At 35.8% G+C, this 144179-nt stretch overlaps 1 protein-coding gene, 1 non-coding gene and 1 pseudogene across 4 annotated transcripts; all 3 read right to left on the bottom strand.

Moving 5' to 3' along the window:
• Positions 1–24116: 24116 nt before the first annotated feature.
• Positions 24117–29481, bottom strand: LOC101697282 (protein fem-1 homolog B pseudogene; annotated as a pseudogene).
• Positions 29482–35228: 5747 nt separating this feature from the next.
• Positions 35229–136473, bottom strand: Lrch2 (leucine rich repeats and calponin homology domain containing 2). Of its 3 annotated transcripts, none has more exons than XM_021252181.2 (21): positions 136023–136473; positions 112599–112743; positions 108373–108499; positions 102360–102465; positions 102140–102276; positions 87344–87477; positions 82836–82923; positions 82426–82537; positions 82153–82214; positions 81998–82056; positions 79862–79969; positions 66138–66203; positions 59073–59121; positions 58878–58994; positions 52169–52213; positions 48672–48722; positions 45941–45998; positions 45090–45202; positions 44771–44908; positions 44549–44626; positions 35229–38306 (listed from the first exon to the last, which is right to left on the bottom strand). In XM_021252181.2, exons 1-21 carry the CDS (start codon positions 136456–136458, stop codon positions 38187–38189), a joined length of 2349 nt encoding a protein of 782 aa, XP_021107840.1. In that variant the 5' UTR covers positions 136459–136473; the 3' UTR covers positions 35229–38186. The 3 variants fall into 3 exon arrangements, with proteins under 3 accessions (XP_021107840.1, XP_004874849.2, XP_004874850.2); XM_004874792.4 differs by having other exon boundaries at positions 35230–38306; positions 82153–82250; XM_004874793.4 differs by lacking the exon at positions 48672–48722 and having other exon boundaries at positions 35230–38306; positions 82153–82250.
• Positions 47992–48119, bottom strand: LOC147821549 (small nucleolar RNA SNORA35). The gene has a single exon (XR_015446867.1). It is a non-coding gene; the product is annotated as a small nucleolar RNA SNORA35 (small nucleolar RNA).
• Positions 136474–144179: the final 7706 nt, after the last annotated feature.

The raw sequence follows: 144179 nt of genomic DNA, 5'->3' as shown, positions 1-144179 counted from the left end.
ACAAATGCTGGTGAAGCTGTGGGGAGAAAGGAACCCTTCTCCATAGGTGATGGGATTGTAAATTGATACAACTACTATGGAAATCAGTATGGAGATTCCTCACAAAACTAAAACTAGAAATTTCTTTTGGGCCTAGGTATTCCTCTTCTAGGTATCTTCCCCAAAGAGTTAAAGACATTATACAACAATGAGGTATATGTGTACTTGTGTTTATAGCAGTGCAATTCATAATAGCTAAATCTTAGAAACAGCCTACATGTGACATTATACACTATTAAAAATTATACACATTAGGGCTGAGGCTTTAGCTCAGTGGTTCCACCGCCTGCCTCACAAGTGAAAGGTCCTGAGTTCAATCCCCAGTACCAAAAAAAAAAAATTATACACATTAAAAAATATGACATTAAAAAAAAAAACAGTGACATTATGCATAATGGAATACTACTCTACCATAAAGAAGAATAAACTTGAGTCTTTTGTAGGAAAATGGGTGCACCTTGAAATCATAATGTTAAGTGAAGTAACTCTGAAACCCAAGCTTAAATATTGCATGGTTTCTCATATTAAAAACTCTATATAAAGTATAAAGTAAAAGACAATAGGAAAAAAGAGAAAGGAAAAAAGGTATTATAATCTATTGTGAACTATGTACATTATCTGAAAGTATAACTTGACAGTACAATTGTCTTACATGTTTTATATACTTTGGCCTATTAGTCTGGTTTTCAACTTGTATATGTGATTATTAACTTTATAAGGTCTTATAGGATAAATAAATCTGATGCCAAAAAAATAAAAAGGGGGAGGGCCAGGAATTTAGCTCAGTGGCACAGCACCTGCCTGGCAAGTGTGAGGTCCTGAGTTCAATCCCTGGTACCAAAAAAATAAAATAAAAAGGGGGTGAAAGGGGGAGGAAGAAGGAAATTGAAATTTGTTATGTACATGTACCAATCCCCTACAGTGAATGTAATCATTATGTACTGCAAACACATACTAATAAAAGTTTAAAAAATGAATTTCCCTTTAGACCAACCATAACATTTTACTGGTTCCCTTATTAATGAGTCAAATAAAATCTTTATACATGTTAAAAAAAAAACCACCGATGACTACTTGTTTCCTGCTGTGAGCCATCTATGTAATTATATGGGTGTGAATGTGCTTGAGAATGGGGTGCACAATCAGTAGCTCTTCATTGGCCATTTCAGGTTTGAAATGTCTGAGATACACCAATGTGATTATCAAATAGGCAATTGGATACATATGTTTGAAACTCTGAACGAGTTAAAGATGAACGTTTTAAGGCTACTACAAATCAGTGGATCTCAATTCTGTCTCCAAATAAAAATAATCTGGGAAGTTTTTAAATGTAATGAGAGTCTACCCCTCCCATCCCTAGAGTTTGTGATTTAATTAGTCTGGAACGGGCCTGGGCACTTCAAAATTTCCTTAGGTGATTCTATATGTAGCTAGTATTGAGAGACATTGACACAGATATCAATGGATGAGTTCCCCAAAGGAGAAGTAGACAGAGAACCACAGGAATCAGACCTAAAAGCAGTTTATCAAAAGTGATATTCATAATCTTTTGGAGTGCTGATTAAAGATATAGTTTCCTAGGTTTCATCCAGAACTTCTGAAAAATTTAAAAAAAAAATTGACAGTACTGGGATTGAACCTAGGGCATTTGAACTGAGTCACATTCATGTATATATATTTTTTTCTTTTTTTAAAAATTTTGAGTCATGGTCATGCTGTCATTAAGTTGCCCAAGCTGGACTCAAATGTGATCATCCCTGCATTTGCCTCCCAGAGTGCTGGGAATATCTGCATTTTCACAAATTTCTCAGGCGATTGTAATGTACACTTAAGTTTGAAAGCTATTCATTTGGAAGTAGGGTAGGAGTAGCCAGTGGTATAAGGAGACCAATCAGAGGGCATATTGTCACAAAAAGCTAAAAGAGGGCAATACCTCAAAGAGGGAGGGGTAAACTATGGTAGAAGCTATAAAAGTTCAAAAATTTTGAAAACAAAAAATTGATCATATCTGGCAAGATGATAATTTTCATAAGAGCAATTAATATCAGTGAAGAGATGAGGGAGGAAAATAGAGTGGCTTTAAAATGAGTGAGAGATGATGAACTGCAAACAGCACATATACTCTAAGATATTTAGTTTTGTGGGCAAGGAGAAAAATGGGCAAATTACCTGAAGTATTTTGGGAATTTTATAGTTCTTTTTGAATGGGATATACTAGCATTTTTTTACAGTATTTGGGATTGAAACTAGGGCCTTGCCTAAGCTACTATTTTGAATATTCTGTTGAACAGGAATGGTGATAGTGAATATCCTTTTCTTGTTCCTGATTTTAGAGGGAAAATTTTCAGTTATTCCTCATTTAATAGGTTTGTCATAAATGGCATTTGTCAGATTGAAATAAGGTTCTTCTATACTTATTTTCTTCAAGTTTTTTAAAATCATGAATGAATACTGGATTTTTGTCAAAAGCTTTTTCTGCATCTATTGCTATGATCATGTGATATTATCCTTGCTTCTGTTTATATGGTATATTATATTCATTGATTTGTTTTTTTTGTTTTTGTTTTTGTTTTTGTTTTTTTTTGGTACCAGGGATCAAACTCGGGACTTTGCACTTGCGAAGCAGGTGGCGGAACCACTGAGCTAAATTCCTGGCCCTGATTTGTGTATGTTAAGCTATACTCCATCCCTACAATGAAGCCTATTTGGTTATGGTATATGATCATTTTTATGATTTGTCACATTTTATTTGCCAGTACCTTGTTGAGGATTTCTGCATCTATGTTCATTAAAGAAATCGGCCTGTAGTTTTCTTTTATCTTTTTGGAATTAAATTCTTTTATTGGTACATTGTAGGTATGCAACACAATTACATTTCTCATTGGGAATTGTACCTTTATATAATGCATCTTGGTTCTTGTTTTTTCCCCATTCCCAGCCCTCCCTTCACCCCCTCCACCCTTCCCTATTTACAAAGACTTTATTTCCATTTTTTCCATTTCTCAGCATTTTTTCCTTTCCCTTCTTTCCTTTCCCCTGTGCCTCCCACTACCCCTACCCCTTTGGACCTTTTATTCCTATTTTACATTATCGATTATTCATTCTAATCATTGGTACATTTTAGGTATACAATATAATGACATTCATCATTAGAAATTTGCACCTTTACATAGTCTCTCTTGGTTCTTATTTTTCACCCTTGCCCAGCCCTCCCTTCAACCCCTCCAGCCCTCCCTATTTACAAAAATTTTGTTCCTATTTTTCCATTTTCTCATATTAATCCCATTCCCTTCTATCCTTTCCCCTAGCCCTCCCACTTCCTTCCCCCTTGCCCCTTTTCTTCCTATTTCACATGACTTATTATACATTTAGTCCTTATTTACACTTTCAGTTTCTCACACCAGAGAAACTATTCGGTATTTACACATCTGTGTCCTATTTATTTCACTTAAGAGTATTGCCTCAATGTGCATCCACTTAGCTATAAATGTCTCTAATTTCTCATTTTTTATGGCTGAGTAGTACTGCATTTTTCAGTTGAGTCTTTGTCTGCTTTTGGAATCAGAGTAATGCTAGCTTTCATGAATGAGTTGGAAGCATTCCTTCCCTTTCAAATTTCAATTTTATTAAAGGGTTTGAGGAATATCGGCATTATATCTCCATGAAGATCTTATAGAGTTCATCAGTGAATCTATCAGGTCCCAGTCTTTTCTTTTTTTGGTAGGTTTTTATTACTGCCTCAATTGCATTGCCTGTTATTTTTCAGAGATTTTATGTATTAGTGGCTCAGTTTTGGAATTTAAATATGTCTAGAACTCTTCATTTTTCAAGATTCTTCAATTTTTCAAGTACAGTCTTTCATACAATTAGTTACTAAGGATTTTCTGGTTGGTAGGGGCATCCATTGTGATTCCACCTTCTTTTACATAGTTTCTAATTGCATGGATTTGGTCTTTTTTTTCCACCCTTTGGTAAATGTGGCTATAGATTGTCTATTTTATTCTCTCAAAGAACCAGCTCTTTAGTTCACTGATTCTTTTTTGTCTCAATTTTGTTAATTTCTGCTCTGATACTTATTACTTTTCTCCTTTTTTTTTTTTTTTTTTTTTTTTTTTTTGGTAACAGGGATCAAACTCAGGACCTCCTGCTGGCCAGGCAGGAACTGTGCTGCTGAGCTACATCCCTGGCCCACTTTTCTCTTTGTATTATGTTTGGGTTTGGACTGTTCTTGTTTTTCTAGGACACTGAGGTGCATGAGCTCACTGTTTGTTTGTTTTTTTAAATGTGTGTGCGGTTATTGTTTGGTTGGTTTTTTGAGACAGGGTCTCACTTTGTAGTGCAGGCTGGCCTTGAACTCACTATGTAATCCAGGCTGTTATTGAACTCATAGAGATCCTCCTGCCTCAGCCTCCCAAATGCTGAGATTACAAGGTTACACCACCACACCTGGCATGCTCTGTGTTTTTTGTTTTGTTGTTTTTTTTGGTACCGGGGATTGAACTCGGGACCTTGCACTTGCGAGGCAGGCACTGGAACCACTGAGCTAAATCCCAGACCCTGATGCTCTGTTTTTATAATGTAAGCATTCACAGCAATAACTTTCCTCTTAGGACTGCTTTCATTATGTCCCATAGGTTTGGGTATATTGTACTGGCATTATAATTTGATTCTTGGAAGTGTTTAATTTCTTCCTTGATTTCTTCTGTGACACACTGAGTGTTCAGGTGTGTGTTATTTATTATCCAGAGGTCAGTAAAGTTTCTGGGTTTTTTGGTACTGGGGATCAAACTTGGGTCCTTGGTCTTGCGCAGCAGGTGGAGAAATCACTGAGCTAAATCCCCAGCCAGTTTCTTTGTTTTTTGTTGCAAGTGATTTCTAGTTTCAGTGTGCTATGACCTGACAGTATACAAGGGAAGATTTCAATTTTTTTGTATTTATTTCAGCTGGCTTGATGGACTGGTACTTTGAAGAAAGTTCCCAACATTGATGAGAAGAATGTGTATTCTGTTATAGTAGAGTAGAACACTCTGTAGGTATCAATTAAGTCCATTTGATTGAAGGTTTGGTACAGGTCTGATTTTTCTTTGTTAAGTTTTTGTTGATTTATTTATGAAGATGGGGTATTGAGGTCATCCACTGATTGCACTGATGTGTATTTGGTCCTTTATGTCTAGTAGTGTTTATTTTTGTTTGTCTTATGAAGTTAGGTGGACCAATAGTTGATGCATATATATTTACAACTGTTATCTCTTTCTGTTGACTTGTTCACTTAAGAGGTTGTGACCTCCTTTGCTTCTTATAAGTTTTAGTTTGAAGTTTACTTTTTCTGAGATTGAAATTGCTACCTCTACTTGTTTTCAGGGCCCTGGTACATGAAATACTGTTTTGCATCCTTGGATTTTTAGTATATGAATTTTTTGTATTAGATGAATTTCTTGAATGCAGCAGACTGTTGAGTTTTATTTTTTTATCCAGTTTGCCAAGTGTGTCTTTTAATTGGGGAATTGAAGCCATTTACATTGAAAGTTATTCCTGAAAAGTAAAGCGGACCCTCAAGTTATGACCACCCTGACATATGAACAACTTGAGTTAATTAGGTTAATAAAAGATTCATCTGCCTCTTGCTATCTATAGTGTGTACCCAGGTAAACATTCAGATCTCAACTGTACTGACTTAGTTACAAGCAGCCCTTGGGAATTGATCAATTTCGTAAGTCAATGGTCCACTGTATTCACTTATTCCTCTCATTACATTCTTTTTCTGCTGCTGACTCCATTATTTTGCCTTTGTTTAACTACTCACTTTACTTGATGTATGCATTCCATCTGATGGTTGGGCTTCATTGGCTTTGTTGTCTCTGTCTAGGATATTCTTGAGTATCATTTGGAGTGCCGGTTTAGTGTTCATGAATCTGTTCTTCGTCATTGAATATCTTTATTTCTCCATCAATTTTGAAACTTATTTTTGTGAGATATATTAGTCTGGGTTGGAAGTTTTTTTTTTCTAAATTTAATTTTATTGATACATTTTAGGTATACAATATAATGACATTCATCATTGGAAATTTACACCTTTACATCTCTTTTGGTTCTTATTTTTCCCCCTTCCCCTGCCCTCCCTTTAACCCCTCCATCCCTCTCTATTTACAAAGAGTTTGTTTCCATTTTTTCATTTTCTTATATTAATTCCATTCCCTTCTTTCCTTTCCCCTACACCTCCCACTTCCCCTTCCCCTTTGCCCCTTCTCTTCCTATTTCACGTTGTCTATTGTACCTTTTAGTCCTTATTTACATTTTCAGTTTCTCACACTAGAGAAACTATTCGGTATTTACATGTGTGTCCTATTTATTTCACTTAAGAGTATCACCTCAATGTGCATCCATTTAGCTATAAATGTCTCTAATTTCTCATTTTTTATGGCTGAGTAGTACTCCATTTTACATAAAAAAACACATTTTCTTCTTTTTTGGGGGTGGGGTACCAAGGATCAAACTCGGGTCCTTGTTCTTGCACAGCAGGTGGCGAAACCACTGAGCTAAATCTCCGGCCCAACCACATTTTCTTTATCTAGTCTCCAGCCTTTGGAGTTCTCCACTTATCCAGTCCATCACCCTTTGGACTTTTCTTCCTATTTCAAATTATCAATTATTCATTTTAATCATTTTCATCCTTGTTTACACTTTCAGTTTCTCACACTAGAGAAACTATTCAGTATTTACACATGTGTGTCCTATTTATTTCACTTAAGAGTATGGCCTCAATATGCATCTATTTAGCTATAAATGACTCTAGTTTCTCATTCTTTATGGCTGAGTAGTACTCCATTTTATTAAAAAACCACATCTTCTTTATCCAGTTTCCAGCTGATGAGCACTTGGGCTGTTTCCAAGTTTTAGCTATTACAAACTGTGCCGCTATAAACATGGGTGCGCATATATTGCTGTGGTATGATTCTTTTAATTCTTTTGGGAAGATTCCCAGTAGGGGAATAGCTGGGTCAAATGGGACCTCTAGTCCTAGTTCTTTGAGGTATCTCCATACTGATTTCCACAGTGGTTGCATCAGTCTGCACTCCTACCAAAAATGGAGGTTTCCTTTCCCTACACATCCCCACCAGCATTTGTTATTGGTTGATTTCTTGACAGCAGGCACTCTTTCTGGGGCGAGGTGGAATCTCAGTGTTGTTTTCATCTGCATCTCTCCAATGACCAGTGATGCTGAACATTTTTTCATATATTTATTTGCTGCTTTTACTTCTTTGTCTGAGAAATGCCTGTTCATTTCGGATGCCCATGTTTGAACTGGGTCTTTGAATTTGGGGGGTCTGATTTTTTTAAAGTTCTTTATATATTCTAGATAGTAGTTGTTTGTCTGAGGTACAGCTGCTAAAAATTTTTTCCCACATTGTAGGTTGTCTCTTAGCTCTGCTGGTGGTTTCTTTTGCAGTCCAGAAGCTTTTTAATAAGATGAGATCCCAGTTGTTGATTTTTTGTGCTAGTTCCCATGCTGCTGAGGTTTTGTTCATGAAGTCTTTTCCTATGCCAATGTCTTCAAGAGTTCTACCTAACTTATCTTTCAGCAAGTTTAGTGTTTCTGTTTTAATATTTATATCTTTAATCCACTTTGATCTTAGTTTAGTGCATGGTGATAGGTATGGGTCTAGTTTTAATCTTTGGCAGGTTGAAATCCAGTTTTTCCAACATCATTTATTGAAGAGGCTATCTTTCCTCCAATGATGGTGTTTGGCTCCTTTGTCAAAGATGAGGTGGCTGAGTATGTCTGGAGTTGTTTCTGCATCTTGTAATCTAGTCCACTGATCCTCAGGTCTGTTCTTTTGCCAGTACCATTCTGTTTTTATCACAGTAGCTTTGTAGTATAGTTTCAAGTTGGGGATTGTGATACCCCCTGCCATGTCTCTGTTGCCTAGAATTGCTTTTGCTCTTCTAAGTCTCTTCTGGTTCCAAATGAATTTTTGGATTATTTTCTCTAGTTCTGTGAAGTGTATTGTTGGAATTTCAATTGGGATTGCATTAAATCTATATAGTAGTTTTGGAAGTATGGCCATTTTCACTATATTAGTTCTTCCTATCCAGGAGCAAGGGATGTCATTCCATTTTCTTGTATCCTCTTTGATCTCTTTTTTTAGAGTGCTGTAGTTTTCAGTGTAGAGGTCTTTTGCTTCCTTTGTTAGATTGATTCCTAGATATTTCATTTTTTTTGGATGTTATTGTAAAAGGAATTGTTTCCCTAATTTCTCTCTCAGTTACTTGTGTACAAGAAGGCTACTGTTTTTTGAGTGTGGACCTTATATCCAGTTATTCCACTGAATCTGTCAATTAATTCTATAAATATTTGGCAGAGTTTTTTGGGTCTTCTATGTAAAGTATCATATTGTCAGCAAAAATGACAGTTTAACTTCTTCCTTTCCTATCTTTATTCCTTTTATTTCTTTCTCTTTTCTAATTGCTGTGGCTAATGTTTCTAGAACTATATTGAAAAGGAGTGGTGATAGTGGGCATCCTTGTCTTGTTCCTGATTGTAGCATAAAAGTTTTCAGTTTTTGACCATTTAGTATAATGTTGGCTGTTGGTTTTTTATAGATAGCCTTAATCAGGTTGAGATAAAGACCTCTATTCCAGTTTTCTGTAGGGTTTTTACCATGAATGGGTGCTGGATTTTGTCGAACGCCTTTTCTGCATCTATTGAGATGATCATATGGTTTTTGTCCTTGATTCTGTTAATATAGTGTATTACATCTATTGATTTACAAATGTTGAACCATCTTTGCATCCCTAGGATAAATGCGACTTGGTCAGGGTGTATGATCTTCTTGATGACACTCTGTATTTTGTTTGCCAGTATCTTGTTGAGGATTTTTTCATCTATGTTCATTAGGGAGATTGTAGTTCTCTTTTTGGGTTGGGTCTTTCCCTGGTTTTGGAATCAAAGTAACACTTGGTTTCAGGAATGAATTTGGAAGTATTGCTTTCCTTTCAATTTCCTTGATGAGTTCAAAGAGTAATGGCAATATTTCTTCTTTAAATATCTTGTAGAATTCAGCAGTGAACCCATCAGGTCCTGGGCTTTTCTTAGTTGGTAAGTTTTTAATTACATTTTCAATTTCACTCATTGTTATTGGGGTGTTTAGAATTTCTATATCATCTTCATTTAACTTTGTCAATTTGTGTGTATCTAGGAATCTGTCCATTTCTTCTGTGTTTTCCATTTTATTAGAGTACAGGTTCTCGAAGTAGGTATTGATGATCCTCTGGATTTCTGTTAGATCTGTTGTGACTTCACCTTTTTCATTCTTAATTGCATGGATTTGTGCCTTTTCTTTCCTTTTTTTGATAATGCTGGCTAAAGGTTTATCAATTTTATTTATTCTTTCAAAAACCAACTCTTTGATTCATTATTTTTTTGTATCATTCTCTTAGTCTCCACTGCATTGATTTCTGCTCTGATCTTTATAATTTCCTCTCATGTACAAGCTTTGGTTTTGTTGTGCTCTTCTTTTTCTAGGGGCTTGAGGTTCTGCATTAGGTTATTTAACTGAGTTCTGTTTTCCTAATATTGGGATTCACTGCTATGAATTTCCCATGTAGAACTGCTTTCATTGTGTCCCATAGATTCCTGTATGTTTTACTGGCATTATCATTTACTTGTAGAAACTGTTAATTTCTTCTTTCATTTCCTCTGTGACCCATTGGTTGTTCAGGAGGGTGTTATTCAGTTTCCATGTGTTTGTGGGGGTTTTTCAGTTTCTTATGCTATTGGTCTCCAATTTTATTGCACTATGGTCTGATAATATAAAGGGGGTAACTTCAGTTCTTTTGCATTTACTTAGATATGTCCTGTGAGCTAGCATGTGGTCTATTTTGGAGAATGACCTGTATGCAGCCAAAAAGAATGTGTATTCTGATTTTGTGGGGTGGAACACTCTGTAAACATCTATTAAGTCCATTTTTTCAATAGCTTGGTTCAGTTCTAGAATTTCATGGTTAATTTTTTGTCTAGATGATCTATTTGTGATATTGGGGTATTGAGGTCCCCCACTACAATTGTGTTAGTGCTTATTTGGTTTTTCATTTCCATTAATATTTGTTTTGTAGTTGGGGGCATTCGTACTTGGTGCATGTATATTTATGATTGTCATTTCTTCATCTTTGATTGTTCCCTTCACAAGGATGTAGTGACAATCTTTGTCTCTCTTAGTTAGTTTTGATTTGAAATCTACTTTGTCTGCAAATAAGATTGCTATGCCTGCTTTTTTCTGGGTTCCTGTGGCGTGGAGAACTGTTTTCCATCCTTTTACTTTCAGTCTATGAGTTTCTTTTTGAGTTAGGTGTGTTTCTTGTATACAGCATATTGTTGCATTTTGCTTCTTAATCCATTCTGTCAGTCTATTTCTTTTGATTGGTGAATTGAGGCCATTAACATTGATGGTTATTACTGATAGTTATTGACTCATCCTTGTCATGATATTTTACTTTTGTTGGCTCTTTTATTTTTTATTTTTTCCTTTTCCCTTTAGTTCCTTGCCTTTCCTGGTGGCTTCCCTCTGTTGGGCCTCATGGAGTTGTGACCATCATTGTTTTTTTCTAGGATATTGTTTAGAATTGCTTATAGTGCTGGTTTGGTGTTCATGAAATTTCTCAGGTGTTCTTTTTCATGGAAGTATCTAATTTCCCCATCAATTTTCAAAGATAATTTTGCAGGATACAACAGTCTAGGTTGGAAGCTATTTTCTTTTAGGGCTTGAAATACTTCACTTCAGGCTCTCCTTGACTTGAGGGTTTGTGTTGAGAAGTCTGCTGTGATTCTGATGGGTTTTCCTCTGTAAATGATTTGTTTCTTTTGTTTCACTGCTTGTAGGATTTTGTTCTTCTGTTGGGTTTCTGGGATCTTGACTAGAGTTATGTCATTTTTGAGCTCACTGAGCTTCTTTGCTTCCTCTTGAGTCATTTCATTCAGCTCAGCTATCTGATGTTTGATTTCCTCTCCTTTGGTGCCCCTTGGATCTACTTTGGGAGAGTTGGGATTTCAGAGTCATTTTGGGTTTTTTTGTTTTTGTTTGGTATCGGGGATTGAACTCAGGACCTTGTGCTTGCAAGGCAGGCAGTGGCACCACTGAGCTGAATCCCTGGCCCTTCAGAGTCATTTTGTTGCTTTGTTTTTTCATCTTCGTGTTGATAGAGAAGTGCTATACAATAAGACAGGCCCTTGCCTTGCCTCCATTTTTTTCCACAGAATGTTTTGTTTTGGATATGTAAGTTTGCTTTGCTAGGCCTAATGTATCAAAATGGTTTGTGACTGTTTGATTTATATGACCTTTCAGGAATGTTCTGTTAAGCTCTACCCCTTTATAAGAAGATTCTGTTAAGCTCCAGCCCCTTTCAGGAATGTTCTGTAACCCTGCCCCTCTGATTCAGGAATGTTCTGTAACTCCACCCCCTGCTTCAGTGAGCATGTTCGCCTACCCTGTAGATCCCTATATAAGGAGACTCTCATTTCCAGTAGAGTACTCAGACTCCTCTGAACCTGCTGGGGGCTCGCTGGCATAATAAAGGTTTTTTCTCCACCTGTTCAACTGACCATCGCATTGTTAAGTCTTTAAAGAATGAGAGCTGCAACCCAGAGCTGCCACACTGAGCTGTAAAGCTAAGCTGTGCCTCAGAGCTGTGTTCCAGAGCCTCCACACTGGGCTGTAAGGCTCAGGTGTGCCTTTCAGTCTGTGGCATTTGGCTTCAACACTGAGCTGCAACACTCAGCTGTGCCTCTGAACTGTGGCACTTAGCTGTGATACGGAGCTGTAACAAGAGGCTATAGCATTGAGCTGCTCTTCTGCAATATTGTGTGTGTGCGCGTGTGTGTGTGTATGAGTGTGCATCCATTAAGGGTTGAGGTTAAATAGAGTGAAGAGAATCTGTTGTTACTATGAAGATCTCTTTTGTTAGGTTCTGTTTTCCAGTGATGTATTCTTTGCTTTGTCAAGAGGTATTGCTTACCACTTCATCCTTGCTGCGTTGTAAGGAGAGAATTTTTTGTGGTTATCACAGCATCAACATATCCAAGCATATATCAATCATAAACATTAAGATTTGTTTTTATAATTTCACCCTTTTGTCAGTATCCTTTAGACTGTATTATACTATCTGTGTTCTGTCTGGAATGTGGAGGGTTAGGAGAAAGAGAGAGAAGGGAGAAAGGGAAGGGGTTAGTCAGTGGAAAGAGAAGGTGGTAACAGAAATGTCAATAAGTAAAATATAGGAGGTTGAACTCTGTTGAAATTATTTTTATTGCTAGGGTAAAGGGATAATGTTGAGAGGGTTTGAGAGAGTATTTGTGTAGTCAGGAGGAGGCATGCAGATGGGTGGAAATGTATTTCAAGATTTAGGAAGGCTGTGAGATTGTCAGAATCTGTTAACAAATTTGTAAGTAGTTTTTTTTTTTGGATCCTCTAAGCCCAATTTTGTTAAGGATTACCCTGACATAACTTTGAATGATACTGTTTAAATTGCCACACTGGTTAATTCTTATTCTCTACTGTACTTATAATATATATATATATATGTATATATACACACACACTATATATATGTACTATATTATATATATGTATATATACAATATATGTACTATATATATGTTGTTTGATAGGTGGAGAGGAAGAAGAGGAAAGCAAGGAGGTGAGATAATGAGGAAGAGAGCAGAAAAAAGAATAGAGAAGAGAGCCAAAATGTAAAAAGAAGCACTAAATGAGGAAAGCACGTCAAAGGGGGAAAATCCTGAGGAACACAGTAAACTATAATAACAAAATACCAATAAAGAACTAGAAAAATAGGAAAAAAATGAAAACAGAAAAAAAGATGAACCAAATCAAAGAAACAATATCTACAACAACCAAAATAAAAATAGAAATAAAAAATAAAAACCTTCACAATTGCTATACCAGCACTAATCAACAGTGTCCACACAGCTCCCTCTACACTGGAGTCATAGTCTGATTGTGAACACCCAAACAGTTTTCCCCAGTAGACGCATCAGTTGTCTGCCCAAAACTGAGGGCTTTTGCTCCCTCTGAACATGTGTCCTGGTTGCAAGCTGTGTTCTCACTGCAGGCCTCCATGGATCATATTGCATTAGTTGATTTGGGGAGTAAATATCACAGATGTCTCTGTGTGTTCCCTCCACAATCTTTCCTTACCTATTATATGGTAAAAGGCAGCTATCTCAGCCTCATCCACAGAACCTAAGACCATCCCCAGGCTCAGCAGAGGGCTCCCTTGCCAGTGTGGGGCATGAGTTGGTGGACAAGACCTCACACCATCTCAAGCCTTGCAGTATTTGGGAGAACCATAGGAGAGGGCCTGCTTTGTTCTGGCTCTGCAGAATCGCCCTTTGACCTGGGCACCAGTGTCTCTTTTCACAGAGCTCCCCTGTTCCACTCTGCTCTGCATATTTGTATTCATCACAGACCCAGTTTTCCCTCCCCTCTGCAGTTCCCAGATAGGAGGTCTTGGGGGCCCCCATGGAAGCCCATTGGCAATTGTGGATAGTGCACTGAATGTTCCACAAACACGTAGAGAGTGCAGCTTGTATTTTGCTGTGTCAGTCAACCCTTCTCTGTCCTCACAATCCTACTGCTAGCCAGCACTGGAGTGCTACTGATTACAAGATGTAGATGTGTGGCATTTTGTTCCACCAAGTTCTCCTGCTTTTAGCTTCTCTGGATCCATGGGGTTGTACAATCCCACTGACAATGCCTCACAGGGAGGTTAGAGTGAATGTGAGTCTATTGCATCAGCCAGGATATCACTGAAGGGCCAGCTCACTCCCTCAGTCTGATCTTCTCCCAAGATGGTATGTATCTTGGGACTGGGGAGGGACTGAGGTGCTGAGATCCAGGAGTGGTCTGGTTTCTCCTCACATATGCCTTAAACACTAGATCTTCTTTTCCTATCAGACTTTTATTTTTCACCCGCATCTCAGGGTATAGTATCTGGTTTGCTCCAATACCAATTTGGTGACCCGTCACCCTCTAGGCAGCCATTTCTCCCCTTTTCTTATCATATTGGTTTTATGCTGGAGGCAACGATGCAGATAGAGAAGGAGAAACCAAAGATTCAGGAAAAATAATCACCAAAAAATGAGAATACCTACAAGCAGTTATTTAAAGAATTTGTGCCATTGCTAAGTAGAAGGATACATTTTTTACTCTAACATTATAGGATAATGAAATAAGTATAAATGTAGTTAAGTTTGTAACTGGGAAGATTACAGTGTTATCAATTAATGATTAATCAAGGAAGCAGAATGCAAATTAATCAACAGAGAGAATGTAGGATGAAGTTGAAGTCACTTTGTGAATAGCATTCCAACTAAAAAAACCAAGTGTTCTTTAGAAAGTATATTAAAGTTATTTCTTTGCTAAGGAAGATAATTAGTACTTTCTGGTTTAAAGCCATATTTTACATAATGGAGGAAATCTAGAATTTCAACTGAGCAGCTGTTAAGATTTCTAAGCAGATAATACTCATTTACAATGAAAGTTTGGTACCTACTTACAAGAAATCCTGTGGCAAAACAATGTAAGATCTCTATCTGAAATAGGATATAATCTTCACAGCAAAATGTCTGTGGCCACACATGTTTAACATATCCCAGTGGAGTAAACTTTTGCATGAGGTGCTATATCATGCAATCTACATCATTCCCATTTATCTACTTAAGTCTACTTCGCACTGTAACCTGATAGTTGAATTTAGCACAAAACTTCATATCTAGAAAAGGAATTGGGCATTAAAAGCTCTGTCCTGCTGTGAATCTATTATGTAACAGAGATTACTGCATTTAAGGTTCAGTAAGTGCAGTATTGAATGATGTCCAATATCTAGAATATGTAACAATCTTGGTGCGGTAATGTATTTCTTTTCTGTCAGGAGGGCTCAGAACAAAATCTAAACAAAAACTTAATTTATTTTAGTATTGGTTTTCTGCTATAATTATTGTCCCATCTCATCTTGTTTTTTACAAACTAGCTATATGGGGTGGCAGACTATTGCCTATTTTTGATGCAAGTTGGTGAGGTATAAATAGTAAGCCTTTAGAGTAGTTCAGTTGTGCCGCTAAACAGGATACCATATATTGGGTTGTTTTTAAACAACAGAAATTTATTTCTCATTGTTCTAGAGGCTAGGAAATCAAAGACAAGTTGCTAGTAGATTTAATGTCTGATAAGCCACCACTTTCTGACTCAGAGACATCATTCTTGTCTTTCTACCTTCACATGTTAGAAGGGGGAAAGAAATTTTTGGAGTTCTATTATAATGGCACTAATCACAATTCATGAAGAGTATGTCATCATGGCATAATAACCTCCCAAAGGCCTGACTTCCAAATACCAAAATATTTGGGATTAAGATGTCAACATATATCCATCCATAACTGCACTCAGATCTCAGTGAGAAGACCCTGTGGGCCAGAGCAATTTGGTTGTGGGCAGGTCCTAGCCAGGGCCCTGCCCTGACCCCAGCAGCTTGGACCCACAGGCCTACCCAAAGGCCCTCCTGGAAAAGAGCTGCACAGGTGCACAAGCAACAGCCAGAGGCCTGCCCCGACAGCAGTGGTAAGTGTGTGCAGATATCAGCCAGAAGCCCACTCAGACTCCAGTGACTGGGGGGCACAGCCCTCAGCCAAAGGCCCTCCCAGACAAAAACTATGTAGGAGGGCAGGTCCTAGCCAGAGCCATGCCTAGATACCATCCCAAGTGTGCACAGGTCCCAGCCAAAACTGAGCCTGGACAACCAGGCAGCACAGGGATCCATAAGGTCAACATTCTGAACCCAGTAATTGGCCTCAGGGGTGAGCAGCAGAGAAAAGGCCTCTCAGTGGCTTGATGAGAATTGAAGACCACTGGATGAGCAAAAAGTTGCCTCAACAAAGGCACAGCAGGCTGCATCTGCTGAAATGAGAAGACACATAAACAAGTCTCAAAACCAGACTTCCAGATCACCTAAGGCAAGCCCTAAGGCGGATGAGAAGGAATAATCTGATACTCAACCACCTGGACTCCCAGAACTGGAAATGAAAGAGAATCTGGAAAAAATGACATCAGAAATAATTTCTCAGATAACAACAGAGATTGTGTCCATAGTGCAAGACATGATTAATAAATCTAGAACAGACACAGATAAAAAAATAGAGGAGCTGAGGAACATGATGGAATCCCAACATGGGAAACAAATGGAATCCATAAAAGACATGCAAACAGGATTTCCAGGAGATTAAAAACTCCACTGAAAGTTTATGCAGCAAAATGAGCCAATGTGAGGACAGAATTTCAGATAAAGAAGACAGGATTTCAATTAGTGACCAGAAAAAGAAAAATTGCCTTAACATAGTGTATTACATTTATTGATTTGCATATGTTGAACCATCCTTACATCCCTGGGATGAATCCCACTTGGTCAGAGTGTGTGATCTTGATGATCTTCTGCATTCTGTTTGCCAGTATCTTACTGAGGATTTTTGGATCTATGTTCATTAGTGGGATTGACCTATAGTTCTCTTTTCCTGTAGGCTCTTGGTCTGCTTTGGGGATCAAGGTAATGCTTGTGTTCAGCAATGAATTTGGGAGTATTGCTTCCCTTTCAATTTCACTGAAGAGTTTAAACAGTAGTGGCAATAGTTCTTCTCTAAATGTCTTGTGGAATTCAGCAGTGAAGACATCAGGGCCTAGGCTTTTCTTAGTTCGTAAGTTTTTAATTACATTTTCAATTTCATTGATTGGTACTGGGTAGTTTAGAATTTTTAGGTCTTCTTCGTTCAACTTTGGTAATTTATACGTATCTAGGAATCTGTCCATTTCTTCTGCATTTTCCACTCTTACTGGTGTATAGGTTCTCAAAGTAGGTATTGATGATCCTCTGGATTTCTCCTGCGTCTGTTGTAATTTCATCCTTTTCATTCCTAATTGCATGGATTTGGGCCTTTTCTCTTTTTCTGATAAGATTAGCTAAGGGTTTGTCAATTTTGTTGATTCTTTCAAAGAACCAACTCTTGGCTTCATTGATTTTTTTGTATTGTTCTCTTAGTCTCCATTGCATTGATTTCTGCTCTGATCTTTATAATTTCCCCCCTTGTATGAGCTTTGGGCAGTCCTGCTCTTCTTTTCCTACAAGCTTGAGGTTCAGCATCAGATTATTTAATGGGGCTCACTCTGTTTTCCTAATATGAGTGTTCACTGCTATGAATTTCCCTCGTAAGACTGCTTTCACTGTGTCCCATAGATTCTGCTATGTTGTATTGTCATTGTCATTTAATTAGAGGAACTATCTGATTTCTTCTTTAATTTCCTCTGGTACCCACTGGTTATTCAGATGTGTGTTGTTCTGTTTCCATGTGTTTATGAAATTCTTGCAGTTTCTTTTGCTATTGATCTCCAATTTCATAGCACTATGGTCTGATAATATAAAGGGGATAACTTCAGCTTCTTTGCACTTACTTAAACATGTTCTATGTGTGAGTATGAGGTCTATTTTTGAGAATGACCCATGTGCAGCTGAGAAGAATGTGTATTCTGATTTTGTGGGGTGGAACACACAATAAGCATCTGTTAAGTTCATTTGTTCCAGAGTTGGAGTTCTAGTATTTCATTGTTTATTTTTCCTCTACTTGATCTATTTGTGACAATGGGGTATTGAGGTCCCCCACTACTACTGTATTAGTGCTTATATGATTTTTCATGTCCATTAGTATTTGTTTTATATAGTTGGGTGCACTAGTATTTGGTGCATATATATTTATGATTGTCATCTCTTCCTTTTTGATTTTTCCCTTTACAAGGATGTAGTGTCCTTGTTTCTCTCCCTTAATCAGTGTTGATTTGAAATCCATTTGATCTGCAAATAGGATAGGTACTCCTGCTGTTTTTCAGGTTCCTGTCACATGGAGTATTGTTTTCCACCCTTCAACTTTCAGTCTATGAGTTTCATTTTGAATTGAGTGTGCTTCTTGTATGCAGCATATTGTTGGATCTTCCTACTTGACCCATTCTAGGTAACAGGTACATGGCAGGGGGGTTTCACAATTCCCAACTTGAAACTATACTACAAAGCTACTGTGATAAAAACAGCATGGTACTGGCAAAGAAACAGACCCAAGAACCAGTGGAACAGATTAGAAAATGCAGAAACAACTCCAGACACACTCAGCCACCTCATCTTTGACAAACGAGCCAAAAAACAAACACCCTCACAGGAGGAAAGATAGCCTTTTTAATATATGATGTTGGAAAAATTGGGTTTCAACTTGCCAAAGATTAAAACTAGACCTATATCTCTCACCATGCACTAAACTAAACTGAAATGGATTAAAGATCTAAATATTAAAACTGCAACACTAAACTGGCTGGAAGAGAGGTTAGGTAGAATTCATGAAGACATGGGTGTAGGATAAGATTTCATGAACAAAACCTCAGTTGCCCATGAAGTACCATAATCAACAAGTGGGATCTTTTCTTATTAAAAAACTTCTGCACAGTAAGAGATATCACCAAGAGTATGAAGAGACAACACACAATGTGGAAAAAAATTTTCCCCAGCTGTCCCTCAGACAAAGGTTTACTGTCTAGAATATATGAATAACCTAAAAATTCAGACCTCCCTAATTTAAAGACCCAATCCAAAAATGGGCATCTGAAATGAACAGACATTTCTCAGACAAAGAAGTAGAAATAACAAATAAATGTATGAAAAAATGTTCAACATCACTGGTCATTCCAGAGATGCAAATGAAAACAATGCTGAGACTCCACCTCAGCCCAGAAAGAATGGCTGCTCTCAAGAAATCAACCAATAACAAATGCTGGTGGGGCTGTGGGGAAAGAAGAACACTGCTCCATTGCTGGTGGGAGTGTAGACTGGTGCAACTACTGTGGAAATCAGTATGGAGATACTCCAAAGAACTAGGACTAGAGGTCCCATGTGACCCAGCTATTCCCCTTTTGGGTATCTCCCGAAAAGAATGAAAAGAATCATACCATGGTGATATACGTACACCCATGTTTATAGCGGCAGTCTGTAATAGCTAAAACTTGGAAACAGCCCAATTGCCCATCTGCTGGAGACTGGATAAAGAAAATGTGGTTTTTTAATAAAATGGAGTACTACACAGTCATAAAGAATGAGAAATTAGAGAAAGTTATTCTTAAATGGATGCACATGGAGGTGATACTCTTAAGTGAAATAAATAGGACACACATGTGTAAATACCAAATAGTTTCTCTAGTGTGAGAAACTGAAAGTGTAAATAAGGATCAAAATGTATAATAGATAATGTGAATTAGGAAGAAAAGGGGCAAAGTGGAAGGGGAAGTGGAAGGGTTAGGGGAAAGGAAAGAAGGGAATGATATTAATATGAAAAAAATGGAAACAAAGTCTTTGTAAATACAAAGAGGTGGAGGGATTGAAGGGAGGGCAGGGGAATGGGGAAAAATTAAGAATCAAGATATATTATGTAAAGGTACAAATCTTCAGTGATGAATGTCAGTATATTATATACCTAAAATGTACCTATAAAATTAATTTTTTAAAAAAGATGTCAACATATGAATTTGGTTGGGTGGGCCATAAACAGTCTATAGCATTCTGCTTCTGGCATTCCACCACCCAATTCACATTCTTATCATACAAAAATGTATTAATGCCATCTCAAGAATCCTGAAAGTCTGACCTCATTGCCGCATCAGTTTAAAAATTAAAGTTGCACATCTCATCTATGTATCATTTAAATTAGATAAAAGTGACTCAAGATATGATTCTAAAAAAATTTTCTCCTGTAGTTGTGAACACATGAAATATGAGCTGCACTTCCAAAATACAAGTGTAGTAGAGTTCCAGACAGAAGCAGAACCAACACCATATAGAGCATTATATGTGTGTGTGTGTGTGTGTGTGTTTCTAGAAGAGATCAGCATTTGATATATATAGCTTGAGAGATTAGCTCACATAATTATAAAGGCTGCGTAGTTACATAGTCTTCCATCTGCAAGCTAGAGCCCAGGAATGCTGGTGGTGTACTCCAGTACAATCTGAAGGCCTGACAACCAGGAGATCCAATGGTGTAAATCCCAGTCGAAGTCCAAAAGCCCAAGAACAAGGGGCACTGATATCTGAGGGCAGCAGAAATGAATATCCAACCAGGCATTGTGGAACACATCTGTAATCCCAGCACTCAGGAGACTGAGGCAAGAGGACTGTCACAAGTTTGAGGCCAGCCTGGGCTATACAGTGAGCTCAAGACCAGCCTAGACTGCACAGTGAGACCCTGTTTCAGAAACAAAACAAAACAAACCAAAATGGATATCCAAGCTCAGGTATAAAAAATGAACTCAGCCTTCTGCCAGTTTTTTCTTTGGGTCCATAATTCACTGGATGATATCCATCTGTATTGGTATAGGTGGTCTTCTATACTCAGTCTGCAGATTCAAATGGTGATCTCTTCCAGAAAAACTCACATAGACATACATAGAACAAAATTACCAGGTATCTCAGCACCCTCTAGTTCCATCAAACTGACACATAAAATTAGCTATCACAACACTAATAATCTCTGTGTAAAGTACTAAGTTTTTAAGACTCTCTTTGGAAAGAAGAGGCAAAAAAAAAAGGGGGGGGTAAAAAAAACCGGAAACAAAACTTTTGTAAATTACAAAGTAGAATTCTTAAACCCCTCTACATGGAACAGTGCAAGGATTGTGACTACAGTAAGTCCCCAACTTAGGAACATCTGAGTTGTACACTTTCACATTAGGAACATTCACAGATTCAAATTGCCAAAGTAGCTCATGTGCCTGTCGGATATTGTCATAGTTATTTTGCTCTGTGCTTACTGTACAGTGTGACAGTGTACAGTAGTATAGTACAGTCAGGGCCTTACTGTATTTTTGTGTATTTTTAATGCTTTACATTGTATACTTGTATCCAAAGTGTATAAGACTCACTCTGTTGGACTTACGAATGAATCTGACTTACCAATATTCTCCCTGAATGGAACTTGTTTGTTAGTTGGGGACTTACTGTATCTCATTGACCAGTGCACACCTGGCCCTTGGACAGAATGGTTGGCATGAAGTAGGTACTAAGTATTTTCTGAATGATTTAAAACTTAAATGTTGAAAAATGCTATGGTATGTAGTATTTATTATTTTAAAGATACAATTGCACCAAATACCTCAATATAAGAAAAATTATAATATCCATAACTAAAATAGAAATATGTATATGAGCTAATGTTCCGTCAATGTATACATAGAAAATATATACAAGATATGACCAATATAGATATATAGTGAATATTTAAAATTTAAAATTTATTATAGTAAAAGACACATTGCCATTAATCCCCTTTAAAATACTTCACTTCAAACACATTTACCTTTCTTGCCATTTTCTGAAGAAAATCTGGCAGACCTCTTTTGTGTCTTTATGAAGTGTGATGAAAAAATATGTGAATGCTGCCACCCAGTACTATCCAAGAAAGAGGCAGACTCACAAAAACATTGTGGTGTGTCCTCATCTACCTTATTTTCTGGATCTGACACTACATGCCTTCTGGTTCTTTCCCAAAGTCAAAATGACCATGAAAGGTAAACATTTTGAATCCATTCAAGAGGCTGAGGCAGCTATGACAGTACAACTAAAGACATTCATGAAAGGACTTCCACAACTGCTCCAGAAAGTGGCAAGAATGATGGGATAAGCATGATCAAAGCGAGGGGGAGTATTTTAAGGGGAAGAAATGGCAATGTGTCCTTTACCATAATACATTTTAAAAATTTAAACATTAATCCTATGTTTCAATCATACCTCATCCATACATCACAAAGCAAATATTCAATCTAAAAAACCTGAGTAGATATAACATTTAATTCCCTAGAAGGAATACAGAACTTTGTTTCCCACAGGTGATATGACAGAATAAACATTGTGATGTTGGATAGACTTAAAATCCTAGATTTTTCATCTGAAACACTGGTAAATTTGTGGAGATTATTTAACTTCTGGCCTAAGTTTCCTCATCTGTAAAAGCAGGATAATTATAGTCCCCATCTCACAGAGTTATTGTAAGGATTACATCAGATAATGCTCGAAAACATACATAAAATATGCTATTCACATCTAAAATCTTAATAAATGTCTACTATTCAGTAGTCCCACACATCACTTCATCAACAAAACATTATTATTATTATTTGTACCAGGGATCAAACTCAGGACCTTACACTTGCAAGGCAGGCATGGTGCCACTGAGCTAAATCCCCAGCCCAAAACATTATTTTTAAGCATGCCTGCGCAACACTTAGGCCTAGGCCAGTGGTGGTGAACCTATGGCATGTGTGCTGCTGTGGGCTGTTTGTATCATTTTTTTTTTTTTGGCAAAGTAGAAGCAAAATCTTTATATGTAGATGAAATGATCATCTACAGAGAAAATACTAAGAAATCTCTAGGAACCCCCAGAACTTGTATTTGAATTTAGCAGGATTAGAAAACACAAGGTATATATAAAAATTCAGGTCTGTGTATACTTGCTATAAATGAAGAATTGTATATTTAAATTTAAAAGTTATGTAGGAGTACAAAGGGCCTAGAAAAGTTAAAAACAAAACAAAAAACAGTGTTGGAAGATGTACGTAAAGGGAGTATTGCTTCCCTTTCAATTTCCTTGAAGAGTTTAAACAGTAGTGGCAGTAGTTCCTCTCTAAATGTCTTGTAGAATTCAGCAGTGAATTCTGCAAGCCATCAGGGTCCGTGCTTTTCTTAGTTGATAAGTTTTCAATTTCATTCGCTGATATTGGGTTGTCTAGAATTTTTAGGTCTTCTTCATTCAACTTTGGTTATTCACATGTATCTAGGAATCTGTCCATTTCTTGTGTTTTCCATCTTATTGGCGTATAGGTTCTGGAAGTAAGTATTGATGATCCTCTGAATTTCTGCTGGGTCTGTTGTAATTTCTTCCTTTTCATTCCTAATTGAAGGGATTTGGGCCTTTTCTTTCCTTTTTCTGATAAGGTTGGCTAAGGGTTTGTCAATTTTGTTTATTCTTTCGAAGACCCAACTCTTGGCTTCATTGATTTTTTTGTATTGTTCTCTTAGTCTCCATTGCATTGATTTCTCCTTTGATCTTTATAATTCCCTCCCTTGTATGAGCTTTGGGTTTGTCCTGCTCTTCTTTTTCTAGAAGCTTGAGGTTCAGCATCAGATTGTTTAATTGGGATCATTTTGTTTTCCTAATATGCGTATTCATTGCTATGAATTTCCCTCGTAAGATTGCTTTCATTGTGTCCCATAGATTCCAGTATGTTGTATTGTCATTGTCATTTAATTGAAGGAACTGTCTGATTTCTTCTTTAGTTTCCTCTTTGACCCATTGGTTATTCAGAAGTGTGTTGTTCAATTTCCACCTGTTTGTGAAATTTTTCCAGTTTTTTTTGCTATGGACCTCCAATTTCATTGCACTATGGTATGATAATATACAGGGGATAACTTCAATTCCTTTGCACTTACTTAAACATGTTCTATGAGGGAGTATGTGATCTATTTTGGAGAATGACCCATTTGCAGCTGAAAAGAATGTGTATTCTGATTTTGTGGGGTGGAAGACTCTGTAAACATCTGTTAAGTTCATTTGTTCAAGAGGTCAATTGCGTTCTAGTATTTCATTACTTATTTTTTGTCTAGTTGATCTATCTATTTGTGACAGTGGGGTATTGAGGTCCCCTACTACAATTGTATTAGTGCATATAAGACTTTTCATGTCCATTAGTATTTGTTTTATATAGTTGGGCGCACTAGTTTTTGGTGCATAGATATTTATGATTGTCATCTCTTCCTCTTGGATTCTTCCCTTTACAAGGATGTAGTGTCCTACTTTGTCTCTCTTAATCAGTGTTGGTTTGAAATCTACTTGATCTGCAAAGAAGATAGCTATTCCTGCTTTTGTTTGGGTACCTGTCGCATGGAGTATTGTTTTCCACCCTTTAACTTTCAGTCTATGAGTTTCCTTTTGAATTAAGTGTGTTTCTTCTATGCAGCATATTGTTGGATTTTGCTTCTTGACCCATTCTGCTAGTCTATTTCTTTTGATTGGTGAATTGAGGCCATTAACATTGATAGTTATAACTGAAATGTATTGATTTATCATTGTCCTGACTTTTTCTTTCTGTTGGGTTCTCCCCCTTTACATTTAATTTCTTGTCTTGCCAGATGGGTTCATTTTGCTTTGCTTCCTGGGGTTGTGATCCTCATCATCTGTTCCTAGGATATTGTCTCAAATTTTTTGGAGTGCTGGTTTGGTATTCATGAAGGTTCTCAGGTGCTTTTTGTCATGAAAGTATCTTATTTTTCCACCAATTTTGAAAGACAGTTTTGCAGGGTACACCAATCTGGGTTGGAGGCTGTTTTCTTTTAGGGCCTGGAATAAGTCAGTCCAAGCTCTTTTTGCCTTGAGATTTTGCACTGAGAAGTCTGCTGTGATTCTGATGGGCTTTCCTTTGTATGTGATTTGTTTCTTTTTTCTAACTACTTGTAGAACTTTGTTCTTCTGTTGAGTTTCTGGAATCTTAATCATTATATGCCTATGTGTAGATTTTTTTTTTGATCAAAGCTATTTGGAGTTGTATATGCCTCACTTATCTGTATGTCAAGTTCTTTTTCCCTGCTTGGGAAGTTTTCTGTCATTACTTCTGTGAAGAATTTTTCATGTCGTTTGCACTCTCTCCTGTTTCTTCTTTGACTCCAGTCAGTCTTTTGTTGTTCTTCTTTGCATCATCTAGCAGCTGCTGGATTGATTTCTTGTGTTCCCTTACAATTTTGAAGCAATTTTTCTTTTCCTGGTCACTAATTGCAATCTTATCTTCTATATCTGAAATTCTGTCCTCAGATTGGCTCATTCTGCTATGTAGACTTTCAATGGAGTTTTTAATCTCCTGGAAATCTATTTGCATCAGTTTTATGGATTCCATTTGTTTCCTATGTTGGGATTCCATCATGTTCCTCAGCTCCTCTCTAGATTTATTAATCATGTCTTGCACTAGGGGCACAATCGCTGCTGTTATCTGAGAAATTATTTCTGATTTCATTTTTTCCAGATCCTCTTTTGTTGCCAGTTCAGTGGGTCCACATGGTTGAGTATCAGAATGTTCCATCTCATTTCCCTTTGGGGTTGCTGTGGGTGATCTGGAAGTCTGGTTTTGAGACTTATTTACGTGCCTTCTCATTTCAACCTAGGGCAGGGTTGCTCTTGGCATCTCCGCGGCTCACCTCTTCTGAGCTGGGAGAGGTGGGATAGTGGCTCAGAAGCCCCTTCATCTCGGCCAGGAGCAGTGGGATGGGCAGCAGCCTGGAAGATCCTTCCTCTGGGCTGGGAGCGGTGGGACAGCAGCTCGGAAGCCCCTTCCTCTGGGCCGTGATCCGCAGGATGGACAGGGGCCCAGAAACCCCTTCCTCTAAGCCGGGAGTGGTCAGACAGCAGCTCAGAAGCCACTTCCTCTAGGCTGGGATTGGTGGGATGGACAGCGGCCTGGAATCCCCTTCCTCTAAGCCAGGAGAGGTGGGGTGGCAGCTCAGAAGCCCCTTCCTCTGGGCCTGGAGTGCTGGGCGGGAAGGTGGCTCAGAAGCTCCTTCCTCTGGGCTTGGAGTGGTGGGACAGGTGGTGGCTGGTAGCGGTGGGATCGATGGTGGCCCAGAAGCCCCTTCCTCTTGGCCAGGAGCAGTGGGATGGTGGCTCAGAAGCCCCTACCTCTGGGCCGGGAGCAGTGGGATGGCCAGGAATAAATTTATGCAACTATGGTCAATTGATATTGACAAAATACCAAGAATGCACAATGGAGAAAGGAGAGTTATCCCAATAAATGGTATTGTGACAACTAAATATCCACATGCAGAAGAATGAAACTGGATAGATCTTTATACCATATACAGAAATCAGCTCCAAATGGATGAAAGGCTTAAAAGTGAGACCTCAGGATATAAAATTACCAGAAGAAAAATAGGGGGAAAGCTTTTTGACATTGGTCTGGGCAATGATTTTTTTGGATAATGATCACAAAGGCACAGGTAACAAAAGCAAAAACAGAAATAGAATTGCATCAAATTAAAAATCTGCACAGCAAAGGAAATGATCAACAGCATGAAGAGATAATCTATGGAATGAGAGAAAATAAATTTCCCGACATAAATATTTGAGTTGAGAACTTTCATAGATACGAACGGACCTTGCATTACGAATATTCATAGAGGTGAACAAATTGCAAAAGCAGTTCACATGTCTGCTGGGCATGGTCACAGCTGTGCTAATGTGTGCTTAAAAGTAGTTTACTTACAGTATTTGTGTGTATTTTTTTTTATGCTTAACACTGTATACTTGTATCAAAGGTGTATAAGACTCACTTTGTTGGACTTGCAAACGAATTCAATTTAGAAACATTCTTCCAGAATGGAACTTGTTTGTTAGTTGGGGACTTACTGTACCTGTAAACTATACATCTGACAATTTTTTTTTTACATAAACAAAGTATTGTATATTTGTTTCTTAAAAACAAAAAAAGACATATAAGAAACCGACAGCCAAACGCCTTAGATTATAGCTACACCTTAACAATGTGGCTTGGTTTAAAGTGTGTCTGAAGTCAATTACCTGAGGCAAGAAGACCAAAAACAGAACAAGGGGAGGATGGGTTGAAAGGAAGAGGGTGGAAAGCAAAGCACAGTTTATGAACACATAGTTCTATTGTCTGTGATAAAAGTCCTTTACTTTTTAGCACCACAATAAAAGATTTTACACAGCCAGTCACTTAATGAAATCTAACAAACTCTTCAAGAGTTCTGGGGATCTGGTCTTGGTAATTAATGTCATTAGCCCGAACTGCTCGGGCAGCCAGGCACTTGAGATTCATCTTCATTTGAGTTTTAAGCAGTATTTCCGATACCCCAGTTCTACTTTTGTCCAGCGGAGTCTTGTTCTGCTTATTTGTCATGTCAGTATGCGCGCCCGCTTCCACGAGGCTGATGATGATAGAGTGCAAGGTCAAAAAAATCACTGATGGGCCTGTTGTACTGGACAATGATATGAAGGGCACTGTTGCCCTCACTGTCCACGGCGTTCACCTCTGTGCCGCAGTCCAGCAGGAGCTTGGTGACCAGTGCATTTGGGAAACTGCAGACATTGTTGGTGTGGAAATCATCCACGGGGGTGTTGAAGTCGACAGCTAGATGCAGCAAGGTGAAACCTTCATGAGTTCTGGGGTCCAGGTGGATCAGGTTATAGATCTGCTTGTTAATTTTGCACTGATCTTCCTCGCTGCACTGTGTTTTGGTAGAAATGCACACTAAATACAGAAAGGTGTAGAGATTACATTCATAATTGTCCATGGCACTGTGGACATCAGCATCGGAGATATTTTTTACCCTGTTCATACTCTGTTCTATTTCCAAGATGCTGCATCGCAAGACACACTCTATGTCTGGGGCCTTCACAGTTTCATTCAAATGTATCATCTGTGAGAAAACTTGGGCAAATTGCAGAAGATCCTTGTGGGTATTCCTGTTACCTTTCTGCCTGAGGTGCAGGGCATGAAGCCACAACTTGATACACTGCTCAAATTCCATGTCATCCACATAAAGAGCGCCCCTGTAAATGATGGGATGGGAAACATCAATGTTGTCAGCACCTAAAATCCGTTCCCGAACTATAAGGCCTTCCATGTGAAGAGCATCTCTGTCCTGCCGAATGGACTCCAGTTCCTGAGGGTTTCTACATTCAGTTCTATTCCCATAGGCATGGATTGGTAGGAGAACCTCTTTTTTGAGAATGTTATCACCATCTTAAAACCGCTCCAACATGGCTAAGTATAAATAGTGGTATGTCTTCATGACATCATAGTTCTCGTGGTCATTTGCAAAGGAGGCACCCAAGAGTTCCAAAGCTTCGATCCGACTTCTTTGGCCACAGCATGAGAGAGCAACAGTTCCACAATGTCAGCTTTACAGCTTTCGGCAGCTACCTTCAACGGGGTCATCCCATGACCATTCACTACTATCGCAGTTCCCCATTTGATCAGATCTTTCACAATGTCTATGTGCCCGGCCTCAGCTGCAAAGTGCAACGCTGTGGCTCCACAATGTGCTTTTGCATTGGGATCAGCACACTGCTCTAGAAGGTATCTGACCACGTCAGTGTGTCCCTTATATGCTGCAATCATTAGGCAGGTGTTGTCATACTTGTTGGCGATGCTGATGTTGACATTATTCTCTACCAAGTATTTCACAATGTCCAGTCTGCCGTCAAAGCATGCTGCACGCAGAGGGGTGGAGTTAGTTTCTGTGGTATGGTTCACGTTGGCTCCATGGCTGACTAGAAGTTTAACAACTTCAAAATGTCCTGCTCTTGCAGCACACCAAAGAGCAGTGGCACCATCAATGACATACCCGTCCAAGAGGACGGTGCCGGTCTGCTGGGTCTGCACTCGGTAATGCTCTAACAGCAAGAGCACCACCTTGGCGTGCCAGTTGCGGGCTGCGATGATGAGGGGCGTGGAGCGCTGCCCTCCCTGCTGGCTGACATAGCCAAGCAGGTAGCATATGTCGCTTTCAGACCTGTTAAGCAGCAAGGCGGCCAGAGTCTGCACCTTGCCCTCGCTGGCCGCCTTGTACACATAGCCAGCCAGGCCCTCCGTGGCCGCCGCCAACTCCAATACCCGTTTGGTCTCCACCGCTGCTGCCGCCTTGCGCCCCCCGGAGGCCGCGTCCGCCAGCACTTCAGACCTGGGCTCTCCCAGCCCATTCAACAGGGCGCCACCGCCGCCGCCGCAGTGCCCAGGCAGCAGCGCGGCCCGAGGAAGGCGGAGACCCGGGAGTGGCCGAGGGCCGCACCGGGCACGTCTGCGACCCAGCCCGAGCAGGAGCGCAGTCAGGGCTGCCCCCAAGGCCCCAGGTGCCCGCCCTGGGCCGAGGGCATCTCCATGGTGGCCGCCGCCCCGGGCCTCACCCCTCCTTCCTGTAGGCTGCGACAGGCGCGGCCCAAGCTACGGGTCGCCGGCGGGGTCCAAAGAGGGCCGCGCGCACCTGGCCCGACCCGGCCCGACGTCTGAAACTACCTCAACCTCTGTCTCCGCCCTCCACAGTCCCTGGCTGGAGGAAATCTGCAGGCGCTCGCCCACCGCAGTTTAGAAGTTCTGGGCGCTTTTTTGCGCAGGGCTTGGGGGTTGGGGGGGTCTCTTGGATGGCCCCGGGGAAATGCGGAAGGCTCGGGCTGGAGCTGCGCCGGAACTTGGGCGGGAGGAAGGCCAAAGCCTTCACATCTGACAATATGATAACATCAAAATATATAAAGGACTCAGACAATTCAATAATAAGGAAACAATCTGAGTTGAAAATTGGCATAGGTTCTGAATAGACATTTTTCAACAGAAGACACACAAATGTCCAACAGTATATGAATAAAAGGCTTCACATGAATTATCCTCAGGTAAATGCAAATTAAAATCATAATGAGACATCATTTCATACCTCTTATAATACCGGATCATCAAAAAGGTGAAAGATAATGCTAATGAGGATGTGGAGATCAGGAAACCCTTGCACACTGTCGTGAGAATATAAGTCAGCATAAACACTATGGAAAACAGTATGATGGCTCCTCAAAAAATCAAAATGAGAACTACCATAAGATTCTGTAATCTCTCTTCTGAGTATATATCCAAGGAAAATGATATGTGTGTTTTTAAGGTATATCTGCACTACCCTGTTCAATGCAGTGTTATTCTCAATAGCAAAACATGGAACCAACCTAAATATTCCTCAATGGCCAAATGGATAAAGAAAAATTCAAGGGTGGGAGAGGTTCAGTCTGAAAAATAATTCTGTCATTTGCCACAACAAGAGTGAACCTGGAGGATACTAAGTGAAATAAACCAGGCATAGACAAATTTTGCAGGATATCAGTTACATAATTCAACTCATATTAGCAGAAAATAGAATTTAATGTTTATGTCTTCTCTATATTTATATGTTGAAATCTAATCCCCAGTGTTATGATTAGATGAGACAGAACTACTGGAATGTGTCTGGATTATAAGGATGTACCCTCATGAATGGCATTAGTGCTTTTATGAAAGAGGCACAAAGGAACTTGCACGATGTGAAGCCACAGGGGAAAGTCAACATTTATGAACCAGAAATTGGGCCATTAGTAGACACTGAATTTACCTGTGCCTTGATTTTTGGATCTAGCCACCAAAACTGTAAAATGTAAGTTTCAAGTTTATGGTATTTTATTCTACCAGCCTGAATGGACTGATACAGATGTTTGCCAGGGTTTAGGCATGGGAGAAAAGGGGAACTATTGGTAAAAAGTGCAAGGTTCAAATTAAGACTGAGAAAATGAATGATCTCTGCAATGAAATTTTAAAAGATCATGTAGCTTACCTTTAATACACACAATTTTTATTTGGTCAACTATACTTCAATAAAGCTGGGAAAAATGAAATGGGAAAGGAAATGGCATTGTTTTTCAAAGAAATGTAACTGCTGAAACCATTCAATATTTTTGTAATATTGAATTACAAAATTTACTACTGGGAAATATTTCTTACAAAATATGAGAATGAAGAGCCGGGGATTTAGCTCAGTGGTTCCTTCCAGTGCCTGCCTTGCAAGCGCAAGGTCCCAAGTTCAATCCCCCGTACCAAAAAAAAAAAAAAAAAAAAAAAGAAAGAGAATGAAGAATGATAAACTTTAATATTATGAATGCTAATTATATATCTGTTTCAATACAAGAGCCAGAAACGAGCAGCTGAATTACTGTGTAAAGCTCTGAGCAAAAAGACCATCTCTTATTTATATCCGTATCATCAAGGCCTAATCCTGGTATGTAGTAAGTGTTTAAGAAGTGTTTTAAATTAGCTAATTTATAATTAATTTTTCAGAGCATTATAACATCACACTATTGTGAATAAATGGTCATACATAAAGTTTTAAACTTGAAAAACTTGGGAAAAACAAAAATCATATAAGTTCTAGTTACAGTAGGTAAACAATCCAGGAATAATAGAAAGAAATTCAGTGCTTAAAAATTGTTCAAATCCAATGATGAATGTCATTATATTGTATACCTAAAATGTACCAATTATTAGAATGAATAATCGATAATGCAAAATAGGAAGAAAAAGTCCAAAGGGGTAGGGGTAGTGGGAGAGGCAGGGGAAAGGAAAGATGGGAAAGGAAAAAATGATGAGAAATGGAAAAAATGGAAATAAAGTCTTTGTAAATAGGGAAGGGTGGAGGGGGTGAAGGGAGGGCTAGGAATGGGGAAAAAATAAGAACCAAGATGCATTATATAAAGGTACAATTCCCAATGAGAAATGTAATTGTGTTGTATACCTACAATGTACCAATAAAAGAATTTAATTAAAAAAAATTGTTCAAATCATAATTTTGGACCTCAGCTACCTACTCAGAAGAATGAAAGAATGATGATACAGAAATTGTAAAATTCTACTTTAATGGTACTAGTTTTTTGATTATACACATTTACATCATCAATTCATCTTTAGCTTATCCTTAGAAAACCTGGAAATTTTAGTATTAAAAATGTATAAATTATACCTATATTTGAAAATACATACTTATAAGTAGATTTGATTCACTAATAGCCATCATTGTATACAAGTATGTAAGACTTTTAAATGTGTTACAATATAATAATTTTTACTCAATTGTTACTCTTACATGTTAAAGTTTATGAGTGAGAGACAAACACCGGTATAAATATTGCATTATTTATAACTGAATTATTAAAAAGGTATAGTTCAATGATTCCTATGACTCTTCTTTCCCTTCTTTATGTTTAATTATTAATCTTCCCATTTTTTCTACAAGTAAATGAGTCATATCTTTCCATGAAAGACATTTGGTTACTCTAAAGTCTACCTTGAATTTTAATTTGCTTTTTTTTGTTTTGGTACCTGGGATCGAACTCCGGTCTTTGCGCTTGCGCAGCAGGCGGCGAAACCACTGAGCTAAATCCCTGGCCCTTAATTTGCTTTTTAACTAGCAATTTATCCAATACCATTGTAAGGCTATTAAATTAAGTAAAATTATTCCAAATATTTTAAATCAGTAAAATTTATTTCACAAATTGTAATACCTTTTCTTGTTTGTTTTGCAGGTGGGAGTAAATAATCTGTACATTAATGTTTAAGGTGTGATCACAAATCATAAGTATTTAGAATTAAGTATATATCTGTGTATTTCTATATAGTCTGCATTTTATACTCATTATGGCATCCTGGAAATGATTATACTTTCAATTTAAAATTAAGGAGAGAGAACGCTATCTAGAAAGAGAATAGACTGAGGTCAAGATCATGACAAATTAATGTAGGTTTCTAAGCATTGCAAAAGAGGAAGGTGCTATGCTTTGTTATTTTTAACACTGCATTAACTTGTCATATATATGTATATATAACCTCTTTGTAGAAACAACAAATAAGCACATGAACAAATGTTCAACCTCACTGGTCGTTCAAGAGATGCAAATTAAAACAAAGCTGAGATTCCATTTCACTCCAGAAAGAATGGCTCTTATCAAGAAATCGGCCAACAATAAATCCTGGCAGGGATGTGGGGTAAAAGGAACCCTTCTCCACTGTTGATGGGAGTGTAGACTGGTGCAACTACTGTGGAAATCAGTGTAGAGATTCCTCAAAAAATCAGGATTAGAGGTTCCATTTGATTCAGCTATTCCCCTTCTGGGTATCTTCCCAAAAGAATTAAAAGCATCATACTACAGTGATATATGCACACTCATGTTTACAGCAGCGCAGTTTGCAATAGCTGAATCTTGGAAACAATTCAAATGCCCATCGACTGATGAATGGATTAAAAAAGATGTGATTTTTTAAAACAATGGAGTACTATTCAGCCATAAAGAAAGATAAACTTGAGACATTTCTAGGTAAATGGATGTGCCTTGAGAACATACTCTTAAGTGAAATAAATTGAACACACATGTGTAAATATTGCATTGTCTCTCTAGTGTGAGAAACTGAAAGCAAAAGTAAGGACCAATAGGCCGGGGACTTAGCTCAGTGGTGCCACAGCCTGCCCTGCAAGCGCAAGGACCCGAGTTTGAGCCCCAGTACCAAAAAAAAAAAGGACCAAAAAGAATAATAAATATTGTAAAATAGGAAGAAATTGTTCAAAATCATACAGAATGTGATACTTTGTCAATATTTGAAGTGTTTTATACAAAAAAGGTATGGTATTATTAGGAAACGAGCTGAGAGATAGATTAGCAAATGAAAGTATATTAAGATCGTGATACACAGTGTATTTATCATGGTTATTCTCTAATAATTTTTCTTATGGAAAATTATATTTTTGTGGGATGGCTTTTATATTTTCTTTGTTAATATCTACTTATAATACAATAAAATAAAATTTAAAAACATAACCACTTTATAATCACATATTATTCATGAGACTTTACCTGTGTGTTTTTAAAGCACTGTTGGGGATGTATATACAGCTCAGTGGTAGAGTGCATGCACATGCTCAAAGCCCCGGGTTTTATCCCAAGCACCTTAAAAATGTTTTTAAAAGAAAAATATATGAAATACTACTAATACCACTATAAGTTACACTTTTTTAAATCCATAAAGATTTTAGAAAGGAGAACACTTTTCAGAATAGAGATCTATTTTACAAAGTTAAATCTATGTAAAGATCCTGAAGCATCAGTTAAAATACCAAACTATTACTGTACAGTAAATTGATATTACTATGACACTAGAACAACTGTAAGGCCTACTACTCAAGCTGGCCATTGGAACAACCCCACACTTGACCTGCTGAATCCATCTATATTGGTTAACAAGACACTCAGATGATTCACATAAATATTAAAATTTAAAGAACCAATGCCCTAAGGCATAATTCTCATTCCTAAAATGTACACACAGCATTTCTTTGTATTTATTTGCATTAGAAATGACTGACATATTTGAATGAAGATCTAGAAAATTCAATGTTTTTGAAAAATTTATTTCTATTTATGTATTTACTTATGTACAAATCCAATAAACTACTCAACTACTTTGGTAGATAACTGATGCATATCAATGTAATGGAGTAAAAACAAATTTATTTCTCCCTAACCTTATGGCAGGGTAATCCAAATTATGCATTTGAGAAACCAAGAGCATATGTTATAATTTAAAATTTAAAAATCACCACATTTTGAAGAATTTTCTCTTTATTTTAACAACTTTCAAATGATTCAATTAGTAATTTTCTATCCTAAACAACTTAGGTCAGAATTTTCATAATTTATGTTATAAACTACTTACATCATAGAAGTCATAGAAATTTCTTCTAAACTCTGATTTTCCAATGTAGTCAGACTCTGTTTTGCTAAAATAAGTAAAATCTTACATTAGATGTATACACACACATAGACCTGGCTGTGGAAAATTGTAAGCTGTTTAAACCTTGTAAGTATAAAGATTGTTTTATCTTTTAAAACACGGGAATATAGAATGTTATACCTTAAATGGGCTTTTGATATTTTCAAATGGATCAATTCCACAGGATATCTGGGTTTGAAAATTAATCTAATATACAGTAATGCCTTAGTCCTTCAGAGTACTCTGAACACGGGGTAGGTGCCTGAGAATCCTAGAACCATTCCATGTAGAATATCAAAATGGTAGACTTACTAAAGCAGAAAACAAGCTTAGTATTATTACCTATTGATAGTTCAAAATTCTGTGGTAAACTTGGAATAGTTTTCAAATACCTTACACCAAATATTTACTTACTTAAATACTTCTTTAAATCTGGCCATTTAGGATAAGCAACTATAAAACAGGGCAATATAACCTTTAATAATTTTTAGTTCAATCAAAATTGTAAACAAATATGTTATTTTAATAAAATGTGTACTTTTACTTTCAAAATATTAGAATTATTTGGAAATTAAAAATTAAAATTTCTTATAGCTTAAAGGCAATTGAACCATATACTTAGCACTAAAATCTACAATAAAAATCATCACAATTTGACGTATTTTCCTTACTTTCTTCTTGTATTTATTATAGAAAGTTAATTTTATATAAAGGTGACATTATTTTGTGAAGTTATTCTGCAAAATTATTGCTTTTGAAGAAAATTTTGTCTACTGAAAATATGATATACAGGGAATCTAGACTCTGTTTTCAACTGTTCTTTGTTCCTGGTTTTATTTGTTTGTTTTGGGAACTGGAATCTTGCTATGTTGCACAGGCTGGCCCTACATCCCTAGGCTCAAGTAATTCTTCTGCCTTGACCTCCCTAATAGCAGGACTATAGGTCCAGGCCATCATGTCTAACTAAGAGAACTTACTTTGAATACCCCCACAGAGTTTATTTTTCTACACTTGGGCACACAGCCACAAGCTATTGAATGTTGATTTTTTAAAAAAGGATAAAAAGGATGCTGTGATGATGAAAGAGGTGGAGAAAAGAAATCCAAGACTTAAATTTTTTTCATTCAACTTTATCCAAGTGTGCATCGATAATATACATTTAATATTCCATTTATTTTTAAGCACATCGTTTAATCAATTATGATAGATCTGTGACCAATACAAACCTTTTTGAATTCTTCAAAAATTTCAGTTAGAAAAGTCATTAAACTGGCATTCTATAAAGATAATTATAAAACAAAAGGTAATGCATTTTTACTCCTTATTTCCATTCTAACATATCCAACATCATTTCTTTCTTGTGCCATACAATCATAAAAATTAACAGAAATAGTTGTGTATTAAATTTTTAGGGGCCAATAAAAATATTTTAGTTTGATTATTTAACCCTCAACAAATCATAAACCCTTCAAATAATGATAATTATTCTTAATTCAATAACTCATGAAGTAAATATATAATAACCATAAAACATTTGGAATAAATTTTACACTTAAAAACTACTAAAAGAAATACATCAGAACCTTAGTAGAATGTTGTCATTGGAGACTGTTCTGTGAAACTGCTTTAGAAGTAGTGTAGCCTTTTGGCACAATAATAAATGAACTAACATGGAATGAAACTCTGATGAATCCATTTTAAATGAACTTTTTGCAGAAAAGAATGCTATGGTTAGGTTCTGATGTACTTTCTGTTTAAAGTACTAATTAACTGGCAAGTAAAATCCAATAAGAGAACAGCCAACAATTTCACCACTATTTCAGTGATGTGAAACAAAATAATACTAGATTGATTAATAAGAGGAATTCTACAGCATAACTATGAAAGAAGTATGAATGAGTCCTATTGTTTTTAATGGTTTCTTAATTTGTAACACTGTCAAAATTCTAAAATAAAAACTCAGCAACTAAGGTACTAACTTGGCATTTCTTAGGTATATTATCCAAGTTTTCACTAGGAATTATGTCAATGAGGTTCTTTTTTATCCAACTGAAAAATAACTAGCTCAAATATTTAAAGTAATAAATCACCAATAATTTAATTCTTAAACCTTATAGTCATAAGAAGCTTTAATTCTTTAAAAACTCCAATTTGACCCTTGGGGAATGTAAAGAACACATCTGTATTCTAAAGCCAAAATTCAATTGTATGGCTTCATGCTAAGTGCTCAAAAAAAGTAGAGTTGTTTCTAAACTAACTCTTACTATATCATTTGGCACACTAGTTATCACCTTTTATATATACCATTTAAAATACCCAGCCCAGCATTTTTAATAAGTTGCATCCTTATTAAGAGGTAACAAGTGCAAATGATCACATATTTAAGATATGATACTTGCTTGGCTACTACAAAAGTAATTATTAAGGTTCTTCTATAGGAAGCTGAGTTATCCATTACAGTAATGTTCTTGAAAAATTCCTGTACTACTACCAACATAAAATCATCCATCTCTAAATTAAACAAGAACTTTATATAACATAGTATCTCATGAAAATATTTATGAAACAGTCTGTATTTAATTCAATACCAAGTTATTTGAGGATCATAGGTACACCGTATCCACAAATGGCCATTTTAATAAAAACCTATTCCTCCATGGCTGCTCTCTGAATATAAGTTAAAGCAGCCCTGATGTAATGTTCCTGAAAGTCAAGATATGAACCTACACTTTAGTTTTATCAAAATGTCCTTGATAATGAGTACTTTACTAGTTCTCAAAAATCTTACTGTTTTGTGTAACATTTTCAATACAGAAATAAAATACTCTTCAAATAATACATTTTAAAAGATGATTAATCTTTGCAAAATTAAATAGCATAAATTAAGCATATTAACATTGGGGTTTTTTTGACAACATGAAATAACCAATTTAAGGAGAATTGCAATGGACTAAAAAATTACAAATGTCACAATGTGAGGTACACTTAAATCCTCACATATTACTGACTTTACAAAATCTACTAAAATATTTTAAAGTTCCCATCGACTCTATTAATACATAAAAAGAAATTGTAAAAATGCTTAAGACTATGTAAGATTTATCAATTACACAGGCACTTCACATGTAAACAATCTACAGTACAACTAAAAATATTTTGGCACTAACCTATTATACTAAAAGAATATAATGCCAGAGTTCTGTTTCTTCTACTCATTTTTTCTAGAAAACTAAGACCAAAGATTGAAGAAATTGTGTGTAAAGTAGAATTAGAAGTGTATTAAATAACGCAAATATAGAATTATTTTAAATCGTGAAAAAATGATTACCTTTAACCAGCTGTTTACTAGAATGTTATGTTTTTAAAAAATCAAACTTAAGGTGATTATTAAATTAAAAGTATATTTTTAATTTAGTATGAATCTGCTTTTTGAAAAATAAGGTTATGAAATAAATTTGCAAAAAGAGAATTTGAATTTATCAAAAACTCTCATTAAATTAATCCAGGTCCCCCCAAAAGAAGTTTGGACAATTCAAAGTTTAAGTCTGATGTTTTAATGTAATTTTTTAAAAACCCTAAGGCAAACTATTTTTGACTGAACATTCTTATTCATGAACTTGATATATCTGAAATCACTTCAAGTAAATGAAACTGTACACATATGACTTAAAAAATGTTATATCAAGCCATAGACAGCTGAGATGTCTTGGTTGTAGGTAATTCAAGGAGCGCCTGTACAGTAACACCAACTTTCACAAGGCCTCGTTCTTCCAAAATATGATGAGGCAAACAGAGTCGTTCCTGGGGGAGAAAAAAAGGTATTTGAACATTCATTTTTAGTAGTGTAGTAAAACTTTAGTAAGAATCAGATTTTTGAAACATGCTTTCTGTTACACTTCAAGTAAAAAACACAGTTCTAAGTTTTTTCTTGTAACTATCATAAACTAAAATGTGCTTAGATTCTTAACTTACGCTAAGAAAACAGGATAGAAGTTGGTTACAGTAGACGTACAACTATTATTATACTTAAGGGTGAAATACTAAAATTTTCCTAAAAAAAAAATCAGGACTAAGACAAAGATATCTACTCTTGTCACCCCTACTCAACATTATACTTAGATATCTGGCAAGGGCAACTAGGCACAAAAAAGAAATAGAAAACATTCAAATCAGAGAGAAAGGAAAAAGCTGTTTCTAATTACAGAAAACATGAACATCCATGTAGAATATTCTATGAAATCTGCAAAAAGCTACTAGAACTAATAAGTTTACCAAGAATGTAAGATATAGATCAAGATCTAAACACTAATTGTATTTCTATATATTAGAAACAAAGCAGTAGATATTAAATTAAAATTAAGCACAAATACAACATGCAAAATATAAAAATATGAAATACTTAAGGATAAATATGCAAAATTTGTATAGTGAAAACTAAAACATTGCTCAGGTAATTAAAGAAGACCAAGTAAGAATATATTTTGTTTTTAGAAGGGAAGATCCAGTATTAAGAGCTAATGCTAGCTATATTTTCTATAATCTCAGTTGCATTTCTACAATGATATAATGAGTTTTTTCTTTTTCTGTAGATGATGATAAATTACAATTATATGGAAATGCAAAGGACCCAGAATAGCCAAAAGAGCTTTAAGGAATGACAAATTTAGAGCTGCTACTACTTAATTTCAAAATTTATAGTAAGCGAAACAGTGTTTTACCAATGTAAAAATTGGAAAAAAAGTATTAGTGGAACAAAATAAAGAATACAGAAATAGACCTACAGATGTATGGACAAATGGTTATTGATGTGGATGCAAAGGCAGATAAATATTAAAAGAACATGTTCGTAAATGTTGGCTGGACATGGAGGCAGACAGCTATAATCTCAAGTAGGCAGGAGGCAGGAGGATAGCAAGTTTGAGGCCAACCTGGCCAATTTAGTGAGACCTTGTTTCAAAATTTTAAAAAAGGAGGTTGGGGAAGCTGGGTATATAGATCAGTGGCACAGCACCCTTGGGGTCAATCTCCAGTACATGAAACAACAGCAATAGCAACAATACCAACAAAAAATAGCTGTGGGAAAGATGATATCTATTACAAAAAAAAAAAAACCTTTGGAAAATTCTTCAAACTCAAAAAAAAGCTATTTCCAGAAAACCATAGTTGATATTATATTAAAAGATAAAAGACTAAATGCTTTCCTGAACATCAAGAGAAAGACAAGATGTCCACTGGCACTACTTCTATTCAAAATTTAATAATAGAGATTGTAGTCAGGATAATTAGGCAAGGAGTAATGAAAACCATCCAGACTGAAAAGAAAAAAGTAAAACTATATTTGTAGATAACATGATTTTGTAAAGAGAAAATTCTAAAGCATACAAACATAAAGGAACTATTAGAACTAATAAATGAGTTCAACAAGGTTACCAAATAAAAGATCAACAGAAGAAAATCAGTTGTATCTATATAGTAGCAATACAAAATTTGAAAGTTAAATTAAGGAAATATTTACAGTATTTTAAAAGAGAATAAAATATTAAGGACTTCACAAAAGCGGCAAAAATCACATAGGTTGAAAACTATAAAACATTGTTGAAATTAATATTTAAAAATGTAAATAATGGAAAGACATCTCATGTTCATGGATGTCAATATTCCCTAAATTTTTCTACAGATTCAGTGCTGTCTCTAACAAAATTCCAGCTGGCTGATTTGCAGAAACTGATCAAGCTAATATTAAAATTAATAGAAAAATGCAATAAAGTCCAAACAACCTTAAAATGTAAGAAAGCTGGAGGAAATGCAAAACATACTACATTGTCTGATTTCAAAACAGAATACAAAGCTACAGTAAGCAAAACAATGTGGTAACTGGTATCCAGACATCAACAGGAAAAAAACTGGGAGTCCAGAAATGAAGCCTTAAATTTATGGCGATTAATTTTTAGGACAAGGGTGCCAAGACAATTTAATAATAAAAAGTCTCATCAAAAAAAGGTGCTTGGAAGAGCTATGGATTTAGCTCAGTGGTGCCACCACCTGTCTCACAAGCACAAGGTCCCGAGCTCAATCCCCAGTACCAAAAAAAAAAAATGGTGCTTGGAAAACTAGATAGCCACATGCAAAAGAATGAATTTGGAACCCTACCTCACACCATACACAAAACTGAACGAAAAAAGGATCATAAGCCTAACTGTAAACACAAAACCCATAAAATGTTTAGAAGAAAATACAGGTATAAGTCTTTATAACCTTAGATTATGCAATGTTTTCTTAGATGTAACATCAAAATCATAAGCAACAGAAGAAAAAAAAGGTAAATAAACTACTTGGGGCCGGGGATTTAGCTCAGTGGTTCTGCTGCCTGCCTTGAAAGCGTAGGGTGTCCTGAGTTCGATCCCCGGTACCAGAAACAAAAAACAAACAAACAAAAAAAGGGTAAACTGCCTCATAACATTTTTGTGCTGTAATGATAAGGAATGTGGCTGGGAGTGTAGCTCAGTGGTACACCACTTGCCTAGCATGCATGAGGTCCTAGGTTCCATTCCCAGCACCACAATCAAACAAACAAACAACAAAAGAACCAAGAATGTGAAAAGACAATCCACAGGAGAAAATATTTGCATATCGTATACCTCAAAGGCACCTTGTACATGAAATTACATGTAAAGAACCCATGCAACTCCATAAAAAGATGAATACAGTAAGTTCTGACTTACAAACATTTCAATTGCTAACTTTCACAGATATGAACAGACCCTGAATTACAAACACGCCTAGATGCAAACAAATTGTGGAAGTAGCTCTCCTAGACGCAAACAAATTGTGGAAGTAGCTCAGGTGTCTGCAGGACATTGTCATAGTTGTGCTGCTATGTGCTTACTGTACAGTGGGACAGTGCTCAATCAGAGTCCATGATGTTCAGAAGCAAGAGGAAAAGCAGTGGTGATGTGGAGGGGACTGATAGGAAGCACAAAGATGTATGTTTGTGTCAAAGGTGTTTAAGACTCACTTCCTCAGACTTGGGAATGAATCTGACGTACAAACCTTCACCTGGAATGGAACTCATTCGTAAATCGGACACTTATTGTAATCTAATTAATAAATGCATACAGGATTTGAAAAAACATTTTCTCCCCAAATGAATACATATAGTCAATAAGCACATGAACAGATGTTCAACATCATTTGCTATTAAGAAAATGCAAATCAAAACCACTATGAGATACCACTTTTCACCTGATGGGATGGCTAGAATCAGAAAGGCAGACAGCAATCATTGTTCTAGAGGATGTGGAGAAATCAGAACCCTGACACACTGGTAATGGGAATATAAAATGCTGCAGCCTCTGTGGAAAACATTTTGGCAGTTCCTCAAAAAGATATGCTGAGTTACAATATGACCTAGCAATTCCACTCTTAAGTACATAACCAAGAGAACTAAAAACAACTGTTCAAATAAAATCTTATTCACAAATGTTCACAGCAGCATTATTCATAATAAACAATCAGTGGAAATAAACCAAATGTCTACCAAATGATAAATGGATAAACAAAACGTGGTATCTATATAAGATGGAATATCACTTAGCCATAATAAGAAATGAACTACAGATTTGTGCTACAACATGGATGAACCTTGGAAACAATATACTCGGTGAAAGAGCCCGACCCAAGACTACATATTATAGGACTTCATTATATGTAAGGTACAGAATAAGCAAATCCATGAAGACTGAATAGGGAAAGGACTGCCAATGGACAAGAGATTTCTTTCTAGGGTAACAAAAATATTCTGTTCTTAAAGATTATTCTGATTGTTGCCCAACTCTGTGACTATATTAAAAACCACTTAATTATACACTTTAAGTAAGTGAATATTATGAAATATTAATTATATTTCAATAAAGATGTTTGAAAAAAATCAATGCATGTGCCCAATCTCAGGCAAAAAACAAAACCAGAACTGTACCTTTTACTGTATACAAAAATTAACTCAAAATTGACAACAGAGATAGATGTAAAATCTAAGATAAAACTTCTAGAAATAAACACACGAAAATCTCTGTGACCTTGAGTTGTGCAAAGGTTCGACACAAAAGACAGTACATTAAAAAATGACAAATTATGTCAAAAATGTTAACTGCAGCTCTTTGAAAGACAATTTAAAAAGAATCAAAAGACAATCCAAAGACTGGGATGTAATATTTGTGAATCAAACACCTGATAAATTTATCCACAACTTATAAAGAAATCTCAAACTTAATCCTAAGAAAACAAATGACCCAATTAAAAAATAGACAGAAGATTAGAAAATTCACTTCAAAAAAGGAGATATGCAGATGGTGAGTAAGTCCTTGGGAAGAAGTAACCATTTGGAAAGATGATCAATGTCATTAATCAGCAGGGATATGCAAATTAAAGCTACTTTAGCAAGCCAATACAAACCTATTACAATAACTAAAAATTTTAAAAGACTGACTATACAGAACTAGTAAGGAGGTAGAGGAAATGAACTGTCATATACTACTGGTAGTAATTTGAAATAGTACAATTATTTGGGAAAAGAATTTTGTACTTTCTTAAAATGTTAGGCATGGATCTATTATACACTACAGTTTTTCCATAGCTAAGCATTTACTCAAAATTAAAGAATACATACATCCATACAAAGACTTGTGCAGAGCAGCTTTATTTTTAGTAGTCCCTGAAGCTGGAAACAACCTCTAAAGTGTCTATCAAAGGTCAACTGATCAATAAATTGTGGGATATTACACAGAAACAAAGGAATTACTATTTATACAGGTAACAACACAAACTGGTCTTAAAATAATTATGCCAAGTGAAAGTCAGAAAAAAAGTCAATTTTGATATTTCAGATATTACGCTACTAAGATTTCCATTAGACATTTTCAATAAAGCTTTGAAATGCTGTTAGTCTAATACAGCCTAATATACCAGTCAGTCTATCTATGAATTTACAAAGGAATCCAAATGTGGAATATTGTATCACTTTACTTCTATGAAACTCAAGTAAATGCAAACTAATCTATAATGACAGAAAGCAGATTAGTGGTTGCCTGAAGAAGGAAGAATTGCAGAAGGACAGTAAGAAACTATGGGGAATAATGGATATGTTCATTACTTTGATTGTGATGATTTCATAATATATGCATATATTAAAATTTATCGGGGGTAAAGATTACAGACCAGTGGTAGAGTGCTGGCCTAACAAGTATGAGGCCCTAGCTTTAAGCCCCAACACCCCCCCCCAAAATCCAAATTGTGCATTTTACAGTATGTCAATTATACCTAAATAAAGTTGTTACAAATTAGAAAAATCCTAGAACAAAAATAATTAAATAGAAAAGTACTGTATATATTACTACTTTTGAGTTTATGGAAAAACACATTGAAACTAAAAATAAAACTAAAATAGAAATGGCAAAACAAGTATAACATCAAAGTAGCTGGGAAAAAAACTTTCCCAAATTTTCTATTTATAGTACTACTTTAATCATTAGTTTTATAATACTGCAATTGTCATGTGCAACATAAGCCAATTCTTACAAATTTCAGAGTTTGTCAACTGCAGATATTACAATATGCTACTAAGATCTCCAATTTGACATTTTCGATAAAGTTTAAAATGCTGTTAGTCTGATGCACTCTCATCTTCCACTCAGTCTATCCACGAATTTACAAAGGAATTTAAATACCATCCTTCCAATAGAAAAAAATGATAGTAGTAATGGCATCACAGCTAAACTACAGTTATGGCTACTAATTTATGTTCAGTCAGCAATGTACACGATTGGTAAACTTTTCCATACAGGTAGCTATTTTAGAAATGAATTTAGAGCAGTCTTAAACATTTATTATATAGCTGCTGCAATTATCTACTGAAGCTTACTAGAGGGTACCAAGAGAAAGTATTCATTTTCATATTTGGAAAATATTATTCATCACTACTGCGAGCACTCTAGCTTTCATGTAACAAATTAATATTTAAATAACCATTTTGTTAGGTAAATAATTACCTGTGAGACACCCAGCTTTTTACAAGCATCAAGAAAATTTTCTACATTTCTTCGACATTTTGCCATGCTCAGCTTGGGCTGTAAAGTAAAAGTGGGAAAAGATTCATTTCAAGCATTTTTACACAAAAATTAATTAAAAATGAATTTATTGAAATGTATTACTTAACGTTTTAATAAGCTATATTTTCCTTTGGAGATGGACAAACTATAGACATAACTTACCACTGCTGGCGATGGTACATGAATACTAGCTACAGAGCGTGGCCTTATGTGATTGGCTAAATGGCAAAGAACAACACCATCCATCAGTGCAGCTCCAATGTCATCAGGCAAAATTACTTTTAACCTGGATTCAAGATTCTATAAAGAAACGAGTATAAATCATAAATACTCTATCTAAACATATGTCATATATTTATATTACTAATGTTATATTATCTAAAAATTGTAAAGAGCAATAAAAAGATACCATCATATCTTATCAGTTTTCCAAGGTAAAGCAAATTCTAGAAAGCTGATCTGAAAGGTCAATTTGACTTACATTGCGAAGTTGTCGTATTTGCTCTCGCTCTTCTCGTAAATGTTCCATCTTTCTTCTCATTGTAAATCCTGGATCTGTTGCCCCATATTCTAGGCGAGATGTGCGGCTAAAAGCTTTATAAAAACAGAAATTTTCTAGCTTGTTACAAAGTTAATAAAAGGAAAAGGCACTGATGGGGAAAGAGGAATGATAGAATCAGTACAAATTACATAAAACACTAATACTTATTAATAGAGTCTAAATATTTTTTCTAATATATGCTTGAATTTTACATAATTGAAAGCAACAGGGAACACAAGGGTAATGATTTCTACCACCTACACATGTTTCTAGTTAAACGTATCGTATTAGAAACTCATGATCCAGGTACAAAGTGATTATTGAACATGTCAGCCGTTTATTTTAAAGAAAAAAATTATTCTTTGAAGGTCAATATAGTTATTTGGGAATAAAAACTATAATTCAATATCTTGCCAAGGAACATGGATCCATTTTCCTTTGGGCTTGCCAAATGTGAAAAGATACCTTTTTAAAACCATAAAATAATGGAGATCTATAATTTCAAACAGTGTTTGGTCTGCTGGCAGAGTGGTCATTCTAACAGCAGTCACAGAAGAATAAAAGTAAGACTTCAGTATATCTAAGGCAAAAAGCTGAGGTTTTAGGAGCTTGAAGGTAAAGAGGAAGAAAGAAATGGAAATGGGAATTGGAAAGGCAAGGTTAATGGAAAGTTACTTTTAGGAGACGGAAAAGAAACTATGTGTACTTAAAAACCGTGAAATCAATGGCATTTAAGCTGGGAAATTCCAGTTTTAAACAAAAATAAATTTTATGCAAAAATACGTATTTACCTGATCTAGGCTTTAATCCAAAGGGACCATGTGAAAAACCATCAGTTCTGTCATATTCCTAAAAACAGAAAATAAATCTCTTCTTTCAAAATAATCAAGGTATATATTCATATCCATCCCAATTTCGAGAATTACTTTTTTTCTACAATCAGTGGAAAAGAGAAAGGCAACTGCATTTCAATTCAAATTGATAACATGTCACTTTTAAAAAGTCAATACATAGCCAGTTGTGGTGGCACAGGCCTTTAATTCCAGCACTTGGGAAGCTGAGGCAGATCGCCATGAGTTCAAGGCCAGCCTGGGGTACATAAGGAGACCTTGTCTTTAAAAAAGAAAAGTTAATAAATATTTGATAATTGGCTAGACTATGCCTTTAAATAATTCTCTCTCATAGTATGAGGAAAATGAAAAATCATTACCGAAATATATAAAATAGATTTAAAAAAAAAGATTAAAGTCTCCAAAGTAATGAAGTATAGTACACTGTACTTAAAGATTCATAAATTTACTAACACTTCGTATCCACTATTTTTATTCTTAGATAATTTTTATTCTTAGATAATCCAAGGTCAATCTACATATTTATATTAAAAGGGGTTATAGAATAACAAACCATGATATATTATTATCTTCTATGTGAATGCACATTGCTTTAAAGTGCTTTCCCACATAGTGGTGTGCTATGGAAGGTTATGTGTCATTTGAAACAAACCTTAAGAGTCAGAAAGCTTAGGCTCTATCTTGAGCACATTTACTTTTTCTGCAATTGATTCTTCACCTTTCAAATGGGATTACTGTGAACATCAAATGAAGTAATTAAATGAAAGTTCTTCATGAACTATAAAGTGATAAAATAATGTAATCCCAGCAGCATCTTATTTCATCTGTGAAACAACTCTATTAAATAGGTAGGACCTAGGCTGTAGTCATTTCTCTGTTGCTATTTGTTGACTGGGCTCTTTGGGAAAGTTATCTGCTGCTTCAGTTGTAAAATTATGAAGATGAAACTTAGTCATGGGATGACTTTTAGGTACAAATCTAAGGGCAAGCAAATTGGTAAAGTACTACACTAATTGGTTTTACCATTTTTCACATCAAATTGAAGCAATCAGAATTCTGGAGCATCTGAATCTTCTACTGCTAAAGTTCAAATTGGATGCTAGTTGAACTACAAATACACATGCTCATCACCCTATCCACTCACAGCCTTACAGTTTGTTTTCTTTTTTTTTTGTTACCGGGGATCGAACTCGGGTCCCTGTGCTTGCGAAGCAGGCAGCAAAGCCACTGAGCTAAATCCCTGGCCCCAGTTTGTTTTCATATTTTGGTTAAATAGTTACAAATTTCTATACAAAAAATTTACTTATCTGAATGCAAGCAAAAATATAAAGCAACATACATTATCTAAGAAAATTGGCACTAATACTTTCCTCTGTAAATACAGACTGTAAAATAATAAAAGAACTAGGCAAACAAGTAGTAGTCACTTATGTATTTATACTTGTTATAATTTAAAGGATTTACAGAAACGTGACCAGGATTAATTTTACGATATCCTAATTTAACTATTTTCTAAAAGCATATATAATATTTTACCCTCCAGGTAACTAATTTAGAAAACTCATGCCCAACAAATCTATATAAATGTTTTATAAAGCAAATCACAAAACAATAGAGAAAGAATCCTGACTTTCTAAGAAAGTAATGACATTTAAAATACATTAAAATATTATCTACATAACCTAAGTTATACAGTGAATTTGGGTCATCTAAACATTTAGGTAAGTCCTGAATTCATCAAATGAATGCAGAATCATTTATTTATTAATGCCAGTATACTTTATAATACAAATAAGGTAATCTAAAATAGAAGAGATACTGTTTAGAGTGTTTTAAATTTAATCTTTTGTTGTAAAGCCAGAGGTTAAAGTAAATTAGAAAAATGAGTCATTTAAACCATCAGAGTATTTGATCAAAATTTTACAAACTGTGACTTTCATATACTGGTTCACCCCCAAGTCAACTGGCCCTTAAGTCTAAGATGCCAGGAAATGTGTAACCTCCTGTCGATAGGAACAACCCACTATAGGGATGTTTCTCGTGGAAAAAGGAAATTTCTTTTGCATTGATTTCAGACCTAACTGGTTACAAGAAAACCAAAGGCCATTGTACAATGCTAAAGTGTCTTTTCAAATTAAAACTTTAAAACTGTTAAGATTCAACATTTATTTTAAAATACAATGGTGCCTCAGTTCATGAACTTGATTCTTTCCATGATTTTGGTTGTAGACTTGGACGAGAATCAAATCAAATTCAATGGTTAGGTTCAATGTTGACCTTATGGGGAAATTTGATTCTGTTCTCGTCCAGTTCAGTTTGCAACCAAAATTGTAGGGAGAACTGAGTTTGTGAACCGAGGTACCACTGTATAGATAAATTAGAAAGCAAATATTTCATAGTGATTTGTTTTTGTGACCTACAGATACTTTCCACAGAAAATCACAAACAAGGGATATTTACCATGAATATTTACATAAAAAGATGGTATTCTTAAAATCTTTCATAGGTTAAAGTTCTGTACACTCTAACCTACCATAGATTCTACGATCGAAGTGAATAAGTTACTTTGTAAAAAATAAAAGATGATGGTAGAAAAGAGGCAAGGAAGAAACCTACAAAAAACATATAAAAACATACAAACATACAAAACATATAAAAACAGAACTTGTACCTCAGATGATACTGGAGATTGTGGTGACATATTAGCATTGTCACTGTCTTGCTAAAATACAAAAATAAAAAGATGAAAGGTGAAATTAAAATAGAAAATGATTTAAACATATACTGTAAAAGGAAAACTGAAAATTGTTTTGATCAATTGCTAAAGAAAGGAATCTAGAATATGCTTCTAGCATTCTGGGACTCAAAATGTGATCTGTGAACCAACAGCATAGGCATCTCCTGGGAGTTTGTTCAAAATACAGAATCTCAGGTCCCAACCAAAAATCATAATCTATATAAGATTCTGAAGAGATCCTTGAGTATTTTAAAGTTTGAGAAATACTATCTATATACAATAGCAGTGATGTTACAATCTGAGACATGTAAGTGAAGGGATACAAAAATTCCATTACCCCCAATAAGAACTTTTATCAGAAAAATTATGTGAATCAATATAAACTTAGAAATAATTAACTTGAAAAAAACATTAAATGAACCATAATTTTTGAATGACTAGTCTACTGCCAACCAAATACAAAAATCTTGACATTTAACCTGGATATGCACACCGTATTGAACATTTATTCATTCAACAAATAATTATTGGCCACCCACTATACATCAGACACTATGCAAAATACTGGGAGTAGTGAAATTTAGTAAAGTATCATCCTTCAAGAATCTCTTAGTCATGAGGGAAAACAGATCCATGTGTACTGATAATAAAACATTCTCACTCTCTGATGGCATATTATGAGGCACAGATAAAGCCATGTTAGAGGATGGAGTGGGGAACAGGGGAGTATGAAAAAGGCAAGTTTCCTGAGGAAGTAAAAACTCAAGTGAAAGCTAAGTGCAGTAGTGCATGTCTATACTTCCAGCTATTCCAGAGGCTGGGGCAGAAGAATTTTTTGAGCCCAGGAGTTTGAGGGACAGTGTAATGAAACTCTGTCTCAAAAATAAAAACAAAAACAAAAAACAAAGCCTCAGTAAAAAACTGAGTGTTTACCAGAAATAGATGTGAGAGGATAATAACAAAGACACAAAAACAAAAACTGGAAAGACGAAGACAGAAAGAGAATCTTTGAGTAGTTCTTTATTCTAGAGAGTAAGGTGAAAGGAAGGAAACCTGTGAGTTGAGACTGATGTGCTAAGCAGGGCCTTGATAAAAAAAGACACAGAATTTACCTTTTAAGTTATAGGGAGAAACTGAAGATTTCTGAGCAAGTGAATGGCCCACTTACATGTGTGGTCCTTGAAACAACCTTTCTAGCTGCAGTGAAAATGGATCAGAGAAAGGAAGAAAAGCAAGGAAGCTACCACAGCAACCCAGGCAAGAAATGATAGAAAGGAAGGTAGAGAATGTATGCAAAATAATTTCGTTCCAGTAAATAAATAAACAAATCAGTAGGTCTTGGTGATGGATTAGATATTGAGGCAGACAGGACAAAAATGAATATAAGAGGACAGCAGGAGCAGCCAAGTTGAACTCTAGCTCGGTATTCAGTAAATGTTTTCTATAAAAGGCTAGAATAAATATTTTCAGTTTTGTGGCCCATATAGTCTCTGTGGCAACTACTCAACTCTGCCACTGTAATGCAAAAGCAATCATTGGTATGGCTCTTTCCCAATAAAACTTTATTTACAAACCCAGCCAGAGGGTTTCACCACCTCCTGCTTTAGCGGGATGATAGATGGTGATTCCACCAGTTCAAGTCTCAACCTTGACTGCACATTAAACTCACACGAGAAATTCTAAACAGTTCGTTGTCCAAGCCACTCGACATTATTCCAGGGCCAACTAAATCTGAGTATTTGGGATGACATACAAGCACCTGTACTCTTTAAAGCTCACAGGTGAATTTAAAATGTAGTTAAGGTTGAAAACCACTGCACCAACTGAAAAAGTGTGTTTAGAAGTAAAAATGAGAAAAACAAATGAACATACTGAGCCCTAGGTGGGTGTATGAGATATATCCAGCAGAGATTCGAAGCAGGTAGTGAGAGAGGAGATCACCCCTCCATATAGAATTGGACAACTATGAGTTAACTGTGTTATTAGACAACTATGGGTTAATTGTGTTATTAGGCAATTATGGGTTAACTAGGTAACTATGCTTTTTGTAGAATGTACCTGAGTAGCCATGACAACTTCTGTAATCTGTCACCAAAGGAGCATAACGGACTCAGAAAGTCCTGCCAGAAATCTTTGCTCTCCCCCTCTTCACTGCTCTGCTTTGTGTAAATCCTGCTTGCCATATTCTGAGGGAAACTCCAATGGAATTAACCCTTGTAGATGTAAAAAGAGGTATATAAGGAAGTGCAAATTTCTGTTCAGGGCTCTGGAGACTGATAAGAGTCACTTGCTGAGCTGCCAGCATCATTAAAAACCACTTTTTGCTCCTATCTTTGTGTTAAAGAATTATCTGTTCTGGGGTCCTCACTCTTTCCTACTTCAGTAGGAGATGGATATATTACAAGGGCTTGAGGCTCAGAGGAGAAGTCTGGACTAGAAATAAAATTGAGAGGTAGCAGCAGGTACACAAGTGTTATTCATAGAAATCTTGCCAAGCTCATAAAGTTACCCTAGAGACAATACAGTGGGCTATCACTTGGGGAACACTTATAGTTAAGGGGAAAACAGATTTGCAGATCTAATGCAATGGAAAGCAAGGGTCAAGTATATGGAAATTGACTGTGTTCAAAAACTAGGTAAATATTACCACACATATACCCACACAAAACATGCCATTCAGGCTTAACCATAGATACCAACAGTAAAAAGAAAGCCAGCTTTGGCATAACTGTCATTTTTTTATCCCAGTAAATCCTACTGGGATAAAGCACATGGAGAAATATAGGCATTTGAACTGAAGAAAAAGAAATCACCTAGTTCTATGCATTATTTTTTGTGTGATTTTATTTACTAAAAATAAAGGCATTTTCAGAAGTCCTGCAAAGTATCCAATATCAAATTAACTACCAATTTCCTCAACCAAAAAATACACAAAATTTAGGTATTTATAGTGATGAGAATGTATCATTTCAAAAATGCTAGTCTGCTACACAGCTTAACCTGGTACAATAAAGAAGTTTATGGTAATGTATCAATTACATACACGTAATTAAAAATTTTTAAATACTGAACAGAATTTGTGCAAAGAATTTGTAAAAGGAGTTTCTAAAAAAATCTCAACTGACTACCAGAATGTTTTAAGAAGCTAAAAGATGGGAAAAGTTAGCAAATTTAAATTGATGGATTACAGGCCTAAGACAAATGATAATAAAATTCTAAAACTAATCTATTAGAAATTCTCTTCCACAAGACATACAGAAATTATATGATTAGATTAATAATTGTATGATAATGCCCAGAAATTTTTATTAGAGAAAGCCATGCACTAAATCCATAACAATGACACTAAAAGATGAACTATATTTAACTGAGCCAATTAAACATGAAAACTGAAAATTTCAAATAATTATTAATATTACTCTTTTTCTCACCTCATCATTTTCATTGCCACTTGAACTCTTCCTCATTGATTTGTACTGAAAAATATTGAAAACACATACTTTATTTTTTTGAACACTGTCTACTAGCAAATTACATGTGAAGTTTATTTATATTTTGGCAACTTTATTAAATTATCTGATATTAAACTTAACATATAACCAGTTGAAACAGTTATACTACTAATACAAATAATGCTTTCTATGTACAAAAGTACTGTTTTAAGTATTTTCAACATATCAAGTAAAATTTCCTTCCTAAGCCCATCCCATCTCTCATTCCCATTTCCCATTCTTTCAGGTTTGTGACCTGCGGATTGTGTTCTTTCTTAATTCACTATATCCAGTATGTCTTCAAGTCAATTCGTTTACGATCTTTTTCTTACTTACCTTTTCTGAATTCTTACAATTATCATCCTATCCCAGGCCCTCATTATCTCTCAGCTGGTCTGTAATCTCACTTTTCTAAGGTGTCACTTATTATTAAGAAATCTACTGATTTCTGGTTTTAAAAGAACACTACATTAAACGTACATACTGATTATATAATAATAGTAATAACGATAATAGCTAACACAGTAGTGTTTACTGCATACCAGTACTGATTCAAGTGGCTTATATGCATTAACCATTTAATCTCCATAACAATCTTACAAGGTAGGTCTATTAACCCTGTTTCACAATGACATACAAAGATAATATACTCAATATAAAAAACAATAGCATGTGAAAAAAATATTAGCATGTGTCAAAACACTTCTTAGAATCAAGTAAATACAGTATGATAACCACTGGAGTTCTGATTCCTCCTCACTGGAAATGATTCTGCAAACCAATGGTAGATTGTGCTTCTTCTTGCAACTCATGACTGTCCTACTGAAAAACTCATAATTTTTAGATTACATCCAAACATTTTCACCTGATATTCAAGGTTTTATTTAATGGTCCCCTTACTTATGCAGCATTATCTTCCATAATTCTTGGAAAAATAATCTACCTAATATCTTAACCACACACTGGGGATTAAACTGTACTAGGAATTACAAATATAAGACATATGTTCCTCTACTGTCTCTCCTTTGACAACTGTAACTAAAGTTTCCAGCCAATTCCAGAAACAGCTTCAATATACTTTCAACCCAGTGTATCAGAAAGCCACTGAATGAAGTTGGCATGAGAGAAAAAAAAAAAGCATCTAGGCAAGATGCTTGCTAGAGTCAATTATTTTTGGTTCTATTCCACTCTGATGAAACAGTGACATTTGAGTGAACAATAATATGCTAGTACTTATTAAATGATTATGCCATTGCAACTGTTGTTTAAGCATTGTATGTCATTAAATAATTTGGTAGTTATAACAGTCTTATAAGAGAAAGTCCTATTAGACTCATTTATAGATTGCAAAAAGTAATAAGCTTAGCAAGATTACATGACTTGCCAGAATCACATAGTAAGTATTCAAGTAAGAGCTAAGTGATTTGAGTCTAAAAGCTCAAGCAATATGCTATACTCTGATGTCTAAATCTTGAATGATTACTAGGAATATGCCAGGAATAAAAGGGTTAATAGGCAGTCTCAGAAAAGGGAAGCAAAGAAATAAAAAAGCACAGCCTACGTGGAAAACATAGAGTAGGTCGGTGAGGGTGGTGAGGAGAATGAATTGTGGTAGATAATGAAATGTAGAGAAGAAATAAGGAATGGTCCACAAAATTTTGAGAAGTCCAGATTTTATCTTATTGGTAACAGAGAGTCATAAAGAAATTTATGCCAGGGGTTGCTCCAAGGGATTTATGAAAGGGGAACTATTAAGAAAATATTACTAATAGTTTCTCTAGTGTGAGAAACTGAAAGTGTAAATAAGGACTAAAATGTATAATAGATAATATGAAATAGGAAGAAAAGGTGCAAAGGGGAAGGGAAAGTGGGAGGGGTAGGGGAAAAGAAAGAAGTGAATGGAATTAATATGAGAAAAAGAAAAAATGGAAACAAAGTCTTTGTAAATAGGCAGGGGAGGAGGGGTTGAAGGGAGGGCAGGGGAATGGGGAAAAAATAAGAACCAAGATGGATTATGTAAAGGTGCAAATTTCCAACGATGAATGTCATTATATTGTATACCTTAAATGTACCAATAAAATTAATTAAAAAAAGAAAGTATTACTATTGTCCAGACAAGAAAGTGTAAGTGTTCCAACAAAGATAAAGGCAGTAGAGGTAGAGGTGAATAGGAAAAGGGATACATGTTATTAGCAGTGACAATGACTAGGATAATCTTACTGTAAACTTGATTGGATTATGAGACTCCTATGGAGGTGGTTTGATTGTGAGGGTGCTAACCTTGAATCTTCAATGAATTAACCTACTGATAAGTTCAAGGTTGAATGCGCTAATGGGAGGTGGAACTTACTGGGATCATGCTTTTGAAGGCTGTATTTTTTCTCTGGCTTGTTGTGCTCACTGCTTCCTGGGTGCTATGAATTAAGCAGCTTTCCTCTGCCATGCCTTTCCAACTATAAAATTTCTGCCTTATCAGAAGCCTAAAAGCAGTGGAGCCCAGCTGACTAAGGACTGAAACCATGAGCCAAAATAAATGTTTCCTCCTCTAAGTTGACTTTCTCAGGTACTTGGTAAGTGACAAAAAGCTGATTAATACAGTGACGAACTAGATATAAAGAATGAGAGGGAAAGAATAAAAGAGGACTGAAGTATGGAGCTTAGGCAACGGAGGAGACATCACTACTACTGACTAAAATAAACAGAGGAGGAGAGAGTTTGATCCTATGGGGTGGGGAGAAGAGACATGTTAAATTTAAAATACATGTAAGGCATCCAGACAATTAGAAACACGGGTTTAGAGAACAGATGTTATGGGATGTAAATTTAGATTCAGTAGAATATGAGAAATATCTGGAGTCATTAACACTCCAGAGAAAGCTTTTAGAGCAATAAAGAGGACAAGACTCTAACAGCAAGCACCCTCCGCTTCTTCCTGGGAAGCGCCTTTTGCATGCTAGGCAAATATTCTACCACTGAGATTCATCCCTGGCCCTGCTGTGGCTATAAGGACACTAAATTTTATATGCTAGAGTAATAATGTTCACAATAGCGGCTTGGGAATCTAAAAGTGTTAATGTAATTCTCCTACCATGATTTATTTACTGAAATAATCTGACCCAATTTATCTTCTTGCTTACATATTCAGGCCAATAGGCTAACATGTTTTTACTTAGATTCAGAGGCTTACCTAAAAGAAAAAAATACTACTCTTGATTAGTCTTGGCAACTGAAAATTAAAAATGAAGAGCTGAATTTCACACACACAGACACACACACACACACACACACACGTATATATATACAAACACTTTTAGTAGATGTATTGGAAAACAGCTTACAAATAATTTACCATGGGACAGAAATAAAGAAATGTTGTGGCTTAGTCATTTATGTATGTTAGGATAAAGCTGCACAAAAGCTTTTCATGTTTCATAATGCAGCAACCTGAAGGAACCATCATTGTCCATCAATAACTTGGTATAAACCTCCTTAGTTATGTATTTTACTCTTTAATGAACTGCAGATCCAGATTAGGTTCAGCAACAGACCCTATAAATAACTTTTTTGATTCTCTGGAGATCTGTGATTAAATTTTTTTTATATCTTTGAAAGACACTTCCTGAGGACCTGTGGAACAGATTGGAAGATGCAGAAACAACTCCAAACACACTCAGCCACCTTATCTTTGACAAAGGAGCCAAACACCTTCACTGGAAGAAGATAGCCTCATTAATAAACGGCACTAGTAAAACTGGCTTTCCACATGCCAAAGACTAAAACTAGACCCATATCTTTCACCATGCTCTAAACTAAAATCAAAATGGATCAAAGATCTAAATATTAAAACAGAAACAATGCTGGAAGATTCAAGAGGTACAACTCTTGAAGATACTGATGTAGGCAAAGACTTCATGAACAAAACCCTGATCACACAGGAAATATCACAAAGAATCAACAACTGGCATCTCATCTTATTAAAAAGCTTTTGCACCTCAAAAGAAACCACCAACAGAGTGAAGAAACAACTCACAGTGTGGGAAAAAATTTTTTGCCAGCTGTTCCTCAGACAAAGGACTAATATCTAGAATATACAAAGAACTCAAAATAGTCAGATCCCTCAAATTTAAAGACCCAATCCAAAATTGGGCATCTGAAATGAATAGACACTTTGTAGATGAAGAAGTAGAAATGGCAAATAAATATATGAAAAAATGTTCAACATCACTGGTCACTTGAGAGATACAAATTAAAACAATGCTGAGATTCCATCTCACTCTAGAAAGAATGGCTATTATCAAGAAATCAGCCAGTAACAAATGCTGGTGGGGCTGTGGGGAAAAAGGAACCCTGCTCCACTCTTGGTGGGAATGTAGACTGGTGCAACCAATGTGGAAATCAGTGTGGAGATTCCTCAAAAAAACTAAAATTAGAGGTTCTGTTCAACCCAGCTATTCCCCTTCTTGGTGTCTTCCCAAAAGAATTAAAAGCATCATACCACAGCAATATATGCACACCCATGCTTATAGTGCATAGTTTGTAAGAGCTAAATCTTGGAAACAGCCCAAATGCCCATCAACCGACAAATGCATAAGGAAGATGTGGGGTTTTTATACAATGGAGTACTACTCTGCCATAAAGAAGGATACATTTGAGACATTTCTAGCTAAATGGATTCACCTCGAGACCATACTCTTAAGTGAAATAAACTGGACACACATGTTTAAATACCACATTGTTTCTCTGGTGTGAGAAATAGAAAGTGGAATTAAAGTCCAAAATGTATAATAGATATTGGGAAATGAGAAGAGGAAAAATGAGAAGAGGAAAAAGGGAAGGGGTAGAGGGAAAGGAAAGAAGGGACAAGAAAACATTAGAGAACAGAAGGAAAAAGATGGAAACAAAGATTTTGTAAATAAGGAGAAGTGGGGCGGAAGGGAGGTGGGAAACAGGAAAAAAGAAGCAGCAAGATATATCATGTTCAGGTACAAATTCCCTATGATGAATGTCATCATTATGTATATTAAAATGTACCAATAAATCTTTTGCTTCAAAAAAAGAGAAAGATACTTCTTAGAAACTCATGAATGATATTTTAATCATGAAAATACTGGCAATTCTGAATTATGGTTCAGATTTAATTTAGAAAGTAGTATCTTAGTGCCAAGCACATGGTCTACCACTGAGCTACTCCTTCGGCCTCACTGCATTTATATTTTCTTGACATCATAGGGTAAAACTGTTGATGTAGTTCATATTTTCCACAGTGTACTAACACTGACATCTTCTGACAATTGAGGAGAACTACACATCTTAAAATGCCCAGTGATTGAAGCTTATGTTTGCACCTACTTTATCAATTTTACTGAATGATTATGTAATGAGAACTTCAAATATTATCCCATTTGATCTCTTAACAACTTCATAACATAAGCAACATGGTACAAGAAATGTGTTAAGCCATAAAAAGTAAAATATCAATAAATGATGCTATTAAACAAAAATTATCTATTTTTGAGAAGCTATTTTTAAACAATGAAATTGTATTCATTTTAAAGTATTTGTTCATTTGATATTAGGCTATCTACAGTAGATGAAGAAGCATAACATAAGCTCTGAGTTCAAATCTTACTTCTGCCTATTAGCTAAGTAAGCATCCTACTTAGCCAATCTTGTCTCAATTGGTCCATTGATAAAACAGAAATGGTAATAACTGTATTTACTTCATAAGGTTATTCTGAAGATTAAGTGAGTTGATTGTTTGTAAAGCACTTAGAAAAGTGCCTGACAGTACTTGCCATATAAGTGCTTTGATAAATAGAATTGTATGGTTTGATTATATTAGGATTAAGGAGATCAAATGAACATTAAATCTTTTATTATTCAGAAATACCGAAATTTCCCCCACATCGTCAGTCATTTATCAACTTTTATCTATAAACAAATTTTATTCAGTGCCTTGGTTCAAGGTCCATGAGCAAAAAAAAAAAAAAAGAACCAAAAAACATTAAGTTCAGATCTGTAAAATGTTAGAATAAATTAGGCTTTTAGGATTGCTGATGAGGGTTCTTAAAACAGCCTATTTTTTCTTCATTTTAAAAATTTCTTTATTATCTTTCATACTGGCCAATTAACATAAGGCCTATTAAAAGGGCTCAATGATATACTGACTTAAACTCTTCACAGATTTGCTAAGACATATAATTATTTTTTTATGGTCTTACAATACTACTTTCAAATACATGTTATGTTCCCACATATGGAAAGAGATGAATGTACATTGAGATGGGTATTTGTACCAAACAGAAAAATAGGAAATAAACTTTTAATTTACATCATTATTTATTAGTGATATTAAACTAGATATTAATTATAATTTAGCAAAATACTATATGTTTAGATAAAATTATTATTAGACAAGAATTATACTTTGGAAAATAGAAAAGGTACAAAGGCAACAAAATTTGCTACTTACAGAGCAGTAACAAGTTTGTACTGTTCATTCAAGTCAATGCCAAAAATGGCTTCTGTTCAGTATTGAAAACCAAGATAAACATACTTACTATTTTCAGTTAGAGAGTTATACCTTATCAACTTAAAACTGATAAAATCCAAATTAATAAAAAATAAATTTTAACTCTTAAAAAAGTACCTTGAAATATTCTTTTCTAATCTGCTTGCTCCGTCTCCTCTCTTCACTTTGCCAAATTATAGGTTGAGATTCTGGCCACTGGTGCTCATCTATTTGATCCTTCTGATTTTCAAATGGCTATAATGAGACAATTTCTTTTAACTAAACAAATAAGAACAAGATAGTGTATAAGGTAATAATTTCATTTCCTCTTACCTGCCATGCAAGCGGTGATGATGATGAATTAACTTCATCTGCTGAGACACTAAAAAAATTATAAAGATGCTTTAATAAGTCTTAAAACATTGAGAAAAATCCTTAGATATTATGAATTATCATAAAGTTGTCATTTTTGTAATCAGGGAAGCACTTTATCCATGCCTATACTTTGAACTAATAACGTAAAACTTAATGCTCACAAAAACATATTTAAATTAAGTTCCCAATAACTGTTGCTCCATAGGAAACACCAAAATGAACTTATTTTATATCAAGCTTGTGGATAGGATTACTCTAAGGATTTTGTAGAGGCCAGAAGAAGTATAACGTATAAAGTCATACAGTTAAAGGACAGACAGGATGTTTATTATATCAAAATAAATTATCAAAAACTAAAAAAAAAATTAACTAACAGTTTCTTTGGTCTAAATGCCAAAGAGCTCAGAAAAGTATTTCTCCTTTGCCTTCTGAATCACTGATTATGTGTTTCAGCATCTTCATTCTGGTACAACAGAAATTATGCAGGAAATTTTTTGCATCTGTTTTTTGTTGCTTGGATAAGGATGATTATGCAAGCTCTTAGATGGTAGATTTGAACAGGACTTCCACTGTAAAAAAAAATATAATCAAAAAGCACAGTAGAGCTGCAATTTTATAACATTTCTGTGGAACTTCTGTACAGTAAAATAAGAAAAAGACAAAAATTAGGAAAAAAAAATCAAATTTTCAAAATTCATAGAACACATGATTATATGAGAAAAAATCTATCATTATAAGAAGGTTACCAATTAAAGAAAATGTACAAAAGTTAACAGCTTTCTTATATATCAACCATCATGAGTTACACTGGAAAAATTCCATTCATAAAAGAAAGGAAAAGTGTGCCTGCCTTGCAGGCACAAGGTCCTGAGTTCAATCCCCAGTACCAAAAAAAAAGAAAGGAAAAGTATAAAGTACCTAGGCAGAAACTTAGCTACATATGTATAAGATCTACATTATAAAATTACAAATGTCTAATAAGAGATGAATAATTTTAATATTCTTGGATGGACAAAGTACTACAAGCACAACTTTTGTTTCAAATTATCATCTGAAATCAACTGTAATAATAAGTGGTTTTGGCTTACTTTAGAAATGTGATAGAAGAATTTCAAAATTAATTTGGAAGAATAGGTGATCAAAAAGAGAAAAGTTCTGGGCCTGTGATTTAGCTCAGTGGCACTGCACCTGCCTCGCAAGCGCAAGGTCCTGAGTTCCATCCCCGGTACCGGGAAAAAAAAAGTTATAAAATAAAAGAGATATGACTATCAGGTAATAAAATGTATTACATAAAGTTATAGTAATAACGGAGCTGGGGTGTAGCTCAGTGGTGGAGTGCTTGCCCTGCATACACAAGACCCTGGATTCCATCCCAAACATACATACATACATACATATAAACACAAATAAATAAATGCATTCACTTCAGAATCTATATTTTTTGATGGAAATGAAGAATACAATCAAAATGACTTATGATACCAGTGACATTTACAATCATTGCAGAAATGAAGGATTATATAACAAATACTATAGAGACAACTAGTTGCCTGCTTGTAAAATGTACAAAGAAAGAAAGACAAAGAGGGAGGAGATAAAATGAGAAAAGGTGAAAGGGAGAAAAACTAGATTTCTTTCCCACACCAAATATCAAAATGAATGGAATAAAAGATTTGTATGTAAATAAACATTCAATCAAAAAAGGACCTGAAAATTATGGGCAGTAGCTGGCCAGAGTGGTGAACACCTGTATTTGCAGCTACTTAAAAAACTGAGGCAGGAGAATCACTTGAGCCTAGGATTTCAAGACCAGCCTAGGCAACATAGTGAGACTTCATCTCAAAAAAAAAAAAAAAAAAAAAAGAAAGAAAGAAAAGAAAAGAAGAAAGAGGAAAAAAATATGTCGGCACCAATTTTTAAATGTTGGGGTGGAGAGAGCCTATGGTAGAAACCATCAAAACCAAACATTAACAAATCTAAGTACAGAAAATATAAAAGTCAGACAATAAGGTTGGGCATGTAACTCAGTGGTAGAGTGCTTGTTTAACATGTGTGAAAGCCAAGTTTCATCCCGAAGAGTGCAAACAAAAACAAAAGCAAAAACACCTAGATTTTGCTTCTGGCCACAACAGAGTAACAGTGACCAAACATTAAAAGAATGGACAAAATATATAAAAGTATACTTTCCAAAAGGCATGAAATATCAGGCAGAAAAAGAATACTATTCCTTAGAGATGGGTAACAAGCAAGGTGAACCCCATGATGTGGCCAAACTGCTGCATGGAGAGTTTCCATACCACAGCCATGGGAAGGAGAATTAAGGCAGAGCCCAGACAATCCCTCAATTTAAGAGACAGAACTAGGAGCAAAGGAGAAAAGGGTAGGATACACAGAACAGAATAACAAAGGAAAAGGTAATGCACAGAGAAAGAAGGTTATACAAAGGCTTCCTTCAACATTTCATCTGAGTCTTCATCACTAATATACCTCTATACAACGAAAGATGAACAGAAATAATCAGAAAATTAATATTTACTAAGCACTTAGATGCTAGGCACTAAGACTGATTTAAAATTTTACCCAAAGCCTCATAGCTAGTAAATGCTAAAGGAGGGACTCAGACCCAAATCTGCCTGACTTCAAGGGCCATGCTCTTTCAATTCTACCTGACTATCTTGCCAACTCATTTCTCCATAGTTCATCACAACTCCTGTATGCTTGTAATGACTCAGGCTCATGCTGATTGCTAGAAGTGCCTAGAGATCTTGGAGAGTAGCTCACCAGATCACTACTAGTATAAAGCTGTCCACATGTTTCAGGAAAACTGACCCCTCTTCTAAAATCAAGTAACCAGAATCTTTCCAGGTCATTCCTACAAGTCTGCATGTTGCCTAATGCCACCAACAGATAATCATTTACATTAATTGTGGATTTGCACATTCCAAAGCCCTATTTTAAAATACAAGGACCATGAGCCTGGCATGGTGGCCCATGCCTGCAATCCCAGCATTCTGGCAGGTTATTGCAAGAGGATCTCAAGTTCAAACCAAGCCTGAGCAACTTAGTAACTTAGCAAGACCTCATCTCAAATTAAAAACATGAGAAAGAACTTGATGTAGCTCACCGAGTGAACCCTGGATTCAACCCCTAGTACCGAAAATAAAATAAAGGAAAACTAGGACAATATTATAATAATTCAAATTAGAGATGGCTAGAAATAGAGTGGTAAGATTGAAACTGGTAAGACAAGATCAGATTCTGGAAATATTTTGAAGGTAGTCAACAAGATCTGCTAAGGGATTAGCCATGGAATATGAGAGAAAATGACAAACTAAGGATCACTAGGGTTTTTGAGCTTATTAACTAGAAGAATCAGGTTGATATAGTCTGAAATGGGGGAAAATTCTCAAGATTTAGGTTTGAGGGTATAACAAGGGAGATTAAGAGTGTGGTTTTGGCTGGGTGTGATGATACATGCCTATAATTCTGGCACTTGGGAAGCTGAGGCAGCAAGAATCTCCATGAGTTCAAGGCCAGCTTGAGCTACACAGTGAGTTTAGGTCCAGCCTGAATTACACAGCAAGATTCTGTCTAAAAAAAAAAAAAGGTGTGGTTTTGGAAAGTAAAATCTGACATGCCTGAGACAGGAGACCACTCCTCCATATAGAATTAGGCAACTATGGGTTAATTGTGTTATTAGACAACTACAGGTTAACTGTGTTATTAGGCAACTATGGGTTAACTAGGTAACTATGCTCTTTGTAGAATGTACCTGAGCAGCCATGACATCTCCTGTAATCTGTTATCAAAGGAGCATAATGGACTCAGAAAGTCCTGCCAGAACTCTTTGCTCTCCCCCTCTCCACTGCTCTTGCTTTGTGTAAATCCTGCTTGCTGTATTCCCAGGGAAACTCCAATGGAATTGAGCTTCATAGATGTAAAAAGAGGTATATAAGGAAGTGCAAACTTTTATTCAGGGCTCTTGAGACTGACAGGAGTTACCCACTGAGTCATCGGCATAAAAAGCAACTTTTTGCTCCTAACCTCATGTTAAAAGAGCTGTCTGGCCGAGGTGCTCACTCTTTCCTGCCACATGCTTATTACACACCTAAGTGGAAGTGCTGAGTAAACTACAGGGTATATACAACTCTGCAGTGTGTATGTATGAGCACACATACACATACACAAGTACAAATATTTGTGCACACATATAGAAAAAAAGTATGCTAAGGTTTGAATATAATCTGAGTGTGTTCCCCAAAGACTCGTGTGTGAAAAGCTTGATCCTCGGTGCAGCAGTGTTGAGGTTGTGAAATATTTTAAGAGGTGAAGCTTAGCTCAAAGTAACTAGATCATGGAGCATTGTCTTAATGTAGTTCTATGGGACCTTAGATCTCAAGGGAATGTGCTGCTATATAAAAAGTGAGCCTGCCTGTGCCTGACCCCTGAATCTGTCTGGCTTCCTATCTTCCATGTGATCTCTTTGGCAAATGCTCCTACCATTGTGATGCCATGTTATGAGGGCCTTAACAGAGCCAAACAGTAGCTAGCACCATGCTCCTAAACCTCCAAAACTGTAAGATAAGTAAATGTTTTTCTTAAAAATTACTCAGCCTCAGATAGTTTTTCATAGCAACATAAAACATATTATTACAAGATCTAAAAGGAAAAATACCAAAATAACATGACTTGTCAATTCCAGGGAGTAAGACAATAAGTGATTTTTTAATGTTTGCGAAATTTTCCAGTATTTCAACCATAAACTACATTACCCTTGTAATTACACAAAAAAAGAATTTTTGGTTTTGTTTTTAAAGAAGGAATTAAGTGATTATCTTGTAAAAAGAAAGTAATAGTTGTATAAAGGAAAAGCCAGGATTGAATATCATAGCTCTGAAGTTTAGGCAATTGGGGTTTTCTCAAGAGAAAGGAACTTAGGGAGAAAGCTTAAGGTGAAAGTGAAAGGAATTGAAAGGAAAGGAAATAACAGGAGCTTTAAAGAAAGCTAAAATTTGAGATGGCAGAATTAGTAATCAAAAGGAGAAACTGGGTTAAATCTAATTAAGTAAAATTTGAAATAGGGAATACAGGTAAAACTCAGTGTTGGAGGGCATGCTTAGTATGTATTTATAAGGCCCTGAGTTTGACCCTCAACACCAAAGAAAGCTGGGGGAAGTGCTGGTAGGAATGTGGCTCAGTGGTAGTGGTTGAGAGAGAGACTGAGCCAGAGAGAGAGAGAGAGAGAGAGAGAGAGTGAGAGAGAGAGAGAGGAGGAAAGGACAGACAAGAAAGAGACAGAATAGAGACCGGGGGGGGGGGGCAGCGCAGGCAGCCATAGTCCTATTCATCTCACGCCTGAACTGAATTCTGAAAGACTAAGTAAAGAAAGGAAGCAGTGGTGGCAATCTTAGCAGAGACCAGGACATAGAACACAGAGATATGAAATCATGCTAGAATAAAGAAAAGAAGTTCTGTTCTAAACTCAAAGGGTGCCAGTGGAGGTGTACAAGAGATGAGGTTATTATATGAAGTTGGAAGTAGGCAGAAACCCACTTAAACTGTAAATGGTGTAAGTGAAGCACTTTAAGCTTTATCATGAAAGTTATAAAGAGCCATTAGAAAATAATAAATGGCAGTTGTACTGTCAGACTTGTGCTTTAGAAAATAACACTTCATAATACACAAGACAGATTTAAAGCTAGGCAAAAATAAAGAAATAGTTATGTGTGCATACTGTTGCAGTAACCTAGGTAGAAAATGATGGGGCCTAAACCAACACAACTCCAATAGGAATAGAGAGGTTGGGTAGGTGCAAATAATGTTAAGAAGCTATAATTTTTCCATGATTGGCTGGATTGAGAGAGGTGCATAAGGTAGAGAAGTTTGCAATGATTTCAAAATTGCTGACTTGAGTAATTATTAAATAGTGGCACCTTCACTTGGATAGACTATATAGGAGAAGAAACTGTTTTGGGGAAAAATAAGTTCCATTTGGACTGTGGGCTATCTAGAAAAAGATAGCCAGTGGGATGTGTGGATCTCGAGGAAGCAAAGTGTTCTTGTTACCATATGGTAAGACTTGGGCTCTGGTTTCAGATAAACCGAGATTTGAATCCAGGATTTATTCTTTACTAGCTATGTGATCTTGAGCAACTTCTGATCGTTTCTGAATCTGTTTGCTCATCTGTAAAATGCAAATACAGTGGTACCTCAATTCACAAGCTTAATTCTTTCCACAATTCATGTGGGTGGCAAACTGAATTGGACAAGAACTGAATCAAATTTCCCTGTAAGGTCATCATTGAACCATCAATGAATTTGATTCGGTTCTCATCCAATTTGGTTTGCGACTAGAATTGTGGAAAGAATTAAGTTCGTGAATTGAGGTACCAGCATATCAATACTAACAACTTCATAATGTTACTGTGAGGCTAAAAAGAGAGTGCATCTGAAGCACTAAGAACAGTATACATGCAACAGGCATCCACCAAATCCAGAAATAATAAATCTGTGTGGACTTCTGTAGGGCTCCCTAGCCTTGGAACCTTACACTCCAACAGGATTGACTCAAGAGTTGAGTTGACTATAAATTTTCAAACCACCAAAAAGAATAAATAGAAACTGTCAAGGTCTTCTAGTTCTCTGGAATTCACGCATGTGGACATAGATCATGTATTCATAGAGAAAGAAATAAAATGTATAGAGTAACTGAAAATAAAACACAATGATGTAGAAACACATTATTCTTGTCCATAGTCACAATATGATAAATGCTGAATGAATGAATGATTCTATCATAAAGACAAACTGCAAGTATACACAAAAGACCCTGAATCAGGATTTCTGGTTTTGTTCATATCAAAAATAAATTTAACTCATGCTGTGACACATTTCCCCTTTAAATTATTTAGTTATATTACATCTATATCATTTTCACTAAAGCCTATACACAGAAACATCATTATCAAAAATCAAGTCTCATTATGAAATAGTAAATATATAAGGACTAAGATATTTTTATACCTCTTTTCACATTCCACAGTTTGTTCCAGCTTGTTTCTTATGACAGAAGTTGAATGATTAAGAATCCTAGAAGTAAATCAACACATTAATTCCAAAATATAGTAAAGTGATTGCTTCATATAAATGATATAAAATATCTCCAAATAAACTGCATCTATCCATGAAAATATTTGCTAGAAAACAATGTTTAAAATGTAACTTATGAAAGAATGAATTTTATGAACTTTTCCTCGGATCTTCCTTTATAAATCCTTTCTCAAGGTTTGGAAACTTTCTGGCCACGCTATTATTGCCTTTTGGCTGAGACAGATTTACACAGAGATTTTTTAAGATACCACTATTACTTATTTTGTTTCCTAGCATAGCAAATGGTATGAGCTATGCTGATGTAACATAATCATTTTGTCAAAAGGCAAATAATAAACTTTAATTCTAAATGAAAAACCGGAGCTAAAGTTCAATTTCATTACAAAAACAAGCTCCTTAAACTTTAAATAGCCAAATGAAACTATATTTTGAAGAAAATCACAAAAAATAGCAAAAATTTAAAATTATGAACCATTTTAAGATAGTTATTTGTCCATGACTTTATCTAATTCTAAATATTAATCTCAAAGTCAAAAGTATTGAATTAACTTTCTTAAACGTAAGTAATTATACATAGTTAAAAGTTCTTAATATTACTATAGATATAAATGTAACTTAATTTAATTTTGAAATTTAGTATTATAAAGGAGTGAAATCTTTTTACTCAGAGCAAAACCTGCCTTTTACTCAAAATAAAATCTTGTAATGTCAACTATCAAAAGAATTCAGTAAAACATGTCAGACTAAAGCTATATACGCAAAGGATTAAATATAAGTTGGTAATTACAGAAATATGGTGAGCATTAAAAAATCCATCTCCATCATGCTGGTTGTCTCATTCACTATCTTGGGTCTAGTAGAGCTTCATTAGAAGGAAGACACAGTAAAGCGCAGAAGAACAAGTATTACATGCAAATCACGGTACTGGCCTAAATAATCTCAGAATGAAGGATATGTTTATCCTTCTTTGTAAGGGAATACACTAAAATTTTCTTAAATCTCCAAATGCAGAAGAATAATGGAAATGGAATCTCTAAGACTATTAGGAAATACTATAAAGAGTGATTTTAAAATAGAAGATATGGCAATAAGCACTATCTTGGGGGATATATCAGAATTTTTGAGAGAGGAAAAGTGCTCAAACTACAATTCCCTTTACTACAGTGTGTTCCCTCCCCATACCATATTTAACTAGGGTCATGATGACTGGTGCATAAGGGGCATACTGGCGTAGAAAGAAAAAAGTTGAAATTCACCAACCTATAAAATATATTTGATGTATTTGATAATTCACCTATGTAAAGTTTTGCTATGTACAGTGATATTTTATGTTTTTACTCTGATAGCTAAACATCTGTTTTACCTAAATATCTATTCTAGACTATTAACACTCCCTAAACCAGTTCTCTATACTAATTTTAAATAAAAAATTATACAATTCAGTGGTACCAACCTAGCCCCTTAATATTTACGGCCTCCACCAACTCTGGATACCTTGATCTCTATCAGGCTGCCTTCATCCTTTGGAAGAGTTTATTACTGAGTGATGCCCCCAAACTTAAAGGCCTCCATCTATATTCATATTACTATACCAACCAAACAAAAAGATGTGAAAAGGCACATGCTTCTGGAGAGGACAAAGAAGTCATTGGTAGAGGAAGCAGAAAAGAGAGAATGGCTAGCTTTCAAGAGTTGAGAGAACTACCTATACAGTAATAACAAACTAGACATTAACACAGTGCTATTCAAATTAAAATGGTTCACATAACCACAAAAAAGTCACAAGAATAGATAATATACATAATTTCTATAATTCCAAACTAAATTTCTCGGAATCTTATTTTACTTTCCATAATCCTGAATTATTTAATTTCATAATTTTTTATTATTTAGCTATGTCACATAATACTCAGATACACATCCTTCTGCAATAAAGAAAAACCCTCAGGACACATCTAAAAGCAAATACAATAATTATTAAAAGAAAAGACATAACAGAAAATATTAGAAAGCAAGTTAGCAGAAATAAATACATAATGGGAATCAGTCAACTGAAGTTATCTACTGTAAAGGTCCAAATATATTTTACTCCATTCTTTAGGATGAAAACCAAACAAAGTTTAAGAAGCTAAATAAACACATGCTTATTAAACCAAAAGAGTAGTTGCCACTTTTCTAACATTAACAGTCTAATACTAATTTCTAATATTATCGTTTGAGTAGGACTGATAAAAATTTGGAGAACTGGTTCAATCATTTACAGACCATTATTTTGTTTTTCAAAAAAAATTCCCTTTCTTTTATTTTCAAATCAGTGTTAAGAATATTTTTTCTATCCCCAGCACTGTAAATAAATTTTTTGGTATTATTTTACTCTCATTGCATATTCACAGGAGCAATAAAGATTAGTTTTTAATAATTCAATAATAAAATTTCAATGCAAAGTAGTTTAGTCTTTTTTTTTCTTTTTTGAAACGGAATCTCACTATCTTGTTCAGGCTGGCCTCCAACTCTGGGGTGTAAGTGATTCTCCCACCTCACAGTAGCTGCAGCTAGGTTTATTCCTGCAACTCCATCCAGCTTCAAAGTACCTTAAACTATACATGCCAATCAGACAAAAAGTTAGTTTTCTGAATAACCAAAATTCAGCCTTCAAATTTTTAAGAGTTAACTACCTGATGGTTCGTCTGTTGATTTCCTTTTCCACCCTTTTGGATTAATTCTATGCATTGACTCTTGTTACTTTTCTAGAATAGTTTTATTCATCAAATAGTGATACAAACTTTCTTCAAGAATCAAGATATTTTAAAAAATAGTATGAACTAAACAAGTGGGAAATTGCTATAAAAAAGCATCGCTGAACTCAGCATAAAAGGTTACCTTTTGTTTTGGAGAATATACATGGCTTCTTTTAGCTTAGCGTGAACAATGCATTTACTTTCAACCAGTACCAAACTAACGAACCTTTAGTATACAAAGTAGCAGTCCTGGGGGTATTTCCTCATATGCTAGGGTAACCTTATTCCAAATAAATTATTTTAATCAAGACTAACAAAAAACAATGACTGTGTTAAAACCCCAAAGTAGATACATTTCCTGGCTTATAATTTCAAATAGCATTTCAGTGCTCCATTCAGCAGCACAGATACTAAGCAGCATTTCAGGGCCTTCATTAATAAAGTTGGAATATAAAATAAAATAATACACTGAAAAAGAAAAAAACACAGAGGTGTATAAATTATATCAAATCCACTGAAGGATATATAGGATTATATGTAATCTTTATGTAGGATTACTCTTAGATATTTTTGGTATCATTCAAATTCAACTATTATGACAATAAACAAAAATTACATCTAAGAGATTTGAGCAATAGTAATATATTTTAAAGGGAAGAAAGAGATCAATTAATGGAAAAAAATTAGGTTCAGCATTAAAAAATTGTGAGATCCAGTTACACATGGTGGTGCACACTTATAATCATACCAACTCTGGGGACTGAGGCACAAGAATGGCAAATCCCATTCCAGCCTGGAAATTCTGTCTCAAAATTAAAAAATAAAAGCTTTGGGGATGCAGCTCAGTGATAGAGCAACCCTGGGTTCAATCCCTGGAATAAAAACAATAAAACAAATCTGAGATCTAGTTAAAGCTCAGTCATTAATAGAATTGAGGCCTTACCACCACTCCCAGCACCAAGAAGCAGAGCCACCCCCAGTGCTGAGGAAGAGCCTTCCAGGTCACCATACAACTGCCCCCAGCGCTGAGGAACAGAGTCACCTCCAGCACCAAGGAAGTGAGCTGCGTGGGTGCCAGCAGCACACCTTCCCACCAGTGAAATGAGAAGACACATAAACAAGTCTGAAAACCAGATTTCCAGATCACCTAAAGCAACCCCAAAAGGAAAGGAGAGGGAACAATCTGATATTCAACCACCTAGACTGCCTGAAATGGCAACAAAAGAAGATCTAGGAAAAAGGAACACAGAAATAATTTCTCAGAAAACAGCAGAGATTGTGCCCATAGTGCAAAACATGATTAACAAATCTAGAGAGGACACAGATAAAAAGATAGAGGAGCTGAGGAACATGATGGAATCCCAACAAAGGAAACAAATGGAATCCATAAAACAGATGCAAATAGATTTCCAGGACTGGAAAAACTCCATTGAAAGTCTGCACAGCAGAATGAGCCAATGTGAGGACAGAATTTCAGATATAGAAGATAAGATTGCAATTAGTGTCCAGGAAAAGAAAACTTGCTTTAAAATTGTAAGGGACCACGAGAAATCAATCCAGCAGCTGCTACATTACACAAAGAAGAATAACATAAGACTGACTGGAGTCAATGAAGAAAGAGGAGAGAGTGCAGATGATATAAAAAAACTGTTCACAGAAGTGATGGCAGAAAACTTCCCAAGGAGGGGAAAAGAACAAGACATACAGATAAGTGAGGCATATAGGACTCCAACTAGCCTTGATCAAAAAAAATCTACACATAGGCATATAATAGTTAGGATTTCAGAATCCCAACAGAAGAATAAAATTCTACAAGCAGTGAGAGAAAAGAAACAAATCATATACAAAGGAAAGCCCATCAAAATCACAGCAGACTTCTCAACACAAACCCTCAAAGCAAGAAGAGCTTGGAGTGATGTATTTCAAACCCTAAAGGAAAACAGCCTCCAACCCAGATTGATGTACCCTTCAAAACTCTCTTTCAAAATTGATGGAGAAGTAAGATGCTTTCATGACAAAGAGCACCTTGGGAACTTCATGAATACCAAACCAGCACTCCAACAAATTTTAGACAGTAACTTAAGAAAAGACAACAAGGATCACAACCCCAGGAAGCCCAGCAGAATGAATCCATTCGGCACGACAAGAAATTAAACGCAGAGGGGTAGAATCCAACAAAAAGAAAAAGTCATTGCAAGGATAAGTCAATACATATCAAGTATAACCATCAATGTTAATGGCCTCAAGCAAGGGACTTAGCTCAGTGGTTTAACCGCCTGCTGCACAAGTGCAAGGACCCAAGTTGGATCCCCAGTACCAAAAAAAAAATTAAAAATTCGTTAATGGTCTCAATTCACCAATCAAAAGAAAAAGACTGGCAGAATGGGTCAAGAAGCAAGATCCAACAATATGCTGAATACAAGAAAAATACTTAATCCAAAAAGAAACTCATAGACTGAAAGTTAAAGGGTGGAAAACAATACTCCACGCAATAGGAAACCGAATAAAGCAGGAGTAGCTATCCTCTTTGCAGATCAAGTGGATTTCAAACCAACACTGATTAAGAGAGACAAAGAAGGTCACTACATCCTTGTAAAGGGAACAATCCAATAGGAAAAGATGACAATCGTTAATATATATGCACCAAACACTAGTGCACCCAACTATATAACACAAATAACAGACATGAAAAATGAAATAAGTACTAATACAATAGTAGTGGGGGACCTTAATACCCCACTTGCACAAATGAATAGATCAACTAGACAAAAAATAAACAATGAAATACTAGAACTCAATCAAACTCTTGAACAAATTAACTTAACAGATGTTTACAGAGCGTTCCACCACACAAAATCAGAATACACATTCTTTTGAGCTGCACATGGGTTGTTCTCCAAAACAGACCACATACTCGCTCATAGAACATGTTTAAGTAAGCAAAGGAACTGAAGTTATCCCCTGTATTGTCACACCATACTGCGACGAAATTGGAGATCAATAGCGAAAGAAACCACGAGAATTTGATAAACACATGGAAACTGCACAACACACTTCTGAATAACAAATGGGTCACAGAGGAAAGTAAAGAAGAAATCAGACAGTTCCTACAATTAAACGACAATGGCAATACAACATATCGGAATTTATGAGACACAATGAAAGCAGTCTTATGAGGTAAATTCATGGCAGTGAATACTCACATTAGGAAAACAGGGCAAGCTCAATTACACAACCTGATGCTGAACCTCAAGCTTCTAGATAAAGAAGAGCAGGAGAAACCCAAAGCCCATATAAGGGAGAAAATTATAAAGATCAGGGCAGAAATCAATGCAATGGAGACTAAGAGAACGATACAAAAAAACAATGAAGCCAAGAGTTGGGTCTTTGAAAGAATAAACAAAATTGACAAACCCTTAGCCAAATTCATCAGAAAAAGGAAAGAAAAGGCTCAAATCCATGCAACTAGGAATGAAAAGGATGACATTACAATGGACCCAGCAGAAATCCAGAGGATCATCAATACCTAGGATAACACCGAAGAAATGGACAGATTCCTAGATACGTATGAATTATCAAAGTTGAACAAAGAAGACCTAAAAATTCTAAACAACCCAATATCATTCAATGAAATTGAAAACATAATTAAAAACTTACCAACTGGAAATCAGTATGGAGATACCTCAAAGAACTAGGACTGGAAGTCCCATTTGACCCCGCTATTCCACTGCTGGGGATCTTCCCCCCAAAAATAAAAGAATCATACCACAGTGATATATGTGCACCCATGTTCATAGCAGCAAAGTTTGTAATAGCTAAAACTTGGAAACAGCCCAAATGCCCATCAACTGGAGACTGGATAAAGAAAATTTGGGTTTTTAATAAAATGGAGTACTACTCAGCCATAAAAAATGAGAAACTAGAGACATTTATAGCTAAGTGGATGCACATTGAGGCAATACTCTTAAGTGAAATAAATAGGACACACATGAATAAATACTGAATAGTTTCTCTGGTGTGAGAAATTGAAAGTGTAAATAAGGACTAAATGTATAATAGGTAATGTGAAATAGGAAGAAAAGGGGCAAAGGGGAAGGAAGTGGGAGGGCTAGGGGAAAGGATAGAAGGGAATGGGATTAATATGAGAAAATGGAAAAATAGGAACAAAATCTTTGTAAATAGGAATGGAGGGGTTGAAGGGAGGGCTGGGCAAGGGTGAAAAATAAGAACCAGGAGAGACTATGTAAAGGTGCAAATTTCCAATGATGAATGTCATTATATTGTATACCTAAAATGTACCAATGATTAGAATGAATAATCGATAATGTAAAATAAGAAGAAAAGGTCCAAAGGGGTAGGGGTAGTGGGAGGGGCAGGGGAAAGGAAAGAAGGGAAAGGAAAAATGATGAGAAATGGAAAAAATGGAAATAAAGTCTTTGTAAATAGGGAAGGGTGGAGGGCATGAAGGGAGGGCTAGGGATGGGGAAAAAATAAGAACCAAGATACATTATGTAAAGGTACAATTCCCAATGAGAAATGTAATTGTGTTGTATACCTACAATGTACCAATAAAAGAAAATTTAAAAAAACTTACCAACTAAGAAAAGCCCAGGTCCAGATGGCTTCACTGCTGAATTCTACAAGACATTTAGAGAGGAACTACTGCCACTACTGTTTAAACTCTTCAATGAAATTGAAAGGGAAGCAATACTCCCAAATTCATTCCTGGAAGCAAGCATCACCTTGTTCCCTAAAGCAGAGAAAGACCCAACCGAAAAAGAGAAATACAGGCCAATTTCCCTAATGAACATAGATCCAAAAATCCTCAGTAAGACACTGGCAAACACAGTGCAGAAGATCATCAGGAAAATCATACACCCTGACCAAGTAGGGTTCATGCCAGGGATGCAGGGATGGTTCAACATGTGCAAATTAATCAGGGTAATACACTATATCAATAGAGCCAAGGACAAAAACCATATGATCATCACAATAGATGCAGAAAAAGTGTTTGACAAAATCCAACACACATTTATGATAAAAACTCTACAAAAAATTGGAATAGATGATCTCTACCTCAATCTGCTAAAAGCAATCTATGAAAAACCAACAGCCAGTATCATACTAAATGGTCAAAAACTGAAATCCTTCACACTAAAATCAGGAACAATACAAGGATGTCCACTATCACCACTCCTGTTCAACATAGTTTTGGACACATTAGCCACAGCAATTAGACAAGAGAAAGAAATAAAAGGAATAAAGATAGGAAATGAAGTCAAATTGTCATTATTTGCAGATGACATGATACTGTATATAGAAGACCCCAAGAACTCCACCAAAAGTCTTCTAGACATAGTAACCAAATTCAGTAGAGTAGCTGGACACAAGGTCAACACACAAAAATCAATAGCTTTCCTCTACACGAAAAACAGACTCACTGACAAAAGAACTGCAGAAACAACTCCCTTCACAATAGCATCCAAAAGAATGAAATACCTAGGAATCAACCTAACGAGAGCAATCAAAGAGCTCTACTCTGAAAACTATAGCACTCTGAAAAAAAGAGATTGAAGAGGACATCAGAAAATGGAAAGACATCCCTTGCTCCTGGGTAGGATGAACCAATATAGTGAAAATGGCCATACTTCCAAAACTGCTATATAGATTCAATGCAATCCCAATTGCAATCCCAGCAGCATATTTCATGGACCTTGAGAAAACAATCCAAAAATTCATTTGGAACAAGAAGTGACCTGGAATAGCAAAAGCAATTCTAGGCAACAGAGACATGGCAGGGGGTATCACAACCCCCAACTTGAAACTAGATTACAAAGCTATTGCAGTAGAAACAACATGGTACTGGCAAAGATGCAGACCCAAGGACCAGTGGAACAGATTAGAAGATGTAGAAACAACTCCAGACACACTCAGCCACCTCATCTTTGACAAACGAGCCAAACACCCTCACTGGAGGAAAGATATCCTCTTTAATAAATGGTGCTGGAAAAATTGAGTTTCAACGTGCCAAAGATTAAAACTAGACCTCTATCTCTCACTATGCACTAAAGTAAAATCAAAATGGATTAAAGATCTAAATATTAAAATAGTAACATTGAACCGGCTAGAACAGAGTTTAGATAGAACTCTTGAAGACATTGGTGTAGGAAAAGATTTTATGAACAAAACCTCAGTTGCCTGTGAACTAGCACAAACAATCAACAAGTGGGATCTCTTCTCATTAAAAAGCGTCTGCACAGCAAGAGAAACCACCAATAGTGTGAAGAGACAACCCACAACGTGGGAAAAATTTTTCACCTGCTGTTCCTCAGACAAAGGTCTACTATCTCGAATCTATAAAGAACTTTAAAAAATCAGACCTCCCAAATTTAAAGACCCAATCCAAAAATGGGCATCTGAAATGAACAGATATTTCTCAGACAGAGAAGTAGAAATAGCAAATAAACATATGAAAAACTGTTCAACATCACTGGTCATTCGAGAGATGCAAATGAAAACAATCCTGAGATTCCACCTCACCCCAGAAAGAATGGCTCTTATCATGAACTCAACCAATAACAAATGCTGGCAGGGCTGTGGGGAAAGAGGAACCCTGCTCCACTGCTGGTGGGAGCGTAGACTGGTGCAACCACTGTGGAAATCAGAATGGAGATACCTCAAAGAACTAGGACTGGAAGTCCCACTTGACCCAGCTATTCTCCTGCTGGGTATCTTCCCCAAAGAATTAAAAGAATCATACCACAGTGATCTATGTGCACCCATGTCCATTGCAGCACAATTTGTAATAGCTAAAACTTGGAAAAAGCCCAAATGCCCATCAACTGGGGACTGGATAAAGAAAATGGGTTTTTAAAAAAAATAAAATGGAGTACTACTCAGCCATAAAAAATGAGAAATTAGAGACATTTATAGCTAAATGGATGCACATACAGGCAATACTCTTAAGTGAAATAAATAGAACACACATGTATAAATACCTAATAGTTTCTCTGGTGTGAGAAACTGAAAGTGTAAATAAGGACTAAAAGGTATAATAGATAATGTGAAATAGGAAGAAAAGGGGCAAAGGGGAAGGGGAAGTGGGAGGGGTAGGGGAAAGGAAAGAAGGGAATGGAATTAATATGAGAAAATGGAGGGCTGGGGATTTAGCTCAGTGGTTTTACCACCTGCTGCGCAACTGCAAGGACCTGAGTTCGATCCCTGGTACCAAAGAAAAAAAAAAGAAAAAAAGAAAATGGAAAAATGGAAACAAAGTCTTTGTAAATAGGGAGGGATGGAGGTGCTGAAGGGAGAGCAGGGCAAGGGTGAAAAATAAGAACCAAGAGAGATTATGTAAAGGTGCAAATTTCCAATGATGAATGTCATTATATTGTATACCTAAAATGTACTAATAATTAGAATGAATAATCAATAATGTAAAATAGGAAGACAAGGTCCAAAGGGGTAGGGGTAGTGAGAGGGGCAGGGGAAAGGAAAGAAGGGAAAGAAAAAATGATGAGAAATGGAAAAAATGGAAACAAACTCTTTGTAAATAGGGAGGGATGGAGGGGTTGAAGGGAGGGCAGAGGAATGGAGAAAAAATAAGCACCAAGAGAGATCATGTAAAGATGCAAATTTCCAATGATGAATGTCATTATATTATATACCTAAAATATACCAATAAAATTAATTTTAAAGAGAACTGAGTAGCAATCTAATATAAAGGTAAATTTAAAGTAAAATTTTTCTTTATGACCAGATTATTATAAATATTTTAATGCCTTCAAAAATTAAGACATTATCACAACATTTGTCAGTGTATATTAAAATTTTAAAAGTTCTTACATTAACATATGCTGACATTTAAAAAGAATGATGAAGCAGAGAATTAGATAAAGGCAGAAATTACTTCTGCATACATCTTGAAGAACAGCAGAAGTTATTTAGGAAGAATATATTTTTAATTAAATTAATGGCTTCAATTAGCTCTAAATTTGATTTAACTTTCAAGGGCCCAGTTAGCTAATAACAGTATAACTGAGTACCTACTATGTGCAATGCTGGGTGCTATTTTGCACTGATTATAAAACTATCACAAGCAAAACCTATGAAAGATGACTATTCAGTTGATGCTGTACTTAGGCTAGAAAGAATAATTTAAGTCACATGGATAAATGAAAATCTAACATGCTAATAGTAGAAATGTAAAATATAAAATTATTATATATCACAATGTTAAAAAGCTAAAGCTATGCCCTAAAATGCTTTTATGTTAGTACTATGAGAAAAATGGACAATACTGTGTGTTCTTTAAAAAAAAATCAAGGAGTTGCAGTTGTGATCCGGTGACTGAGCATTTGTCTAACATGTGCAATGTCCTGGGTTCAATTTCCAGCACTGCAAGAAAAACAAACAAACAACCCTCTCTTCCCATAATGATAAATACAACGGTTTCACCTGCAAGGTAGAGGAGATAGAAACTTAATTATTGTTTAAGTTCCATGGAACAGGTGATGGCATGCTTCATCAAATTTCTTAAACCACAGAAGGCTCAAGATGCAATATGCATACATACCAATATCCCATGATTAATATATTCATTACATTGTGCAAACACATATTAGTAGAAGTATTTTTTTTAGAAACATATTACACTGGAGGCAGAGTGAAAACATTTATGGCCTCATAAGTAGCAAAATATTTTTTAAAGGTCTATTAGAAATGAATGACTGGTAAAGATTAGACAATAAATATCACAAAAAAGACTGACAAAGAGTTAAACTAGGAATGAGGCTTCATTAGATATAGAAGGAATAAAAGTCAGTATTTTCTAATATGATTTTTAAAAATCTATTCACATTGTAGCTGTAGAAAAAAGATGCTTAGCTTGGGCTGGGGATTTGGCTCAGTGGTTTCACCGCCTGCTGTGCAAGCACAAGGACCCGAGTTTGATCCCCGGGTACCAAAAAAAAAAAATGCTTAGCTTAATGGATATTTATCTTATTAGCCATTATCCAGATTTTCCCTAAAAAAAACCAAAAACCAAAAAACATAATTTTCCAGGTGTGAGGAGTCCAAATTCAAGCTCAATCTGGGCAACTTAACCATTTAGGGTGACCCTGCCTCAAAATAAAAAAACAAAAAAGAGCCGTGCTTGCAGCTCACTGTTAAGGCCCCGGGTCCAGTCCACAGCACCACACACACAAATTTTCATTTGAGGGCCAGGGATTTAGCTCAGTGGTTCTGGCGCCTGCCGCTCAAGCACACGGTCCCAAGTTCGATCCCCGATACCAACAAAACAAAACAAAACAAATTTTCATTTGATATGTTTTTATATTCTTGAAAGCATATTTAAACAAATACCATTATATTTAAATTTGAAATTTCCAAGTGTGGTCATGTTATCCCATAGGATTTTTCTGAATAAGTAAAGTAAAATATTTATTACTTATCTATGTTAAATATACCAAAATTATTCTTTTAATTTCTTCAAGAACAACAAAAACCCTCAGACTTTTATTATTTCAAAACAATAAATTTAATACTCTCAGAACAGGAAGATGGCAAAAATGTCTCGTCCTGAGTAGAACATGGAACTTTTCCTGTATTAAAAATTGACTTGACTTCATTTATACATATTCACACAATGTCCTCCTCAGTGCTAATGATATGCATGTGGAGAAAGCCTAACCAGAGGGAGAAATTGTTGACCAGAAATACACAAAAGTGAACTTGTGATTCTTAAATTATCACACTGATTTAATCAACTATTATATAATTCAGTTCAATTCTAAGGTATTTATACATATTCCAAATAATTCAGAATCTGGTAAGAAACAAAATATACTTGTGCTTTGGAAAAATGTTTACTAAATAATGCTACTGTGAGCTAAAATGAATATCAACAAATAAATATTCAGCGCACAGGAATAAAGAATACCAAAATATATATAGTGACTATATAAGAATGAGGTATGATCAAAACATACAGTGAATGTTCACATTTTAAAAAAATTTATTATGGTAAAAGACATATTGCCATTAACCACTTAGTAGTCCGATTATTTAAATACATATGACCAAAAACTACATTTTTTATTAATTTTTGTAAGATAATACAACAGGAAATATAAAAATGATAATTTTACCAAATTTATTCAATACAAGAATCAATTGGTTGAAATGACCTGCCCGAGTGATGCTCGGGATAGTAAGTAAACAAACATGTTGCCCATGAAAGGAGTGATGCTCAGGATAAACTGTTAAGTGGTTAATCCCCCTCAAAATATTTCCCCTTGCTTCAAACACACTCAATCTTTCCTACCACTTTCTACAGCAGTTTTGGAAATCCTCTTTTATGAGTGGCTTCAGTTGTTCTGTCATGGCTGACTTGATATCTTGAAATGATTCAAAATGTTTCTTTCATGGTCATTTTGGTTTTGGGGAAGAGCCAAAAGTCGTACGGTGCCAGATCCAGTGAATAAGGTAGATGAGGACATAGTAATGTTTCCATTTGATGGCACTCAGCTGCAGCACTCACTTCATTTTTTGCCATACCTTGTAATGACACTCATGAAAGAAGACTTTCCGAACTGCTTCAGAAAGCGGCAAGAAAGATAAAGTGTATTCAAAGTAAGGGGAAGTATTCTGAAGGGAAACAATGGCAATGTGTCTTTTACTGTAATAATTTTTTACTTAAACATCCACCAAATATTTTGCTGTACATGGAACTTTACTTCTTAGTATTTTCTATTGTCTTTTAGTAGTCTCTTGAAACAGATCTTAAGAGGGCGCCATTGTTTACTTGAAACTTCATACACTTTATTTGATAAACTTTAAATAATATGATTTAATGATTATAAAATTTGCCTATTCAAATCTTATTATTGAGAAAGATACCTGTTCCTCTGTTCTTGCTTCAATAACTGAGCAGCTATCTTCCTCAAATCAGTTACTTCCTTCAAATCATCATCATCTTCTTCTGTAAGGAACTGTTCTTTCTCAAGTCTGAAAGTTGATACAAACATGGTTATCCCAAAAGAAAGACAGACTATTTTATGTCAGCTTATAGAAACAGAAACCACTTTTGTTTTCAACACGATGTGAAAGCTAAAATCTATTGTATTTAAAATACCAAAATAAGAAATAAAGAATATTTAAGGAAAACACATCTACATTCTCTACTCAATATAAATGTGGCATACTAATCATATTAATATAATCAATGGCTAACAAATAATGGTTAAGCACATAATCATTTTAAAAGTTATGAAATAATGTAATGGGCATAGTAATTTAACAATGCATATAGCCCAGCCTTGAGTGTAACAAGCACTACAAAGCTCTAAATGGCCCACTTTTATGAATAAATAAAAACTGTTATGAAAATTTCTCACTTTATTGAACCACACTGCTTTTATCAGTTCATTCATTTTGACTTTAAAAATCTATGTAAAATGTTAAAGGAAATGAAAAACAGGTTCAAGCAAGACTTTTTAAATTTGCCAGGAATATTAATTAAAATGTCATTTTTCTTATTTAAAGAAAACAAAGAAATTTTAAAATAAATTATTCTCCAAACTCTAGTTATTTTATCTCAAAAAGAATTTCATTTAATAAACACTATTGCTAGGCATGGTGGCACACTCCTATAAATCCCATCACTTTGGGAGGCTAAGGCAGAAGGATTGCAAGTTCAAGTTCTGCCTAGGAAACACAGTGAGATCCTGTCTCAAAATAAAAATTAAAAGGACTGGGGATGTAGCTCAGTGGTAAAGAGTCCCTGAGTTTGATCCCCAGTACCATAGAAAAAAGTAATCAACCCATGAGACTTTATATCTTTATAACATCTTCCATGACACTGATGACTCAAATTTAGGCAACTCTTCTCACTAGATAAGGTGAAAAAGTATGAGAAGAATGAAATCTAAAGAGTATAAGATGGGATGGTGTTATAGTTCAGTGGCACAGGGTCTGCCTCACATGCTTGAGGCTGTAGGCTCCAGGTTCAATACCCAGTACCCCTTCCTCCCCCAAAAGAGAAAAAGTTACTAATGAAGTCACTTACATGAAATACAATGTAGAGAAAAAACTATGGGGGTCGGAAAGAGCTTGGTTTGTGCCCTAGGTACTAGCAGACATTAATTAAGAGGGTTTAGGTAAAAAATATAGTCTCTGAACTTCACCATCCTCATTTGTAAAAATGGGGTCAACATCAATCCTGCAGGGTTTTAGTGAATGTTAAATGAGAAACATGGGAAAGCCCACAGTACTGATCTTGGTACACAGTAGGTATTCAACAAATTTTCCTTCCTTCTTTCTTGTAGTTATGCAGTATCCTAAAAGGAATGACTGAAAACAATCTGTTAGGTCATATTCCATCATTCCGTAAGGTGGAGGATAAAAAAATGATCCCTATCACAATTATTTTAATAAAATATGAAAAAATTGCCATAAACAGTCTGAAAAAATGCAAAGTACATTAGGTGAAGAGAGAGACAACACCTGGGTTGTAGACATTAGAAACTGCAGGTCTCAGTTTCCTTATACCATCCAATACCATCTATCTTAAAGGTTTGTTAAAGAGCTCAAAGGGGGCCGGGGATTTAGCTCAGTGGTTTCGCCGCCTGCTGTGCAAGCCCAAGGACCCGAGTTTGATCCCTGGTACAAAAAAAAAAGAGCTCAAAGAAAGGCCAGGGATTTAGCTCAGTGGCACTGTGCCTGCTTCACAAGCACAAGGTCCTGAGTTCGATCCCCATTACCAAAAATTAAAAAAAAAAGAGCTCAAAGGAATAGTCCTCAGTAATAAAATAGGAGACATTATTATTAAACCTCAGAGGGAAAAAAATGTACATCCTACACTTAAATGCTTACTGTGATTTTTGGTTTAATTAAGGAATTAAGACAGATGAACTATTTGCAAATTAATTAAACCTAACAGAAATGAACAAAAAACTTTACTCTTTCAAGTAAGAATATGTAATAGTTCAAGTATTTATAAGTAATAGTTCATTTTGAAAATTCATATATGCCTACCTTTTGTCATTCCTGAGTTCTTCATTTTTCTGAGATTTTTCAGAGCATCTTTCTTTTCCCTTATATAAAAGAAAATTATTATTTTAAATTTTATGGTGTATTTTTGTGAGACCAAAGAAAACATATTATCAATACTTGTTCACAGTTTTATTTACCTTAAAGAAAGAGACAAATGATCCCATATGTGTTCCGCCTTGTTCAGGAACAGTGACATCTTCTGTGTTGGGGTCAATAAAATCATATATCTCTTGGTCTAAGTATAGATTAGTATTTATTTTAAAATAGATTAGTAAATTCCCTGCACTGCAGTGCTTAGAATAAAAGTTTATTTTCTCAATATAAGAGTTAAAGACAGTATAATTTTTCAAAACCCATTTTAATAAGAGCTATGTACATGAAATAAAAATAGCAGACACCACATGAATTACCTTTCTGAGACTCAGGCTTGCTTCCTAATGTGTGACTGCCATTTCTTGATGTCTGCTCTCTATTTGATTCTGATACTTGAGAGTGAAGGCTGATTGTGTCATCATCTGATGGCTGAAAGGAACAAGCACAAAGTATAAACAAGGCATTAAAACATATGATAAAGATGACATTCTTTTAATTAAACATATTATAAAATATCTACTTTATTTCACCAGTTTTCAAAACAAAAGTTAAAATGTTAAAGTTGACTATTCTGTTTTTAAAAATAAATATATACTTTCTTTTCATTTGAAGTCCTAAAATATAACAACGTTCAAAGTTTCAAACAAAATAAAGCCAAATGTATGCTATTTCAAAGCTCTAATAAAATTATACAATAAAATATTTATCAGCAATAGAAAAGACTCACTTCCGTTGTAGATAATCGTTTCTCTCCATTATCACTTCCAATTCCAGAATCAGGGCCATGATTTTTATTTGGATAAAAATCTTCCATACTACAGAAACAGAAATCCTCAGGGAAGTTAGGACCTTGCTCATAGTTAAATAAATAATTCATACTTAACCTAAAATTTCACTAGATAATACAGAACATATATTTCTAACATATAAGATCCTCGAGGACTTGAGGAATATCAGAAATCTTCCTACAAAATATTTTATTCATGTTTCTCACGCAGCATTTTTTCCATCTTGTGCTCTGTTACAAAGTATCAGTGGTTAACAATAACTTATTTCTTCTGAGAGATTCAGAAAAACAGACTGCCCTGCTCAAAACTTATTTTGATGAAAGGCCTACTTTTCTCATTGGTTTGGCAAATTTCATCACCAGGCTTTGAAACATTTTTAATTCTATACAGTTTCCTCTTCATTAGCTCTAAAAACATGCTTTTAGTCATACAAATGATACCCATCATATAATCAAAAAAAGAGAGAATGTAGGGAGGGAAAAGGTATTCCATATATCAAATGCAGGATGTTTTGGTGCAGGATTATAGCTACCTTTATAAATTTCTGAACTACAAAATATGTATACCACTCAGGTTGCAAAGCATATTTCTCTTTAATTTACCATTTACGACACATTCTACAATGGCTGCTAAGTGTTTTAAAGATAATATAGTTTATATTTCTTGTAAAAACTCTAGCAGATGGTGGTGTTCTCTCATTTTAAACTGAAGAGACTGAGGGTAGCAAAGATGAAGCAATTTGCTCAGGGACATACAACTTGCAACAAGCAGTGTAAATGTTATCCCCAGATTACCTAGTACTAAAGTCCTGGATCTTAATCACTGTCCTATAATTTTTCCTCTAAATACAATTTCATGCTGAAAAACTTATTTTTATATTTTTCAGGAATATATATATATACATATGTATATATATATATATATATATATATATATGTAAGCAAGCATCTACCAAATATCCTGCACTATGCTGAATGTACAACAAGGTGTTTACAAAATAGACAAGGCATGGGAGGGCATTCTAGGCAATAAGATTCATACATCCAAGGGCCTGAGTATGAAAGTAGAAAGCACATACAAGAATTTTCTAAGTAGTTTGTTACAAACAATGAATGTATTGTCATACAACTCGGCATATCTGTACTGAACATCAGGTAGCCACTAGCCACATATGACTACTAAACACTTGAAACGCGGATAGTGCAAATTGAAACATGATAAATATAAAACACACACCAGATTTCAAAGATTTAGTACTCCAAAAAGCATGGAAAATATCTCATTGATTTTGTATTAACTGCATGCTAAAATGATAGTATCTTGATATACTGAGTTAAATAACATGCATTATTAAAATCAATTTACTGTTTCTTTTTACTTTCTTTAAAATAGGATACTAGAAAAATAAAAATTATATATTTAGTTCACATTACATTTCTATTAGCACTGCTAAAAACTATCTTCAAAATATATCTTAATTCTTTCTACTTCTTTTCTTCTCTATTACAATCACCCTGAAGACCATATGCTCTCTGGGCAGTACTACAATAACCTAACTGGTCCCTGTGCTTCTACTTTTGCTTATTTCCAACTTATCCTCCTAAAAGTCAAATAGTTTAACATAAATCAGGTTATGTTACTCTCCTGCTTAAAACTGTCCAATAATTTCCCATTGCATTTTAAATAAAATTCAAACTTTTGGCTGGGCATAGTGGCGCATGCCTGCAATCCCAGCACTTGGGAGGCTGAGGCAGGAGGATTGCAGTGAGTTCAAGGCCAGCCTGGACTATATAGCAAGACCCTGCCTCAAAAAACAACAACAAAACAGTTTTAACTTTTGACCAGACCACAAAGCTCCCACCTGACCTGAGCCCTAAGTACTTCTGTAAAGGCAACTTGTTCCAATAGACCCTTCAGTCACTACTCCAATTATGCTTCCAACCTTTGAACACACTAAAGTCCTTCCAACTTGCAAATATTGTAAGTCAAAACTGCATATAACACATCTAATCTACCAAAAATCATAGCTTAGCAACACAACGCAGCTAACTGTACAGTACTGATTGTTCATCTTTGTTACCAAGTCGCTGACTGGGAGCTGCAGATCACTGCTGCTGCCAGAGAGAGAGAGAGAGAGAGAGAGAGAGAGAGAGAGCGCAAGAGAGAGGGAGAGAGAAAGAGAGAGAATGAAAATGAGTATGAATGATACCACATATCACCTACTCAAGATGGTTTTTACTGAATGTCTATCACTTAAGCACCATCATAAACTGAAACACTGCTAAGCTGAGCCATCATAAGTTGGAGCCCACCTATACAAGTGTGTGTGTGCATGCTATGGTTTGAATGTGCTCCCAAAGTTCATGTGTTGGAAACGTAATTCCTCATGCAAAATACTGGGAGGTGGGCCCTAATGGGAGGTTATTTAGATCATAAGCCGTCTGCCCTAATGAATGTATTAATGTTGTTATTGCAGGACTGGGTTCATTATCCTGGGAGTAAATTTGTTGTAGGAGCATTCAGCTGCTTCTTAACCTCTTTCTTTCTCTTGCCCATGTAATGAGTTCTCTCATGCTGTGGTGCAGCAATAAGATCCTCACAATAAACCAATAAGTAGCAGTTGTATCTTGGACTTCCCAGCATCCAGAACAATGAGCCAAAGAAACTATTGTTTCTAAATCACCATCTCAGACACTTGGTTCTAGAAACACAAAATGGACTAAGTCAGTCTCTCTCTCTCTCTCTCTCTCTATGAGCGCCAAGATCAAAGTGCATGTTAACTCTAACCTAACACACATACACAGCATTCAACAAAACATATCATGAATATACCAGCAGGCATTCAACAGATATTTGTAAAACAATGTATGCCATTACTAAAGTAAATTCCCTTCAAAATAAATAAAAATAAAATTAAGAAATTAGAATAGGAAATTAATTCTAATTTTCATAGAAATCCTTGGTCTACTATTATCCATAATATTAACAAAATAATCTTTAGGAACTAAATCTAATGTTTGATTATTAGTTCTACTCAAACAAGAGAAATATTCAAGAAAAAAGTCCCATATGGGAATTCAAGAACTTGTACTGTTAACAGAATGCCTTCTTCAGTACTTACAAAACACATATGCACTATAGGCCTTATTATAGCATGGTTATGATAATTAATAACTATTAATAATAAGTAACAGAGGGCCAGGAATTTAGCTCAGTGGCACTGAGCCTGCCTTGAAAGCACAAGGTCCTGAGTTCAATCCCCAGTACCAAAAAGAAAAGTAACAGAATAGTACTTACTACATTGCCATTCAAAGTAATGTACAGCAGATATACAATGACAAATCTTTAAATATTTTAGGCAGGGGTGTATTCTTCCTTTTGTGTAGTCTGACCTCATTACAAGTTATTTCCATACATCAGCATGGAATTATATTTTCATTAAGTCTTTCAGATCAATCTACATCTTGAAAGGCTGAATTAGAAACAATATTGAATCTACCATTTCAAAACCTCATGAGGAAAACACCAAAATCATGAAGACCATTGTTTATGGTTTAGATCTGGGATGATCCTCAAAAACATCATGTGTCTGGAAGGTGATTGGATCAGGGGGCCCTATACTCCTCAGTCCACTGATGGGTTCACTGCTGAGTATGCTTAGGAGAGAGCCTGGTTAAAGGCATGTCACTAGGGGCATGACCTGGAAGGACATAGCTCCCTCCTGAGCTCCTCCCCTCTTCTCTATTTCCTGGCATCAATGATGTGAGCACCTTTCCCCTGCCTGGCTCTTCACCACGCCATTTCTGCCTTGGGGCCAGGTGACCATGGGCTGAAAATGTGAAACAAAATAAACCTCACCTATTTTAAGTTGTGGGTGTCAAGTATTATGTCCTAGTCACGAGAAAGGGACTAAGAAAAACATCAATGATATATCATTTTTGATCCAATCATAAAGAGTATGACAAAGGGGTGGGGATGTAGTTCAGTGGTAGAATACCTGACTAGCTTAAAACCCTAGGTTCAATCTTGGCAGAAGGGGATGGGTAATGATATGAAAAAAGGAAGACAGGTATTTCTGGAATGTCCTGTTCTTCTACCAACCTCAATTCAAAGTTAAATTCTATTTGCTATTACAAATGTAGACTACCAAAACCACTTAAGTGAATTAACAGTTATCATAGCTGAGAAATTAATATTTTTGAACTGTAATGTCAAGTGTTTACATTTTTACTATTAAAATAATTATCTGAGAAAATCTCAAATTTATTCTACTCTCCCAGAAGTTCATTTTATGACAGTGATATATAGCTTCAGCCAATTACTGATTTGAACACTGGCACAATTAGCCTAAATATATTCACTACTGTATACTCAAGATTAATAAATATCTTTCATAGAAAGAGAGGACAACAATTATAATCAAAACAGAGTGTAAATATTACTTTACCTGTCTGTGAGAGGCTGAGAGGGCATTCTTTTGCTCAGTGATGGAAGATCAAGAGAATCTGGTTTCTTATCCATTCTACAACATGCTTGGATATTTAAGTACTTAAATATATGTACTTTACCCTTCAAACATATCTGTTAATAAGCAGTGAAATAGATTTAGTTACACATTTCAACATATAAATAGCACCTATCAAGTTATTCATATATTTTAATAATCTGAAATTGTGTTAAAATATCACAATCTTGATTGATACTTTGCATATATAAATAATTTGTACTTTTGACACTAGTTGGAAAAATCTGACAACACTGATACCAGTGAAAATTCTATTGCCTTATCTTCTTAGTGGAAAAGGTTAATTTTCCTATATATCACTCAAGTTTTCCTGTTAAAAGCAAAATGTACAAATCATTAAACAAAACTTATGAAAGTTGCCTTTATTTAAAAAAAGAAATATACTATTCATTGGATTTGTAAGAGTAAAACAAATACGTAATTCTTTAAAATAATCTCACTCAAACTACTAAGATGTCTGGAATAAACACTGAAAGAAGACTAATAATAAAGAAAATGTAAATATGAGGAAAATGAGTTTGTTGAAAGGTAAAACAGTAGGCCAGTTGGAACAAAATAATAAAAAAAAATTAAATAATTCAATGAGAATAATACTCTGGAGAAATTATTTTCATGGAAGGAAAGGAATGAAAAGGGGAAAACAATGTGAGAAGGCATTTTGAGCTGGACCAGGTGGCACAAGCCTGTAATCCCAGCACTTGAGAAGCTCAGACAGGAGGATCTCAAGCTCAGGCCCAGTCTGAGCAATTTAGTGACTTAGCAAGACTCTGTCTCAAAATAAAATATAAAAAAAGAGAGGGCTGGCAATGTAGCTCATTGCAAAAGCCCTGAGTTTTATCCTTAGCACTGAAAAAAAAAAGTATACATCTTGTACAGGAAAAGGCGAGAAATGAGAGGAAAGGAAGTCAGTTTCTCAAAGATTAATTACAATCACTGAGTGATATCAAATAAATATTTCTCAAAATTTTAAATAAGAATGTTTTGTTTTATGGAAACAAGAAAACCTCACTTGCATGTAAAAATAACAAGGATAACAGTAAGACAACTATATTAAAAACAATTATAATTTCAAGTAAAAAGAATGCCTTTTAGATAATTTACTGGGTAACAACTCTGACTTGACCACTGAAAGTTTTCATTTAAAAGGAAAATTAAAATGTTTGAACTATCAGAATAGAAATACATTAATTACTAATTAAGATGGGCTAAATAGTGTCCTAATACCTGCTTAAACTAGAAAAACATTTATCTTTTATTATCAAATTAAATGCTAGTGACTTACTTCTTCTGTAAATTTTAACAAAAAAAGGTTTGTTTCGTTTGGGGATTTTTGAGATAAGGTCTCCTCCAGTCCAGGCTGGCCTTGAACTTACTATGTTCAGGCTGTCCTCAAACTTGCAATTCTCTTGCCTCAGCTCCAGTGCTGGGATTACTGGAATATGGTTACCACACCAGGCAAACTTTTATTTTTATTTGGGTAATTCATGCCCAGAGTTTAAAAAATGAAACAGAATTACAAAGCTAATAAAAGAATCCCCCATTCTGTTTTCAATTTTTAAGTCCCAATCCCCACTTCAAATTCTTTTAGTTGGTTTTCTGCTATTTATTCCATATTTATAATTAACATGTTTCTGTTGCTTTTTTAACTTTTCAAATATAAATTTTATTACTTAAAGTCTCACTAAAGAAGATAGGGGCTTGAATATTTTACATTACCACTACCACCATTATCACCAACACCATCACTACCATGCTCCTTCATCAACTCCTATTGACTCACATAATCATACTTCCCCTCTGTTCAAAAGTATAGCACAGTCCTCCATTCGACACTCTCCCTGGCGCGACCATCCAGCATAAACTGGTGAGACAAGCAGCGTGAAGCTCCGCGGCCCTCCCGGGCCACGCACACCACAGTGAGGTCCCAGGTGCGGCTTGGAACCCCACCTCCATCCCACACTCTCCCCGGCGCGACCAAACAGCATAAATCCATGAGACAAGCAGCATGAAGCTCTGTGGCCATCCCGGGCCCCGCCCACACCACGGTGAGGTCAGCTTAGCTATGCGGGTGCCTTCAAGGCCCAATCCCCCCCCCCACCTCTGGCCTTCTGGCTTTTCTGCTACCTGGTCCCACACTGCAAAGGCACAGGGGATTATAAAGAACCTTGTCCTGAGCACCAAAAGACAGAGCAGAAGTTAGTAACAGAAAGAGGGCTTCTCAGGCTCCTCAAAGAAAACCGAAGCTCAGCAGAAAAGTAAAGAGAACCTCTACAAGAAAGGCACATCAGACCACTATACTTGGTCTGCTGTTGGCTTGCTAAAACTCAATGACTCCTATATGCACACGGATTCCTACGTTGCCTACTGTGACAGCAGAGACATACCCTGAAGGAGGCCCATAATTTTTATTTTTTGCTATATGCAAAAAAGAAAACAAATTTTTCTTTTTTCTCTTATTTTTAATTCTTAACTTTTACTTTTTTCTACTCTTCAAATTTTTACTTTTCTTTCTTTTCTTTCTTTTATCTTTTCTTTCTCTCCCTCTCACTTGTTCTCTTGCTGTCCCACATTGCTCTTCATCTCCCCATTTGTTCCTTTCTACACTGAATTTGGATTTCTCCTTTATTTTTCTTTTCTTCTCTTTTTCCTTCTCTTGATTATCATTAGGTTTAAAGGAAAGTAAATACGGTATCTAGCCCCCCTGTTGCTGTTAGGTGATTCTATTCACATCTTTGTTCTTTCACTCTGCCTTTTCCTCTTGCCTTTAACAACTTCTTAGAGTTTGTGTGATCTTCCTATGTCTTCTGGCCTCACCGCTAAGCTTTCCTGATCTTTCTACCTGTCCCTCCCTCCCAAACTCCTTTTAACTCCCCACCCCAAAGGGGAGAGATGCTATATTGAAGAGTTTATTCATTATAAACTTACGTTGAGTTGGTCCTCAGTTTTAATTTAACTCACATAGTTAAATGTGATAGATGAATAACTACCACAAAATGTCATACTCTAAGCTGCGCTTGATGCTATGGTATTGCTGATTGTGTCATTTGGGCTAACATGTTGTGATTGATCTAATCAGTTTTCCTTCCTGGTATAAGGGAAATAAAATAGCCTCAGAGTCATTAGAGTCTAAAAACCCAAACACAAGCTATATCTGGAAGGCACCTCTGAAAAGCAATTATTCCACAAGGGTTTTAAACACAAGCAACAAAGATACCTACATTAAGCAATTTTGAAATATCAACCCAGGAATTAAACCAAGGACAGTAACAAAAACAAAAAATGAGAAGACACTTAAGCAAGGCAAAAACACAGGATTCCACGCTACAAAAAGGAAATTCTGGGGGAAATGAGGTGGAAAAGTCTGATAAGCAACCATTTGGACACCCTGAACTGATAGCACAGGAAGTAACAAAGCAGATGCATGAGGCTATAGAAAAATTCAAAGCAGAAATAATCTCCCAGATAAATACAGACATGGTGACCAGAGTGAAAGACATGATTAGAGGCTCTAGAGCAGAAACAGATAAGAAAATAGATGAGATCAGAAACATGCTGGAAGCTGTGAATGCCCAGCATAAGAAAGAAATGGAAAACATGATCACCCAACATAAGAAAGAAATGGAATCCATGAAACAGATTCAAACAGATATTCAGGAGATTAAAAACTCCACTGAAAGCATGCAGAGCAGATTAAGAGAATCTGAAGACAGAATATCAGATATAGAAGACAGGATTGCGGTTAAGGACCATGAAAACAGAGATTACTTAAAGATAGTAGGGGACCATGAGAAACCATTCCAACAGCTGCTAGATGATGCAAAGAAGAATAACATAAGTCTGATAGGAGTCCACAAAAAAACAGGAGAAACTAAAACTGACATAAAAAAACTGTTCACAGAAGTAATAGTAGAAAACTTCCCAGGCAGAGGTAGAGAATTGGACATACAGATAAGTGAGGCATATAGAATTCCAACTAGCCATGATCAAATAAAATCTACACCTAGACATATAATAGTCAGGATCCCAGAAACCCAGCAGAAGAACAAAATTCTACAGGCAGTTGAGAAAAGAAACAAATCACCTACAAAGGAAAGCCCATCAAAATCACGGCAGACTTCTCAACACAAACCCTTAAAACAAGGAGGGCCTGGAGTGAAGTATTTCAAGCCCTAAAAGAAAACAATTTCCAAACTAGACTGTTGGATCTGGCAAAATTATCTTTCAAAGTCGATGGGGAAATTAGATACTTTCATGACAAAGAACACCTGAGAAATTTCATGAACACCAAACCAGCACTCCAAACAATTTTAAGCAATATCCTAGAAAAAGACAATGAAGGTAACAACTCCATGAGGCCCAACAGAGGGAAGCCACCAGGCAAGGTAAGATACTAAAGCAAAAGGGGGGAAATTAAGAAATAAAAGAGCCAACAACAGTAAAACATCGTGACAAGCATGAGTCAGTATCTGTCAATGACAACTATCAATGTTAATGACCTCAATTCACCAATCAAAAGAAATAGACTGACAGAATGGATTAAGAAGCAAAACCCAGCAATATGCTGTATATAAGAAACACACCTAACTGAAAAGGAAATCCATAGATTGAAAGTAAAAGGATGGAAAACAGTTCTCCACATGACAGGAACCCAGAAAAAACCAGGTATAACAATCTTATTTGCAGACAAAGTAGATTTCAAACCAAAACTAATTAAGAGAGACAAAGATGGTCAATACATACTTGTGAAGGGAACAATCCAAGAGGAAGAGATGACAATCATAAATATATATACACCAAATACGAATGCCCCCAACTATACAAAACAAATATTAATGGACATGAAAAACCAAATAAGCACTAATACAATTTTAGTGGGGCAACTTAACACCCTTCTATCACAAAGAGACAGATCAACTAGAAAAAAAATTAACAATGAAATTCTAGAACTGAAGAAAGCTATTGAACAAATGGACTTAATAGATGTTTACAGAGTGTGCCACCCCACAAATTGAGAATACACATTCTTTTCAGCTGCATACAGGTCATTCTCCAAAATAGACCACATGCTAGCTCATAGGACATATCTAAGTAAATGTAAAAGAACTGAAGTTATCCCCTGAATATTATCAGACCATAGTGCAATAAAATTGGAGATCAATAACATAAGAAACCACAAAACTCCCACAAACACATGGAAATTGAACAACACCCTCCCGAACAACCAATGGGTGACAGATGAAATTAAAGAAGAAATTAGACAGTTTCTACAAGTAAATGAAAATGCCAGTACAACATACAGGAATCTGTGGGACACAATGAAAGCAGTTCTACGGGGGGAAATTCATAGCAGTGAATGCCCATATTAGGACAACAGACAGAACTCAGTTCAATAACCTAATGCAGAACCTCAAGCTCCTAGAAAAAGAAGAGCATAACAAACCCAAAGCTCGTACAAGAAAGGAAATTATAAAGATCCGAGCAGAAATCAATGCAATGGAGACTAAGAGAATGATATCAAAAAATCAATGAATCAAAGAGTTGGTTTTTTGAAAGAATAAATAAAATCGATAAACCTTTAGCCAACCTTATCAAAAAAAGGAAAGAAATGGCTCGAATCCATGCAATTAAGAATGAAAAAGGTGAAGCCACAGCAGATCTGGCAGAAATCCAGAGGATCATCAATACCTACTTTGAGAACCTGTACTCTAATAAAACGGAAAACACAGAAGAAATGGACAGATTCCTAGATACATACAAATTGCAAAAATTAAATGAAGAAGATATAGAAATTCTAAACACCCCAATAACAATGAGTGAAATCGAAAATGTAATAAAAAATTTACCAACAAAGAAAAGCCCAGGTCCTGATGGCTTCACTGTTGAATTCTACAAGACATTTAAAGAAGAGCTATCACCATGACTCTTTTAACTCATCAAGGAAATTGAAAGGGAAGCAATGTTTCCAAATTCATTCCTGAAAGCAAGTGTTACTTTGATCCCAAAACCAGGGAAAGACCCAAACCAAAAAGAGAACTGCAGACCAATCTCCCTAGTGAACACAGATGCAAAAATCCTCAACAAGATACTGGCAAACAGAATACAGAGTGTCATCAAGAAAATCATACACCCTGACAAAGTCGGATTTATTCTAGGGATACAAGGATGGTTCAACATCTGTAAATCAATAAATGTAATACACTATATTACCAGAGTCAAGGACAAAAACCACATGATCATCTCAATAGATGCAGAAAAAGCATTTGACAAAATCCAACACCCATTCATGATAAAAACCCTACAGAAAATTGGAATAGGAGGTCTTTATCTCAACCTGATTAAGGCTATCTATGAAAAACCAACAGCCAACATCATACTAAATGGTCAAAAACTGAAAACTTTTATGCTAAAATCAGGAACAAGACAAGGATGCCCACTATCACTACTCCTGTTCAATATTGTTCTGGAAACATTAGCCATAGCAATTAGAAAAGAGAAAGAAATAAAAGGAATAAAGATAGGAAAGGAAGAAGTGAAACTGTCATTATTTGCTGATGATATGATACTTTACATAGACGATCCAAAAAACTCAGTGAAAAGTCTTCTAGACCTAATTGGCAGATTCAGTAGAGTAGCTGGATACAAGGTCAACACTCAAAAAACAATAGCTTTCTTATATGCAAATAGCAGATCCATTGAAAGAGAAATTTGGGAAATAATTCCTTTTACAATAGCATCTAAAAAAATGAAATATCTAGGAATCAACCTAACAAAGGAAGCAAAAGACCTCTACACTGAAAACTACAGCTCTCTGAAAAAGGAGATCGAAGAGGATATAAGAAAATGGAAAGATATCCCTTGTTCCTGGGTAAGAAGAACCAATATAGTGAAAATGGCCATACTTCCAAAACTACTATATAGATTTAATGCAATGCCGATTGAAATACCAACAATATACTTCACAGAACTAGAGAAAACAATCCAAAAAATCATTTGGAAACAGAAGAAACCTAGAATAGCAAAAGCAATTCTGGGCAACAGTGACATGGCTGGGGGTATCACAATCCCCAACTTGTAACTATACTGCAAAGGTACTGTGATAAAAACAACATGGTACTGGCAAAGAAACAGACCCAAAGATCAGTGGAATAGATTCGAAAATGCAGAAACAACTCCAGACATACTCAGCCACCTCATCTTTGACAAAGGAGCTAACCACCCTCATTGGAGGAAAGATAGCCTATTTAATAAATGGTGTTGGAAAAACTGGATTTCAACCTACCAAAGATTAAAACCAGACCCATACCTATCACCGTGCACTAAACTAAGATTGAAGTGGATTAAAGATCTAAATATTAAGACAGAAACACTAAACTTGCTGGAAGATAAGTTAGGTAGAATTCTTGATGACACTGGCATAGGAAAAGACTTTATGAACAAATCTTCAGTAGCACAGGAGCTAGCACAAAGAATCAACAACTGGCGTCTCATCTTATCAAAAAGCTTCTGCACTGCAAGAGAAACTACCAACAGAGCTAAGAGACAACCTACAATGTGGGAACAAATTTTTAGCAGCTGTAGCTCAGACAAAGGTCTACTATCGAGAATATATAAAGAACTGAAAAAAATCAGACCCCCCCAAATTCAAAGACCCAATTCAAAAATGGGCATCCAAAATGAACAGACATTACTCAGCAAAGAAGTAAAAACAGCAAATAAATATATGAAAAAATGTTCAACATCACTCGTCATCCAAGAGATGCAGATGAAAACAACACTGAGATTCCACTTCATCCCACAAAGAATGGCTGCTATCAAGAAATCAAGAAATAACAAATGCTGATGGGGGTGTGGAGAGAAAGGAACCCTTCTCCATTGTTAGTGGGAATGTAGACTGGTGCAACCGCTGTGGAAATCAGTATGGAGACACCTCAAAGAACTAGGACTACAGGTCCCATTTGACCCAGCTATTCCCCTACTGGGAATCTTCCCCAAAGAATTAAAAGAATCATACCACAGCAATATAGTGCACCTATGTTTATAGCGGCACAGTTTGTAACAGCTAAAGCTTGGAAAGAGCCCAAGTGCCCATCAACTGGAAACTGGATAAAGAAGATGTGGGGTTTTTTTTTTTTATAAAATGGAGTACTACTCAGCCATAAAGAATGAGAAACTAGAGGCATTTATAGCTAAATGGATGCATATTGAGGCCATACTCTTAAGTGAAATATATAGGAAACGCATGTGTAAATACCGAATAGTTTCTCTAGTGTGAGAAACTGAAAGTGTAAATAAGGATGAAAATGATTAAAATGAATAACTGATAATTTGAAATAGGAAAAGGTCCAAGGGTTTGGGGGTGGAGGGAGGGGAAGGGGAAAGGGAAGAAGGGAAAGGAAAATTTATGAGAAAGAAAGAAAATGGAATCAAAGTCTGTGTAAATAGGGAAGGGTGGAGGGGTTGAAGGGTGCACAGGTAATGGGAGAAAAAATAAGAACTAAGATACATCATGTTCAGGTATAAACACCCAATGATAAATGTAAATGTATTGTATACCTAAAATATACCAATAAATATATAAATAAATTACAAAAATAGTACAGCATAGTAGTTAAAGAGCACCATCTCTAGAGTTACAAAGCCTTTGTTTGAATTCTGGCACATGCTAGCATGTGATCCTGAACATGTCATTTAACTTGCATACTTCTGTTTCCTCACATAAGGATGATGACAATACTTCTTTCATACAACTGATGTAAGAATTAAATTAGTTAATATATGTATTTTCATCAATTTTTGGAATATGGTAATTGCTACATAAATCTTTACTATTGGGCCTGATGATGTAGCTCAGTGGTAGAGTGCTTGCCTAACATGCATAAGGCCCTGGGTTCCATTCCCTGCACTGCAAACAAAACAAATCAAAACAAAACAAAAAGTCTTTGCTATGGTTATAATGGTGTCACAATTTTTAATTAAAACAAAATTCAACATTTACATTATTATAATCAAGAAAATAATTACACATGAATGAACCCCTGTAGGGTAATAGGATTACATTTATTTTCACCTTAATTTTTGTTTGTCATAAAGAGCCTCAATTTTGTTTTGCATAATTTTTTCTATATACCTATCATTAATTGTTGTTTCTGACTTTGACAGAACTGTAAAACATGCAGTCAAACGCACCAAGTCATCTATCACTTTATTCCTATTAGAGGGGAGGACTCTACTACTCCAAACTGACTAGCTGCTCTGAGTCTACGCATATCTGTTAATATTGGATGTGAAAAATGCCTCTCTTTTAGTTTAGTCCCCCATTTTGGTATAACATACTCTGCTAGCTTTCTAGAAAAGGGTACATGGGAGTTAAAATTTCTTAGTTTGCATGTTTGAAACATTTTTCTACCTGATATTTGACTAATGCTTGAGTGTAGAAAGTTGGAATTATGCCCTTAGTCTCTGAAGGCACCATTCTAACATCTGCTAGTTTCCAGGGCTGCTGTTAAGAAGTCATTCCAATAACCATTCTTATGAATGTACCCCAATTGTTTCCCTTTACTTTTTCCTTCTGGCTTTAACTGAAGTATGAGTGACAAAAACTGTATAAATCTAAAGTGTACAATATAATGTATTGCTATATGTACACATTGTGAAATAGGTGCCACAACCAAGCTAATTAATATATTCATCACTTCACATACTTATCTTTTTTGTGTGATGTGAAAACACTTGAGAGCTACTCTCTTACATATTTCAAGTATATAATAATTATTAACTATAATCACCATGCTGTACATTAGGCCTATAGTACATAAATACAAAGGAACAATGCTATTGAACCATTATATCCCCTTTTCCCCTACCTCCCAGCCTCTGGTAACCATTTTACCTTTTGTCACTGTAAGGTCAACTTTTTTTTAATTCCACGTATAAGTGAGATCATGCAATATTTGTCTTTCTGTATCTGACTTATTTCACTTAGCATAATGGCCTCAAAATATACCCATGTTGTTGCAAATGTCAGCATTTCCTTCTTTAGGTTGGAATTTCCCATTACACACACACACACACACACACACACACACCACACATCACACTTCACACACATCACATCTGCTTTATCTATTCATTTGTTGGCAGACACTTTGGTTGTATTTATATCCTACTGTGAATATTACTATGAATAATGGTGCAATTGCAGATAACTCTTTGATATAGAGGTTTTATTTCTTTTCAATATTGTGATTTATAAAAAAATATTTGATCATATTCCCATTTCCTGGCACCTAGCTCCTAAACCCCTTATGGAATCTTTGAAGTGATTAAATGTTCTTTTCTATGGTAATGAGATGGCAAGTGCCTAGGGGAACTAGGAGAGCTTCAGGATGAGGGGCTGGTAGCCAGGGAAAACAATCCAAAGATTAGAAAGCTAGAACTTTCAATCCCATCACCCTCACTCCTACCACCTCTACCACATGGGAGAGGAGAAAGGACTGAAGGTTGAGTTAATCACTAATGGCCAACGGTGAAACCAATCCTGGCTACAAAATTAAACTGCCATAACAACCCAAAAAGACAAGGTCAGAAAGCTTCCAGACTGCTGAACATGTGGAGGTAGTGGAGGGTCACCTACCTAGAGAGGATATGGAAGCTTCTCACCTCTTCTTCACATACCTTTTCTTATGTATCTCTTACACTATTCATTCGTATCCTTGAAATACCTTTTGTAATAAACCGAGTAAGTAGTGCTTCTTTGCATTCTGTGAGCCACTCTAGCAAATTAACTGAATCCAAGGAGGTAGCCAGTGGGTCAAAACTATAGGTAGGCACTTTTGTGGGAGCCCTTAACCTGTGAGATCTGATGCTATCTCCAGGTAGAAGTGTCAGTACTGAAATGAATTATAGGCCATCCAGTCAGTATATGCTGTAAAACTGTTTGGTGAGTGGTGATGGTGAGAAATCCTCACACATTTTAGTGACCAGAAGTTATGTATTCTGTGTTGGGAACTAGAATAAAAAACACTGGGTTTTCTTCTATCACTCAGAAGTGGAGTGCAAGATCATATAGTAGATCTATTTTTAACTTTTTGAGGAACCGCTATACTGTTCTCCATAATGATTACTTCATTTTATATTCCTACCAACACTGTACAAGGGGGCCTTTATCTGCATAGCCTCACCAACACTTGTTACCTTTTACTTTTTATAACAATCATACTAACAGGTATGACGTGGTATCTGATCGTGGTTTTGATTTACATTTCCATGATGATTAGTGATGTCGAGCATCTTTTTATATAGCTGTTGACCATTTGTATAACTTCTTTTAAAAATATCTATTCAAGTCCCTTGACTTTTATTAAATTGGGTTCTTTTTCCTATGGAGTTGTATGAGTTACTGATATATTTTAGATATTAACTCCTTATAGGATATGGTTTACAAATATTTCTGAATACATGCAAAAAAATTTTGTGTGGCCTCTTTTGGAAGCCTTTCAGTGTTTTTGTCTCTATCTTTCATTTTAGAGATTATTCCTAAAATCTCTAGTGATCCTTGATTGTCTGCTCATTTTCAAGAATGAGACAATAAAAAGCCAATTGGAAGCTCTAAATACATAGAGCTGATACTCTATGTATTGGTGGTGAGCTTTCATTTATCTGGTGATCCAAGAGGGGCTGGCCACTTCATCAGGTGACTCTGAAAGATCAGTATACAGATAAGTCTTTTCTCCTGGTTCAATCAGTTTATTAAAGAAGAAAGCCACCAATCTTGCCTGAGGTATATGTAAGAGGCTGCAGGCATTCTGAAAGCCAAGCAGGAAAAGTCTACTGGAAGGTCTCAACATTTAGTTTGCAAGCATTCATTTTCAGTATGGAGTATCCTTCCCTATTCATATATAACCAAGCCCCACAACAAAGTTAATGCAGTTTTTCTCTTGTAAGTATCTTGAACTATTCTCCCTCCCCAGCTGAAGTTGTTTTATTTTGGTACTGGGGATTGAACTTGGGACCTTGCGCTTATGAGGCAGGCACCGGAACCACTGAGCTAAATCCCTGGCCCTAGTTGAAGTTTTTAATAAATGGAACACATTCTTTTCTCTGTAAAACTTGAACAGACTCCCTGTTCCCATTCCTGTAATGATTGGTTGCTAACCCTTTTTATCTATGTTACAGAAGAATGAACTAATAACATCATAGGATGATCTATAATTTTAATTTTGAGAACTGGGGATTCCTCAATGGTGCATCGGATATCCATTAACATCAAGAAATCTGAAAAGTTGATTGTATTAAAAACCTATAAAACTACCAGCTTCTCCCCAAAGTCATCCTTCTGCAACCTTCTCCCTCATAATAACCCATAATCATGCTTTCTGGGATAAAGAGGATTTATGGCTTTGTCCTCCATCTTCTTCGTTGGAACCTCCTTTTCTCCAAGCAGTGATGTTTAGTGTTTGATGTTTGTCTCATATCAGATGCATGAATATGATTTGGGAGTTCAGTAACATGTGGAGCTCCTGACTCTAGTTCAATCTTTTTTATAGGTATGCTGTCCAATATGATAACCACTAGCTAGATGTGGCTATTTAAATTAAATCTGAATAAAACTAAAAATTCAAATTTTCTGTCACTACATACAATTTCAAGTACTCAACAGCCACTGTGGCTACCACATTCAGCAATTTAGAAAGTGAACACTTCCATCACCACAGAAAGTACTAATGGGTAATTCTTCGCTAAAGAGTAAATGCCAAGATTCTCCTGAAGCAAGGATTGAGTCATATGGCTACTGAGATGAGGGCAAACATTTAAGGATCTACGTACTACTCAGAGTAAATTCTAGGCTTCTACTGAGGCAAGTGAGGGGTAATCATGTGGCCATGGGGCTAAGGGTAAGAATCTAAGGGTGTTCATGTTCATAGAAGCACAATTTGTAATAGCTAAAACTTGGAAGCAGACCAATTGCCCATCAACTGAAGACTGGATAAAGAAAATGTGGTTTTAAAATAAAATGGAGTACTACTCAGCCATAAAAAATGAGAAATTAGAGACATTTATAGCTAAATGGATACACATTGAGGCGATACTCTTAAGTGAAATAAATAGAACACACATGTGTAAATACCAAATAGTTTCTCTAGTGTGAGAAACTGAAAGTAAAAATAAGGACTAAAAGGTATAATAGATAATGTGAAATAGGAAGAAAAGGGGCAAAGGGGAAGGGGAAGTGGGAGGGGTAGGGGAAAGGAAAGAAGGGAATGGAATTAATATGAGAAAATGAAAAAATGGAAACAAAGTCTTTGTAAATAGGGAGGGATGGAGGGGTTAAAGGGAGGGCAGGGGAATGGGGAAAAAATAAGAACCAAGAGACATTATGTAAAAGTGCAAATTTCCAATGATGAATGTCATTATATTGTATACCTAAAATGTACCAATAAAATTAATTAAAAAAAGAATCTAAGGGTGTAAATTTTAAATCTGTAGTGTCCAGTATGGTAGCCACCAGTCACATGTAGCTATTTAAATGTAAATTAAAATAAATCAAAATAAAATAAGTAAAAAAAAATGGCTCCCTAGTTGTATTAGTATATTCCAATCATTCAATAGCCACATGTGGGGGGCTGGGGATGTAGCTCAAAGGTAGAGTACAAGGTACTGAGTTTGATTCCCCAGGACACCCCCCACAAATATGCCACATTTGGCAACTAGCTACATTCAGCTAGCACAGATTACAAAACATTTCCACCATTCAGAAAGCTCTGCTGGGCATCACTGCCTTACATAATCAGTTCTTCATTCCTATGCTCAGAGTTACATGTTACCTCCAATACCTGAGCCATTCCCATATTTGACACAGTAAATCAACTTACTTCTTGTTGCCTTCTCTCATGACAGACTCAAGTTGAAACCTTCCCAATTCTGCTAAAACAGCTACTACCAGGACATTAACCAGCCTTTCTTTGACTCACAAAAGGTACCCCCTTGGGAATGAATGGAATGTACCTTTGGTGGAAGGAAAAGACAACTTCTGGATGTATGCAAGCCCTGAGCCAGGGGCACATAGCTTTGAGGTAGTGTGGGCTGCTCTTTTACTGGCAAGTGCTTCTCAGCCAGATATTCTTGTGCCATGAAAATAGAGGCAACAGTCACCACTATTCCAAATATTTTCCATTTTCTAAAATTCTGTTGACATCTCTTCCCCACTGTCCTCTTTCTATTCTTTGTCCTTCTGCATTTATATCTCAGTTTATTCCTTAACGATCATTTTTCTTGATCCCACATGGATTTAGTCGCATTAAACTATAAGTCAGAATTAATATTTTTCATTTGTATCTTGTTCTTCTTGTTAGAATTTATCTCTCATTGGCAAGAATGTGTTGCAGTCAATCTCACAACAAATCCCAAGTACATTTATACCTCCATAGGAGACAAGTAGAGACTTCAGAGTCTACTTTTTAAGAAAACACTGACAATCAGAATTATCAGTTCACAAGTAGAAAGTTGATATCTGGGTTTTCCAAATGCTATTCTAAAACCTGTACTAAAACACCTACCCAAGTCAAAAAGTCACTGCTTAGAAAAACTCCTTTAGATTATACTACCTAAACAATCAAGTTTTGCTCATTTGGTATTTTTTTAATTTAACAAACATAAAACATAACAAACATAAAATTATGAACAAAAAATGAGAAAAAACCGAGTATTTTTGTTGCATACCTGTGCTGGTGGTACTTGCAATGGATTGTTATCCAAAATTATTACTTGTAAATGATGCAGCTTCCTGTAACAAACTGGAATTTCTGTCACTTTATTACAAGAGAAATCCAGCTTGACCAATGGAAGATCTCCTAACTCTGTTCAGAAATCAAAAATTATTATTTAAAGTTTACATTAGTTACTCTTTAATTCATGTGAGTAGAAACAGTGAACATCTTACCTTCTGGCAAAACATGAAGATTATTTCTTCTTATGTTTAGTTCTCTAAGTGAATGTAATTTTCCCATTTGTTGAGGAAGGACCTGAATTTCATTACAACTAATATCCTAAAGAAAATAAAGTAAGAAAGTAGAATTTTAACAAACTACAAATTTACCGCAAAATACAAATATACTCTAATTTTTAAATTAGAGCATATAGCTAATAGCTAGCAAAAGTTACCTCTAATGTTATATCTGGAAGATTTGTATTTATAATACATCATGAAGTCATAGCAGAGTCAGCAGAATTTCTTCTGTATAAAATTTTGAAATTATAACTTAGAAACTACATGAGTCAACTTCTCAAAAACCTCAACTAACGACCAATCCTCACCCTTAAAACCAAAAGTAAAGATGATACAGGTGCTCTTTATGCAGAAGTAAGATAAAGGACTAATAAGTATCAATCACTATGGTAATGTATCAATTATTATAGTTGATTCAAGATATATGGGTGGCTAAAAGTTGAGAAAGTCAAAGATTTACAAATGTGAGCTGGAAAACTAAAGACTATGGTCAGGATCAATTTAACTAAATTGCTTTCCTCAAAGGAATACAAAATATGAGGAGTTACAAGCTCAAATATTTGTGGTTAAATTACAACTCAAAGATACTTTAAGAGATCAGAATCAAAAACCTTAGGACTAAATAAAAATGTAAGCCCTGATTTAAATATGAACAATATCAACTTATCATAGTAAGAGAATAAAGAACACCTTAAGTTAACTGGTTTCTCCTCTCCCTGCCACTTTCAAAACCACTTCAACAAAAAAAGGAAGAGAAATCTGCAACCTGATCTTAAGACAGTAATCATTCCAGGCACACTGCAATTGCACCTGATTTCCAGCTTTTACTGAAAATGATATTAGCTTGGAGGGAGGGAATGGCATATACATTCAGTTTTATAAAACATAAAATGACAGGAATGTCAATTCCAAAGAATATTAAAACAATGTAGAGAACAATTCAATAAATCTATTGATGAATATGAAAATGTATCCTACATACTTTTTTCAAAATATACTCAAGACATCTTCTTTCAGGAACAAATATTTATGAAATACTTTTTGCTAGGCACTGTTCTAGGGGTTGGATACACATCAAGGGAGAGAACAAACAAATAATGCTGCCCTCATACCCCCACATGGAGTTTGCATTCTAGCATGAGGAGCAGGTTATATAATATGGTACAAAGTGATAAGTACTATGTAAAATAAGCAGGGTAGAAAAAAGGAAAATGGTTGTGCTATAACAGTGGAATGGTGTATTAGCAATTTAGATCATCTCATGGAGAAAGTGATGTTTGAGCAGTACTGTCAAGAGCTGAGAGAGTAGGCCATGCCAATACATAAGAAAGCAATACTCCATGCTGAAGGAACAATAAATGTAAAGATCCTTAGGCACAGCACATCTGGGATGTACAAAGACCAGCAAGGAATCCGAGGTAATCAGAAGGAAGTAGGCAAGGGAGAAGAAAGGATAGGAAACAAATATGACTTTCACTTTTACTGATAGATATGGGCAAAACCCAGAAACTTTTAAACAGAGAAATGATGGATGTGACTTATGTTTTGACAAGATAACCTTAGCTGCTGCAATCAGAATAGACTATTAATTCAAATGATGGCAAATAAAAGTCTGGGAAATGCCCTTTAAAATCAATATTGCTTCTTTCCAAAGGTGCCTGATACTGAAGATTTCCATATGGAAACTCCTGAGAAATTTGACAGCTAGCCTCTATTTCTCAGAAGAAATAAACCCAGGCACAGGAAATTGACCTACTCCAAAGGGTACTCTATAAAATACTCTTCTGGGGTCTGGGGGTCAGATAATATTTCCTAGGTTTCTTATGACAAAATTTCCTATTTGGTTTCCACATTCTTGTGAAAAAGTATCATGGAAAAATATTTTAATAACATAAAACACCCACAAATTCCTTATATGATTTACCACTGTCAATTAGCCATCCTAATGCTATCTATCCATCTATTATTGATTTCTAGAGTTTAAAGTATAATTTTAGTGCTGCATAAATTAACAATATTTGATATTTTAAACATTCTACTAAAATTAAAATATTAGAAAAATCTAAAAGTCTTAAATGATTTTGACATTTCATACACCTAAAATTATCTCATGAAATATAATTTAAAACAGCCAAAAGCTGGGTGTGGTGGCACATGCCTATAATCCCAGCACTCTGGGAAACTAAGGCAGGAAGAACACAAGTTCAAGCCCAGTCTGGACACTGAGGGAGACCCTGTATCAAAAGAAAAGTAAATAAAATAGTAGGTGGTAGGGATATAGCTCAGTCCAAAGGCTTTGTATTCAGTCCCCAGTACCTTCCCCCCAAAAAGGGCCAGAAACTGAATGAAGGAAAAGAAGGAAGAAGAGGAAGAAGAGAGAGACAAAAGGAGGAAGGGAGGGAGAGAAGGTGGGAGGGAAAGGTAGAAGGAATTACAAAGCAACAAAATCTTAAAATATAACATTTCTAAAACTTTTAAAAACATTAATAGTGTACAGCAGAAAGAAAGCTTCTCTTTTTATTATGAATTTGTTAGATTACAACTGAAATCTCTATTCATTTTTGAGTAAGAGACCTTTAACAAAAGGGACATTTTCAGAACTGAAGCACCTAAAACTAAAGCCAGAGAAAGAAAGGTAATAACATGTTTATGCTATAGAAGAACAGATTTTTTTTGGTAGGTTCTGGGGATCGAACTTGGGACCTTCCACTTATGAGGCAGGTGGTGGCACCGCTGAGTTAAATCCCCAGGCCCAGATTTTTGATAACATAGATGGTAGACACACACAGATTACAAGCAATCAAAGGAAGAGGTCATCTTCATCTGTATTTCTTGACATAGTAGCCCCAGGATCAATACATAAAAGTGATAAGGGAATGTGGTCTGTGTCAGAATAAGAAAGATCACTATCAAATAAAGTTTTGCAAAGGAAAACTTAGGGTGGCTTAAACACACACAGAGCTGTCCACCCTTGAAAATACATAATTAGATATGTCAAGGATTCCTGCATTAGAAAGTGGTTATATCTAATCACTTCTAAAATCTTTCATAACCTCAAAACTCTATGGTTCTAAAACATAACGTGAAATTCAAGAAAGTTTCCTTGCATTATAATCTGATATGAAAGTATTCCTTAATGGATAAAAGGTATTCCTGACATTTCTATTTGTTCCTCTCTAGTGTAACAGTATGTTCCTGTATTAGCTTTCCCATTGCTTAACACACAATTTAAAGAAAGAAAGGTTTAATTTAGCTCACAGTTTGGGAGGACTCAGTCCATAATCACCTGGCTCCAAGGCAAGAACATCATAGAGGAAAGGCATGGTGGAGCAAAGCTGTTTATGGCAGCCAGGGAGCAGAGTAGGGGAACAGCACCAGAGAGGACTGGTTGAGGGAGCATGTATAGTACCCAAAGCCACACCTCCATGACCCACCCAGATACATCCTGGAGTGTGCTCTATTAATCTGCTAGGCATTTCTTAATCCAATGAAGTTGACATATCAAGATTAACAATCACAATCTACCTCTTGCTAATTTCATACCCAAACACATCTCTTTATACTTAATCTCCACATAAAGACAGTAACAAGTTCATAATTCTGCCTAGCATAATACAACTATCCTGAATACAACCAGAAATGCAATAGTCCTTTCCCCAAAGTCTCAACAGTTCCAGCATTTTTCAAAAGTCCAAGTTCAAGTCTCTTCTGAGACACAAGCCAAATTCTTAACTGTGAACCTCTGTGAAAATCAAAAATATTACATAATCCCAAAGTACAGTGATCCCTTGGTTATTGAACTCAATTTGTTCCAACACAAAAGAGTTCGAGAACTGAACATGTTTCTCCCATAAGAAATAATGGAAAACCAAATAATTGGTTCTGAGTCTCAAAAATTACACCTATAAATTAATTTTTCCCTGACTTTACAAATTTCACAATGATTTCTTTAATTCTATTGTGGTTCTCACAGTTTTCCTCTTAGCTTTATTGCTGGTATCACTAACTTCCTTTGGAGCCATGGTTACGATATTTTATGCAAATAAAGTACAAAAAAGCACAACAATGAATGCTGTCATGCACTAACACAAGCACTATATGAGATCTGTGTGAGAGTAACACTTAGACTGAAGCGGCACCCTTTTGTGTCCACAGTGAGATGTGACAAGTGACTCACTCTTGGCTCATAAATATGTTTTTCAAGTCAGAGTTTCAGTTTGACTATCAAGCAAAGTTATGAACACCAAGCAGATTGTTTTTAAACTTTGCTGTTCAAGTAGTGGGAAGTTCAAGCTTGGAGCTGTTCAATAACTGAGGTATCACTGTATAATGGCATAGGGTAAATACTCCCATTACAAAAGAGAGGAAAAGAACCAGATCAAAGCAAAACCAAAAACCATCAGGGCAAACATTAAGGTAGCTCCATGTCCAACATCCTGGGCACATAGTAGTAAACTGTGATTTCCAAAGGGACTGAGTGGCCCCACTCCTATGGCCTTGACAGTTGCAGACCACAAGGCCCCTCTCTTGTGCTGGCTTCACTCATGACCTATACCTTTCCTTGGCTAATGTTCCATTCCTGGCATCTCCAATTTCCTTCGGTCTCCACTTAACCTTTGCCTTTATTCCCACAACTTCATATAGTATTGTCTCAAGAGCTCCTTGCCTGGCCTCCCACGCCTTCCTCTGAAATCTGGATGGAAGCCTCCTGACCCCACATCTTTTGCATCCTACATGTCAGTAAAACCAGCATCAAATGAATGACAACACCAAAGTCTGCTGTTGGTGGAAGCAGTTGCCAGGCCCTTTTAGGACATGTCTGCAGCAGCCTCTGAGTGTCTGGATTGATGAGAATGGCGAAATGGATCACAGGGAACAAATTTCCTAGGAGGAATGATTTCATTTAGCTCATACTTTGGGAGATTTCAGTCCATAATCACCTGGTTCCAAAGCAGGAACATCAGGGTAGAAGAACATGGCTCAGCAAAGCTGCTTAGTTCATGGTGGCCAGAGAGCAAGGCAGGGGAACAATGTGAGAGAGGAATGGGCAAGGGAACATATACAATATCCAAGGCTACACCACCATGACTCACCCAGATACATATTACTAATCTGCTAGACATTGCTTAATCCATGAAGATGACATATCAGGATTAATGGTCACAGTTCCTGTTATAAAATTTTAGATAAATTCCTCAAGAAAACTGTTGGCCCACCAGACATACTAAAATCATACTTAAGAATACTTTAAAAATACCTGTTCATTAGAAAAGTATTAATCAATATAAGACAGAAAATAAAAATAAACACACAATGACACACAATGGAATACTCTGTGAAGTTGGGGGAACCAAAAGACAGGAAAATAGTTCAGTGCTTTGAGGATCCCATTATGTTTCCCAGTTCAATGCCCAACAGATCTAAAATGTTATATTCAAGGTACTTACTTTAAATCATTCTGTTTCTATAATCAATTGCATAGAGTGGCCTCTTTTCATTTAGCTTGGTCCCAAAAGTGTTATAAAATCACATAAGCATATAGTAGAAGAGACATTATTTTGTTAATCAAACTGTTCCCAAGCATTATACTCTCTTATCTCCATTCTACAGCTCTAGAGTTCCTGTGTAAAAATGCTAAAAAAAACTTTTTCCTAAGAACTTTACTATCTACAAAATGAATAAAAATGCTTATTCATTTGAAAAACATTTTTTGAAGCTCACAAGCAAGTCTTCTAACTTCACTAGAACTAAGGAACAAGCAGGCTTTTTGTGGCTTCAAGCCAAAATCAGACACAAAATCTACTAAAGTAAATTTAAACATATACCAAGGTATTTCTTTTTTTAAAATTACATTGAAATTCTACAAAGAAATGAGTAGTCTACCAAAATATTAACATTGTATATTACATACATTATCTGTATATAAAAATACAACTATTTTACTCACCAATTCCATTAAATCTTTTAACTTCCCAATTTCTTCTGGAATGGATACCAGTTTATTATTACTGATGACCAAAACTTTAAGGGGTAGATCAAATAGATATTTTGGCAATGTTGATAAAAGATTTCGACTGAAAAGAGTAAGAAAGTCTAGTTATGAGAAATATGTCTGAAATTTGATATGCTATTTTGAAAAAGAACAAATTGCCTCAAAAGTAAATAAAAGCTTTCAGTAAGTAATAACTATTTATTGAGTACTTACTTTGCATCAGGCACAGGTAAATTCCTTACATGCAGTGTCTTATTTAATCCCCACATTTAGCCCCACAAGATAGGTGATACTATCTCCATTACGCAAATAAGAAAATGATGCTTATAAATGGTTGTGTGACTTGCCCAAACATAGAGAATATTCAAACGGCAATCTGACTACAAAATTTGTCCTGTCATCAATGATATTGTCCTCCACACCACCAGTACTCAAAAACTCAGAATGACTCTTCTGAACTAGATCATGCCAGAACCTTGCACTCAGGTATAATTTCAGTATATTTAATACCTACATGGTTGTAACCAGGGAAAGGCTCCAGGGATAAAGTCCCATGTACTATGTTCAAATTTATGAAAACAAGGAATAGGATTATATTTTTAAAAACATGCAGTAACTCTAACCCACTGCCTTTTGCTAGTTTACAATAGAATAGCCTATCTCAGCTCAATGTTAAACAACATTCTTCTTGGTGGATACATTTATAGTATAATAACAACTAAGACTGAGTACTTACTTTGTGCCAGGCAATGTTCAGAGCACTTCACATGAATTAATTCAACTAACCCTCATAATCTACTTTAGGAAGACAAATACTGTCACGATCCCTATTTTACAGGTGAAAAAAGTCACAAAGAGATTAAGTAAACTGCTCAAAATCACATAGCTGGCAAGAGGGCTAGCTAGGATTTAAACCCAGGCAATCTGCTTCTGGGATCTTTGTCCTCAAACTATTAGTCTGATGCAGACTGATGCAAATGATCCCACTATCAAAATATACACATTTACATGCTACCAAGTGACAAACAATAAGCTATTATCTTTCTTATTTTTCCAAGTAACATTTATAGACCTGTGCCTAGCATTTTGTGTAATGTGCACAGCAACAAAAGCCCAGTGTTATTCAAGGGAAGGCTTTAAGATCCTTCACATCATCTTGTCCCTGCAAAGGACATCTAGAAACACTAGACAGAATGTTTTTAATAATAGGACACTTGGGGAAAAAAAGACTTAGAAAATAAAAGTCAATTTTCCTCAACTAGTAATCTGGTCAGGCTACTGGAATGTCTAATATGCTGGGGAAGGGGCTGTCACAAATCCTTCATACTTTCAAATCAAGCAGACTCTTTGAGCACACGGTCTGTCTGGGCCCTTTCATGGTGGAGCACACAGGGTCTTTCTGCAAGATTCTACTGAAAAATGGGAGTAGTATACAGAAAAAGAGTTGAAAAACCATCTTAAAAACTTATCAAGATATTTTCACCAAAATAAAATAGTAAATGGGAAAATATGAGTAAACTCATTCTAATTTCCCTTAGGCTAAAATCAGTTTATTTTATCCCCACCCCCATCCCGATACTGGGGAGTGAACCGGGGCCTTCACACTGAGGTATATCCCCAGGCCTTTCTATTTATTTATTTATTTTAAATTTTATTTTAAAATTTTGTGACATGGTCTAAGCCACTAAACTGCCCAGATGAGGCTTGAACTTGCAATCCTCCTGCCTCAGCCTCCCACAGTGCTGTATTACAGGTGTGCACCATCACACCCAGCAAGAAGCTTCTTAAGTGACTTATTAGCACAGTTTTCTTTCTCCAGAATTTGATTTCTTCATACATGATAAGTCACTAATCATCGTTTTTTTTAACTACATTTTTTAGAGGGAACAAAAGGAACCCAGTCACTACAACGAATGTTACCTCAGTAGAGTTTGTTGAAAAATGTTTGTGACTGTTAAAAATCAGGAGACATGGCCCGGGGATTTAGCTCAGTGGTTCTGCTGCCTGCCTCGCAAGCACAAGGTCCCGAGTTTGATCCCCGGTACCAAAAAAAAAAAAATCAGGAGACAACTTTTAGAAATCAAAACAGGATAGAATTGGAGGAAGACTTTAGTAAAACTAGTCTAAGATATATCATACATGTCAATATAAAAACGTCACCCAGTTTTTGGTAAATCACTTTTTTTCATAAAAGAACAAAATGAAACAAAAACAAAGACAAAAAACTTGAAAATATTCCATTTTCCTCAACCTCTTCTAAGCCAGGCCAAGGAATAAAACCTAAATGACTGATACCAACAGAAGCAAATTTCTCTCACACATTTTAAATTGTAAAGTGGTTTCAGTTGAAATAGTCTGTACAGGAGGTAACATCACTGAGGACGTATAAAATAATCACAGTGAGAAGGGAATATTATTATTTATGTACATTAATTACATTTGTTACTTGTTATTTGTATTTATTTGTTAATTGTTAATTATATTTGTTATTTGTCCTATATGGGAACTTAGAGAAGTAATTCTGTAATGAGTGAGATGAAACTATCCCTTCCAACTCACAAAGAAAACAAAAGAATTCTAAAATTAAGTCACAATATATCAATCACTCATTTGGTAGAGCAATGTTTTTTATTATACTTATTGAGTGTTCACTCTTTTATAAATATAGAGTAAGAGTGAAGAATGAGAGCACTACAGCCAGGATCACTTGCTGTATATACAATCACTCCACACTATTCCTGGGTTCTACTTCAGTGGATTCAATCAATCAAGGATCAAAAATGTTTAGAAAAAAAATTTGCATCAGTACTGAACATATATAGAGTTGTTTTGCTTATTATTCACTAAATAATAAAATGTAACAACTACTTGCATTACATTTCCATTGTTTTAAATATGATAAGTAATCTAGAGATGACATCAAGTATACAAGAGGATGTACACTATGGCATAAAGCACTATACCATATTATATAAGGGAATTGAGCATCCACAAATTTTAGTATCCATGAGGAATCTTGGAACCAGTCCCCCACAGATACCAAGGGACAACTGCATACATTATTTTGGGCAAATAGCTTAACCCTGTTTCCTCATCTGCAGTACAGGGATAATAACAGTACTTATCACAAAAGCTACTGTGATGATTTTTTTTAGTAGTACATGTTTGCAGTACATAATGATTACATTTATTGTGGGGATTTGGTACATTTACATAACACAACTTAATTCTTTTTCATCCTTGACCCCCCCCCTTTCTCCCTGCTCCTCCATCTCTAGGTCCCCTTCCCATTTGCAAAAGCTCTATCTCTATTTTTTCCAATTCTTTTTTTTATCCCTTTTCCTTCCCCTTCCTCCGCCCTCCATCTCTTGTTCCCTTTCCCATTTGAAAATGGTCTCCATATTCCTATTACCTATCTTTTATTTTGCTCTTTATTTTTATTCTGGGTTTCTTATGTAAGAGAAACCATGCTATATGTAAGTTTGCGTGTCTGATTTATTTCACTTAATATTATAGTCTCAAGGTGCATCCATTTACCTATGAATGACTCAAGTTTATTCTTCTTTTTGCAGAGTAGTACCAATGAGATAATATGGGCAAAGCATTTGAAATATTGCCTGGCACATTGTAAGCATTTAATAAACATAAAGATCAACTGTCATTCACTTCCAAATGTTCCAACACTCCCATTCCAATCTATCTACTCTTGAAACAGCAACAAAAAGTCATAAGAGTGTTAAAAAATAACTTAAGAACTTTTTCTTTATAATGTTTCACTATAATTAAGGACACATGAAAGTATATCTGTATTATGATACTATGAATTCAGAAAAAATAATTACGGTCTAAAGCCTTATTACTTAAAATGACATGAAGGACTAGCAAGGAAGAATTATCAGAGGGTGTATTAGAAATGCAGGCCCCAGAGCAGACCTAAGGAATCAGAATTTGCTTTTAATAACAAAGCGCTCCCAGGTAATTCCTGTGCATCAAAGTTTGAAAAGTACTGCTCTCAAAAAGACGACCAAAACCCTACAAGGTAATATAAACATATAAAAAAACACAGTAAGATATTAAGATAAATACAGGCTACAAAAACAACCCAAACACATTCTTTTGCTACTAAAAAGGATCAGAATCACAATAAAACCCAAAGTTTATTTTAAGAATTGTTTCCTTACCTAATGTTAAGGTATGTTAACATCTGCAGGTTTTTAATGGCTTCAGGAATGGTTTTGATGCAATTATGATATAAATTTAATGTTTCAAGCGGTGCAAATAACCAGACATCAGAGGGAATTTCTGTAAAACGATTTCTGGAAAGATCTGAAAAATGAAAATAGAATCTGAGTGTCAAACAGAAATCTATATCCATGGTAATTGAAAGAAATATTTTCATACTTGCTGAATCACTTAAAATCTAAGCAACCATTTAAAATATTTTAAAGTATTATCCACAATACCTAGAAAACAAAAAAACATTATTGAGGAACATATTCAGAGAAAGCTGTTTATTCACCAAATGTAGTGATATGCTTCAACACCTCTAAAATCCTAATATGTTATTTATTTTTTATCAATAAGGAATTCTCCTTGATCTTTAAAAACAAAAACAAAAGAACCTTCTATAATCCCAAATCCCTCAACTCTCCTTCCTTCACTGCTAAATTTAGGTAAATCTACAACAAAATTAAATGTCTTACCATGGACTTAACCCACTGCAATTTGGTTTCTATTCACTTCCACATCCACCAAGGTTACTAACATATCAATAATTATTCAATTCATCTGGAAACATTCTCCTCCTTTAGATTAGAAGACTACTCTTTTTGGATTTCTTCAGATTATCTCTCTGGCTACTTCTTAGTTTCTTCTGGCAGATATTCTTGTACCTGTATCATAATGCTGGTGTTCTCAAGTGCTGTGACATAAGGCACTCTTTCCTTCTCCAAACACACAACATACTGGGTGATTTCATCCACTCCTAGAGTCAAATTACATTTATATACTGAAAAGTCACAAATTAAGAATATGTCTAAATACCTATGCTCTGATCTTCAGGACTTCCCCTTTTTTGTTTGTCTGAGACAGGGTTTTACTATGTAGCCCAGGCTGACCTCAACCTTGCATTCTTCCTGCCTCAGCATCAATGCTGGGATCACAGGCATGCTCAGCTCAGGATTTCCTCTTAATTTCTCTCCGACACTTCAAATTCTACAAGTGTAAATTATGAACTAAAGATTTTTTCTACACACTTATTTTTTTTTCACACTTATTTTTTTATTTCAACCAATGTCACCAACATTCTCCTAGGGAGTTGCTCAGGTTAGAAACCTGGCATTCATTCTTGATTCTTTCCTCTCCTAAATTATCCCAAGCACACAAAAATATATTTTCATTCATTTAAGTTTTTAAGAAAGCAAATTCATGAGATGAGACCATTATAACCATTGCTATTCTATTAAAGGTTTATTCGTTAAATAAAACTTTGAAAAAAACCTAGGACAGCAAATAGTAGATTGAAAAAAATACTCTAAAAGAGTTTCTCACCCTCAGCTGTATGGAATTTTTTATGATGAATTACTGCTGTGGGCGTTGTAGGATCTTTAGTGGCATCCCTGGTATTTACCCACTGAATACGTTAACACCCTCTAGGCCCACCAAAAAAATGTCTCCTAAGGTGCAACTCTTACATCTCTGTTGAGCACCACTGCCTAAATAATACCAAATTAGTTACCTTATCATAGAAATATATTTTGCTTACATTAGCTTATTACACTTATTTTGTTTAAAACATAAGAATATTATGTGCCTCAGTCGGAAAAAATATCTACAGTCCAGTTTAGCCCATTGTACCTCACTTATCCATCTGGTCTACCCTCATAAGAACAACTACCTCCTCCAGTTACCTCAATAATGCTCAACTTCCTCACTCTGAAGAATAAAATCTATTTACTTAGCACCACAGTAAATTCCATCTTCAGAATATTAATAAATATGTTTATATATAATGTATATGTATTAATATCTATGGATAGAGAAGAGGGGGCAGAGAGATGACTGTCATTCTCATCTAATGTAAAATGTTATAATTAGCAAAGCAAAATGTTAACAACTATTATATAATATGAAAATTCGTTTGGATTCTTCTTCCTTCCACTACAGGATTCTGAATAATTTAACAAAATTATAGAATTGCTAGAAAGTGCAATCTGAACTTGACATAAAGTTTCTCAATATTCTGGCTTATCTCCTCTGGACACTCAAGGATCATATAGACTATTGATGAGGAAAATGAAACTACTGTTTTTAGGTTAGAGGTTTTTTTAGAAGTAAGACATCTAGAGTTTTACTTCTTATTTTGTAATTTCAAAATCCTGGAAGTTGAAAAATCACTGCTTGCATTAATGTGAAATTCTAAGAACAAATTTATGCCCAGTTTGTTATTCTGCATAATATCCAATGTTAAGTACTTATAAGTACTACAGTGGTTGCAGAGATAGATGGTGGTAGCTTGAATTAAGATTGCAAGAATTGGGGTTTTTTAAAAGTAGGTAGAATTTGAAATATATCTTGGAATGATTACTTAAGAAATGGCAAGTGACATGCTATGTGGGATAAACAAGCACTAGAACTCAAGGATGGCACCAGGATTCTGGCCCGGGCCCCTTAATGATGTTATCCAATGAGTAGGGGTGGAACTAGGTTTTTGTTGTTGTTGTTACTCTCAGTTTTGTTTTGTTTTTTCAAGCCAAGTTACAATCAAGGATTCAGTTTTATCTGAAAACCACTTGAGGGATTGTTAAATGGACATTAAATGAGTCTATATCTCAGAAGTGAGGTCTGAGATGAAAATATAAAATTGGAAGTTGTGGGACTATTTTAGTACTCTAAAATCATACAAGTGGAAGATATCATCTAACCTAAGAATACTGAGTTAGAAAGAGAGATCAAGAATTGGCCATCTGTCAGGCATAGTAGTGTGCACCTGTAACCCTAGTTCATCAGCAGGCTGAGGCACTAGCATCACTTGAGCCCTAGAGTTCAAGACCAGCCTAGGCAACATCTCAAACAAAAAAAGGGACCATCAGAAAGGTCAACATTTAGAAAATGTGTAGAGAAAAAACACAACAATCAAATAAGACTGAAAATAATGGCCAAGAGAAAACACAGTAACCAAAGAAGTTCAAAAGGGGACAGTTCAAAAAGAGACAGAAGAAAAACAAATACTATTATTAATAAGAAAAATTATTTTAATAAAACAGTTTAAATATTATTAACACATCATTCTACTAACTTGCATATTTTTGCCTGATGCTTTATGTTCTTTTCCATCCAAAAAAAAAAAAGATTATTTAGTTAAATCCCAAAGTAATAGCACAAATGCCCTTAGGGAATTTAATTAAATTTACACTGATAAACTATTTTCTGGATGAGTTTTTATATTTATTTAGTAAACACTACATAAAATCACAATAATTATTACTCTAATTGAATGAGGTTAAGTCAAATAAAGTATAATAAACTCAAAATTAAACTCAAGCTTTTATAAAGCTTCTCTTTAAGGAAATCTAGTTGTAGGGTATTTCAGATATTAATCAGTATAAACACCCTTTCTAAGCACTGGGTAAAAAGAACAGTGTCAAAAGAAAAATACAATCATGGAAGAAAAGATGGGAAATAAAACAATTTGCATCTTAATTTTGTGAGCTATCTCACACAAACAGCATTTCAAATTTACACTGAAAAAAGTGAAGATTAACTTGTATATAGATACAAAAGATAAAATTTAAGCTCTAATTTTGAAATTTCACCTTGTGGTGAACACTTAATAAAAGACCTTTTATAACAAATTAATTAACATGTACACTAGGGCAACTAGAATATTATGACTAAGAATGAACATACTATACTAGAAAAATACATGCAAAATTTGTATTTTAATAAAGTTCTTGCAAAAAGAAAAAAATTCTCACCTAAAGAAAACAAACTGCTAAATTATTCCATATTGGGAAACTCATTTCACAATAATTTCAAAGCTTATCTTTTTCTGGAACAAGTATGATGTAGGGAAAGAAAATTACAAAGATTATTCACCGTTTGCACACACTCAAAAAAGAGACTAACACTTAATGTTTATTTTCCTATAATGGACTGAATAGTGGCCCTGAAAGATAATCAGGTCCTAATTCCTGGAACTGTGACTATTACTTTTAGGGCAAAATTTTTCCAAATGGAATTGACCCATTTATGCCAAAGGTTGCAATTTTTGATTTTTTGCATGAAAAAATCATGTTACCTAGAAAAATTCAAGGAACAAGAATTTGAAGAGAAAGGCTTTTATTATGTTCCATTGTTTGTGGGGTTCCAAAACTTGAATTCTAGGCATAAATGGGTTAAGAATCTCGGGATGAGATTATCCTGGATTGTTCAGGTGGACCCTAAATGTCATCTCCTGTATTCTTATAGGAGAAAGGCAGAGGGAGATTAGACACATTGAGGGGAAGGTCACAAGAAGAGAGAGTAACAGGGTCATGAAATGCCAGCAGCCACCAGAAGCTAAAAGAGGCAAGGAATAGATTATACCCTCCTCTGAAGGGGAGTGGCCCTGCTGAAACCCTAGTTTTAGCCCTGTAAAACTCATTTTGGACGTTCAATCTCCAGAACTATGAGAGACTAAATTTTTGTTTTTAAACTATTACATTTTTGGAACTTTGTTAAGCAAACACAGGAAACTAATACACTACAAAATAATTGTTTATCAAAATGAGTAAGAATGCCTGTAAAAATTGAAAATTTTAAATAGCTGTGTATTTTTTATTTTACAGTAAGGTGAAACCTCAATTAATTAACCTTGGATAAGCACCTTTATAAGAACTGAACTATTTTTCTTTTGTCTCATTTTTAATCATAAACCGTATCAAGCAGTATTGGCAATAAATCAACAGTAGACAGATTGCTATGTACTATTTCCTGCCTTCCTTCAAGACGCTCCTTGTAAAACTGCAGGGGGCCTGTTAGAGATGCTAATAGATCACCTTAATGTTATCTAAATTATGTTTTTTAACCACTTTTGTGCTTCAAAGATCAAGGAAGCTAGGAAAGGGAAAAGTCAGACAGAATGGAAATCTGTTTGCTGTCTTCCAACATGCAGCTACAAGCACCCCAGATGGGTCCATTTGCTGCCTAGTGTAATTCTTGGCCCAATAGTTACCATTTCCACCAAAGTATAGAAAATTACTTTCAGAAATGATGCTATTATACTATACTAATTATACTAATTATAGGTTTATTCAGTGTACAAAAGAGCATGAAGGTTTTAGGGTGTGAAGGTTTTTTGGTACAAATTGTCAAAACTTACATTAAGATGTATGTTTCTTCTTTAGGTACTGTTTAATAATACAGATTGCTGTAGTCTTTCTTATTAAAAAAAATTCTGGGCAGTATTTGAAAGCCTCTGGTAAAATTTCTAATAATGGAGTGTGTTGCTGGAACAAATCCTCATCATTAATAAAAATAGCAGGATAGGATTCTCTGCTTGCAGGGCATTTGAGACCAGTCTGGGCAACATAATGAAGCCTCCTTTTCAAAATTTTGTTGAGTGGTAGAGTGTTTGCCCAGTATACACAAGGCCTAGGTTCAATCCCCAGCACCAAAACAAAAGATAGGAAGGGAAGGAAGGAGGTAAGAAGGGGAAAGAAAAAAGAATTTCTGCTTAAAGGAACATGGAGGTTAATGGAAAAATCATTTGAAATCAGAACTCTAAATTCATATTAACAATAACCTAAGTGGAGCCAGGCATGGTTGTGCATACCTGTGATCCCAGAACTTGGGAGGCTAAAAGGAGGAGGGTCATAAGCTCAACTCCCACCTGGGCAACTAAGAGATCCTGTCTCAAGCTAAAAAACAGAAAGGGCTAGAGATGTACCTCAACACGAAAGCCCTGGTTCAAACCCCAGTTCTGCAAATAAATAATTCACTAAAGAAATAAACCTTAGTGAGATCGAGGCAGCTATTTTACATACATGTGCACACACATATAATCGGAATAGCATGAAATTTGCATAGATTATTTCTAATCTTTATAACAACCTTGTGAGGTGTCTACTCAATACACTATGAAACAAGGACAGACTGAATGACATGCCAGTGTTAAATATTAAAAAATCTAATAGGCTAAGCATGCCTGTAATCCCAGCTACTTAGGAGACAGGCAGGAGGATCACAAATTTGAGGCCAGCCTGGGCAATTTATGGTACCAGGGATTGAACTCAGGTCCTTGCGCTTGCGGGCAGGTGGCAGAACCACTGAGCGAAATTCCCAGCTAGCCTGGGCAATTTAGCAAGACATTCTCTCAAAATAGAAAAAAAAAGAAAAAAAATCTGTAATGCAAGGGATGGAACTCAGGGCCTCACACATGCTAGGCAAGGGCTGTACCACTGAGTTACACTCCAAGTCCCCAAAACTGTTTAAAGGTTGGGGATGTAGCTCAGCAATTCCGTGGTTCAATCTGCAACACCAAACAAACAAATGAACAAAAGTAATAGCTGACAGCACTGGGGATTCCAAACTCAGATGTGACTTCAAAGTCCATGTTCTATGTGTCATCTTCCACTCCTCCACTATTATAACCTCCCATTCCACATTTAGAATATTCTGGGCCAGAGGAATTCTTAGTATATGTGCTGCCAAAGAGAGCACAAGGTCAGAGGAATTCTTAATCTCCTAACCACCTACATACCCAAGACCGCTTCATGCAATAGGAAGCAAAACATAAATATTATTTCAAGTCTCAAGTTTGGGTTCAGAAATTAATGAACACCATTATAAAGCCCTCAGCTGTTCCTAATTTGCCAGTTCAGAATTGTTTCATCTGAGACAACACACAGCTCTCCTGTTTCCTTAAAGAGATGAGTCTTTATTGATTTCTGCAATACTTTAAAATCAATCAATAAACAAAAATTAAAGAAAATTAAACAAGTTTCTTCAAAAAGAGGTAACATCTTACAGGCAAAACCACTGCCTTTGCTGAATACCTATCAAGAACTCTGAAGGGTCCAGATTTTATCCTACTTATAAGCCAGAATGTTCACTTACTCTGTTGTATGGATGCTAGCACAAGACATGACACTCTTATATGAGAGATGAAGATTTTATTATTCACAGCATTAGTGGCATGAACAGTATATATGTATCAATTCCACTTGTCCCCCAAACCTTATGAGAGCAATATAGATGGGCCCAGATGGATGCGTGCACATACATCACAATAGAGAAGAACCTAGTCATAGGTAAACCAAATCTTTTATAATAGTAAGCACACCTGCCCTTTGTTCAAAGAGAGACATTATCATTATTTTACTAGAGAGTAAGCATGACTGTCTCTCATTCTAGAGAGAGATACTATCTCATTCTTCCAAGGATGTAGGCAAATCTGACCTTTACTTTGGAGGAAGACATGATGTCTATCTTACAATGCTGTTGACTGTACAAACATCTTTGAAAAGTGTTCAGAATACAGAACATTGAGTGCCTCACTTGTAAGATTTTCAGAAATGTAAGACCTCTGGAGAACTGTCTCCCAATAGTATCATTCCTCTTCCAGCAAGGCTTAGAAGTTGTGACCTAACTAACTGCAAAGAATATATAAGGTAAAATACTTAAGTATCTTAAGGGTCAAATTCTCTGATGTCTGTAAGCAAATCCTGATCCTCACCTTCCAGCCTTTTTCTCCTTATATCCCAGGTAGCATTATGACTTGACTCAAAGCCATTATCATTCATTCAAGGAAATTCCATTTAACATTAACTATGGATTAGGCACAACAAGTTGTTAAGGTACATTTAAAAGCTCAGTCAGACACCAATTTTAGATGGTATCAATTCTTGTTTCACTCCAGCACCAAATAACAACATCTGCTTAGAGAGTGACACTTCAGTGAAAGGAATAATGCAAAAAGAATCACCTTCACTTAGTTCTACTAAAATTTTAATTTTTACAGAAGTCTTATGACCAAACCAATACTGTGATCCCAGAACTTGGGAGGCTAAAAGGAGGAGGATCACAAGCTCAACTCCCACCTGGGCAATTAAGAGATCCTGTTTCAAGCTACAAACCAGAAAGGGCTAGAGATGTACCTCAACGCAAAAGCCCTGGTTCAAATCCCAGTGCTAGATATATCTGAAAGTTTACAGAAGTCTTATGGACTTAAAAAGGAGGGGTAACTTATTTAGCAGATGAACACTAGACTGAGTCTGAACTACAATTATGATTCCCTCTGATTACTACCTATAAAACACTGCCAAAATCACTTAATTCGCCATTATTTCAGAGTAAGTGAAAATGAGTAAATATTCTGCAATGACCTAAAATCCCTAGAAGAAATGAGCAAGAGAAATGAGGAGAAATTTATTAATCTATATATAGTGAATAATAATGTTCATAAAAATACAAAATAAAATAACCGACACTAGGCCATTACATTCATTTCTTACAATGTGCAATAGATATACCAGAACTATGGTTCAGGAGACTGCATAAAAATGAACCAACTTACATACTTTTTTCCTTATATGAAAATAAAAAATTAAATTTTCTCTACTCCTTGAGAACTGCTATTACCCACATATGAGCATATTTACAGTATATAAAATTTGGTTAGTATGATCTCACATTTTAATACTTCCTTATCTATTTTTTAATCTAAAAGAACTGTCAAAACTAGAAACAATAGCAAAACAAAAACAGGAGGCATCACAGCTGTCTGTTGATGAAAGAATAGAGAGCGTCCTTGAAGTATTAAAGATTCTGATGTTGGAGCCTGATGGGAAATGACAACCCCAGTGCTCAAGCATTTGCTTTCAACAGATGCCCTCTGCGAAGACAGGTGATTTCTTGAATCAGTGTTCTCTAGAAGGGTGCGGTGCTGTCATTCAGGACAAGATAATGAACAGTTTATAACACTGAAACCTTGTTGAATAAGATATGAGTTATAGGATTTCTAAGCTTCTTCATGATGAATTAAAGTATAAACCACAGTAGAGAGTAAAAAAGTTGTAAAGTACATATTGGACAAGATGAGAAAAATGCTTTAAAAACAACAATTAGGAGAAACAATAACAAGCAGATCTCACTGACCTGCAGCAACCAATGAAGAAAGACTCTTAGAGCACAGGCACTTTGAGAAGCAAGGGTGCAAATGAAAACATACTGTAAGCGGATACCACAGCTGCTAACCAGAGGGCAGATTACATATATGCTCAGTGATAAAATGCCTGTGAGTCATGCAACAATTAAGCCATATGGAAGTATAAGACTTTATTAAAAGACGGGGAGGAAGGGGCAGCTCTATCCAGAATTGTCTGTAAGAAATTCCACAAAGTTTTTCGGTTTCACCAAGAAATAATGATAAATGAATCAGGGTAATGGTATTCAAACATCAAAACAATGTTTAAGAATGGTACTATACTTTAATCCTTATACATTTTATATATTTTAAATTTGGCATTTCAAATCAATATAGTATTTATTAAGTGGTTCTTGAATGAACGTTTTATTTTCAAAAGATAAATATTATAACCTCACCACAATTTCTATTAAAATGAAATACAGATGAAGAAAAGATAAACATGAAAATGACCCATACAAAAAACAGAAAAATATTTTATCTACTGAAGTCACCTCATGGTAGAATGGAGAGGAACTTTCAAAATATTAAATATAGGAAGAAATCACAAATAAAAGACTTCTAGATTTAGCTACATAAGAAGGAAAAAAACAGCCTATCAAAAAGCAAAATGAGGGCTGGGGGTTTAGCTCACTGGTTCTGCCGCCTGCCTCGCAAGCACAAGGTCCCGAGTTAGATCCCTGGTGCCAAAAAAAAAAAAAAAACAAAAAACGTAAAATGATAACAATTCATCAGTGAAACCTGGCCAAGGACATAAGCAAATCAAAAAATGAAAATTATCAATGACCAACACATATGAAAATATATTCAGTTTCACTGTTCTCAAAATAAATGCAATGATTAAGATACAGTAATTTATCCATCAAATTTAAGGGTTTTTTTTTAACAGTACTCACAAGATTATTCTGAATCAGGCACTTGTGCACACCACTAATGGGAATATGAATTGAGATAACTTTTCTAGAAAACAGTCTGACAAAATGAATCCTTCTATATGCTCATATCCACTGATCCAAGAATTCAGTCTCTAGCATTTTTTTAAACCAAATGGAAATATACAAAAATGAACCTATATATCACCATTATTGAAAACAGTAAAGGGCTAGAGATGTAGCTGTCTGGCCTGTGTGAGGCATTGGATTCAATCTCCAAATCCTCCCACACACACACACACCAAAAAAGGAGGGAAACCTCAAAAACAGCCAGGCCTGGTGATACACACCTGTAATCCAAGCTACCTGGAAGGCTTAGACAGGAGGACTGCAGCCTGGGCAATTCAGCAAGACACTGATTCAAAATAAAAAATGTTAAAAGCCTGAGGCTGCAAATCGCCATGTTCCCTGGGTTCAATCCCCAGTACCATTAAATTAAAAAAAAGAAATAACTAAAAAATCCAATAGAAGAATAAAGGCTAAATAAAGTATATACCTTTACAACAGAATATCTTATAGTCTTTAAAAATATTGTAGATTAGATTCTTAATATGGAAATATGTTCACAGGGTAGTAACTAGAACATTTAGAATATAAAACTATATACAGGGTTTCCTTTAAAAATATACATTTTATTCGCCGCCTGCTGCGCAAGCGCAAGGACCCGAGTTCGATCCCTGGTACAAAAAAAAAAAAATATATATATATATATATATACACACATTTTATACATTATTGCATAAACTTCTAGACTTACAGGGATATGCAAGGCGATGAGCAAGGGAATGAAGGAACTACACCAAAATATTAATATTTACTCAAGATTGACGGAATGAGGAGTGATGTGTGTGTTCTTCTCTACACTTCTATAAAAAGGAAGCAGTATTTTTGTCATAAGAAAAATTAATAGTATGCTATTTTAAAGTTATTATTTTGCAAGGCAAACTGAATCCTAACCATATATATCCCATTCATAAGGTTGATATATGCAAACAGTTACAGACTAACTACAAGTTGTTATTATATATAATCATTTTATTTTTATGGGTGTGCAACTTGGTCTACAACCATCTATCACTGTGTTATGTAAAATTACATTGCCATTTCTACTGTATGTCACCATTTTTAAAAATGCAAATTAGAATGAAAATATGCAATTTTTAATGGCAAAACTGTGCTTTCATGTAAATTATTTTCTTATCACAAAAAACCTTTAACATCTAAATAGTTATAATTAGTCCGGGTAAGTAAGAACGTCTGTATCTAAGACAGCTGAATTGATGTGTGATTAATTTGACTTTGGTGATCTTTCTACCTTGGTTAAGGCCAACTAGCCATTGAAAACCAAGTGGATCTGTTTATACAATGTACTTTTTATTTGCCTGAATTAAATTACCTTAGTATAGCAATGGCTAAACTTTTAGAGAGTGTCTTACTTATATCATTGCTGAGACAAAATACCCAACACCCAAAGTTAAAGGAGGAAAGATTTACTTAGCTTACAGTTTGTAGAGGTTTCAGTCCATAGTTGGGTGGCTCCAAGTCAGAGTAGTATGACAGAGGGACATCACAGAGGAGAAACAGTTCTTGGCAGGCAGAAGGCAGCAAGGCAGCAAAGCAGCAAGTGACTGCAGCTGCCCTCTTTCTGTCTCTTATATTCCATCCAGACTACTGGTCCTTAGGGTGCATAGCACTCACACCCTTAATCCCAGCATCACATCCTTAATCCCAGCACCACACTCCCTACATCCAGCCACCTCCAAAAAGCCCCACCTATGACTGCATGAGGTTTTCAAGGGGACATCTAGACACAAGTCATAACAGAGACCAAGCACCCAAAGTGCAACCCCAAACCCACTTATTTATTGTAAAGTGCCAACACTGCCCCTTTGTGTGCTGTTATCTGATACTTGGCTATTGGGGCGACTCAGCTTGTGTGCTGACAGAGGGCTTTGCATGCTCTCTGTGGCATTCCTGCCATAGATTCACCACCACTCCTATAGTACCTTTCTACATGAGAAAAGTTTAAATCCAACTCCCAGAATAACTGCAGTAGGCTTTGGATATGGGGGGGGGGGGGCATCCAAGTGCAATTTGCCATGCTAGACAAATCTAACTGTTTCATCTTTGATTTATACAGATTAAGACTAAATTTGTAGCCATCATACTGTACCCCTTAAAATAATACTACATTTAGAGAACACCGACCATTCTTATTTGAGTTGTTTAACAGCAAAATAATGAATACTGGATTCTGAAACCAAAAGCAGCTTATACTAAATTGACAAATTACAAAATAATGACAAATTATACAAGCCAATCTTAAAAAATCCACTATGATTATATGAAGTGGTCAAACAGCCTTTACATATTAGTGCAGTGGCAGCTGCCAGTAGTAAGACTAAATTCAGACAGTGCATTACTAATACAGAGATGGCACCATCAGCATGGTATTAGCTCTCCGAGTCCCTAGTCCTGCAGGACAAAGCCAAACTGGATGGGCCAAATGAGACAACACAAAATCCACATTATTCTGTGTTTGAGTCAACTCTGGACTACAGCTGTGTGATTTTTATTCATAGCTGTATCTGAAGGAAAGTCCCATGCCTCACCAGAATGAAGGATGGAGATACTAAACAAGATAGGGGGTGGATAAAAATGGCCTTGTGACAGCTCCTCAGAAGTATCTCCATCTTGCCATATACTGGGGAGGATTAGAGTATTCCTGCAAGACTTAAGTCTGACTGTGATTGAATCTTGCCTACGTGTCTACATTGATACATCTAAGATCACCAGGGCACCATGGTGAAACAATTTTTCTATAGTTTTCAGTCAGACAAACAGTATAAAGAAGTTGACATATAGAACAGTCATACATTGTCATGCTCCTTCCCATAATTTTCGCCTTAAAAATTTAACAAGTTGGGGTTAAGGATGTAGTTCAATGGTAGAGCACTTGCTAACACATGCAACAACACTCTGCATTTGCTTCCTACCATTGGAAAAAATGACAAGCATTTACTATCAACTGCTACAGAGAGGCACAGCATTGACTGTAAGGAATTTATATATAGATTGCCTAATCTGCCCTAAAGAAGTCTAAATTCCTCTGGGAGAAAGCAATGTAAAGGCCAAGAGTACAATTGCTCTTGGCTGTGCATTCATATTAAATTTAAACATCTAACAGTAGCAGAATGGTTAAATAAATTATGGTGTACCTTCAGCACTCTGGGAGGCTGAAGAGGGGCTATCAAGTTCAAGCCCAGCAGGAGCAATTTATCAACTCAGTCAGATTCTGTCTCAAAAGAAAATTTTTAAAAAGTAAAAACAAATTAATTAAATAGACATTTCTTTTACAAAGATATATAGTCTATAAACATCTGTCACAATGTTCAACATCGTTAGTCTTTAGAAACAGTATGAGGCTAAACTGATGTGTGGTGGGCGAGGAATATAAGATGAGTTCATTAGAAAACAAATTAGTGTTATACACCTCATTAATGCAATAAAAGACAAAAAAAAAGGTATGATCATCTATCTCCATATACAAAAAAAGCACTGGAAAAAATCCAATACCTTTTTATGATTTAAGAAACATTCAAAAAATCCATTATAAATAAATTAATGACCAAAATAGAGAGAGACTTTCTGGAGTAGGGGAAGGGAAATAGAGGATGAAGGGAAGGGAGGGGGAAAATGGATCTAAAATAATTAAGATATTTCATATACATTTACCAATCCCCCAAAACAAATGTAAATTTCATGTATTGCAAACATATACCAATAAATCAATACTAAGTGTGGAAGGGAACTTCTTCAACCTGATAAAAGCCATCTACTAAAAAACCAGCGTTAGTATCATATTTGATGGTTTTTTTAAAAAAGCTGAAAGCTTTCTCCCCAAAACTCAGGAACAAGACAAGAATGTCCATTCTCATGACATCTATTTAGCATTGTAGAATTTCTAATCAGGACAATTAGGCAAGAAACAGATATAAAGGGTGTCCAGATTCAAAATTTTTAAAAAGTAAAAAATAACACAAACAAAAGGAAGAAGTACAACCATCTCTATTTGCAGATAACATGATCCTGTATGCACCAAATCCTAACAAATCCATTTAAAATCTATTAGAAGGAGCCGGGTGTGAAGCTCAGTAGGAGAAAATTTGCCTAGTACGCTCAAGGACCTAAGTTTGATCCCCTCCCCTCCACTAAAAAAAAATAAAAATAAAAAACCATTAAAATAAGTAAACAATCTGGTTCAGCAAGGTTGAAGGATATCATTATATAAAAATCAAATGGAAGCTGGGCATGGTGGCACCACCTGTAATCTCAGTACATTGGGAATCTGAAGAGGGAATATTGAGTTCAAGCCCAGTAGGAGCATTTTAGCAACTCAGTAAAGAACCTGTCTCAAAATAAAATTTTTTAAAAATTAAAAACAAATGAATCGAATGGACATTGCTTTTACAAAGATATATAGTCTCTCACAATGTTCAACATCACTAGTCTTTAGGGAAACACAAAACAAAATCATAATGAGACACCATTTCACATTCACTAGGATGGCTATATGCAAAAATACAGTAAGTATTGTTGACGACATGGAGAAATGAGAATCCTTATATAGTACACTGTTAATGGGAATGTAAAATGGTTCAGCCACTCTGGAAAACAATTTGGCATTTCTTCAAAATGTTAAACACAGAATCACCATATGACCAGTTATCCTACTCCTGCATATATATCCCCAAGAGAAATGAAGACATATATCTACACAAAAACTTCTACATAAATGTTCACAGCAGTACTGTTTATAATACCCAAAGAATGGAAACAATAATGGAGTATTACGCAGAAATAAAAAGTAATACAGTACTGATAAATGCTACAACATAAATGAACTTTGAAAACATAGTATATGAAAGAAGCCAGTCACAAAAACCATATATTGTATGAATCATTACCTGAAAGGTCCAGAATAGGCATTTCTATAGAGACAGAAAGTAGACTAGTGGCTGCCTAAGGCTAGATGGGATTGGGAGAGGGCAGGCAAAGAGAATAGGGAGGGACCAATGGATACAGATTTCTTTTGGGATGATGAAAATATTTGAAAATTATATTGTAGTAATGAGCATACAACTCAATAAGCAATACACTTAAAATAGATGAATTTTTGGTTTGTAAATTCTATTTCATTAAATGTTAAAAAGAAAAGAAGTAAGCAAGGATGTATCTAGAAAGACAACTGATATATTAAAAAATGAAATTGTACCTCTATCCCACATTATATTTAAAAATCAATTTGATATGGACTTGGAACTTAAACACCAAAATAACACTTTAAAACTCTTAGTAAGCAAAGTGTGGTGGCTTACACCTGTAATCTTGGTACTCAGGGAGGCTGAGGCAGGAGGATCACAGTATGGAGGCCAGCCTGGGCAACTTCACAACTTAGCAAGGCTCTGTCTCGAAATGAAAAGGACTGGGGATGATGCAAAGTTCCTAGGTTCCCTGGTATCACACACACACACACACACAAAAAAAAAAAAACCTTAGTAAAAATGTAGATTAATAGATTTTACACATTCTAAAACAAGACAAAAAATCATTACAAAATTAACAACTGATAAATGTTACTGTACTAAAATTTCAAAGATTTATTCAACAGATACTCTAAAGTGTAAAAAGGCAAGTTATAAACTAAGAGATGATATTATACAAAACTGACAAAATTATTAGTGTAAGGAGTATTACAGAATTATGGTACATTATACATATATAATATAGTACACAATATTATAGAGTCCTATAAGGAAAGAACAAATATCCAATAGAAAATGGGCAAAATAAATGAAAAGTTATTTTCCAGTATAAGAAATATATATGGCCAACAGGCACTTCAACAGACATCATCACTGGTGATCAGAAAAATTTAAATGAAGAAAGACTTCACTGAAATAGTATTTTAAACTAATTTAGGTTAAAGTTTTACATTGGACAATACTATGTTGGATGGAATATGGATTCATAAGGCTCTCTTACACATGTCCATGGAATTGCACACCGTAACCTGGTTTGAACACTCACATAACATATAACCTAGCAATTCCACTTCTAAGTATATAAAGAGAAAATTTTTTCACACATACAGTAAGAAATACGTATAATAATGCTAATAGCAGTACTGGTCACAAGAAAAAAAAGAGGAAATGGCAGCACTGCTCACAAGAGAAAAAATTAGAAACAATGAAAATAGCCTTCAGTGAAAAAGTGAATTGAGTGTGGTATATTCACACAAAGACAATGCAACCATCCAAAATAGTTAACTCAGCTTCACATTATTTGGATGAATCTTAGTAACCTAATATGTATTGAGTAATAAAATATAAAATGATCACAGCTAAAACATAGAGTGTGTGTTAGTTTTTTATTTTTATTTTTGAAACCAAGAACAAAGAAAAAGGATTTTGAAATGTATTATTAGGGAACTGGCTACTGGTTTGAAGGTGTTTAGCAACAAATGACATTCAGTTTCACAATTGGAGAGAGTAATTTAGCTAGTTAGTGTAGAGGATTAACTGAAGCAAACTTGAAGCAAAGAGAACAGAAACTGGGAAAACTGTTGACATCTCCAGTTAAAGGTAAGGAAGAGAGAAGACAATAGCAGTAAGAATGGACAGGAAGGAAATATCTGAAAGCTATTCAAAGAGCTTTGACCAACAGGCCTTAGTTCCTAACTAGATACAGAGTGTGAAGGAAGAGTCAGGAATAACACCCAAATTTTTGATCTGGGTGATGAGGGGGCCTAGGGCTATTACAAGAGTTGATTATTTGGTATGATGAATTTGAGGAGACTCTAAGATGTCAATATTCGTGTAGTTTCTTCCCTCTATGCATAACTACAAAATCTGATGTCTAGCCCTTTAAACCCAACCTTTCACCTTTTTTATAAAGTTCCCTCTGATATCCCAATGATTCAATCAAATGTCATTTATTCCCTCTTTGAACATGCTCTGCATTGTGTTTTCAGTTATGATGTTTATCTTACTCTATCCTAGGCCCATTAACATTTTGGACTAGAAAAGTCTTTGTGGTGGAGGGCTGTGCTTTTCTCATTGAAGGAAAGGATGCCTCACCGCTTCTCGGCCTTTTGGCTAAGATCAAGTGTGAAGGAAAGGATGCCTGAAAGCATCCCTCACCTCTACCCATTAGATATCAGCAGCACCCCCAAGTTGTGGGGAAAAAACATTTCCAGGGCTGAGATGTATTTCAGTGATAGACTGCTTGCTCAACATGCCCAGGGCCCTGGTTTCAAGCCCCACGATAGCCAACATACTTAGACAGACAGACAGACATTAAGTAGATTGAACGAACTAGTTGCAAATGAGACTAAACACAAACTTGAACTGCTATAAAACTACCTCGTACAGTTTTATTTTATTACATTAAATGGTTCCCTGGAGTGTAAAGTATTTTTCACATAAAATAGAACCAGACAACTGTTTGTGAAACTTTTCAGAGAACTGATTTTATATGAGCATTATAATGCTTCAAGAAGTACCTGAATATATGCAAAGTATAGAGAAAAAAGGAAAACTAAAAGATTTCTTTTGCTAGGTCATGATAACAACCATCATCTGTAGAATGAAGGTCGGCATCAAGCAGTTTAGGCATTACTCAGAGTGGTCTGTGCCTTAATTAAAGTCTCAGTGTGTGCCTTAGAATTTAAACAAATGGCACCCCCGCCCAGGAAATCAATATGCCATTATGTTCCACTCCCCGGTAAATCAATATGCTATAAATTTTCAATATGCTATAAGTTTTACTGCTGCTTGGGAAAAGTATTCCAAGCATCACCTCTTATGCTGTCAATGAGGCTTTGGATCTTGTCCACCTTTAGGCTTTTTTTTTTTTTTTTTCCACCTTTAGGCTTTTGATGTCAAATAAGTGCTCATACCACAAGTAATCTACATTGAAGAGTTTATATTACAAGTAATCTAAATTGAAATACTAAATTTTAAGCAAACTTAAGCAAAGCATTCCACCAGCTCCAACTGTAAAATATCCTAATCAACCACATCTGTTCTTATAAGTGTCGTGTTGCAAATATATGCCTGATTTTTTTTTCAGTACTGGGGCTCAAACCCAGAGCCCAGTGCATGCTAGGCAAGTTCTCAGTCACTGAGCTATACCTCAAACCTCTTTCCTAAATTTTCAGGAAGGTTTTCCAAACTAATTTAACCCCCAATAAAATTAAGCCTTATGCAATAGGCTGTATCGCTTATTGTACAATTTATTAAAGTATGCTACTTGAATACTATTAAATGTTACAATGCAATTTATTTCTAACTGTAACGCATGCTGTTATACACATTCAACTACTTATAAACCCTTCAAGGACAAGAACCATGTCTCTTTCTTTTCTATTGGCAATAATCATGCTTCTGAAGTTGAAATTCAATAAAGCTTCTTTAGTGAATCTATTCTAAAGCTTTTAGACAGAAAGGCATAAAAAGCTATGCAAGAAAACAAAACACAAAATACCACAAATGATGACTATAACCTATGAAGTTAAATAAGCATTTATTTTTCAGAAGAAATAATTTATTGGTTGAGGGTTCAATAACAGCTTTGTTATAAAGAGAACCATTACAGGGAAAACAACACTAGAACAGTGCTAGAACTAAAAAACTTAAGACTCTAATCCACACTCTGCTATTCTAACCAGCAAATCATTTAACCTCTCTCAACCACAAGCCATAATTACTATGTATTCTGCCAAGCTCACAGCATTACTTATTAGGATACAATAGAATAATGTATATATAGGAAAGTATTTAGAAATGTATGAAGAACTATATAAATGGTATTATTTTAATGATGAGTGTGCCCTCCAATTTAAGCTAATATTTTATTTTAAGGAAGCTGCAAAAGAAAGAAATTAAGGGACAATTATTTACACTATAGAATTCATACCTGCATAAATCACTACAAGGTTCAGCAGCTAAAATTTAATCTACAGCAATTAAAATATGCACCAACTGAAAAAAGTGCTTCAGAATTGATTTTCCAGGAAGACATTTATTACATAAAACAAAGAAGATATGTGAATCAGGCCACAAAAATCACAATCATGAACATATTACAGTAAATTCATTGAGAAGACCTTTATCTATGTAAACAAATCAGATTCTGTGTTTATCTGGTTCCACTTTACAACTTGAGACAAAGCCCTGTGTCCCACAGTTGAAGAGGTGAACCAGCACATGTAGGAAATACTAGAGTTTACTCTTGATTTGAAGGAAGACATGTGATTATCCAATACACAGCACAACCTGGTTTGTGTAAAAATTGCTAAATCTGTTTCACAGACCTACTGCTCATGGACATGAAAAGGTAGTATGTGGGCTGAGATGTAGCTCAGTGATAGAGTACTAGCCTAGCATGTGATTACCCAGGTTTAATCTCCAGCATCAAAAAACAAAAAAAAGGTGAGGGGAGTATCTTACATATCTTACAAAGAAGCAGACTCCAAGTAGACTAAAATGCATCCCCTTATTTGTAGTACTAGTGAAAGACACAACTATGAAATACTTCAAGATTTGTTTGGGTATATTAAATTCATTTTCAAATCAACAAATTATCACATCCAAAAAGTTCCTATCCTTGGTCTTGCCAAGACTACATACAAACCATCTTAGTGTAAACATTATAGCAAGAGTTGGCTACCTTCCTAAAATAGGTTACCGACTTTCTGATTCTTGTTTATATGTCCTTTCATAGGTGAGAATTTTATTCAAGGAGTTTCTGGAAGGCAGAGACTCCAAAAGGTTGAGCACAAACCAACAACTGGTCTCAAATAAATTAGCTAACACCCCCTGTTTTACTCTCTTGGACAGGCTGCCATAATCATTTTGCTCTGAGCTAAATCCCAGTAAAGAAATGGAAGTGAGGCTGGAGAGGAAAAGAGAAACAAGGAAGGCAGTAGGATGGGCGGGGGGGCTTGTGAAGGAGAAAAGGCACCAGAAATACAAAGAGAGAGTTAAAAAGACACCAAAGATAAATTTTGCCAACAGCTGCCAATTCTCCATTTTCCCTCATAGAAAAGACTGTTACAGATAAAACAGGGTTTTTGGCTACGTGTTTTGGGAGCACTATTTTTAATTTGTTTTGTCTCATCGTTTTTTAAGTCAGGGTCTTACTATGTAGCCCAGGCTGGCCTTGAACTCCTAGTGATCCTCCTGCCTCAGCCTTCCCAGTGCTGGGATTATAGGTGTGCACCCTGCATGGGAGCACTATTTTCTCAACATAAACTTGATATGAAATATAAACTAGGTCATGCAAAAAAACTAAAGAAACTATAGGATCATAGTAAGTTTCTATTCACAATATATGATAAATACACACAATATGATGAAAAAATGAGGCTCAGCTTCACTTTAAAAAAGAATATTGAACTAGAACTTGAACACTTCGTTCCTGGCTTTGGTTTTGAGCCTCTGAACAAGTGGCTTTAGGTTAATCACTAAACTTTTATCAACATTTTCATTCACTCAAAAACCAAATATTGAGGCCATACTCTTAAGTGAAATAAATAGGACACACATGTAGATACCAAATAGTTTCTCTAGTGTGAGAAATTGAAAGTGTAAATTAGGACTAAAATATTTTAAACGAATAATTGATAATTTGAAATAGGAAGAAAAGGTTTAAAGGGGTAGGGGAAGTGGGAGGGGAAGGGGAAAGGAAAGAAGGGAAAGGAAAAATTATGAGAAAAGGAAAAAATGGAAACAAAGTCTTTGTAAATAGGGAAGGGTGGAGGGGGTGAAGGGAGCACAGGGAATGGGTAAAAAATAAGAACCAAGATACATCATGTACAGGTACAAGCACCCAATGATAAATGTAAATGTATTTTATGCCTAAAATGTACCAATAAAAGAATTTAAGCAAAAAGAAAAAATCACAAATAAGTTAGAAAAGAGAAAACACATAGATGTAAGAGTGACTATAAATAGAAAGAAAAAAATAAAGAATTCATGTGGTGAGTGTAAAAAAAAATATTGCCCCTAAATAGTTCATGGCTGAATTTTGTCAAAAACAAATGACAAATGAGTCACCCATAGGTACATCATTTAAATGGAAGAAAGAACAGCACAAGATCTTTGTCACTCTGTCTAATCTTGAAGTGTTCCCATAAGGAACATACAGTGAACTGAAAAAAAGTGAAATTATTTCAAGTAGTCCTGTGTTACTGCAGACACTGATAAACATTATGATGGGGATTGGGAGTAGAGCTCAGTGGTAGACTGCTTGCGCAGCATGCATGATGCCCTGAGTTCCATTCCCACTCCAAGAACAAACAAACAAACAAAAAGAACGAAAGAAAGAAAAAAAACTAAAGAAAAAGATTTTGATGAATGAATGTTTACCAAAAACAAATATGGTCTGGATTACATTGCAGCTTACTTCAGAAAGCCAATTGAAGGATTAAAAGCAAAAGTTATAACCAAATAAGATGATATTGATATTTATAAGAAATATCAAATACAATAAAATGAATATAGAATGAGAAGGCTAAACAAGTATATGGTTTATTCTCTGCTTTTAAAGGCTCTATCTTTTTAGGAACAGCAAGACAGAGACATAAAAAGAAAATAAAGCCAGCACTGCCAAGTGGTAAAGACAATAAATATCATGGAAATTCAAAGAAACAGGAGACTGCTATGGACTAAAGGAAGTTGGAGACAGTTTCTTGGAAAAGCTAGGGCTTGAACAAAATTAAGTAAGTGGAGAAAAGAAGGCAATCCCAAGCATACAGACAACCTTGTACAAAGATGAGACAGAAATGCACAAAATATAGGTGAGGGACAGGGGATTGACCCAGTTGGGTCAGACCCCAGAAGGGTCTGTTTAGGAGGGTTTGTAGAGACAAGGTTGCAATAATAAATGGGAACCACACAGTGAAAGCCCTGAATGCCAAGCAAGGATGCTTAACTTTGTCCTACGGATAGAAAGATCCTTTGTAGGTTATAAAGAACAGTAACCAAAAAAAAAAAAAATTCCTCTAATGATGCAATTTGAAGCCATTTTTCTTGAAGCCTTCGAAGAATACATCAAGTGGTGTAATACAGTATCTTGACAATAGAATCACAAGCATATGAACACATTGTTTAGGAAATGTGGTCAAAGTGAAGGAGTAAACACTCAAAAGTGCTTTCCAAAAATACGAAGCCAGGTATTGATTATGCATTCATAGATCTTAGGAAAATGCCTAAGACAATCACTGAGTGGAAAGCTTCGATTTTAGTTTTTCCTCCTCTCTCCATCCTCTTCCAAAACACATACTTTCCTTTAATCTCTACAAACTAAATATAGTGAAATTGTCCTGTCCTGAAAAAAAGGTGTTTTACTACTTCTTATTGTGAGTGAATTTACTTACTATATTCTTTTAAAATCAGTGCGTCTATTAAAAAAATTTAACATGATTTATTTCGGCAAAGTAGATGAAACAAACACATAAATGGTAAATTTAAAGATTATGGAAAGCCAAAAACCCTTTCATCAAACCAAAACATAGCTAAAATAAGCAACATTGATTTATAAAGCAGAAGGGAAAGACAAGTGTGTTCCTAACAAAAAATGCCAGCCACAACAAAGACTGACTGAGAGTATACGAAGAACATTACAATAGCCAATTTCTTACCTAAAATGACAAGCCATTAATCCACAACTTCATAAAAAATGGAGGTATTTGTTCAAAAAATGCCCTTAAAATTTTTGGCTCTTTCTGCTATAAAAATAAAGACTCTAACATAACTCAAAACAAAGATTATCTTCCCCCGGAACCAGTCATGTAAATGATTGATGATTTAATTTGCTACTAAAGCAAATACTAATTTAACCACCACTACCTTCTCAACACTAGGAAAATTCAAAACCTCAGTCTTTAAAAGCATTCGTGACAAGAAAGAAACCAAGAATATCCAAGGATGATTAAACCACATGCAAAATAAGAACACAGACGAACCATAGCAATATTGCTTCCGTGCTCCTAAAAGGGCTAAACCATTCTCGCAGGCTCGTATGCCTTTAAGGAATATGCAGAGATTATGATTTTATGCATTGTCTGTTCCCCACCCCCAGCCCAGAGGAAAGATGGGAACATTCAGGAGAGTTGAAAGAAGTGCGCTAAAGAAGGTGTCAATATGTCAATACCTCCCTCCCACCGATACCCGGAAACTCGCTTTAACAATAATGCTCTTTGACTCCTAACATCCCACCGGTTTCCACACATCCTTCAGCCTCCTTCCGCACCCACCCCTGCTCCCCGCTCTGCTGCGCTGGTTCAGGAGAACCGGCTGCTCGACTTCGGCAATCTCGCCGCCCCCGCGAACCCGCCCAGACCAGCAACAACGCGGCCACACAGCCGCCCGCCACCCTCACCGCCTCCCCGCAGCCAGCTTCCCTTCCCCCGGTCCTGTCACCTGCTTCGGTGGTGTCCGTCAGGTCGTAGCCGCTGCCCGGGAAGTCTCGGAGTTTCCTGCCGCTGAGACTCAGGATGCCGGAGCTGCCCGCCTCCTCCAGGGCCCGGTCCAGGCTCCTCACCGTGTGCTGAGGCTGTAGGCTGCCTGGGTTCCACTGCGGCCCATTGGGGAACGGCTGAGCGAAAAGAGTCGGGACCGGGATGGGAACCGCCAGGGTCCCGCCGCAGCCGCCGCCGCCGCCTCCCCCTCCGGCCCCGCCACCTCCTCCTCCTCCTCCGGCCGCTCCACTGCCACCGCTACTTCCACCTCCACCACAACCGCCGCCCCCGCTGTTACCACCACCTCCCTGACTCGCCGCCATGTTTCTGGGAGAGAGAATAGCCCCCGACAATACTCTCAGCCGGTGCCGCGAGTGTGGGGGGTTCTTATGACGCATGCGCAGAGTGGGGATGGGGGGGTGAGGTAGAGAGTGGGAAGGAACCAGGGGGCGGGCTGCGAGGAGGTGTTAAACTGGGAAGAGATGATGTACGAAAGTGCAGAAAATTTGCTTTAAGAAAAGTGTGATCAGAAGAAGGATGCTAAGTCCCGGTTCCGCTACTTTGGGTACCAAAATCTTGCGAAGACACCAAGCTGACTATAGGTCGTTTGGGCGATATGTCCCCAAAACTCTTTTAAATTGTTTTGCCTTTTTCGTTCTGCAAAACAAAAACAAATATATGAGATAAAGATGAAAGGGAGTCTTTTCAGAAAGCTTTTTGAAGAACTGTGAGGCAGCTTGCTGAGAAGCTTATTGCAAATGCCTCAGGAACAGAGAGGAACGCTGGGGAGTCATTTGGGGAGGAAAATTAGTGCAGTATCAAGTTTTAGGCATACATGAATTTTGCTATGGTTTAGCATTCCAAAGTAGGAAAAGACTAGATGTTTTCAAGGAAACCTCTTGTTAGGGTTAAGATTCTCAGCCAACTGCTGCCTTCCAAAACTTGGAAGGGTTCTCTACATTTTGTTCTATCACTCTGAAGCTGTGCCAAGATCTCCAGAAGATCTCCAGTTTCTTCTTATCACGTCAGTATCGGATGGTGAAAAACGCTTTGATCCTCAATTTTAAAGGTTAGTTTTGAAATACAGGTTTTGATTTAAGTAGAATTCTGAACATTTAATGCTGGGTGTGTGAAACCAATCAATCTTGGATTTTGGGAGTTCTGTTATTGGAACCTGAAAACATATGCAATGTAGAGGACAAAGAGAAGGAAGTTTACAGTCCTTTATCAGGCATTCAAGACCATCATAATCCAACCCCAAGCTACCTACTGAGGTTTATCACCAGGTCTTTAGGCTGCCAGTCTCAGAGTTCCACTCCCAGTCACAGTCATTCAAGTCTTTTTCACTAATATTCAATTAGTTACTGAAGAAAACTATCAGAATGCTTTGGCATATTCATTTATCATAAATTTCAATATCCTATGTATCTTCTTAGGATCTTTTTGAATTTGGACAGTGTGTTGACAGTCTCATTTTCTGAGAGAAATTACTGGTACACAAAATTTATTTACCAAAGCTATACTTCGTGAAAGAACACAGGAAAATTACAACTTGTCTAAATTGCTTTATAGCCATATTGGTTAATTAAAATGATTATGCTGTGAGAAATTACATTCACCATATTCATGAGCCACAGAAGAAAATAACTGAGAATCATTCTATACAGAGAATTAGCAAGTGAAAATAAATTATTAAAACCCACTGGTGTGAGAAGGGAATGTATCTTATACCTCACCTCTCCTATATTTCATACAAAATCAAGTGCTTATTGAGAACTTCTTGAACTAAGAGGGGAAAAAGAGAAATTAAATTTATTAGAGAAAAGATGCAGAAAGGAAATATTTTAATAATGAGCCTGGGCTGAGGGTGTAGAGTACTTGCCTAGTATGAGTGATATTGTGGGTTCAATCCTCGGTACTGCAAAAATAAATAAGATAATGATAACTAGCCAGTGTGAATTTTTGCAGTCACTGAAAACAATATATTAGACTCCAGGAGAAAGATGTCCTGAGAGTCAGTATACTTGTCAAGTGAAGAAAGGCCATGTATAAACAAATTTAAGAAAGAAAATAATCTTTCAATGAATTGAAAGATAGTCTAAGAAGAAAAATGGAAAGCCTACAAAGTAATCTAGGTATGCCTGAAAATCAGGCAAAATAACACTTCGTAGAGCTCTCTGGCAAGAAACCAAGGTAAAAAGAATTAAAAGATTTAGAAGAAAGGGCATGAAGTATAGAAAATTGCTCCAGCCCCTTAGCTCCCTATGTGATATTTGGAAAAATGCCTTAAAATTTCTGTACTTCAGTGTTAATAGATAATACTGGAAAATAACAACAATAATAATAATGATGGGCCTGGGATTTAGCTCAGTGGTGCTGCCTCACAAGTGCAAGGTCCTGAGTTCGATCCCCAGTAACAAAAAAAAATAATGATGATGATGATGATGATGATGTTTAAATAGAACTTACTGTTTGCCAGGAACTCTTCTAATTGCATTAAGTATATTAAGTCATTTGATTTTCCTAATAATACTGTAATATAGGTACTATTATTCTTATATTTTTATAGATGAGGGAAAATAGTACATACTTCACATAAAAATGTTGTAAAAATAAATAAAGTCACCTGTTTAGAGTGATAAGCACAATATTTAGCATTCATTCATTTCATAAGCATTTATTGAGCAATTATTCTGTGCAAGAAACTATTCTTCATGAAAGTAATACTATATAGTATTAGGTACTATAAATATTAATAAATATTAATCTCTTTTCTCTCAAAAATAAAATAATAAATAACATATGAAATGTAGGAAGTGAACTCCTTGAGAATTGTGGATAAAGAGATATCTGACAGTCACGCGGAAGACGCCGAATCAGCCCGCTGCAGACAGGCAGGTCTGTGCACGCCCTACCGAGGTCCTGAGTCACGAGGAAGACACCGAATCACCCCACTGCAGACAGGCAGCCACCTGATTCCACATTACCAAGGCGCAGAGGACACCAGACCACCAGACCAAGGTACTGAGTCCCACTGTTCCCGGCCCAGAGGTAGGGGCTCCTGAGCCGTCGTCCCACTGCTCCTGGTCCAGAGGAAAGGGCTTCCCGGTCACCATCCCTCCCGCTGCTCTCAGCCCAGAGGAAAGGGCTTTTGGGTCACCATCCCTACCGCTGCTCCCGGCCCTTGTCCCACCTCACCCAGCTCAGAGGAGGTAATCCGTGCAGGTGCTAACAGCCCCCTGCCCCAGTCGAAATGAGAAAACAAGTAAATAAGTCTCAAAACCAGACTTCCAGATCACCTACAGCAACCCCAAAGGGAAATGAGATGGAACCCTCTGATACTCAACCACCTGGACCCACTGAACTGGCAACAAAAGGGGATCTGGAAAAAATGAAATCAGAAATAATTTCTCAGATAACAGGAGAAATTGTGCCCTTAGTTCAAGACATGATTAATAAATCTAGAGAGGAGCTGAGGAACATGATGGAATCCCAATATAAGAAACAAATAGAATCCATGAAACAGATGCAAATAGATTTCCAGGACATGAAAACCTCCATTGAAAGTCTACACAGCAGAATGAGCCAGTGTGAGGACAGAATTTCAGATACAGAAGATAAAATTGCAATTAGTGACCAGGAAAAGAAAAATTGCTTCAGAATTATAAGGGAAAATGAGAAATCAATCCAGCAGCTGCCAGATGATGCAAAAAAAGAATAACATAAGACTGATTGGGCTCAATGAAGAGACAGGAGAGAGTGCAGATGACATAAAAAAATCTCTTCACAGAAATAAGGGCAGAAAACTTCCCAAGCAGGGTAAAAGAGCTTGACATACAGATAAGTGAGGCATATAGGACTCCAAATAGCCTTGATCAAAAAAAATCTACACATAGGCATATAATTGTTAAGATTCCAGAAACACAACAGAAGAACAAAGTTCTCCAAGCAGTGAGAGAAAAGAAACAAATCACATACAAAGGAAAGCCCATCAGAATCACAGCAGACTTCTCAACACAAACCATCAAGGCAAGAAGAGCTTGGAGTGACATATTCCAAGCCCTAAAAGAAAACGGCCTCCAACCCAGATTGATGTACCCTGCAAAACTATCTTTCAAAATGGATGGAGAAATAAGATACTTTCATGACAAAGAGCACCTTAGGAACTTCTTGAATACCAAACCAGCACTCCAAAGAATTTTACACAATAGCCTAGGAACAGATATTGAGGATCACAACCGCAGGAAGCACAGCAGAATGAACCCATCTGGCATGACAAGAAATTAAATGGAAAGGGGGAGAACCCAACAAAAAGAAAAAGTCATGGCAATGACAAGTCAATACGTTTCAGTTATAACCATCAATGTTAATGGTCTCAATTCACCAATCAAAGGAAATAGACTGACAGAATGGGTCAAGAAGCAAAATCCAACAATATGCTGCATAGAAGAAACACACTTAATTCAAAAGGAAACTCATAGACTGAAAGTTAAAGGGTGGAAAACAATGCTGCATGTGACAGGAACCTGAAAAAAAGCAAGAGTAGCTATCCTCTTGGCAGATCAAGTAGATTTCAAACCAACACTAATTAAGAGAGATGAAGAAGGACACTACATCCTTGTAAAGGGAAGAATCCAAGAGGAAAAGATGACAATCATAAATATCTATGCACCAAACACTAGTGCACCCAACTATATAAAACAAATACTAACAGACATGAAAAGCCATATATGCACTAATACAATTGTAGTGGGGGACCTCACCACCCCACTGTCACAAATAGATAGATCAACTAGACTAAAAATAAGTAATGAAATACTAGAACTCAATTGAACTCTTGAACAAATGAACTTAACAGATGTTGACAGAGTCTTCCACCCCACAAAATCAGTATACACATTCTTCTCAGCTGCACATGGGTCATTCTCCAAAATAGACCTCATACTCACACATAGAACATGTTTAAGTAAGTGCAAAGGAATTGAAGTTATCCCCTTTATATTATCAGACCATAGTGTGATGAAATTGGAGATCCATAGCAAAAGAAACTCAAAAAATTTCATAAACATGTGGAAATTGAACAACACACTTCTGAATAACCAATGGGTCACAGAGGAAATTAAAGAAGAAATCAGACACTTCCTTCAATTAAATGACAATGACAATACAACATATTGGAATCTATGGGACACAATGAAAGCAGTCTTACAAGGGAAATTCATAGCAGTGAATACTCATATTAGGAAAACAGAACGAGCCCAATCAAACAACCTGATGCTGAACCTCAAGCTTCTAGAAAAAGAAGAGCAGGACAATCCCAAAGCTCACACAAGGGAAGAAATTATAAAGATCAGAGGAGAAATCAATGCAATGGAGACTAAGAGAAGGATACAAAAAATCAATGAAGCCAAGAGTTGGTTCTTTGAAAGAATCAACAAAATTGACAAACCTTTAGTCAACCTTGTCAGAAAAAGGAAAGAAAAGGCCCAAATCCATGCAATTAGGAATGAAAAGGGTGAAATTGCAACAGACCCAGCAGAAATCCAGAGGATCATCAATACCTACTTCCAGAACCTATACGCCAATAAGATGGACAACACAGAAGAAATGGACAGATTCCTAGATACATATGAATTACCAAAGTTGAATGAAGAAGACCTAAAAATTCTGAACAATCCAATATCAACCAATGAAATTGAAATCATAATTAAAAACTTATCACCTAAGAAAAGCCCAGGCCCTGATGGCTTCACTGCTGAATTCTACAAGACATTTAGAGAGGAACTGCTGCCACTACTGTTTAAACTCTTCAATGAAATTGAAAGGGAAGCAATACTCCCAAATTCATTCCTGGAAGCAAGCATCACCTTGATCCCCAAAGCAGAGAAAGACCCAACTGAAAAAGAGAACTATAGGCCAATCTCACTAATGAACATAGATGCAAAAATCCTTAATAGGATACTGGCAAACAGAATGCAGAAGATCATCAAGAAGATCATACACCCTGATCAAGTGGGATTCATCCCAGGGATGCAGGGATGGTTCAATATATGAAAATCAATTAATGTAATACCCTATATCAATAGAGCCAAGGACAAAAACCATATGATTATCTGCATGGATGCAGAAAAAGCATTTGACAAAATCCAACATGCATTTATGATCAAAACCCTACAAAAAATTGGAATAGATTATCTCTACCTCAAACTGATAGAAGCCATCTATGAAAAACCAACAGCCAATATCATACTACATGGTCAAAAACTGAAATCCTTCACACTCAAATCAGGAACAAGACAAGGATGTCCACTATCACCACTCTTGTTCAATATAGTTCTGGAAACATTAGCCACAGCAATTAGACAAGAGAAAGAAATAAAAAGAATAAAGATAGGAAATGAAGAGGTCAAATTGTCATTATTTGCAGATGACATGATACTCTATATAGAAGACTCCAAGAACTCCACCAAAGGTCTTCTAGACTTAATAACCAAATTCAGTCAAGTCACTGGTTACAAGGTCAACACACAAAAATCAATAGCTTTCCTCTACACCAATGACAGACTCACTGAGAGAGAAATAGGGCAAATAATTCCTTTCACAATAGCATCCAAAAAACTGAAATACCTAGGAATCATCCTAATGAAAGAAATCAAAGACCTCTTCTCTGAAAACTATGGCACTCTGAAAAGAGAGATTGAAGATGATATCAGAAAATGGACAGACATCCCCTGCTCCTGGGTAGGAAGGATTAATATAGTCAAAATGGCCATACTTCCAAAACTGCTATATAGATTTAATGCAATTCCAATTGAGATCCCAGCAGCATACTTCATAGACCTCGAGAAAAAAATCCAAAAATTCATTTGGAACAAGAAGAGACCCAGAAGAGCAAAAGCAATTCTAGGTAACAGAAACATGGCAGGGGGTATCACAATCCCCAACCTGCAACTCTACTACAAAGCTACTGTGATAAAAACAACATGGTACTGGCAAAGAAACAGACCTGAGGACCAGTGGGACTGATTAGAAGATGTAGAAACAACACCAGACACACTCAGCCATCTCATCTTCGACAAAGGAGCCAAACACCCTCAGTGGAGGAAAGATAGCCTCTTTAATAAATGGTGCTGGAAAAATTGGGCTTCAACTTGCCAAAGATTAAAACTAGACCTGTATCTCTCACCATGCACTAAACTAAAATCAAAATGGATTAAAGATCTAAATATTAAAATAGAAACTCTGAACCAGTTGGAACAGAGGTTAGGTACAACCCTTGAAGACATTGGTGTAGGAAAAGATTTTATGAACAAAACCTCAGTTGCCTGTGAACTAGCACAAACAATCAACAAATGGGATCTCTTCTTATTAAAAAGCTTCTGCACAGCAAGAGAAACCACCAGCAGTGTGAAGAGACAACCCACAATGTTGGAAAAAATCTTCACCTACTCTTCCTCAGACAAAGGTCTACTATCTCAAATCTATAAAGAACTTAAAAAGATCAGACCTCCCAAATTTAAAGACCCAATCCAAAAATGGGCATCTGAAATGAACAGACATTTCTCAGACAAAGAAGTAGAAATAGCAAATAAATACATGAAAAAATGTTCAACGTCACTGGTCATTCGAGAGATGCAAATGAAAACAAAGCTGTGATTCCACTTCACTCCAGAAAGAATGGCTGCTATCATGAGATCAACCAATAACAAATGCTGGCGGGGCTGTGGGGAAAGAGGAACCCTGCTCCACTGCTGGTGGGAGTGTAGACTGGTGCAAGCACTGTGGAAATCAGTATGGAGATACCTCAAAGAACTAGGACTGGAAATCCCATTTGACCCCGCTGTTCCACTGCTGGGGATCTTCCCCAAAGAATTAAAAGAATCATACCACAGTGATATATGTGCACCCATGTTCATAGCAGCACAGTTTGTAATAGCTAAAACTTGGAAACAGCCCAAATGCCCATCAACTGGAGACTGGATAAAGAAAATGTGGTTTTTTTATAAAATGGAGTACTACTCAGCCATAAAAAATGAGAAATTAGAGACATTTATAGCTAAGTGGATGCACATTGAGGCAATACTCTTAAGTGAAATAAATAGGAGACAGATGTGTAAAT

Source organism: Heterocephalus glaber, unplaced genomic scaffold (assembly GCF_053883595.1).
Source record: "Heterocephalus glaber isolate CG9 unplaced genomic scaffold, H.glaber_assembly_v1.0 deba00001732, whole genome shotgun sequence".
Lineage (NCBI taxonomy): Eukaryota > Metazoa > Chordata > Mammalia > Rodentia > Bathyergidae > Heterocephalus > Heterocephalus glaber.
This window is presented reverse-complemented; position numbering and strand designations above follow the sequence as displayed.

Coding starts and splice junctions, on each gene's coding strand:
- Lrch2 (XM_004874792.4), bottom strand. CDS start 136,458: ATGCGTCATAAGAACCCCCCACACTCGCGGCACCGGCTGAGAGTATTG. Junction 82,057..82,152: donor CATTTGTCTCTTTCTTTAAG/GTAAATAAAACT, acceptor CTTTTATATAAG/GGAAAAGAAAGATGCTCTGA. Junction 45,203..45,940: donor TGGATTAAAGCCTAGATCAG/GTAAATACGTAT, acceptor GTTTTTATAAAG/CTTTTAGCCGCACATCTCGC.